The sequence below is a fragment of the Takifugu flavidus genome, chromosome 6 (assembly GCF_003711565.1).
Source record: "Takifugu flavidus isolate HTHZ2018 chromosome 6, ASM371156v2, whole genome shotgun sequence".
NCBI classification, from domain to species: domain Eukaryota; kingdom Metazoa; phylum Chordata; class Actinopteri; order Tetraodontiformes; family Tetraodontidae; genus Takifugu; species Takifugu flavidus.
This window is the reverse complement of record NC_079525.1, coordinates 7,807,799-7,946,384: the sequence shown is the minus strand read 5'-3', so window position 1 is coordinate 7,946,384 and position 138,586 is coordinate 7,807,799. Positions and strand designations below refer to the sequence as shown.

At 45.5% G+C, this 138,586-nt stretch overlaps 10 protein-coding genes and 1 long non-coding RNA gene across 26 annotated transcripts in view; 5 read left to right on the top strand and 6 right to left on the bottom strand.

The window, feature by feature from the left end:
* The window catches only part of slit1b (slit homolog 1b (Drosophila)), a 27,679-nt gene extending 12,532 nt beyond the window's left edge, over nt 1-15,147 (top strand). Inside the window, exons 15-39 of the mRNA XM_057035818.1 lie at nt 140-163; nt 240-384; nt 5,432-5,506; nt 5,620-5,763; nt 6,094-6,237; nt 6,407-6,573; nt 6,676-6,814; nt 7,079-7,147; nt 7,628-7,699; nt 7,823-7,894; nt 8,050-8,121; nt 8,237-8,400; nt 8,724-8,848; nt 9,037-9,131; nt 9,543-9,682; nt 10,032-10,125; nt 10,271-10,408; nt 10,616-10,847; nt 10,910-11,040; nt 11,515-11,669; nt 11,751-11,962; nt 12,074-12,198; nt 12,272-12,480; nt 12,627-12,881; nt 13,804-15,147. Coding sequence (XP_056891798.1) covers nt 140-163; nt 240-384; nt 5,432-5,506; nt 5,620-5,763; nt 6,094-6,237; nt 6,407-6,573; nt 6,676-6,814; nt 7,079-7,147; nt 7,628-7,699; nt 7,823-7,894; nt 8,050-8,121; nt 8,237-8,400; nt 8,724-8,848; nt 9,037-9,131; nt 9,543-9,682; nt 10,032-10,125; nt 10,271-10,408; nt 10,616-10,847; nt 10,910-11,040; nt 11,515-11,669; nt 11,751-11,962; nt 12,074-12,198; nt 12,272-12,480; nt 12,627-12,881; nt 13,804-13,868 — 3,263 coding nt within the window. The 3' untranslated portion in view covers nt 13,869-15,147. The remainder of the gene's footprint in view (nt 1-139; nt 164-239; nt 385-5,431; nt 5,507-5,619; nt 5,764-6,093; nt 6,238-6,406; nt 6,574-6,675; nt 6,815-7,078; nt 7,148-7,627; nt 7,700-7,822; nt 7,895-8,049; nt 8,122-8,236; nt 8,401-8,723; nt 8,849-9,036; nt 9,132-9,542; nt 9,683-10,031; nt 10,126-10,270; nt 10,409-10,615; nt 10,848-10,909; nt 11,041-11,514; nt 11,670-11,750; nt 11,963-12,073; nt 12,199-12,271; nt 12,481-12,626; nt 12,882-13,803) is intronic.
* A 10,954-nt stretch (nt 15,148-26,101) lies between these two features.
* On the bottom strand, nt 26,102-64,388 carry lcor (ligand dependent nuclear receptor corepressor). 5 transcript variants are annotated; one of them, XM_057035957.1, is made up of 10 exons: nt 64,158-64,314; nt 47,082-47,147; nt 46,906-47,010; nt 45,840-45,919; nt 44,523-44,748; nt 44,363-44,395; nt 44,145-44,277; nt 41,527-41,985; nt 40,076-40,151; nt 26,102-38,182 (listed from the first exon to the last, which is right to left on the bottom strand). In XM_057035957.1, the coding sequence occupies exons 5-10, from the start codon at nt 44,736-44,738 to the stop codon at nt 37,066-37,068; spliced, it is 2,034 nt and encodes a 677-aa protein (XP_056891937.1). In that variant the 5' UTR covers nt 44,739-44,748; nt 45,840-45,919; nt 46,906-47,010; nt 47,082-47,147; nt 64,158-64,314; the 3' UTR covers nt 26,102-37,065. The 5 variants fall into 5 exon arrangements, with proteins under 5 accessions (XP_056891937.1, XP_056891938.1, XP_056891936.1 ...); XM_057035958.1 differs by having other exon boundaries at nt 64,154-64,203; XM_057035956.1 differs by lacking the exon at nt 46,906-47,010.
* Nucleotides 64,389-65,395: 1,007 nt separating this feature from the next.
* LOC130527543 (MORN repeat-containing protein 4-like) lies at nt 65,396-74,499 on the top strand. 5 transcript variants are annotated; one of them, XM_057036180.1, is made up of 6 exons: nt 65,396-65,532; nt 65,802-66,134; nt 67,123-67,252; nt 70,132-70,246; nt 70,409-70,518; nt 71,075-74,499. In XM_057036180.1, exons 3-6 carry the CDS (start codon nt 67,186-67,188, stop codon nt 71,218-71,220), a joined length of 438 nt encoding a protein of 145 aa, XP_056892160.1. In that variant the 5' UTR covers nt 65,396-65,532; nt 65,802-66,134; nt 67,123-67,185; the 3' UTR covers nt 71,221-74,499. The 5 variants fall into 5 exon arrangements, with proteins under 5 accessions (XP_056892160.1, XP_056892163.1, XP_056892161.1 ...); XM_057036181.1 differs by adding an exon at nt 66,208-66,295 and having other exon boundaries at nt 65,402-66,134; XM_057036183.1 differs by having other exon boundaries at nt 65,398-66,134; nt 70,409-70,485.
* Nucleotides 74,500-77,950: 3,451 nt separating this feature from the next.
* hoga1 (4-hydroxy-2-oxoglutarate aldolase 1) lies at nt 77,951-84,125 on the bottom strand. Of its 2 annotated transcripts, none has more exons than XM_057036115.1 (7): nt 83,614-84,125; nt 82,925-83,044; nt 82,261-82,388; nt 81,937-82,071; nt 79,978-80,074; nt 78,520-78,653; nt 77,951-78,232 (listed from the first exon to the last, which is right to left on the bottom strand). In XM_057036115.1, exons 1-7 carry the CDS (start codon nt 83,825-83,827, stop codon nt 78,083-78,085), a joined length of 978 nt encoding a protein of 325 aa, XP_056892095.1. In that variant the 5' UTR covers nt 83,828-84,125; the 3' UTR covers nt 77,951-78,082. The 2 variants fall into 2 exon arrangements, with proteins under 2 accessions (XP_056892095.1, XP_056892094.1); XM_057036114.1 differs by having other exon boundaries at nt 82,916-83,044; nt 83,614-84,106.
* A 1,628-nt stretch (nt 84,126-85,753) lies between these two features.
* On the top strand, nt 85,754-91,528 carry LOC130527408 (metal transporter CNNM1-like). 3 transcript variants are annotated; one of them, XM_057035877.1, is made up of 10 exons: nt 85,768-87,455; nt 89,116-89,259; nt 89,346-89,486; nt 89,702-89,871; nt 89,937-90,027; nt 90,092-90,228; nt 90,297-90,558; nt 90,675-90,767; nt 90,908-91,012; nt 91,245-91,528. In XM_057035877.1, exons 1-10 carry the CDS (start codon nt 86,039-86,041, stop codon nt 91,319-91,321), a joined length of 2,637 nt encoding a protein of 878 aa, XP_056891857.1. In that variant the 5' UTR covers nt 85,768-86,038; the 3' UTR covers nt 91,322-91,528. The 3 variants fall into 3 exon arrangements, with proteins under 3 accessions (XP_056891858.1, XP_056891856.1, XP_056891857.1); XM_057035878.1 differs by having other exon boundaries at nt 85,754-87,455; nt 90,357-90,558; nt 90,908-91,528; XM_057035876.1 differs by having other exon boundaries at nt 85,764-87,455; nt 90,908-91,528.
* Nucleotides 91,529-94,581: 3,053 nt separating this feature from the next.
* LOC130527481 (aspartate aminotransferase, cytoplasmic-like) lies at nt 94,582-98,284 on the bottom strand. The gene is made up of 9 exons (XM_057036066.1): nt 98,025-98,284; nt 96,866-97,047; nt 96,641-96,764; nt 96,459-96,571; nt 96,220-96,324; nt 95,988-96,138; nt 95,751-95,916; nt 95,534-95,676; nt 94,582-95,278 (listed from the first exon to the last, which is right to left on the bottom strand). The coding sequence occupies exons 1-9, from the start codon at nt 98,131-98,133 to the stop codon at nt 95,139-95,141; spliced, it is 1,233 nt and encodes a 410-aa protein (XP_056892046.1). The 5' UTR covers nt 98,134-98,284; the 3' UTR covers nt 94,582-95,138.
* Nucleotides 98,285-109,546: 11,262 nt separating this feature from the next.
* On the bottom strand, nt 109,547-110,286 carry LOC130527562 (uncharacterized). Its single transcript, XR_008951064.1, has 2 exons — nt 110,109-110,286; nt 109,547-110,016 (listed from the first exon to the last, which is right to left on the bottom strand). It is a non-coding gene; the product is annotated as an uncharacterized LOC130527562 (long non-coding RNA).
* A 26-nt stretch (nt 110,287-110,312) lies between these two features.
* Nucleotides 110,313-112,681, top strand: LOC130527497 (homeobox protein Nkx-2.5-like). The gene is made up of 2 exons (XM_057036094.1): nt 110,313-110,963; nt 111,625-112,681. The coding sequence occupies exons 1-2, from the start codon at nt 110,534-110,536 to the stop codon at nt 112,260-112,262; spliced, it is 1,068 nt and encodes a 355-aa protein (XP_056892074.1). The 5' UTR covers nt 110,313-110,533; the 3' UTR covers nt 112,263-112,681.
* A 4,950-nt stretch (nt 112,682-117,631) lies between these two features.
* LOC130527487 (mitoferrin-2-like) lies at nt 117,632-121,659 on the bottom strand. Its single transcript, XM_057036073.1, has 4 exons — nt 121,318-121,659; nt 119,567-119,795; nt 119,437-119,493; nt 117,632-119,248 (listed from the first exon to the last, which is right to left on the bottom strand). Exons 1-4 carry the CDS (start codon nt 121,657-121,659, stop codon nt 118,695-118,697), a joined length of 1,182 nt encoding a protein of 393 aa, XP_056892053.1. The 3' UTR covers nt 117,632-118,694.
* Nucleotides 121,660-121,681: 22 nt separating this feature from the next.
* Nucleotides 121,682-128,348, top strand: LOC130527443 (ectonucleoside triphosphate diphosphohydrolase 7-like). 2 transcript variants are annotated; one of them, XM_057035979.1, is made up of 15 exons: nt 121,682-121,822; nt 122,406-122,495; nt 122,775-122,854; nt 122,936-123,121; nt 123,514-123,719; nt 125,012-125,162; nt 125,275-125,378; nt 125,459-125,518; nt 125,595-125,743; nt 125,847-126,013; nt 126,107-126,293; nt 126,381-126,500; nt 126,575-126,660; nt 126,730-126,891; nt 126,966-128,348. In XM_057035979.1, exons 3-15 carry the CDS (start codon nt 122,847-122,849, stop codon nt 127,180-127,182), a joined length of 1,803 nt encoding a protein of 600 aa, XP_056891959.1. In that variant the 5' UTR covers nt 121,682-121,822; nt 122,406-122,495; nt 122,775-122,846; the 3' UTR covers nt 127,183-128,348. The 2 variants fall into 2 exon arrangements, with proteins under 2 accessions (XP_056891959.1, XP_056891958.1); XM_057035978.1 differs by lacking the exon at nt 121,682-121,822 and having other exon boundaries at nt 122,340-122,495.
* Nucleotides 128,349-131,454: 3,106 nt separating this feature from the next.
* Nucleotides 131,455-138,586, bottom strand: part of LOC130527452 (CREB3 regulatory factor-like) — a 13,959-nt gene continuing 6,827 nt past the window's right edge. For all 4 annotated transcript variants that reach the window (XM_057036004.1, XM_057036002.1, XM_057036003.1 and 1 more), the window contains 6 exons: nt 138,098-138,586; nt 134,165-134,338; nt 133,807-133,996; nt 132,244-132,317; nt 131,926-132,054; nt 131,455-131,801 (listed from right to left, as the gene is read on the bottom strand). The exon at nt 138,098-138,586 is cut by the window's right edge. In XM_057036004.1, coding sequence (XP_056891984.1) covers nt 131,698-131,801; nt 131,926-132,054; nt 132,244-132,317; nt 133,807-133,996; nt 134,165-134,338; nt 138,098-138,586 — 1,160 coding nt within the window. In that variant the 3' untranslated portion in view covers nt 131,455-131,697. The remainder of the gene's footprint in view (nt 131,802-131,925; nt 132,055-132,243; nt 132,318-133,806; nt 133,997-134,164; nt 134,339-138,097) is intronic.

Genomic DNA, 138,586 nt, shown 5'->3' with positions numbered 1-138,586 from the left:
TTACACAGGTTACAGGTTACTGACAACAGTTCTCACTTGAGTTTCTGATTGAGTGTTGCAGGTGAACCACTTTTAGTTCACCTACCAGCATCCAAATAAGTCATTAACCATTTCCACCTATTTTCTCTTTTCATGGCAGCCAAGGAGCAGTACCTGATTCCAGGTGATTCCTTCTGTCTGTGTCCAGTTCTCAGCCAGGATTGTGCCATCATGATAAGCTAACATTTCTGTTTGTGCAGGTGCTGAAGACAGGCATCTGAGCTACGAGTGTAACAGCAAACCTGTTTGTCCAGCCAAATGTCGCTGTGAAGCAAATGTGGTTGACTGTTCTAATCTCCGCCTGACCAAGTTCCCTGAACACCTGCCGTCCTTCACCGAAGAGCTGTGAGACACCTGAACACAACACAATGCACCTGAACACAACACTCACCTGAATAAATGAACACAACACACGCTCAAACAGCTGAACACAACACACAGTGTACAATGGTTACCTCCCTATCAATCGACACCTCCGGCGCCCTGCCGGGCTTGTCAGGATGATCCTTGTAAAAACTACACAGGAGACTGTCATCCAAGATATTCTGCCAGGGAATCCATGTCTGCCCCTCCGGACCATACCCCTCCCAGTCCATCAGGAATTGAAGACTGTGTCCACATTGGCAGATGTCCAGAATACACCAAATTGTGTAGCCTGGGCCACCATCAATAACATGGGGGAGGCGGGGGCTCAAACGGAGGGATCAGATCAGACTCAGACCGGCTTGGCCGAGAAACATGGAAAGTGGGATGAACTCTGATTGATAGGGCAATTTCAGATGCACAGCAGAGGGGTTAACGATGTGGTCGATCTCAAAGGGTCCAATGAAATGAGGAGCCAGTTTCCGTCAACGTGTAGGGGAAGATCCCTTGTAAAGATCTAGACCTTCTGTCCTGGTTGATAGGCAGGGGCTGGAACACAGCGGCGGTTGGCTTGTCTCTAAGACTGTTGGGAGGAACGCAGAAGGGCAGAACGGACCTGCCTCCACACACTTCTGCAACGAAGCAGATTGTCCAAGACAGAGGGCACCACTACTTCCTCATCCTGGAATTCAACAATGGGGTTGGTACCCCAGGGAAGCCATGAAGGGTGACACTCCAGAGGCAGCAGAGACCAACAAGATGGGCATACTCCACCCAGGGTAGGAACAAACTCCAGGAAGCAGGGTTTTGGGCCACCACACACCTCAGGGGATTCTCCAAACTCTGATTAGCCGTTGGAATATGGATGATACCAAGATGAGGGACTCCCAGCGCAGCACAGAAAGCTCTCCAGACTTGGAAATTGAATTGCGGTCCTCGGTCTGATACAATATCCTTAAGGAAACCGTTGAGATGAAAAACACTGCTGTGGAAGGTAGTTTTGTAAGAGGAAAAAAGTGGGCAGCCTTGGAAAAACGACCAACCACAGTGATGATGGCGTTATTCCCGTCCGATTGTTGAAGACAGGTGAAAAGTCCACTGCGATGTGTGACCAGGGGCGCCAAAGGGTGTCTAGGGGATTGAGAAGGCCAGCAGGAAGTTGGTTGGAGGACTTTCCACGGGCACAAACTGGACAGGCCACTATGAAAGCCTTGGCATCTCAACCCATGGAAGACCACCAGAACCATTGCCTATGGAAGTGCATAGTCCATGAGAGCCCAGGGTGACAGTTGAGTCTGGAAGAATGACCCCATTGCAGGATGTCCGAAAGGGCAGAACTCCGAAGAAAGAGTCGGTTAGGTGGGCCACCCCCAGGGTCCAGAGTCAATTGCTGGACCTCTAGGACCCTCTCTTCCACCTGCTAGGTAGCAGCTCCAACAATGCAGGATGGGGACAAGATGGGGCCTGGCTTCTGAACTGGAGGGATCTAGGGAGAGCGAGACAAGGCATCTGGCTTGATATTACAGGAACCTGTGAGGTAAGTGAGGGAGAATTTAAAAGAGCCAAGGAAAAGCTCCTATTGTGCTTGCCGGGAGTTCAACCTCTTTGTGTTTTGAAGGTACAACAGGTTCTTATGGTCGTTCCACACTACGAACAGTTGGGCAGAACCCTCCAGCCAGTGTCTCCACTCCTGCAAGGCAAGCACCACTGCGAGCAGCTCTCTATTCCCAACATCATAATTTACCTCAGCCGGTATCAGTCATCAACTGTAAAAGGCACAAGGATGGAGCTTCGGATCAGCTGGGTCCTGTTCCAGCGCTGACTCCAATGTCGGAAGCATCCACCTTGACCACAAACTGCCGGCTGGGGTCTGGGTGAGACAGAGGATGACAGGGCTTTCAAGTGACTGAAAGTTGCCTCAGCCTCATGGGACCACTGAAAACCATTAGTGATTACATTATCTTGGTGAGAGGAGCCATAACTTTACTATAATTGCGGATGAAGTGCCGATAGAAATTTGCAAACCCCAAGAATCGTTGGAGCTGTTTGCGGGAATCTGGGGTGGGCCAATCTGCCACTGCACTCACTTTGGCAGGATCAGGTGAGAGTTGTCCCTGTCCAACAATGAATCCCAGGAAGGCAATGGAAGTGGTGTGAAAGTCACATTTCTCTGCCTTAATGAAAACTTTGCTCTCTAAGAGGTGCTGGAGAAGTAGGCAGACATGCTGTACATGTTCCTCCTTCATTTCAGAAAAAATGAGGCTGTCATCAAGGTAAACGAAGATGAACTTATTTAGCATGTTGCAAAGGACATCGTTAACCAGAGACTGGAACACGGCTGGGGCATTGGTATGACCAAAAGGCAGGACCAGGTACTTAAAGTGGCCCAAGGATGTTAAACGCCGTCTTCCATTCATCACATTCATGATGTATCCAAATTAGATGGTAAGCATCGCAAAGGTCCACCTTAGAAAATAGCCGAGCCTTGTGGAGAGGAACAAACGCATCAAGGAGGGGCAACGGGTACTTGTTCTTGGAAGTAATGTCATTCAGAGCTTGATAATCTATACAGGGTCAAAGGGGAGCCATCTTTCTTCTGAACAAAAAAGAACCTCACTCCCACAGGGGAAGAGGAAGGGTGAATCAGACTGGTTACCAAGGACTTCCTGATGTACATTTCCATAGCTTCCAGCTCTGGCTGGGAGAGGTTGTATAGCCAACTCAAAGGCAGAGAAGCCCCTGGGAGGAGGTCGATGCGGCAGTCATGAGGGCGATGAGGTGGCAGAGAGAGAGAGAGCATGCTGCTTACTAAAGACTGCTCCCAAGTTGTGATATTCTGCAGGTACCATGGAGAGGTCAGGAACCTCTGGATGGATCTTGGGTTCCTGAAGAGTAGGAGAGTGCAGAGCGAAGACCGTTAGTGTGGCAGGAGACACTCAAACTAGTAAGCCTACTGGCCGACCAGTCAAACTGTGGGTTTTGGTGGGCTAACCAGGGCGCACCAAGGACACCAGGAAAGGAGGACGCAGGAATAAGAAAAACCTGAATCTGTTCCCTGTGGTTACCTGAGAGGATGAGGGTTAAGGGTGTGGTTTGATGAGCCAGGATTTCTCTGTTTAAACTGAGGATGGTCTTGGGCTTGGACAGAACCTCAGTGGGGATGCTGGCCTACGTGACTAGATCCTGGTCGAAGAAACTGTCATCTGCACCGGAATCGACAAGGAAAGACAAAGAGATGGTGTCATGAGAACAAAGAAGCGTAACTGGCAGCATCAAACGGCCGGAGAGAAACAGGGAGAAGCTCTGCTCACCAACACCAAATCTGGCATCTCCTCTCGAGCTGTCTTTTAGTTTCTCCACCAGCCCCGGTGTCATTCCAACCACTGTTGGCTGCGAGCATCTGGAAGTGGATGGAACAATTAGCCACGGTGCTAGCCCCCTGGTGCAGAGACAGTAGCTTCGATGCTGCCTCACTGTTCTGTAGTTGAACACACGCCTGAGCTCCGTGGGGAAGGAAGGGGTCGTGAATGAATATTGGGCTTTGATTTTCAATGATGGTAGTAGCCCATTGTGCTGCCCTTCCGGATAACAAATAAATGCAATCTTATTTTTAGCACTTGGGTATGTTAGAGGTTGAAGGTCAAAAACTAAGGAGCACTGTAACAAAAAACTAGTGCACATGCCCGCCTCACCAGAATAACACTCGGGAATGGGGACATGAGGCTCACGCGTGCAGCGGCAGAGGAAGGAATGGAGGCCAGGTGAGTGACAACTCCTGGAGCTGTTCAGGTCGAAGGGGCTGGAGACTGGCCCAGATTACCTTGGGTGAGGAGGTCAGCCATGCTGGTAGTGAGATCCTGGATAGATGTCCAAATGTCAGAGATCTTGTCGTTGTGTTCGAGATGCCTGCCCTAAGCCTCCAAGATCTTGCGAACTGAGTCACCGTCCACCGGGTCCATACTGGTCTGATCATTTTGTTAAGGTTTAGTTTGATCAGGACCCGAATGTGACAGGAACCAGCCAACTAGGTCTCACAAAAGGGTTTATTGAAACCAAAAGAAGCCTGGAACGCAGTGGGGAAAAACACGCTCGGCATGGGGAAAAGATCCTGCTTTTTCCTTTTCCAAAGGAGGGAGGCATGGTAACCTTGAGCAGAGAACAAAAATGATTATAACTCCTAAATCTTGAACAAGAGGGCAAATAACTGAGTCCACATTTACCACAACACTGACAACACGATTAGACACTGGTTAACAGGAGCCTAGGGCCTAAATAGCCAGTTGATTAGCAATAGGCAGCAGGTGTGACTGTTACCAGCGACAGCTGTAGGAAAGTGGCTCCACCACGCCCCCTGGAAAAAGAACAAAGCAGGAACAGGAAAAACAAACACCAAACAACACCCAGGGCCCTGACATGTAATACATTATGCTTTTCATAGGTGGAGGAGTGGTATTCAGGCGAATGTAAATGTGCTGTATCTATCAATCAATCAATCAATCAATCAATCAATCAATCAATCAATCAATCAATCAATCAATTGGTCGATCAATCAATCAATCAATCAATCAATCAATCAATCAATCAATCAATCAATCAATCTTCATTTATATAGCGTCAAAATTGTCTGTGGGCGCTTTACATAATCCAAAAGCCTGACCCCCTTCAATAAGCAACAGCGGCAAGGAAAAACTCCCCTTTAACAGGAAGAAACCTTGAGCAGGACCAGGCTCGTGTAGAGGGACCCTCCTGCTGATGGTCGGCTGGGTAGAGAGGGAGGAGAAGAGGGGAGGACAGGTAGAGGAGAGACTAGGCAGAGATCATGCAACACATCCACCCAGAGATACAGCTGCATGTATAAACACCCAAGTGACATGCAAACACTCCATACACCTGTGCACAAAGCATATGTTTGTGCACACAAATATCATATTGTTCTCAGCAACATCGGTGTGACACCTGTGTAGTCCCGTGCTGCGTGGATGTAGGATCGTCTACTAACTGTGTTTTTCTTCTTCCTTCCTCCTTGTAGGCGCCTCAACAACAATGACCTCTCGGTGCTGGAGGCCACCGGTGCGTTCAAAGGCCTGTTGCAGCTCAAGAAAATGTAGGTCACCCAGAGGTGCTCCACACGGTTTCTCCAAAGACCGGGACTAGGTTTGACCTCCTTAAGCAGCATGAATATCTCACAAGGAAACAATGTTGCTTTTGTCCTTCCAGTAACTTGAGCAACAACAAAATCTCGGAGATTGAGGATGGCGCATTTGATGGGGCTACCTCGGTAGTGGAGATTCACCTGACAGCCAATCACCTGGAGTCTGTAAGAGGGAGCATGTTCAAAGGCATGGAGGGACTCCGCATGCTGTGAGTCCCCTTTACCCCCACTACCAGGTCTAAAACCCATTCATTCTATAAAATAACCTTCATACATGTGGAGGAAAAATACAAAACTGCATCTGGACTCAGTTTTCAAGTATAGCAAATAAATAGATTTTAAAAATCTGATAAAGTGAAAAGTTACACTCAGTCACTGCTGTAAATTAACTTACCAGCACTTTTTTGTTGATCACAAACACACAGTGACGCTGTCACCCCCTACTGGACATGTGGGATAATGACGAGTAACGCAGCAGGTCTGCAGTGGTAGCTTTGGTGGAGCTTGTCACCTGAATGTGTGCTTGCGCGTGTGTGTAGGATGCTGAGGAACAACAAGATCAGTTGTCTCCACAATGGAAGCTTCACAGGTTTGAACAACGTTCGGCTGCTGTCACTGTATGACAACCAGCTCAACACCATCCTGCCTGGATCCTTTGACGCGCTGCCCAACCTGTCCACCCTGTAGGTCTCACACACACCCACCCACACGCACACCCACACGCACACCCACACGCACACCCACACCCACACACACACCCACACGCACCCCCCCCCCCCCCACACACACACACACAGAGTTTCATTGAATATTGTACCACAGTTGTAATTCTGATTTGATACCCTTCATCAGGAATCTTCTGGCCAATCCCTTCAACTGTGACTGCCGTCTTTCTTGGTTTGGGGTGTGGCTTAGGAGCCGTCATATTGTCACAGGAAATCCACGTTGCCAGAGTCCCGCATTTTTACGGGAGATCCCCCTGCAGGATGTGGCAGTGCCTGACTTTCGCTGCGAGGACGGTAAACAGACACATCACACAACCCCTCACTTACTGTGATCCTACATTAACACATAAATGCGATGGCGTGCTTCAGTAGAATTGACCTCTGCTTCACCTCCAGACGCCACTCAGGATGATGGGAGCTGCGGTCTGGGTCCACAGTGTCCCAGTCAGTGCACGTGTATGGATTCAGTGGTACGCTGCAGCAACAAACACCTGCAGGCTCTGCCCAGAGGTCTGCCCCGGAACGTCACCGAGCTGTGAGTCTGGGGTCACCTATGAGCCACTTCCTGTTAGTGCGTCACATGACACGTGCTTGTTCATCTCCATGTCAAAGATATTTAAAGTCACATCTTCTAAATATTCTGGTCGTAAAATTATTATTATTTTAGTATTTTGAGAAAAACAGCATTCATTGATTTTTCAGCATATTTATTATCATCTGTAACATTATCCATACATTTCTTATTAATATACTTAATATAATTATTCTTCATGCACGCCCTCCTGTCTCCTCACTTCAGGTATCTGGATGGTAACCAGTTCACCAGTGTTCCAAAAGAGTTGGCAACCTTTAGATTCCTGCAGCTGGTGTAAGAAACCTCTGTTTTGTGCCCTCTGTTAGATCACAAAAGAATCATGATCGCTTCAGTTTGGGTAAAAATATGAACTCAATGTTACAGAAGTGAAACAATGAGTTTTATTCATCCTGATGGATGGTTGAGCAACAAGATAAGATGATAAATTCACTTTGATCAAATGAAAATGTTCTTTATTATCATTAAAACGAAGGTTAAAAAAGTTAAAACACATCATTTTGAAAGTTTCTTTTTTAAACATCTTTTGGATTTCTTTCAGGGATCAGTTTCAATTCATAAAAACTGTCCAACCTAATTAAAACTCAAAGTCTCTGAGACATATCATAAATCTGTTGATGTCAGAGAACAAAATCAAACTGGCCAGAACATCAGTATTTCTGTGTAACTGCGACAGTGTCCACCAGGGGAAGCTGTACGGTATGTTTGCCTGTTGTCAGAAGTAGTTCTGACCTTTGACCTCTCTGTTCCCTGCAGTGATCTGAGCAACAATAAGATCAGCTTCCTGTCTGATGACTCTTTCTCCAACATGAGCCAACTCACCACCCTGTGAGACAAACACACACACACACCACACACACACACACGCACTCGCAAACACGTACACAATGGAAGATGACCTACAGTGAGCTGAAGGTCTGTAACTGATGTTTGACTCTGCTCCATCTGCAGGATTCTCAGCTACAATGCGCTCCGTTGCATACCTCCCCGGGCGCTGAGCGGCCTGCGCTCTCTCAGACTACTGTGAGCTTACACACACACACACACACACACACACACACACACACACACACACACACACACACACACACACACACACACACACAGTCACTTGTGTGTCACTTGTGTTTGTTTCCAGTTGAATGTTCTCGAGCTTCAGCTCTTTTTCTGTGTTTCAGTTCTCTTCATGGCAACGACATCTCAGAGCTACAACAGGGCATCTTCAATGATGTGGCCTCATTGTCTCACCTGTGAGTCAAATATACATGCACGCGCACACACAGACACAAACACGCACACACACATAGTGGATGAATACACTCACTGACAGAATGAGGTCTCTGTCTGTGTGTCTGTGGTCGCCAGGGCTATTGGAGCCAACCCTCTGTACTGTGACTGTCGTCTCCTCTGGCTGTCTGACTGGGTGAAGAGTGGCTACAAGGAGCCCGGTATTGCCCGGTGTGCCGGTCCAAGTGGCACAGAGGGCAAACTGCTGCTGACCACTCCGACTGACAGCTTCCAGTGTAACGGTGACAAATGATTCACAGAGCTTCATCTAAAGAGTAAACAACTATTGACTGTAGTCTGGTTATCAATTTTCACTCAGGACCAGATCAACATGTGGACATCTTATTAAGACAGTCCAAAAGTGACATTTAATACACAAACCTTTGTAAATATGCGAACGCTGTTCTTTTATTGTTAATATTTCAACTACAACATACAGACAAATGTCTGTGATTACAAAAATGACTCGCCTGAACATTAAACAAAATTACCTGTGTGTGTGTGTGTGTGTGTGTGTGTGTGTGTGTGTGTGTGTATGTGCGTGTGTGTGCATGTGTGCTTTCAGGTCCCGTAGAGCCGTCTGTTCGGGCCAAATGCAGTCCGTGTGTGTCCTCTCCCTGTCAGAATCAGGGCGTCTGCAGGGACGACCACACACAGCTGTTCACCTGTACCTGCAAACCTGGTTTCACGGTGTGTAACTGTGTGTGAGTGTGTTTGTGTGTGTTTGTGTATTTTAAACCACTGATTGGTTTTTAATGTGTTTGCCAGCTCTATGATTATTTTTATCTCACATTCATCTGAGTAATCCCATCAAATTACCGTCGTCCTGATTTAATAATCTGGGCATTTGTTTAATGTTTCCGCTGGTGTGTTTTCAGGGTAAACACTGTGAGACTCCAGTTGACGCCTGTGTCAGTAATCCCTGCACCAACGGAGGTGTGTGTCTGAGTGATGAACAGACTAGAGGCTTCAGGTAGACACACTCACACACCGGCTGTTGTCAAACTGTGGTTCCAGGACCATATGTGGCAGCAGCATATCAGCTAATGGTCAGAATGTTGGAGCTGTGACAGTTAGCTGACTATATGCGAATCGTTTTTTCTGATAACCTCCATCTTTTAGTCAAAAAAAAAAGCTTGTTTGTTTTTCTGTAGGGTTTTGGGTGTTCAATAGTGTGACATCTGTCTGTGTTTTCAGAATAAAAAAAAATAAAAGAGTGCTCAGATAAATGAGCATATTCCAGCTCTCACTGTGGCAACAAAAAGATATCTGGACCATAGGGAGTGCTCAGAAGCTACGGCTGTTTTCTGGTTGTACAAAGGTTAGCATAGCGGATAAGTAGCTGCTGCTGATCACTCTTTTGTCTCTTTGTGTTGTTCTCCAGCTGCGCATGTGCGTTTGGTTTCCATGGCACCTTCTGCGAGGTGAATGTGGACGACTGTCAGGATCATGGCTGTGAGAATGGCGCCACCTGTGTCGACGGTGTTGGCAACTACACCTGTTTGTGTTCTCCAAACTACAAAGGTACAACGCAAACCAACGGCTTCATCCTGCTAGCTCTCAGTGTAGCTGCTGCACCTTGATTGCCCTCTGGTGGTAGGAAACACTGAGTCCCACTGTTTTGGGTGGTTTTATCTGAAATGAGGTGCTCAGATTTCTGGTCACATGACTTTTAATTTTCTGTTAAACTGTAAATATGAGTGATTGACTGCTGACCTGTGTTGATGTTGAGACTCTGCTGATGTCACCAGCTCATGATGGAAACTCTTTGATCCAGATATGCTGGCTTTGTTCCTCTGCAGTGGGTAGGAATAGCAGTGTCGGTCACCTTTAGGTCTGTTTTATCACCATTTTTTTCTCCTCTTGTGGTCAGGACGGTTTTGTGAGGAGGTGGACAGTGTGTGTTCTCCAGGTAGGAACCCCTGTCATCATCAGTCCACCTGCATTAGCACTCCTGTTGGCCCCAGGTGAGCACACATACACACATGTGTGTGCACACATGGACAGGTTACCGAGAATTCAGTGGTGTACCTTTGCATAACTGTGTTTGTGTGTGTGTGTGTGTGTGTGTGTGTGTGTGTGTGCGTGCGTGTATGTGTGTGTGTGTCCCAGGTGTGTGTGTATTCCAGGGTGGGTGGGGCCAGAGTGCAGCATTGATTATAATGAATGTGTGGACCATCACTGTCAGAACGGAGCTCAGTGCGTTGACCATCTGGACGGTTACAGCTGCGCCTGTCCACAAGGATTCAGGTACCAGGGATACTGGGAACACTGGGGACACAAGTTTACATATCCGAAATGGCCACTAGGGGGCCTTTACAGGAAAGGGTTGTGTGTGTACGTCCACACTTGGTTCAGTACAGAGATCAAAGACAGCTGTAGATCACAGGTTGAGGACTTTGCGACCATGATGGCAAACTTGTGTACTTTAGTCCATCCAACATGTCTGTCCTACAGTGGTGAGTTTTGTGAGGTGGCTACTCCTCCTGCTGCTTCCCCCTGTCAGCTGGCTCAGTGCCAGAACGGCGCTCTCTGTGAGGATAAGACGGGGATGGCGGCATGTCAGTGTCAGCCAGGCTTCGAGGGTCAACGCTGTGAGAAGCTCGTCAGCGTCAACTTCATTTACAGGGACTCGTACGTCCAGCTCCAAGATGTAAAGAACTGGCCACATGCCAACATCACCCTACAGGTGAGGAGGACAGCATGGAGAAACAGGTGTCACACACATGCACTGATGGGTGTGTGTTTCAGGTGTCAACAGCAGAGGACAACGGTGTCTTGCTCTACAACGGAGACAATGAACCAATCGCTGTGGAGCTACATCAGGGTCACGTCAGGGTGACCTACGACCCAGGCAACCAGCCCGCCACCACTATCTACAGGTGCGTATACAAACACACACATACATGATTGATGACTTCAATCAAATAATCACTCACATCTAAACAGACATTTATTCACATGTAAATTTTAAAAACTTGTGAGACACCTGTGAAAGTGAAAAGTTGTGAAACACCCGTGAAGCGGATAAGCTGTGAGACACCTGTGAAAGTGATAACCTCTGAGATGCCTCTAAGGCACCTGTGAAGGTCAGGCTGTGACCCTGCAGCAGGTGAGATGCTCTCAGCTGTATGTTGCTGGCTACAGTAATCGTGGGTCACTTGAACCAGAGGTGGTGACCCGCTGATTATCAGATGAGGACTAGGAAGCATTGAGGAGCATGGTCAGATGACTGTAGGTCAACCTAATAATGTAGAGGCAGGAACTTTGATTCCTTTTATCAAAGGAACAGCACAACCTGCAGTTCTTGGTCCGACCACTGGGGGCTCCATTAGTATTCTTATTGTCACTTGCAGCATGGAGACAGTGAACGACGGCCAGTTTCACACCGTGGAGCTGCTGACCTTCAACCAGAAGCTGAACCTGTCTGTGGATGGAGGCGAACCCATGACTCTAGATAGTCAGGGGCGGAGCCAGGCAGCTACAGGGGAGGTGCCACTCTATGTTGGCGGTGAGGTTTAAGGGATTATGGAGCGGAAACTCTAAAACTACACCCTAGACTTGTGTGAGCAGAGCCTGTTTGTGACCACAGGTATGCCTGAGGAGGTGTTGCCGGCTTCTCTGGGTCTCTCTGTCCAGATCATCAACACATCCAGTTTCCACGGCTGCATCAGGAACCTGTACATCAACCACGAGCTGCAGGACTTCACCCGCGGCCACATGAAGCCGGGGGTGGTACCAGGATGCCAGGCCTGCCACAAACTCTACTGTGTTCACGGCGTCTGCCGGCCTGACGGCACGCAGGTAAACTTCAGTTACCTACGGAGGAGGTTGTGTTCGGACCTTTACTTTGTCTCTCTTCTGTCAGTTATGGAATTTTTTCATCCTGAAGCTGGAACCATGTGTTGTTCACAGGGCCCCCAGTGTCACTGTCATCCAGGCTGGGCAGGACTACACTGTGATCAGCCGGCAACAGCCGCCCTCTCTGGAGCAGAGGGTGTCACCATGGCAACTGGTGTCAGCCCATGTGCAGGCAGCAAGTGAGTGTTCTGTTATAAGTCCGATCCCTGTGACCCACCCTGGCCTTGATACCATTCTGCTGTCCATTTGCAGGTGTGTTAAAGGGGCGTGCATGACTGTGGATGCGAACCAGTACCGCTGTGACTGTGAGGAGGGCTACGAGGGAGTGCTTTGCCACCTGCGAGGCAGGTCAGCCAGCTGGTGTGGGGGTCTCCATTGTGTGCGGGGTCAGTGTGAGCAGTTGGCAGGTGTGGAACGCTGCGTCTGTGAGGAGGGATACTCCGGACAGAACTGTGACATAGGTGAGGACAGACAGATGGACAGACTGGAATCTCCCAGTGGGACGTATAGACCAGCAAGAGCTGGTTCACCAGTCAGAAAGTTCAAGTGTGTCACCAATATTGCAGATGGACCAGCGATGACCAGTTTCTTGTATCTCTGACCACAGAGCTGCCGTGTGGAGGTGAACCGGTCAGGGATTACCACCGGATACGGCGCGGCACTGCACTCTGCCAGACGGCAAAGCCCTTCTCCTGGTTTGAGTGCCGGGGTCGCTGCGCGGTGGGCGGCGACTCAGCAGCTGCCACCACTTCCTGTTGTGCACCCCTGAGAGTCAGGCGCCGGCGGCTCAGCTTCGAGTGTGATGATGGGACAACGTTCACGCAGGATGTGGAGAAGCCTGTGGAATGTGGCTGCAAAGAGTGTGTGTAGTACCGCGCGCACACACCCACCCACACACACCCACACACATACACACACATTCAGCTACACTGTAGGGATTCTGTACGATAAACTGACAGTGGTCTCACATGAGACTAATTACTAATCCTCGTCTTGCTCACCCTCCTCTTCACCTGCAGAAGGACAACTTGTCTTCCCAAAACCAGCTGTGCTTTTGAGATTATGTGTACAATAGGACCATAGATGTGAATTTGTGCAGGAAACCTTTCTGAAGTTTGAGGATTGAAGACAGAGGACAGAGTCTTCTGCGTCATCGGACTCCACAGAACCAGAGTAGTTCTGTGCTAACCTGGGTACAGCAGCGATGCTAACAGAAGCATCACTGCCTGGCAAATTGTGTGAAGCAGCATGATTATGACATGTCTTTACTGACTTGGGTGATTCTAGAATTAAAACAGCCGTTTTCCTGAAAAGGTCACCACCCCATTATGTGCAGCCTGAAGGTCAGAGGTTCTGTGGTTTGAGGGTCACAACATGTTTCCATCAACTCACCAGATGCCCGTCACCCATTGTACACAGAGGTTATTTATACTGGTGAGGACTGGTCTTCCAGAAGGCTCACCCTTTTCTCTGACCTCTCCTTCCATTTTCTAACCAAGACTTCAGAGCCTCTTTATGATCCAACACAAAAGGTTCTTATTCAGGAAACCTCAGAACAATGACTACCAGCAGGGTCTTGGGGCCAGGACCATCCAGAGGTTAAAGGTTTAGAGTCCACGACGTTCCATCACTGGCCTCTGGTGGTGGGTTCGGGTATTGCAATTGAGCCCCTCCCCCTTTTCTTTGAGATATTACAGTTGGTTTGAAACATTGTTTCAGTTTTTAAACTTCAGCTTGTCTTCAGTTTTGATTAATTTGATGATTAATTGCATTGCCATTGACAGCTCTTCCTGCCGCCACCTTTTCAACATTGAGAAGATGCCTGACAACCTCAAACCCTTTGTTTTGACCTGAAATCCTCTCTTTTGGGGCCTACAGCAGCTGTTGAGGACAACGTTGGTGCTGACGTGTGTTTTCAGTCCTGACATTTGTTGTGACCCGTAGTCCTAACTTTAGTTTTTATACTTCAGATTTGGTCGATGACAGCGATATTAACAAATACTGAAGTTCGTATCTTAGCATGTTTGTCCGTTTAAACCAGTGTAGAAACGTGGTGGAGGGAAACCTGTCCACATCTGCAGTAACATTTCACTGCTAAGTGAACAGAAACGCAGCGATTAGTGCATTCAGGCTCTTATAGGGTAAATAGAAAAGATACGTTAGCGCTATACTGTAGTTTTTCATATTGTAATGATGCACCAGCAGGTGGCACTGTTAAGCCACTGACTGTCATTTTAGCTAATTTTTACACAGGCTGCTAACATCAGGTTTAACTTCTTTCTTGACAGTTTTACTGTTTTAGAATCTGTATAAAGGTACACAAAACTGTGATTTTTTTTCACTGTATGTTTTTATTCTGAACATTTTTAACTGTACAGACTTAATATAGGCTTATTTTAAACTCAGTACAATTCAGAACTGAATCTATAAAAATAACCTGTTTTTGTTTCAGCAATGTCAACTGTGAATGAATTAACATGTTGAAGACTGGTTCTTGGATCGATATGGCAGCATTTCTGGAGCGTGTGGTTGCAACAGAAACCTCTTCAAATGTTAAATAATTTCATATAAAACAGATGAGACGGGGTGAAGTTTGTTGTTGAAGGTGTTCAGAATGTCTTATGTGAATAAGGGTCCTCAGAAGAATATAGATTCAGTGTGTGTGTGTGTGTGTCTGTGTCTGTTCCACATGTCCAACAACGCGGCACCGTCCCCACTAATGAGCTTCATTATGCTGCAATGCATCGTGCTGGATCGGATCAAAAGCTTCTGTTCCAATTGGGTGGCAGAGCCAGTGAAGGCATCGCCACTATCAGCATCAAAGGCCAGAAAATGTAGCTTTTATATACAGTGACAGTGAGTTATTTATATGGTTGTGAGTAAGCTGAGCATTCATACGTTTTTCTTTTTAACTGATGTAGCTTTTAATATAATTATTTTGTAAGTATTATATCTGCAGAGTGTTTCCATAGTAGCAGCCTAACAGATCGTAATATATAGATAAACCCATGTATTTTATTTTTGTTCATATTTGTTTTATGTTGTCGCTGTATCGTCTGTAGATTGTAGTGCAGTCTGTTTCACATCATGTTGATGATACAGAAATAAAAAGATGAGTTCTTCTTCTACCCTTTGTTTTTAATACACCTGATTTTTCTGTCACTTCTTCCTTTGTCGCTTTTGCTGCTCTTCCTGTCATCTTTGCTCTGACCTTTGACCTCTTTGTGTCATCGCTGAGCCGATAGGAGGTGGCAGCATGTGTGTGTTTGTGTGTGTGTGTGGGGGGGATTGAGGAGGGAAAGATGGAGAGTAAAGTCAGAAAGGATGGAAGAGATGAAAGAGGGGCGTCCCCGGTGAGGTGAAGAGAAAGGGGCGGAGTTCTGAGACTGAGGCCGTTTAATGAAAAGGTGATTTATGCTCCCCCCGTAACCATAAAATATAATGTAAATCCCCATCGGCCTCCTCCCCCGGCACGTTCTGCTGCTTGTGCCCCCCCACCTCTGCAGCCCTTCCCCCCCTGCCCAGCCACCCACCCCCAGCCTTCAACCTTTCTGCATCACCGTCTTCACCACCCCCTTCCCCCTCCCTCTTTGAAGGATAAAATCACAGCAGCACCTTCCCAACCCCCCAATACCAATAAAACCTCCACATCAGCTCTCACTGGAGATCCAATGCCCATACTAAACACACACGTGTGCACACACACATACACTTACACACATACACACTCACAATTGCGTGTGCACATAAATGCACATGTACACATACACACATGAAATGCACACTCACTCACTCACTCACTCACTCACTCACACACACACACACACACCACACACACACACCACACACACACACACACATAGAGTTTGTCGGCTGCTCACAGACGATTGATCACATCTGGAATAACTGAGCTGATTTTTTAGTGTTTTATCTCCCATGTAAATATGTAAACATGAATTATTCAGCATTATTTTCAGCCAGCTGATATTTCATAAGTTGTGATCAGTTTTATCTCATTCTTGGGCACATAAGTTGAGACGAGCTGGTGGTTTCAGGTACAAACGTGCCCGACGAACACATTAAGGTGAACCTCTTAATTGCACCGTCTGACCAGTAGGGAGCAGCGTGTGCGGTCTCAGCATGGTTTTCATGGGAAAACATCATGTGACTCCAGTTGATTCCGTCTCAAATGTTGACGTGAGACTTTCACACCCCACCTTTAACTTGACCTTTAACCTCTTTGGTTTTAAAGTTAGAGTGAAAGTGGAAAAAAATCCCTTAGTGTTGTGAAGACCTGACATGGAGAACTGTGACCTTTGATTGCCAATTTAGGTGGATTTGATGACCCTTGACCTCCAAATTAGAGGAGCAGAGTTCAAAGACAACCCATACACACCAAATAACAGCTCATTCAAATTATAATTGTGATGATTAAACAAACTCTTCTTTTCTTTTTTCTCTTTGTTTTCATTCTGCTTTGTTCTTACTTGTCTTTGTTCATCTTTCCCCTCTTTGTGCACATTTCCCTTTCTCATCACCTCCTCCAAACTCATCTTTCCCCCCTCCTCTCCTCACCTTTATTGTGCTCATCTCTCTTTCGTTCTTCTTCTCCCTCTTTGTTCAACCCCCACCGTCCTCGTTCTCTTCTTCTGCTGGTCTTTCTTGGCATAGAGCAGACTTCCTTTTATTGATATGATCATGGTTAGTGGTCTCCAGGTGCTCATTGGATTCACCACACACACACACACACACACACACACACACACACACACACACACACACACCCTGAGGTGCATTTGTCTTAGGAAAGTGGAGGATGAGGAGGTGAAGAACCCTAAAAGAAAAAAAGATGTAGACATAATTTTTCATTCTCGATTATTTGAAAATGTTAATTCAATCAGAATATCCCTCAAGAAAATGATCTTCACTCCTGTAATTGTGAAATCTTTTTTCTCTGCATAACGTGCTTTTATTTTGAAAGAGCATATTTGTGGGCAGTGGTAGCTCAGTTTATTGGGAACTGGGCTGAGGAAGTTGAGGGTTCTCTGTTCAAGCCCCAGTGCAGGCATTGCCAAGGTACCCTTGAGCAAGGTACCAAAGCCACAAATGCTCATATAGGGCCCTGTGATGAACTGGTGTCTCATCCAGCAGTGGACCTGACTTTGCCCATTGTGCACTTCCCTGTGACCCTGAAAGGGATAAAGCAGTTAAGAAGATGCGACAAAACTATACTATTTGTTTTTTGTGTGGACTTCCTGTCTCAGATCAAAGTAAGAGCTGTAGCTGTTGTCATCAACAACAAAGGGGACTCAGGAGGCTGCTGGATGGAAGCTAAAACTTTTGGTTTTACGGTCTTTTATTGAGCTTTAACTTTAATTTGAACCCCAATGTCTCCATCTGTGTGTTGCAGCAGGATGGTGGGACAATGACGTCTCTAACTTGGCTACACCCACACATGATCACCAGTACTGATGGGAAGTTACATATGATGCAGCTCATGTGGTGCAGGTGAAGGTTTCAACTTTTGAATCCATCAGGTCAAGGGTCAAGCTCTCAGAGTAACTCTTTGTTCCCCTGCTGCTGGGCTGCAGGAAACTCATTGGTGCTGTGGCATCTTCCACCTCCTAATAATTCACTGTTTCAGTGTGTAAACATTAACATTAACAAACAGGACATTTAAAGCCATTCTTAGGCACATTACCTAAAATCACCTTTAAGAGGAGGAAGAGTGACCTCGTCACTGCAAACAAAAGGAGACATCAAGATGTTCTACATCAAACCTCTGGGATGAAAGCCTGTGCGGGCAGGTGTGTGTTGTGTGTTGTGCGTTTGTGTGGTGTGTGTTAGGGGCAGGAAATCAAGATGGAGGCGAAGAGAGCATACATTTAGATGACTGCCAAGGGCAGCAAGAGAAGGTGACCTGGGAGGAGTTTCTCTCAGCTTGAAAGACAGAAACTAAAGTAATAATCACCAAATATCCCCCAAGAACCATGGTTCCTTTTAGCTTTGACCTGGATGAACATCTCATTCCAGAGTGACGTGATGTTACCGTGAGATTTTTATTAGAACATCACAGTCCTATTAATTTATAAAGCTGGAATTCATTGTTCTCTAGTTCTTTTACAACAATATACATTAAAAAGAATATAATTTTACATATATATATATTTATTTATTTTTTAACGATAGTTTTGTATTAGTATTGTCGACAGTTTTGTATTAGTGTTGTTATTACTAATATTCCCGTTATTATTATTATCAGGCTGATTGTAATAAAATATTAAAATAAGATTGTAGTTGCTACTCATGGCTAGTGCATGGGGAGATTTGAACATTAAGATTTGTCCACTTGTTCACTTGGTGAGTTGAACAAGTTTGGTCATTGTAGCTTTTTTGTTCTCAAAAGAAAAGAACTTCATAAAAGCAAACAAATATAGAAATATAGAATAGAATGGTGGAGAAATTACAGGGTGAAGAGAAGATGGCGACATGGACGTGAGTGCCTAACCAAAGCGAAAGCGTTAGGAACGCAGCTAAAGCTACTTTAGCGTTTGAACTTCGTGGCTCTTGGTCGAGTTTCAGGTTAATGGATGAATTTCAGCATATGCCTGACACGATGTCAGGTAAGAGTGCTAAACTATTAGAATCTGTTAGCATTGCAGTGTTAGCTGTTAGCAGTGTTATACATTTTCAGTGTTGTGTTTGATTAATGCACAATATATGCACAATAATGAACATTTAATGATGGATTTGTAGAGGTGTAATTTTCCTAAAGTATTAGGTGTGTAACAAAAAACAAATGACATTTAAAACCTTTTCTTATTTACCGGTGCTCAAGTATGGGCATCTTTATGTGTGCTGATGTGTTTCACTGATGGTTTTACCATTTTTATGAGGCTATGTGATGGAGAATGTTGCTGTGATAGGCTCAAGATAAATAAGCAGCAGAAATGCTTTTAACTAGCCCCCAACCTATAAAGGGGAGTCGACCATCAGCAGGAGGGTCTCCCTGCATGAGCCTGGTCCTGCTCAAGGTTTCGTCCTGTTCAAGGGGAGTTTTTTCTTGCCACTGTTGCTTGTTGGGGGTCAGGCCCTGGTATTCTGTAAAGCGCCTAGAAACAATTCTGATTGTAACAGACCCTATATAAAGATTGATTGATTGATTGATTGATTGATTGATTGATTGATTGATTGATTGATTGATTGATTGATTGAAAATGGTTCTATTCAACACTTATTCACTCATTCACAATGAAGAAACTTTATTTCTGCTGCGGAAAGTGTCTGTCCAAGATTAATGATTAAAGGCTAAAGTTCATCAACAATTCCTCCCAGCTATTTGTTGCGTCTATTGTCAAAAACTGACATTTTAGAATACTAAATGACAAAGAAAAGCTGCATCTTTATGTTAGACAAAGAACCAGCGTGGGCATCTATATATTTTTCCTGTCTTTTTCAAGACTGCTGAGCCCTATGTGAGCCTTCGGGGCTTGGTTACCTTGCTCATAGGCACCTCGGCAGCACTACCAGAACACCATGTTTTGGCCAAAATGGGAATAGAACCCCACCTTTTCAGACGGAGTTATCACCATCTGTATGTGTGTGCGTGTGTGTGTATTTCTGTAAAAAACACACACATTTGAACCAATTCCAATGTCTATTTTACTTTGTTTAAGCAAAAACAATCACACTTTATCAGATTAAAGGTGTCTTTATGTTTTTGTGGTGACAAAAATGTGATTGCAGAGAAACTTCATAATAAATGGGACAGAATCTATGCATGGCAGCATCAAAAGGAAGCAGAGCCATGTTTTTGAGGGTGAAGGGAGTTAAAATGGTTCAGCCTTCCCTGTTTCCATCAGTTCCTGGATTGAGCTTGTTATCAGGGCCGATGGCGCCCGTGTGTCACAGCTATATGCAGCTCCGACGGGCCCAGGGAGACGGCGGAGTGGGGCCTGCCACTAAGTCTTAATTGAATGGAGCTGATGTGGTTCCATTAATCAGTAATGGGGAGTCTTGCTGGGCCCAGCCACCTCACACCACAGCAGGAGGGGGTTCTGATGGGCTCTGTGACATTTTCACAGCAGTCAGTGTGTATGTAGGAATGAAGGGGGGGGGGGGGGGGGGGGGGGGCTCTTGTCTCAAGTGTAAAGGTTAGAACGAGCATAATATTTTACATGGAATGCTTCTGCTGCAGCGCTGAAGGACACAAAAGAACCATTAGTGTTTTTATTGCAAGGTTGCCACTCATTCACTTTTCATGCCCTTGTTGGTGTGAAGAAAGCAGAAATCCAATGCAATTGCTAATGTTAGCTTGCTGGGGAAATGGAGGATGGAAATGAGCTGCTTCTTCATTCTGTCACGTTGGTCATGCCATAATTACAACAACAAGCCCAAGCCCTGTGATTGTGTGAACATCAGTAAAGAGTCTGAGCTGTTCCAAAGCGCACATGTTGAACATGTAGATCAAACATCTGATGGTGTTGATGATTACAGTTGCCTGTTGTATTTAATGCTGCATGTCATCTATGCAACTATGAAGGATGGTACATAAGTCTTTGATGTCCTCAAAGTTTCTGCTCCTTAATTCAGGAAAAACCAAGGTCATGGTGTTTGGTCCTGACCCTCTCAGGGATAGATTAGATCACATTATCACTGTAGATGGTATCTAGATGGCATTTAGCCTCTGTGAGAAATCTTGGTGTAACTTGACCAAAATCTGTCCTTTAACTCACACATCAAAATAGACTCTAGAAGTGCCTTTTTTCACCTGAGAAACATTGCAAAGATCAGGAAACTACTGACATGGCATGATGCTGTAAAGTTAGTCCATGCATTTGTTACTTCCAGGCTGGACTATTGTAATTCTTTATTATCAGGGTGTTCAAACATCTCTTTAAGAAGCCTCCAAGTGATCCATCCTACCTGGAGGAACTAGTGACACCTTATCTTCCCAATAGGCCGCTCCGCTTTCAGAATACTGGTTTACTTGTGGTCCCCAGAGTCTCTAAAGGTAGAATGGGGGGCCGTCTCTACTTTTAAGATTAGACATAAAACCTTCCTCTTTGAAAAAGCTTATAGTACAGTAATTCTGTAGTTCCAGCTATTATTCTAAACAGACTAATTATCATATTTTGAGGGTTGTCTAATTATTAGGTTAGCATCTTGGTTATGCGGCCTAGGCTGCTGGGGTCCAGAAACATGATCACCTGACAGGCCTCTGTCACCCATTCAGGGCTTCCTCTCCTCCACTCTCCCCCACTCTCTTCCACTCACCTCTCCTTTCGGTTTCCGGTGAATGTGAGTGACGGCGGTGGATGTGTGGGTGGCGCGGAGTTTGAATTTAGATTGCGGTGTTATTTCTTTTTTTACATCACTTTTCTACCCTGCTTGATCAGGTAAGTTATTTAGTTCTCTTTTATTTGCAGTGTGGTTAACTTTGTGATTGTTTAGTTTTTTCCATGCGGGTAGTGTTTGGGAGGAATGGCGTCCTCTGAGACGCCACCTCTCTCTATCCGCCAAGGTGTGTGGATAGTCCCGCCGGAGGGAAGTGTCAGTGTGGAGAAGGTCCTCCTGGCTGTGGTGGAGCAGGTGGGACATGATAGTCTGTCTTTTGCTTCCCGCATGAATAAGGCTATTGTTGTTTTTCTGAGGTCGGGAACCACTTGTTCACCAGTTAGTGCAGAGTGGCATCTTTATCTGGGACCTGCTGGTGCAGGTGTCCCCACTCTCTGTGCCCTCTGTGCGGATCACCGTGTCTGGCATCCCACCATTTATTCCAAATGATCTGCTGGAATTCAGCATGTTTAAAACGGTGAACTTAGCGTGTAAAGACCCTAAACTGAGGCACATCCAGTCTCTGAGGAGGCAGTGGTTCATGATCCTGGACTTGCCCTCTCAGACTATGGTGTACGTACACGGTGTATGCCAGCTCAGGCCAAATGAAGTGTTTTGAGTGTGGACATGTCGGACATAAACGCCTTGCATGTCCCATAAACATCCAGCGGCTCTGCTTGCTGCCACTGCTGCTGGTCAGCAGCTGGTTGTTGCAGCACATGCTGCAGCTTCGCTTGTGGTGGCCACGACTGTGGAGATGGTCGGGGAGAATGAGTATGAGGTGGGTTCCTTGTTTGGTTCCCATGCCGATGATGCCAATGTCCATCAAACGGATAATGGTGTAAATATTGGTCCAATCGATTCAGGCTAAAAAAGCACATAGCTACACTTAGGAAGGAGAAAACAGGTAAAACGAAGTCCAAAATCTAATGATCATGCTGGATTCTTCATCTCTGTTCCTGCTGTTCCTCCTCTCTGTGTCATCTTTTCTACATAACACCTCTATGCAGAACATCACCATAAGGACGTTGAACATTAACGGTGGGAGGGATGGACAGAAGAGAGCTCTGATCTCTGAGGTGACAGCACAGAAAAAGATGGATGTGCTGTTTCTGCAGGCGACATGGAAAATGGCTACTGCCCCAGCTGTCATTTAGGAGAAGAGTTCTGGTTGCCAATAACTTGGTCGCCTCAACACTTTGGCATAAACGCATTACGGTGACACCACCTAGAGGCTGGATAGAAGAGGTTCAAAGGACTATTGTGGATTTCTTCTGGTCTGGCTGGTATTGGGTGAGAGCTGCTCTCCTCTATGTGCCTGTGGAGGATGGAGGTCAGGGGCTAGTGGACATTTCAGCAGAGATGGCATCCTTCTGATTGAACTCAGCCAAGAGGATGCTGTATGACTGGCTCCAGCTGGCTGGACACACCTCGGCTACTGCTGAGGACGGGTGGCCACCTGGGTTATGACAAGCAGCTCTTCCTCCTTGATAAAGGCGGTGGTGATATCATGGGCCTTGGCCCTTTTTACTCTTCAGTGCTGCAGGCCTTGTAGATCTTTATGGTTAAATGGACAGCAGATGCAATCCCAGGTCTCTGGGTGCTCGAGGAGTCATTGTTCTTGAACAGATTCCTCAGCACTCAAATGTTGCAGTCTGCCAGTCTTGGAACCTGTCTGCTGGCTGCACTAAGTTGGGCCACCTACTGAGGGCCAGGGACTCATCGCTGCACCCTCTGAGAACAAGGATAAAGTCTCTCCTCTCCTCTCCTCTCCTCTCCTCTCCTCTCCTCTCCTCCATCAGTGGTGATGTCATGAACGCATTTTCTTGTGTAGTTTCTCTGCTTCTCCTCCCCCCTCTCTTATCCATCTACAGGTATCGTCACCTTCATAGTTGTACGCTGACCCATTCAACTCTTATACCAGGAGCTTGTTATAAGGAATGTTCTTGCATGATCTCTGCCTATTCTCTCCTCTACCTGTCCTCCCCCTTCTTCCCCTCCCTCTCTACCCAGCCGGCCATCAGCAGGAGGATCCCTCTACATGAGACTGGTCCTGCTCAAGGTTTCTTCCTGTTAAAGGGGAGTGTTTCCTTGCAACTGTTGCTTGTTAGGGGGTCAGGCCCTGGGATTCTGTAAAGTGCCTAGAAACAATTTTGATTGTAACAGACACTATATAAATAAAGATTGATTGATTATCCAGCATGAGTAGAACCAAGAAATGGCCTAATCTCCATAGCAACCACACAATACAACCTCAAACAAGCAAGCAAAGGTTGTGGGAGAAGTTACTTCCTCTGCCCTGCGGTGGACTCCTTTTTAATTTAGAAGATCTGTTCATTTCACTCTCAGACACACTGATCTGACATCTCTGACCAGTCAGAACCCAGTAAAGAGGCCCAGAAACCATTATATCCAGGAGCACGTTCTGGTTTAGGGTTAGGGTTGGAAGCAAAGAACTGCTCTGCTGCCTGGAAGTGTTTCTGAGTGTTTCCAGGCTTGTCTTTCAGTCTTTTCTGTTACCCAGTTTAAAGCAGGTGTGGTATCCCTGCAGCGATTGCTGATGAAGATGCGGCTGTGAGCTGTTTCAGCATGAGCCTGAGTAGAAGATAAGGTCAGACCTCCAAACATTCAACAGCGTTCCATGTGAATTCAGTCGGCCATGTCGGTGCAAATGAGTGTAGGAGACAGACAAACGAACACTGCCAGTATCTAAAGAGGCAGCCCTGGCAGAGCCTCAGGCACAGTAGGAGAAATAAGTATTTGATAGTAGGATGACCTACTTCCCGTGCTCTGAAAAGTTATTTGTCTTTTTCTTCCTCCATCGCTGCAGCGGCTTCTTTACCCCTGGCCCTGCTGCAGAGATGGAGCCAGAGATAACTTAAAGAAAATGCAGAGGAGACAAAAGAGTCGGCGATCAGAGCAAGAGGCCACTGATTCAGCTATGACTTCCTCCTCCAGTTGTGCTACAGCAGCTAGCTGGTTGATCTGTCGCCTGCTGACGAACGTGTGACCTCCTGAAGTTTAACAGCAAGCACTACACATTCCTCAGAATGGCAGCACTTTAACACTTTATCTAACTTTAAAACTATGTTCAGAAACCTCCCCATTTAATGAAACAAATATCGCAAAATAATATTTTTGAAAATGGTCCCAACCAGAGTGTTGTTCTGAGGTTGTGAGGTTATCAAAATCATATTTGTGTAGTAACATTTTTTAAATCCCATCAACACACCTAGTTGGATAATGCATTATTTTCTGAACTAAATTTAAACGTACTTTGTTCCGTCACCTCTGCGCTATACAGGCAATGCTCGTATTTTTCTTTCTGCTCGTATGTCTTTAATGTCTGCGCGATGACCACTCAGGAAAATCAAACCTGGTTGCATCCACTAACTTACATGGTGACAGGGCACCTACAGGCACTAATATTGTGGAATCAGGAGGAAAACTGAGGGACAAACCGGCACCTGAGCAGAAACCCTGACTTGACCTGGATTCCGCATGTCCTACCAACCTTTTGATAGCATTACTGTATTTTCACGACTATAAGGCGCACCTAAAACACTGAGATTTTCTCAAAAATCGATGGTGCGCCTTGTGTGTAGACTGAGTTCCAAAATCAGCTGTGTGCCTTTGGTAGGTGCATCGATTAGCGGCACACCTACGCGTAAGGACCCCCTAAAATGGCGGTGGTCAAGCGACACGCATATGAGGCTTACTTTAAACTACAGGCCATCGAATATGCGGCTGAAAATGGCAACCGAGCAGCTGCAAGACATTTTAATGTAAATTAGTCCAAGGTCAGAAAGTGGAGAAAACAAGAAAGTGAACGAAAGTGAGGAAGACGAAGCTGAGTTCCTGTGGGAACAAAGCAAGATGGCCCGAGCTGGAAGACCAAGTGGAACATTTGGTTGTGGAACAGCGAACAACTGGAAGGGCCATCTCTACTGTCACCATTCGACAAAAGGCCAAAGTGATTGCTGAAGAAATGGACATTGAGCACTTCCAAGGAAATCCGTCTTGGTGTTTTCGCTTTATGAGGAGGCGGCATCTCTCCATACGTGCAAGGACAACTGTTGCGCAGCGGCTGCCCGCGGATTACCAGGAGAGGGTGGCCATCTTCCGCACCTACTGCCGCGACAAGATACCGCGCCCAGCCACATGTATGAGGCAGTGGCGGGCAAGTTATGCCACCATATGTGGGTGGATTGTAGACGCATGGGCTATGATACCGTTTTTCATGTATTGTAAGAGCTTTCACAAAAGTCGGCATCAACGCTGAAGCGGAACTGGTCGGTGAGTCTGATTCAGATGATGAAGAAGAGGAATTCGGGATGTTGGACATTGAAATAGTGCAGCTGTTTAATTTAGATACAGAAGATGAAAACTTTGATGGTTTTGTGGCGGGAGAATGAATATTTTTTTCAATAAATGTGTCGAAACTCTGTTTTACTTCCATTGTCATTATTTACTGTTTGTTTTAGCATGCGCCTAAAAATACGGTGCGCCTTATGTATGTTTTAAATACAGATATAGCACCCATAACTGAGACTGCACCTTTTATTACAGTGCGCCTTATGGTCGTGAAAATACGGTATTTTGAGGTAACAGAGCTTCACCATTGTACCTACAATCTTTGGTTTGAATTCATTCCAGCGGTTTGGTTTGAATTCATTCCATGTACATCATGATGTCAACCCGAAAAAAAGTCCTGGATCAGCTCACAATGTGAATGATGCCAAATGCTTATTTTCACAACAAAATTTATTAGAAGAATAGTGGTTTTGAAAACAAGGTTCTAGCATCCAGTGAATACTACCTTACACAACATTACAGCTGAAATGTGTGGCAAAAAATTGCAATTTTCTTTTTTCCCCCAAATTGAATATAACATAACAAGTAAAATATTTTACACATGCACAAAGACAGTTCTAAACAGCCTTATGTTCAATGCAAAATTTACTTGGAAAAAAGTAAGAAATCCTGATTAAACTTTGTCAAAAAAAAGAAAGAAAGAAAATCAAAGACATCATGAAACATTTCATTATTTACCGGCCTAATTAGACTTCAGATCAGATTTTGCATTCAAAACAGGGAGGGATAAAGTCACTAAAATAGTGCAGTCAATCAAACTAAAATTATTATGATCCTTGTTAAGTGCTCATATACATGGACATCGATACTACAGAGGCCTAGAAGAATAAAAGTCCAACTCACAAGGTACAAAATGAGAATAAGAACAAAATATTGTACATAAATAAAACTACAATGTGAGAAAATATTTTTTTGTCAAACTGTAAACAGATATTGAAAAAATGAGGTCCATTGGGGTGTTTGAAGAACCAGTGTGGAGGTGTGTCTATCTTTGTCAGAGGTACAGTCCAGGTGGGACCAAATTGTGAAACGTTGTTTTGGGCATCCTGAGCATCAGTGCAGCGCCCCCTGGGGCCTGCTGAACTTAAGGAATGAGGTATATCGTCAAACCCAAAAACAAAATCTCAGCAGGGAACAAGCCCAGTGGGACAGAAGAAAACATCTGCTGTTCTACCCAAATAAGGGCCCAAACCCTGGACAACAGTTTTTGGGTCTACCAAATCTCCACAAACAATTGCCAGTCAATCAGAAAGAAATCAGATCAGAACCAGAACCAGCCTTGGGAATGTAGAAAGTAAGAATTCTCAGAACATCATAAACATTTTTTTTTTACACAATTTCACCAAAATCACAGATTTGATTGTAAGTGGTACGAACTTTAGGCAGAATTAAAAATACATCCCTGTATCTTCAGACCAGCAGGTAACGACTTCATGCGAAAGGAGGCTATAAAGTCTGCAGGATGCTTCTGAAAACAAGCTAACACTTAGCAACAGCATAGGTGCTTGCAGCAGGGACAGAGCAACTGTCCAAGAGACAAAGAATGAGAAAACAGACCATTGGGATGTGCCTCATTACTTACATCGGCCCAGCCGAACTCTGGGATCTTTGAAGTTTTATTTTCGATGCAACAGGCTTATGTAGTTTTCCCTGAAGTTAAGTACTGAAGGCAGCTCTGTCACATTCCTGTGTGTAACTGCACTGACGATGGAGGGAACCTATCATGGCAGCGCTTAGAACTCACAGATACCTGGACACCAGTATAAATGTTAAAGTCCAGCCACTGATGTGCACACATGGATGAAATGTTTCCAAGGTTAGCTCGGTGTAAGTCATTGTTAAGTTGCTGCTCTGAAGCTCACAATGCAGTGGGGCAGCGTCAAGGCTTATCTCAGAGGAAAACCATGTACAGAAACTGAAACACATCAGATGAAAAGCCTGGCCAATCCTGAACTGGGGAAAAGGCCATAAAGAGGAGATGTACTGTAGCAAAGTCAGCCCAATAGCAGACAAATGGAAAGTCAAGCAGTGAGTAGGCATTGAAATAGTAAATGTGAGAGTTAGAAAGACTGATTCCAAGAATTTAGGGGTACTTTTTTCAGGAATAGATGAAAGAAAATAGAGGTAAAGTAGATCATTGCTAGGCTTCGGTGCAGATTAGGTACCTGAATAAGAGCTAGAGGAGTTTAGTTAGGGGGTCCCTGAGGGGGTAGTGAAATTTAGGTCAGTGTGATGACCAAAGGGAGGTGTGTTTCCCTCAATTCACAAACGTTCCAAACTAGCCCACTGTTCTGTTGAGTTACCACAAAGGTTTCCAAAAGCATGGTTGAAAAACTGAGGAAAAATCAACAAGTGTGAGCTTTTCACCTAATTTCTTACAGCCACACAAATTCACTCACACATACATTGTTACTTTACACAAGGAAAACAATGATTGCAAAAGAGCTTTAGCAAAAAAAAAAAAAACCCACAAAAGCTGCTGCAGTGACCAACCCCTTCGGCTTTCCTTCCCAGTAAGAGGCTTTTTTCTTTTCTATTTAAAACATCAGAACCTGTCCTGCAAGACCAAGTTTAGAAAAGCGGTTTCAGATTAGCCAGTCTGAGGACTGGTACAGAGGTATGTACACCAGCATGCAAAAATATTCAAAAACATCCGCCATTTCCTGCAAAAGGTGAGGAAGATGTGTTTCAAAAGGACTTGAGTTCTGCGGAGAACCCAAATGGGAATCTCTCCATCCTGCCTCCTTCATTTAAAACACTCTTTTATCTTGCTCGCCGTAACAACCCAAAGCGTCCCTCCGCAGTGGCTTCAATGTACAGGCCTGTGAAAAAGTCAGGCATGGAGGATGGGTACAACACTTCTATATACACCGGTCTCCAATACATCCCGCCCCAGCAACCCCGCTGCACCCCCGCAGTGTGACGTCCAAGACGTAAGACATGAAGGCCATCCTGCATGTGGAGGTCAAGTAGCCTTTCACATATATACTGTCTTTACAGTGGCTGCTCCAGAGGAAGCCCCACCCTCTTTTCCCCATTTTCACATAATCAGGTTTAGAAAGACTACAACTACACTAGATCCTACATCCACTACAACTACTCATAATGAAAAAAAAAAAAGTTGCTCCGCCCCTTTGCCCTATGCTACATAAAGGGGAGCTAACAAGCAAAAACATGGTAAGAGAACAAAGACTAAAAGTGTGGGGTTGGTTTTTTATATACATACTGCACTGGACTCCTTTATTGTTTCCCTGAATCATTAACGGAAAAGGCTCATCCTCTTCCTATTCAAGATAAAAGTATACAACATTAGAGATTTGTATTTACATATGCCTTTGTGTGTCTGTGGGGCTTGAATATGTATAATCTATGTGCACATATAGACTTTTCATTTTCTTAAATACGTATAGTCAACTTAAGAGGTTAGTTGTGTTTTTTCTTCTTTTTTTACATTCAGTTTTTGACAAAGTTTAGATTAGATAAAGAGGAATGAAAAGGGCATTACGCATACTGGTTTTAAGTGTTCCATGTACTGTTTTTCCAACAAAACCTTCTCTTAAAAGTTGGGAAGTTAGGACAGGAAGATTTTTGTTTTTTTTAGTTTTCTTTTTTGGATGAAACACGGTGGTCATTTAATGCGACATGTACACGTAAATATACGTATACATGTGTATACATATATGGGCACTAGGCTACTGCATGGCAAGAGGTGAAGGACAAAGGAGCATATGAAGGTGCCCACAGAGGGTGTTGATGGGGAGGGTCTGACTGGAGGTCATCAAGGTTACATGGATTTTCTCTTATGAGGTATTCTGTGTTGTAAGTTCTTTTCTTTCTTTTCTTTTTTTTTGCACACCGAGAAACACCAAGACGGAAAGATTATCAAAGAGAAAGAGAAAAAGAAAGAGAGATGGTGTCACGCTCCCAAACACAGTTGAAGTCAAAGCTTCCAGCTTTCCTTAGTTTTGACATTTGGGAAGGCAACAGTCCAAGCCTTTCAGATTTCGAGGACCAATAAAATGGACCTTTTAAATTGAGCTCTGCATGAGCCCCCCCTGCTAAAAGTTAGTTTTATTTACAATCTTTGCGGTTTATAAAGCACTGAAAAGTATTTGGCTGAAAATAATGTACAGAATCAGTTGAACGAAAACCCTCTTTTCAAAGACCCTTTTAAGTGTTGATGCTCCAGCTTCATCCACGAGTCTTTGAGGTGTGAGAATCATCTTCAACATTGAATGTTCTGAACTGTCAACCGTCTGGGCTGATACTCTCCAGCACATCTGACCCAACTCTTGTCTGGGCTCTATCGCCGGTATGTGTGTAGCATAGACTTCAAGTCAGGTCATTAAAATGCAAAAGATGTTGCAACTTCAAATATTAGCGCAAAACAAGCAACAGGCAGATCACAGCAGCGTGAGCAAGTTAAACAGAAACAGATTTTTTTCACGTTTTTCCATTTTTAACTCAGCAAACAAAAAAATCAAGGCTGAGCCCATTACTACAAAACATCAAACCAGCAGATGAGACATTATACATTAGCCACAATCCTTTAAAATCTCTTTTGTGAAGGGTTCATGAAAGTTTTACCACCAAAAATTATTAACCAGCTTCAAAACATACTGCATGTTTGTAATATTGCTGGTATCATGACCATCCTTGCTGCTTAAAGAACCTTCAGCCCTGTCCTAAAAATGTTGGTTCCTCATTAGAGGAGAGCACGACAAAGCCTCTGTGAAAATAAAGAGGAGGGGGAAGACTTGATGCCGCTGGGCTTGAACCCAATACCAGCAGGCAGCACTGAGGGGTTCTGAAAGGTTCTGATGGGAGCTGGCGGTCTGGGGGCTGCCAGAGAATGAACGCCTCGGCCCTCCGCTCCACTGACCGAAGATGCCAAACAGATGACTGATAGTGGATGAAGGTTACGGGAAGAGGTTTACAACTTTTCATCAAAGAAAGTGACAATAAAATCAAACAGTGTTTACAAGCATGTCAGCGGGTGAAGGGAAGTGCCCGACAATCCACGTCGGCGAGGCAGCTACTGAGAAAACCTCCGCTAAACTGCACACCTTTGAGTGACAGGACAATCAGGATTGGACATTTCTGAGGGCAATCGCAAAAAGGTGTGATGACACAGACCCTCACAGAATACCGAGATGGTTGCTAGCGCTGCTGCGTTTAGCTTTCATCAAACCTGAACCGGCTGGCGTCACATCAGAAGCTTTTAAGGCCTAAAATGCTATGAAATGCTTGAAAAGGTGCCAGACTGGCGACAGAGGATGAAACTATAGTTTCACTAAACAACTTTGCAGCTTCTGAAGCGGTCGGCACCCACAAAGATCTCTATGGGCAAGTCCTCGAGATGGACTGAGGTAGCAGAAAATACAGCAGCTTCAGGGTGAACGGACACTAAAGATGCTACGAAAGAGAAACAGAACAAGACAAAGGTGAACAGAGTCCAAAAGAATGTGAGTAAATCTGTCTGTCAATAGAATCTTTATATCTCTTTTTGCACTTGGTGAGACAAATGATGGATACCTTTTAGAGAATGATATCAGAGTTCGATTTGAGTGCAGAGCAGCAGACCAGCGGGTTCACATAGGTGGCTCAAAATCGTCAGACACAACTCCACATAGGAACAATACTGCAAGATTGTCATGGCAACACTCAAGGGCGCCCTATGAAACAGTCCATCATAGAGCATGTTGCCGGGGCTCCCCGCAGGCAGCCACAGTTTTAACTGTCTGATTTTTCCTCTTCACTGAGGAGTGATGTTCTCTCACTGCCCTCTGGTATTCTGATTAACTACAGTTTCAGAGCAGCATTCACTCAGACATGCTGCCTTACAGGAACATTTGCCTGTGGAGGGAGTTTCAATATAAAAGCCTGTTGTTTAACTGTAGTGTGGGGGTGGGGAAGGCGACCTTCAACGGCCTTTATTCTTCTCTACTTCACTTAGATTTCATCCTCGCCCTCCCATCCACCTCCTCAAACCGCCACGTCTATCTTGTGGTGTCTGGCTGCCATCTGTAAAGATGATTTCTGGCAGGTGTGTTCGGGTGCGCGGGGCGGTGGAAAAGCAAATGCCTGCTGTCCCTGCACCCCACCAGGGTGAAACATGGTTCAATGCAAATCTACATCAAACAGATTTGACCCAAACTCACTTTAATTCTGCTTTAATCTAACAGTGCTCATTTTTTATTACCTAAAGTGGTAAAAATGACAACTTGACTGGGGAAAATCTGACACCTGATATCAGTTTTCTGAGGGTCATCCTGGCCTTTGGTGACAGTCGGAGTGTCTGGACTGTGAAGATCAGCTCCACATGTCTCCTCACCAGAAATACATCTGCGCTGACATTTACAGCACTTAATTTCAGCCTCTGCAGCAGACAGACGCACATTTCCATCCATTTGTGGATGTCGCCGTGAGAGCCGTCTGAGGGGGAACAAGAGAATGTGATGGTGGGGGTTTGTAAAGAAGCTGATGTTTTCTTTGTTCAAATAGGTGGGATTGTGTTCACTGGAGGATCATCAAATGTGATGTAAGTGTAATCTTAGACTGCTCACACAGGTCTGGCCTAAACTACACTACAGTCACTTCTAGATCACCAAGTAAGCTTAAAGATCGCACAAGTTGGAGAAAAAACACAAAGGCAAGAATTAGCAGGATGTGAACATGCAACAAACTGATTTTTTTTTTTTTTACAAAATGGCGGGGAAGGTTTCCTCCAGAGAGGAAGAAGGATGCCTTTTTCAGATTTTCACAGAGGCAGTGCCCACATAATCCGAGTATTCAGCCTGGCTGATGTTCTACAGGCTGCAGACAAAACACTCCCACTTACTTCTAAAAGAGACGACTCCCAGCTTCATAATTATACATAAAATCTGCCCACACACAGTGTAGCTACCTGATGAGGAGGGAGACTGTGTTCCACCGTAGGTGCATTTGTGTGTGCGTTCTGCTCGTCCACGGCTGCGTGTGCTCCACAAAGTACAGCATTGTATTCACAGAAACCTGGCTTTTAAATAACGTGTCTTTTCTTCTTTAAATAAAACAAAGGGAAGAAAACAAGAATATCAACGGTACAAACGACAACAAGAACAAGTATTTAAACTCACTTCACTGCTTTCTCAGTTAAATCTAAAAATCTGGAAATGAGCTGTACTAAAAATCCTGATTCTTCCTTTGTGTATGTGTGTGAGTGTGTGTGTGTGTGTGTGTGTGTTGCTAATATACAATCAGCTGCTTCGGGGTGGTCAGACCTGAGGTATAAATGACAACCAGATATGCAGCACGAGACAAAAAACAGAAAATCAGCGAATGGTGATTTCATACATAATGAGTTTTTGCTGTGTGCCGTATCTAAAAAAAACTGACAGAAAAAGAAAAAAACAGTGAAATAAATACATATAGTTATATAGCTTTGTAATTTTATCTTAGAAAAGTACATATTCCTGTGCATGGGATCTTGTTTTAGAATGCAGTGTAAAAGATGTTGAATAGAAGGCAGCAGATTAAGGAGGTTAACTTGTCCACCTGTCCAATCTCCCCTTTGGGTCTCTGATTTCTCTGGGTGTGAGAAATCAAATATAAAAATAAACACCTCCTGTCAGGTTTCAGCCTGGATTCTTGTTACATCCCAATGAACTGGACCCCCTCCCTGAACAAAACAGCGATTCTTTCTCAGATGAGGGTGGGACCAACCTGACTTATGGCCTCCAGGCTGAAACCAGAACACTGATTTGCAAAACATACATCTCTGTGGGAAGAACTGGCACCCCCTTTTCCAAGAACCCATCTGGTTCTCTTACTGGTTGTGAATAAAAATCCTAAAAACAGCTGTAAAGAGGTAGGGTGGCAGATATTAGTCAGTCAGACCCTTGACGTGCATCCCTCTGTGGAGGGAGGTGACGTAAAAAACTGATGAAAAGAAAAAGAGCTGTGAAAACTGTGATCTCCCAGAGTATCGGATAACCCTTCACCAGGTCCCAGATAATGTATACATGAAAGTACGAGGCACAGAGAGGAGGCATTATTCTGAGACTGAGGTATTGGGCTTGATCTCTGCCAGCCAAGCCCACATGTTCATAATCTATTGATACGGATCTCAATTACATCTCTTGTAGGTAGTGAAGTCTGCGCCATATTCCGACTGACAAATATTGCTCCCAATCCCATCGGCTCAATCCTGAGATGTTTGCAGTACTGAGAGGCTACTGTTGTATACCTGCCTAGACGCGTGGAACGTAAAGCAACAGTCGGCCCAGAACGGCACTGTCCTCTGCAGATCGCTGTCCCAGTTGTGAAAGTGTGAGATAATCGCTTCACTACATTCGTTCAGTTGAGTTTCTTTTAAAAACAGTGGTGAGACTTGATAGCAAGGAGTAGGTGTTTTTTCGGACAGGGGGAGCCGTTAACCATAAGACTACAATCAAAACCAACAAACTGAATGACCAAATGAAATAAATATAGTTTAAATGGCATGCACCTCAGTAGATCAAACCAGGCTGAAAATGGGCTTTTGGACTTTTGAAAGCACAACTAAAATTCAGGATGAGTGAAGATCAAATCAGCAAGTATTTTCCAGGGACATCTGTAGTTCTAGTCCAGGTTAGTAGCATAGGGGCTTAAGTGCTGTGGAAGGTAGCTCATTTAGAAGCTGCGCTTTATGTACCAATCATTCCAATGTTTTCCTTTAATCACAGCCCTCAAAATCAGCCACTTTAGTGCCTTCTTAAATATAGTATTTTAGTCAAAGACGGGTGTCTCAAAAGTGCTTTACTGGAAACACTGATGCTTTGATCCTGTTTTAACTATCAGATCAGTGCATTGTCCTTCGCTGGGTACAACTCCACATGCACAGCAACCTTTTAGACACCTTAAATGCTCAGCATTGTCAAAGTGTTGGATGCATTTCATGCACCAGGAAGCCTGGAATCAGTGCCTGTCAAGGTTTCAGACGTTGCTATCAAATTAAGCAAATGGAGCTAATGTGCATAAGGTGGACACCCAGTAGGCCTGAGAGAACTAAGAATGTATCCAACAGGCACCATAATTATTCTCATATGATTGTGTTCAATTGATTAATTCAAACCTATTTAGCCAGCCTTGCCTCCGAATCAGCCACAAAGCAAGTGGTGCATGCCATTTTTAGAAAATCAAGACAAAATCAAATAAATAAAATTTACAAAACATTTCAAAGGGAGTGAATCATCATTTCATTTGAACAGAGTTAAAAATCTCACAAACTGGGTGAGCACCAGGCAGTATTAGAGCGACAAGCAACATTTCGAACAGAGCCAGAAAGAAAGGAAATATAAATCTTCCTGTGAATCAAAAAGAAGTTTGTGTTTTTTTCCACAGCATCCTCAGAGGGATTTGCTTCCCCTCCTGCTAAGTTGTGGCAATAGATTTGGTGTCTCTGGTGATTCTGAGGTGTGGGGAGGAAAAACAACACGACAAAACGGCGTAAAATATCAAGCTCTCGACTATTTTTGTCATTTTATTTTAATAGTGGAGGTAAAGAGTGGTTTAGATCCATGCTGCAGCTCTCTGAATGGATTCACACACTAAAGCTTTTGTCTTCCCCTTCTCTGGCCCCCACATGGCTTCATACCCCCAAAGAAGAGCTGCACTGCATGCCGAACCTTAGGCAGCTTTCCTCCTTTTGTATTTTTGTCTGAAAAGTGCTATTTTAGAAGGTTTGAGACTTGACTTGGATCCCCAATAACAGTGTTTCCCCTTGATTCATTAGCAGGGATTTCTGCTGTGCTGCTGCCGAATTTCTCCCATATTGCCTCGGTGAGAGGCATGTCTTGTCCTCCTGTCTGTAGGTCCTACAGGAAATGACCATGTTTGAAACCCACAGAGTCTGTCTCAGCTACCCTGAGATGAGGTGATTAGAAATCATTCTGAATCAGACTGGCTTTTACATCACCAATCATAATAATTTATAATATATTACCTCTGCCTTAGTCCCGCTTCTACCGACCACCTCACTCAAATGTGTTGCCCACCCAACCCACCCACCATCCCAAAATGAACGGCCCTCCAAAATGCACATTGTTGTGTCTTTAGATGCTGAGGAAGAAGATTCTGTTAAAAATCAGCTAAGTTGCTCCTGTTAGTAAAAAGAAAACAAAACCAGCATTCTTTTCTTGCTAGCAGAGATGTGCTAATGCATCGTGTAGGAGGTACAGAATCACATGGATAGCAGCATAGTTTCACTTTCTGATCCTAAAAGGTCTTCGTCCCACAACCATCTCCAGAGGGGCTGAATGAACCTGAAGGCAGCGCCAGCATTTCAGGCTCAGAAGTGAAACGCTGATGGAGGTCCAGGAGGTAGCATCCTGCTTCATTGCTCCACAATCACATCATCCCTCAACTTGGCAAATAGGGTTTAGAGGCCGATAAGATCTGATTGTGGATCAACATCCACAGGAAATGTTGACCCCTGACCTGATATTAGGGTTGTGACTGGGCTATGGAGACAGACCATAATAAGTGCATGATGCGAGGGCAACAATGCCGAGGTAACCTGGTCTGTAAGCGCCAGACCCAATGTGTAGTGCAAAAGAAAGCAAAAATGAATCAAATAAAAGGATAGAGGAAACAATGTGGAACATAGAATCAGTAGTGTTCACGAAACTCACAAACATGCATCCCTGAATGACTCTTGTTTGTCTTTTCTCATATGAGAAGGACAGGTCAATGTTGCTTTCGTTCACACAGAGATTAGCATAATTTCTCAAGGAGGAGAAAATAAAAAGGGTTTGCAGTTAAAGCATCATGGATACCTGGCAGTAGGAGGATGGGGTTTGATTCAGAACCTCGATGAGGAACATCAATGGCATGAGTCAACCTTAAAATTGGCTTTGATATTGACAACTCACTTACCAATTTGTCGCTAGTACTCCATGAGATGGTGAGCAGTAAAGGGACTAATCTGTCAATTTTCACTCATCCTAACTAAATTGGAATAATCCAAAGTCCAAACTGCATTTATAAGCAGCAACGATCAAGGTCAGAGAAAAGGGGAAGAGGTTTTTGGGCTGAGTATTATCAGCATGCTCATGGAAATTTTATCAACTTTCATTTTACAAATGTCTTCTGCCACATTTGTTCGGCCGCTGGTTAGAAGCTAAAAAAATGCTAACCACCGCTCAGGTGATGCTTCTTGAAATTTTTGGATTGGTCGTTTATCTCCATTTTTAAAGAATCCTCTGAATATTATACCTGCATTTGTGCTCACCCAGTTACTGCAAAGTAAATTGGCACAAACAAAGCCCCATCCATTTTCGCTTCTAGTCCTTTGAGGTTTACACATGTGAGTTGATTTAGTCAATCTCTTCTTTGACATTGTCCTTGAGCTCAGCAGCAGCCAGTGGCTGGTCTTCATCTCGCGGGGTTGAGGTTGGTGTGTTTTCAGACTCGGCAGGAAAATCCTGGCCTCCTGCCTCCATTTTCATCATCAGCTTGAGCTTCTTCTTTGGGGGGTTCTTCAGTGTTCCCATGCGCTCCTTGACCTTGTATTCCAAGGTGCTGTGTGGGATTCCATACATGCTCTGAGCCTTTGAAACGCTCATCTTCCCACTCATCACTACAGTTATAGCCTCTTCCAAGATCTCGCTGTTGTACTGACGATAGCGGCCCCTCTTCTTCCTTGGCTGCTTGGAGTTTGGGTCCCCTTCCACATCTGAGGTGGAGTATGCTGGCCCAGAACTTGAATGGTCCAGTTCATTGCTCCAGTAATCAGCTGCCCCATCCAGTAGGCTTCCCAGGCTTCCTCCACGGCGGTTCTGCTTAGGAAGGATGGCTCTCAGCTTCCGGCTCAGGGTGTTCTCAGCACCACCCGCCACTCCCAGGGGACCGTAGCCATACAGCTCAGAGGTATGGGAGTCCCAGGAGAGATCCATGCCCCGAACCTGGGGAATCTTTAGGTCAACAGGAGGTGAGTGACCCTGGTCCCTCTTTCCCTCGCTGTGGTGGGCTTTGGAGCCCTGATTGTTGTGGTGATGATGGAGGGAACCCTTATAGGAGAAGGGTCCATGGTGGTTGTGGTGGTGATTTTCCAGGAATGTGGGCAGGTCTTTGAGGTCACTGAGGGCCCCGCTCAGTGCTCCGCTAGCCTGTTTAAGCTTTAGCAGGCTATCAAGGTGAGCCTTGCTTCCCAAGAAAGAGGAGGAACACTTTTGGCCAAGCAAGGAGTGGGACTGCCCGTGATTAAGCAAGCCGGCTGCTTCCAGATTAGCCAATGAAAGAGCAGCAGGCTGGCTGAGGAGGCGGTGCTTCTGGCTGAGGAGCTCCTCTTTAATGCGCAGTGAGCGGGCCAAGGGTGGTTTGAAGCACTGGGAGTTAATGAAGGTCTCCCTCAGTCCGTCCTGCAAACTTCTCTGAAGCAGGACATCCTCCTCATCTGCCTCTGACAATGTCTGTTCAACTTTGGGGGAATGTCTGGATGAAAGAAAGGAAATGGTGTTAAAAGTTTCATGAGATATATCAGATGGTTTTGATGTATTTGACTTTATATACAAACTTCTGACAGTTTGTAGATGAAGAATCAATGATCAGTCTGTTTATTTTATAGAGGAATAAAAGTGATGTTGTGAAGACAAAAGAGCCAAAAAGCTGCCTGTTTTTTCAAGGGCCTCACGGATATAGAAAATGATTAAATCAGTGAAATTGCTTTTCAGTAACAAACAAAATAAGAAACTTTAAATTCCCAGTTTATGATCAAGAAAAATGCTCTTTCATCACATGTGTGGTGTCACTCAAAGGACTTGAAATGTTCTACAGCCTGGAAATGTCAGAGAGCTGCTGGTCCAGAAGGGAGAAAGAGAAGAACCTTTGCACTCATGTCTGCATTTACTTCTTATTTGTGCTTCCTGTCTCAGCTGCTGGAATGTACTTAAATACCCCGATGCAAAGTGCCTCCACTACAGATGCTGCCTCCAATGTTCCCACTATTAGGTTACTATGGCAACAAGCCCTTGTAAAACGCTCCCTTGGGTTCAAACAGAAAATGGTTTGTCCAGTCAGCGGATTGCTCCAGAGAGAAGATTGTTGATGGGAATAGCATGTCTCTCCACTGGAGATGTGTTCTGGTAAGCACCAGAGAAGCCCACTGTGCCGTGAGGGGGGCACACAGCTGGAGATTTAAGACCGATTACCACAGTGGGAGGTCTGGAGTACAGTGACAACAATACAGGGTTAATGAGGGGCTTTGGATCACGTCAGCTTCCACTTGTGGAAGGAAAAGACGTCAGTTTCAGCGGCAGGAAGACCTGTGTTCTCCTGGAAACAGCCAGGAGAACACAGGTCTTTCTGACTAGCACACAGATGCAGCGGAAATGGATTTAAACTCCAGTAACCTTGACCCCCCCCTCATATTAATATTACATGACCTGATCATTAGAGGCGCTCGCTGAGGCACAGGGCCCGGGGGCATTTGGAGCCTGCAGGGGGTGGGGGAGGTTAGTGTTCTGTCCTGAGAGGATCGAGCTGCTTCTGCTGCTAATTTCATACTTGCAGCTGTCTGTTGTCTTTTCATCTGCAGTAAAGAAGAAGCTCCACTACAACAACCGTTGGTGAATACTGTGTATACAACGCCCCCCACCTCCTCCCTGGCTGTATCAATGTGGCAAATCACTGCACCAAACTCAGCTTTACTCCAGCGGTCACCTGGGATTAAATGTGCTCAGTTTATAGAGCACGTTGAGATGTTCTCTAATGTCTTGGTTTCCTCCGCTGAAGTCAGTGTTTGGGGCTGCTCAGCTTATTGAACCTCTTCTAATCCATCTTTGACCTACAGATCAGGAGTATTCCTGGAAATGGCAACTGCGATTAGTGTCGATTGTTTATTCCCTCTTGCTGCGAGAATTCAACATGATTCTGTCTATTCAAATGTAGCTTCAAGGCAGAAAACACTTCATCAATAAATGGGGAGCAAAGTGCTGAGGGTCGTCAATAACGGCTCCGACTGGTGGACAGAAAGCTAAAACCTACATGTGTGTTTGGTGACTTGTACTTGCACTGAACCTTGACTCCAGGAGTAAGTTTATCATCAGCACCTGAACATGAGAAGGTAGATTGTATAGGACTACAGCAGGGATGGCATCGATTAGCCTTTTGATTGTGTGTTTGTGGGAGAACCAGCACATCCCAACACACCAGCCATTGGTTTCTGATGTTCCAATTTGCTTGTGAAATCGATTATTTGGGCATTTTTTAGATTTGACAGCATTTTTTGGCAGGACTAATCAGGATGTGACCACATGATGGCCTCAGGAGGACTCCCAATATCACAAGAGCTGACTACCAAAAGTTTTAGTGGTCCTGTCAACTTACCCTTTGATCCCAGATGCAGAAGACAGGCCGGATGAGGGTTTGTCGTTCTTCTTAGTGGAAAGATCCAGGACACCGTCTGAGGGGCAACACTTTCTTTAATGCCTCACAGATTATTCTTGTGTCATTACACAACTGATTTAAGCACAGTTATAGAATTATGGAATGCATTTTGCAGCTCAAATTTAGTTGACAAATGATGTGTTTCTCATTTCTAACATTTCTCTTTTTTAGAGTTTCAACGTGCCGTCAGTAAAACCAGAAATTCACATATGACCACAAACAGAAGAGGCTTTTTCTGTGTTTTGTCAGTGTAATCTCTAGAGTGCAGCTGACCTTTTGACCCTAACAATACAGCCCCACATGCCACCATGCTCACTAATCTTCAGGGATTTTTGACATTTAATCAGACCAAAAAGAAAAGATGAGGTGATATTAAAATGGAAACTGGAGCGTGAGGATAGTGGCGCTGATGAACTGTGTTGGTACCAACAGTTGATGACAGATTTAACCTTTGAAGAAAGGTCCAAAAGAATAAATGTGTTCTCACCATCTGCATAAATGTGCGTCTGTGGCCATCAAACAGTATCACAATGATCAGATCAAACAACACCATAAGAAGGATACATTTTCTCCAGAAAATGATGCTTTTTTCACGGGACAAGCTTTATTTTCTCGTTTTACTGCTTCTCGGAGGTCTCTGATGTGGAGAAAATCGTACTTATGGACCGTGATTCTTCTTTGATGTGTTCATCGCTGATCTAACATTCTATTCAAAATCAACATTTTCATTTTAAAATGCTGATAAGAATCAAGAGTGTCGTTTTTTTAACTGAATCCCACCTACAGTGATTTAAATAAGTGTGCATGACTGTACATGTTTGCACCAGCTTTGAGCTTAATCTGAGTCCAAAAAGTCTTAAAGGTGCTTTTGCGTGTGTTTGGATTTGCATTTGTGTGTGTGTGTGTGCGCGCGTGAATGTGAGTGAGCATGAGGCTGATGTAAATACCTAAATCTTTTTGTAAAAATTAAGGAGGCTTACTGTAAGCAGATTCCAAAAAGCTGCTGTTAAAGTGGGTGAGCGGTCACATTGCGGTTGAGGACTTAAATGAGGAGCTGCTGCTTCAGCTGTGTAATTGAAACATGGACCCCTGCTGCTTTGGTTTGATTAACCAGGATGGAGCCTCAACTACGTGTCATAGCTCAGCCTAACACAAAAGCTGCCGGACATACAAGGACTGACTGAAATCTGTACACACTGTGTGTGCGTGCGTGCGTGTGTGTGTGTTCACTTATGTAATGTAGCAGTACGATAACAGCACTACTTCCTGGAACTGAACCCTTGTTTGTGCTGGATTTCAGACTTGACGGCCAGACTTGAGGGCAGGTTTTAGAATGATTTCTTTTGAGATAGAGATGTGTGTGCGTGCATGTGCATGCATGTTGCCCTCACCCTGCTGACATGGCTCGGGCTTGTCCTGGTTCTTTTTGACGGACAGGTCCAGTGGGCCGTCTTGATCAGCCATGAGCAGCTTGCTAAGGACAGGATTCTGTGCAGAAGCCACAGCCGTCCCTCCTCCGCCATTGCTGGTTCCTGTACCGTTGCTGAAGGCAGAAACTGAGGCAGTAGCAGCAGAGGTGGGGCTGAGGCCCGGCCCGGGGGTTGAGGAGGGAGAGGAAGAGGCAGACGACGGAGGAGAGCTAGACGTGGGCAGAGGGCCAGTGGGAGAGCATGGGGCCGGGGCCAGAGACGCAGTTCTCGGCAGGCTTTGGTCCTTCATGGTGCCGTTGGGCAGGGGCAAGTCGTCCTGAGTAGTTTTTGAGGTATATTCAGCAGCGAACTGGTGGATCATTCGCTGCATGATCTCACGAGCCACTAGAGGAATGTAAGGTTCTGAGAAACGTGAAAGGTCTGGAGGGAAGTGAAACAGAAGAGTCAACAGGTTAACATGCTGTCAGTTATTGCCAGGTTCACTTTATTCATCCCATTTTATCCTGAAAATCTAATCCTAATGCAATAGTGAATTAATCCAAAAATCACATGGAAGCAGCCTGTAATCCTGCCCATGATATCAGTGGTTACTGTAGATTGCTCCAAACATCTCCTCCGAAGCCACTTGCTGTTGTTTTAGTCAGGTGTAATGTGAACACCACTGTCTCAGATTAAGAAGGTTATGGGTTTGATCCCCAGATACATCAGGTTCTCCCACCTTCAAAAGCAGACTGAGCAACATTGGCGGCTCCATCTGCTAAAATAAACAACAGTACAATGATGGATACATAACTCCTTCAGCTAGCAGCTTTGTTTGCAAGTTTCCAATTAGCAACAGTTGTTCCGGGCCTGTGTGTGACCTGAACAAGTCTCTACGCACACCATTTTCATGCAGAACTGATTACAGCAGGATTGGAGCATATATCATTATTGAGCAATGACAGCAAAGCTCTGAAAAGTTGAAGACACACCACCACTGAACATATTGGAGTTACTGGCTTTATGAGGCTTGATCATTTGTACCATTAAACGTGACCTTGTTGATGCGATGATAAAACCGTTAGCAGCTCATCGGACCTGTTGCGTGCAAAAAAACAGGAAGTGGCTCGATGTCCCACCAGGAAATCTCAGGGAAGGTAAAGTGTAACTGCATCTTAAGTGAAGCTACACAAGAGGAAACTCAACACTGATGTCCAGCTCAGAGGACGTATCTCGTTTGATCAAAATAGGAATAAAGACCGTAGAGCTAAACAAGCAATAGAATAAGTGTCAGGCAGCGCTGCCTGTTGTGGTGATTTATTGGAGGTAGTCATTGATTGGAAACACGTCTGATTCCTCCCTCTGCTTTCTGGAAAAAAACGCAGCCAATGGACTGGGCTGGTTGTTGTAAGACGGCCAACTCCCAGTCTGATGCACAACAATAACAACAACAGCAGCAACAATACCAACAGCAGCCGCAATAACAGCAGCAGCAGCAACAATAACAACAACAGCAACAAAGACAACAACAACAGCAGAAACAACAACAGCCTTGACCTCATTAAAAACCTTTGGAGCACAGATATCATGTATGTTTATACAGTTATTGGGTTGTTCCATAACTAGAATGAGCCTGTTTTATCTTAGTTTTTAGTGTGTAGTAGCGTATCTGCACACTGTAACAGTAAACCTAACTTGAGGGGACAAATAAAGTTGAATTGTTCACCTGGGCAGGTGTTTCTGTCCCTTCTGCTGCTGCGGTTTGGCCTGAATGATGTTAGCTTTAGCTCACTAACAACTACATAACACATCTGTGCTGGTGTTGAAACAGTAAATCCATCCCCACGTGTCACTGATAAGCATCATAGATAGCTGAAATCTGCACTGTAATGTCGCCATGACGACGTGCGGGCGTGTGTATGGTGATGGGACACTGTGCTTTTATTCTGAAATGATGTTGGCCTGATTGGTAGTCTTCAGAACCCAATTCTGGACTGTTCTGTCTGTATTCAAGGACGAGACATACCTGACTACTGTTTGTGATGGATGATATGTCTCATGTGACCTGGACATCAATAATAATTGTTAGTTTAATTAACTAGCATTAATGCTAGTTGAGTGTTAATGGTTCTGATAGCACACAAACTCCATTAAGATATTTGGAGACCTTCCTGCTTCTGAATGGTCCCCTGATATCCAGTTTTCATAGTTCCAGTTGGTACTGGTGTGAACCTCCTGATACATCCTATTTGGAACTGTCTAAATGAGGCGGCTGCTCAGCAAGCATGTTCCTACAGCCTTGATAAGTGGGTCGGCCTCTCTGGCCCAGATATCCAGACTCTGGTCTAGCTGTAGGGCCTGGCTTGACATATTGAAGATATTGAAGATGTGATAACTGTGATAGTTCATAGAAAGACGACAGTCTTTGGTTCTGCAGTGGAAATTAAGAGTAGTCACACAATCCTGGTGGCTCATTTTTTGTTAAACTCCTGCAGAGTTGATGAGTTCTGCAAAAAATCCATCAAATGTCCTCAATAGACAGGTTAAAATGTTCAAACATCTGTGTCAAAGTTCAAACATCTGTGCATGTGTGTGTGTACCTTTTCTGTGGAATACAGCATTGAGGAACTCTTGGGCCTGTCTCTCCAGCCGGCTGATCCGAGACTGCTCCTGTTTGAGGTCTTCACACTCCGACAGCACCAGGCAGCCTCCACCCTTCTCTGCTCTGTGTTCCTGCACACAAACAGTGAGTAAATAAACCATCACACACCCTCAAGCACCAGTCATCACGTCCAGCCTCCAACGGTTATGCTCACACCAGTAATGATGCTGCTTCCACTGAAATGGACATCTGCAGGAGCACAAACTGGTATTATTCATCTTGAGAAAATGTGAGAAAAGCTGCTTTTATTATTTTTATTTACTTCTACAATAAATATTTCATATTTCACAAGGATGTAAACAGAGACAAAAATCACTGGAAGAGAAGTGAGGTGTGGCCCAGGGTGGTCTGGTCCAGATTGGGTTGGCTCAGCTGGGTCTGGCTCAGGGCTGTCTGGCCCAGGCTGCTCTGGTTCAGGTGGGTGAGGCCCAGGTGGGTTTGGCCAATGTTGGTCTGGCTCAGGCTCAGGTAGGTCTAGCTCAGGTCGTTCTGATTCAGGTGGGTCTGTCTCAGGTCGGTCTGGGCCAAACATTTCGTCCACGCTGTCATAAATATCTGAGGTTAAAAACCTGAACTGGACTCTTCTGAACTATGGCCATGTTCAAAAAGCAGGGAACCAAAGACCAGCTCAGTGACCATGTTCTGATAGTTGAGGTGGAGAACCAGAAGAGACAACAACGTAATTGAGAAGAATTAACACTGTAACAACTTGTGACGCTGCTCCATCTAAAACAAGAGTCTCAGTGTGTGTGAGAAAGCTTCAAAGGGAGGTGAGTGTGTGTTTTAAGGCTTCAGCATTGCCGATCTGCTGGTGGCTGGTGTGGTAGCGTCAGATAGATGAATCCATGCTTCCCACCCACAGAAGCTCCCCTGGCATTTCACAAACTAGCAGAAGGTAATGATGCTAAGATGGAGAGAAAGGAATGAATAAAAGATGAAAGGGAGTGGAGGACACATTAAAGCCACAGTAGGTTCTGGTCAGGATATTTTCACACATGAAAGGATTAAAACATTAAGTGAGCATCAGAGAACGCAGCTAAAGAGACCGGCTGTAATCAGCCCATTTTACTCACTGTCATTCATTTCTGTTCCATTTTTCTCTTTTAGGTCCGATTATTTTCGGATTTTACACCTACATTCGACACAAAGGGCAGTAGCACAGTCGGCTTCATTGTTAGCATAGCTTCATTAGCATTAGCAAAAATGGACAGATGGGTTGGGGGGAGGTGCTCATGGCACAGATATGTTTTAGGAGACAGATGGGTGACTGCAGAGGACAAACTGAACTACGCTTCCTCCTCTTTTAGTAAAATTAGTCAAACGGCCTTATCAAGAAATAAAGAAGACACAAGGACAAAGAAACACAGGATGAAAGAAGGACCAAACTCAGCTGAAGTTTGGAATATTAGAAAATGTGATATTTGGTCTCTGGGACCAGTCCTGAACCATCGCTTTGGCTAATTGCTGCCAAGTTTGTGTCCTGTGCACCTCTCACCAGTTTCTCCAGTGTCCCCAGTCTCCCCAGTAACATCAGTCTCACCAGTGTCTCCAGTCTCACCATTGTCCCCAGTTTGTCATTAAAATGGAATAAATTTGTAAATTGCCAAGGAGGGGCTAAAGTGAAGGCTCTTACCTTCACGTTCTCTCGTCTTAAGCAGCAGAAGAGACAGTTTCCATCAAAGGACCAGTCAGACACTTCCTCTGGCTCGCAGTCTGAGACACCAAAGAGAAGAGATTCAGATTAGCCTGACCCATCCAGACCAGACAGCATCGTTACACTTTATATTGTCATTAAATGAGTGAGGAACTCATTTGGTTTCCTCTGAGGTCCACAGATGAGCTTTAAAACCTGCTGAAGATGAGCTGAGAAGCCTGTTCTTGTGCTTCAGAGTAGCAACAGAGAGGAATTCAACCAGAATGTTGCCCTTTTAATTACAGCACTAATTAAATTACCGCAACCAAATTACTGCAACTTCAGACATGAAGGACGACACATCAACTAACTGCTGTGACTGACAGATCAGCTCAATTCACTGTTGAGTATCACTGCGTAAAGAGCACCGAACACCTGAACAACTCTGTGTGTGTGTGTGTGTGTGTGTGTGTGTGTGTGGTGTGTGTGTGTGTGTGTGTGTGTGTGTGTGTGTGTGTGTGGTCATGCCCTAAAGCCTTATTTGTGAAGAACTAATTAGGCTCCTCCAGGGCTGCGCTGGTGTTAAACATGTTAGGTGGGATGAGGAAATTTGCTGCTGTCTCCTGGCGCTTTAGCTGCTACACATCACAGAGATGGGCGGAGCCTCTGAATCCAGGGGAGCTTCTTAGCATCAGCATTTCCTGTTTATTAAAGTGTAACTTTAGTTGACTGTAACATACCGGCAGTCAGAATCACCAAAGATTTGGCTGCAGGCTCAGTCCTGATCAATGCGCCTGATTACAACATTGAATACTAATGTTGAAATGTTGCGCCTAGTCTGTTGGACACACACACAGTTGTCTTGTTAATGTGCAATTGCACCAATTTAGAAGCTGGAGGAAGATATTGACAGTGTTTACATGAAGATTTAATGTGTTCCTGTTTGTTTCCATAGAAGTTAATGAAGCAGGCTGTTAGTTCTGCTGCTGAGCATGAAGGTTGGCTAAAGGCTGCTGACAGATGATCAGTTCAGCAGGAAGAGCAGAAAGCAGAGATAGAAACAGACCTGCCTCCAGGCTCTGGGAGGGTCACGTGACTCTAGGACAGCACAGTGGTCTCCAAACCAGCAGACTGGCTGTACTGGAGTTTCTCTGGTTGTGACTCTGTAACTCTGTAATGTAATGAAAGTGCAGATGTTGTGTTTCTGCCCCAGTGTTTGTGGTAGTGTTTTGGTAAATTTACCTTGGAAAAGGGTGAGGTCTTTGACTAGTCCTGGCCCAAACAAGCCTTCCAAGATGCTTTCAAAGCCTGTAAGAAAGAACAGAACCTTAAAACCCAAATTATGCACACAAACACACTACAGCAGTGGCTGATAAAACACACAACTCTTTTATCAAAACTGGCAACAGGTAAGTTAAATACAGGGCAGCTTTATTTGTGGACTTCAGGTAACTACACACACACACACACACACACACACACACACACACACACGTTCATCTGTGTACTTACAAGCACTTTCATAGATATAATGCATTCCCCAGCTCTTGACCCCACCGTGACCACTGACCCCTGGCCAAGGGCCCGCTGAGCCATCACAGTACCTCTGTTTCCTGGACGATAACATTAACACAATTCTAGAATTGACAGTCTCAACAATCTCAACACTCTTTTATTAAAATGTACCACCCAGAATCTGACTGTATGCTGACCTTTAAGGCCACAGTTTTACATGGGAGGCATTATCAAGCCACAACTCATCAGATTCAGACACTAATCTGAACCCCCTCAACCCCAACAATGACCTCATCCTTAAACAGTCCTCTGATGTGAGGACCAGTCAAAAATGTCCTCTTTGCTAGGAGAATGCAGATCTTGGTACCCGGTATGTTGCAAATACAAGAACATGCACACGCACACGCACACACACAGACACACACACACATCCTTGTCTTTCTTTCTGCTCTAAAGTAAATTGGAACTTTTCTTTTAATATAGCAGGCTGCTGTCACTTTAGATTAACTGTAAATATTCTTATGCTTCTGTTGCTTGGCAACTGCATACAGAGAAAATAAATACATATTCAAGTTCTCAACCCTACTCACCCTCAATTAATTGGAAATGGAGGAAGATAGAGAGAACCTGTGACAAAGACATGTATGTCTTTGCTTCAAGGAGAAATGTTGAGAGAACACACAGAGTTGTGGTGACCCCACGTTGGTCCTTTAAACTACAGGAAGAAACAACCCTGATGAGCTAGGAGTTAGGAAGCCATAGCAGATCAGGACCAAGGCTAGGAGCATCCTCATGAAGGTTCTTAACACAAACATAAACACAACCAGGATTCACATGATCACCGCAGCAATACCCACCGGGCCTGTCTGCGCAAATGGTACCATGACCAGCAGTGGCTTCAGCTCAGCATGGAAATGTGAGTGAGTGAGTGAGTGAGTGAGTGAGTGAGTGAGTGAGTGAGTGAGTGAGTGAGTGAGTGAGTGAGTGAGTGAGTGAGTGTGAGTGAGTGAGTGAGTGAGTGAGTGAGTGAGTGAGTGAGTGAGTGAAATCTTTCATGCATTCTTTGGTTGATCAGCTTGTTTTGGCATACTGCCAAGTTCATATTAAGTTGGGTTCAAATCCTGCAAGAGAACTTGGTATTATGTGCACAGATGTACATGCACATGCATTTGATGTGGTGGACAAGGGCAGCTTTTATAACTAAAAGCCCCAATCTTCAATTTTCAGAAGCTTTGAGCTGTGTTTGCACAGATTGATCATTGGGTGTTGGGGGGAGTGTTACAGTGGTGGTCGTGGTGTGTGCAGGGGTTATGGTTTGGGGTGGGGGGTAGGAGCTGTGGCACTGCAGCCTTAAGTTAAACTTGGTGTAGCTTGCACGCCGTGGGGCCCCAGTACGGAGGCAGGGGGTGTTCCTGATATTTGACACTTGGTTTGGATGACATCACCAGACGAGAAAGGCTGAGCTTCTGATTGAACAAATGATATCGAGGATGTGATTGGACAAATGAGGTAACACTGACCAAGTGAGCCGGGGGGCAAACCACTCCAGAAAGTAGGTCATCAATTCAGTCATGGGCCCAAAAGCATTTACACATGACATGTCAGAGGGAGACGACACACACATGAACACGCTCGTGCATTATGGAGCATGAGATTCATGGGTTTATGTGTAAATACACGTGACTCTCGACAACCCCCCCACTCCCTCACTTGAGCACACACAAAGTGTCCCCAATCTCTGAAAACTGTGTGTGTCACTTTGTTTCACTTCAGCAACGCAGCCCAGCACCAACGCAGAGATGCACAAATGTGCCCACACAGATACGCCTCACGTGCACAAAACGACCACAAATTTGGCTGATCCATGTGTGCACTTGAAATGAGAACACACACATCCTGAATGCCCCTCAGGGGCCAGGAATCATTGAAGGGACTCAGCTAACTCGTGTAGGAGAGTTCCTCCAGGATTACTGGCTCAACCCTCTGAGAATCTGAGGTGGATCTGATACACAAATGATGACGGTGATGGTGACGATGGTGGTGGTAAAGATGATGATTGTGTTGATGATGATGATGATGATGATGATGATGGTGATATTGACGATGATTCTGATGGTGTTGATGATGGTGATGATGATTATTCTGATGGTGATGATGATGATACTGTATAGTGTTGATGATTATGTTGATGTGATGGTGTTGAAGATGGTTATGGTGATGATGATGATGATGATGGTGATCATGTGGTGGTGATGATGATGGTGTTGATGATGACGATCATGAAGTTGATGAGGATGATGATGGTGATGGTGGTGAAGATGATGGTAATGACGGATGTGTTGATAGTGTTGATGATGGTGATAGTGATGGTGATGGTCATGATGATGATGATAATTTACCTCTTTTATCTGTGTTTGAAGCCGTTTATTAGCACCTTCTGAGTGTAGCATTGTAGCATTGTTGCTAATGGTGTGGATGTTGGCCTGATTGAAAACAGACTCCAGCTCGGTCTTCAGCCGATGATCTCTTGAAAAGCCTCATGTAGGAGGGGCAGCAGTGGACCTACACTATATATAGCTGTGCATGAAGATAAATAATTTAGCACGACCAAAGCTCCTGGAACTGGGGCCTCCAGCTCTAGCTGATCAAATCAATAGCTCATTAACACAGCAGGTCAGGAGGAAGTGAAGGAGCAGCAACCGGTCCAGTTCTTTAAACCTTCTCAAACCTGATGAAGAGTTCTGCAGCAGCAGGAACACACCAGCTACACCTCCACATGTGTACAGAGAACACTCAGACATGACAACAAACTTTTTTCTCTGTAGTTTCTGAAGTTTGAACGGCTGTGGGCTGTTAGCCAGAGGTAACAAACACACACAGGAAGAGTCCTTGGATAAATAAGTTAAATAGATCAAGAGTTGAAGACGATGCCAGAGGTTCCTCTGCTGCCTGTAGGAGAACTGAGCATGTGACAGCTCAGCCCAAACATTTCTATAACATTGAGAGTAAGGAGCATCACACTGCACCATCACATGACAGGTCAACCAGCAGATAATCCAATTCACAAATCTACTGTTGGATGTTCTCCACACTGATGACAGAGTTGTCTTAACTCACCACAACACCAAAATGATAAAGAAAATGGCGTCACTGATTCAGCTCTGAAATTGCTCTGCACTTGTTAGCAGAGCAGTACATCTGTCTCAGCTGCTGCCATCAGCACATGATTTACATCCATCATGGTACACACGCACACGCGTCAGCTGCATCTGAGTGTGTGTGTGTGTGTGTGTGAGAGAGAGAGAGAATGAGAGAGAGAGAGAGAATATGTGTCTGTGTGTTTCTACACATGCTTCATAGAAAAGAAAAACAAAACAACCATCAAACTCAGCAGAAGAAGAAATAGAGCATTTGGGTGCTCAGCTTTTTCAGCAGATTTTGACCAGTTAAGGTTGATGGTGCAAAGCCAGAGTTACACAAGCAACAGACCAATGTGCTTCTAACTCTTTACATTTATATAAGTCCAGAAAAACATTTAAATCACATTTCACACTGAACATTTTCTCTTCTTCTATTCCTAACCCCAATGAATAAACTGAGATCACGACCACAGCTAGCAACGTGTGTGTGGGTCTGTGTGATTTACGTGCATGTGTGTGATTAACGCGCGCACGTGTGTGTGTGTGTGTGGTGTGTGTGTGTGTGTGAGAGAGAGAGAGAATGAGAGAGAGAGAGAGAATATGTGTCTGTGTGTTTCTACACATGCTTCATAGAAAAGAAAAACAAAACAACCATCAAACTCAGCAGAAGAAGAAATAGAGCATTTGGGTGCTCAGCTTTTTCAGCAGATTTTGACCAGTTAAGGTTGATGGTGCAAAGCCAGAGTTACACAAGCAACAGACCAATGTGCTTCTAACTCTTTACATTTATATAAGTCCAGAAAAACATTTAAATCACATTTCACACTGAACATTTTCTCTTCTTCTATTCCTAACCCCAATGAATAAACTGAGATCACGACCACAGCTAGCAACGTGTGTGTGGGTCTGTGTGATTTACGTGCATGTGTGTGATTAACGCGCGCACGTGTGTGTGTGTGTGTGTGTGTGTGTGTGTGGGTGTGTGAGAGAGAGAGATTTACATGTGTGTGGGTGTGTGTCTTGGGGAAAGAGATTGAAAATGAATAAAGCAAATATATTCAGGATTGGCCAAAGGCACGGTAAAAACAAAGAAAGCAAACTACACATGAACACACACATGTGCACACACAACAAAAAGAAGCACAAGGCCTAAAGTGAAAGTGTCGATTATATCCAACAGCTCCTTGGAAAAAACAAATCCCTTATCTCGTCTCATCTCTGTCTGAAGGAACCGCTGATGAGCTCAAAGGAGGCTGGTGTGTGCTGGCAGCTATTACTGTGACTACCACACTTCCATCTCTCTCTCTCTTTCCTGCGCGCGCGCGCACACACACACACACACACACACACACCACACACACACACACACACACACACACACACACACACACACACACACACACACACACACACACACACACACACACCCTGCAGGACTGCTATAGCACTCAGAACACACACTGTGAACGGAAGATTTGACATTTTAACATGACAACACAGACACTGACACACTCTTTGACACTTTTAATATTTGTTTGTGGCCATGGTGGAGGGGCTTAGGTAACTTGGCTGTGGGAGAGGGGCATTGTATCAAGGGTGTGGATTGGGAGGGGCATTTTCAAGCATTAACTTTCTGCTCTTTCCAGACTCCACCTCCAACATACAAAGACCCCCCCCCCCACATGAAAACAAATGCTTTGAGACTTGGAGGAGGTGCAGGCGCATGAAGACACTAACAAGAAGCAAAATGAAAACATTTGCTTTGTGTAAATGAAAGTGGGGGTGTTGTTTTAGTGGGGTTGGGTGTGTATGTGTGTGTGTATGTTTGTGTTAGGGGGGTGGGGCTGATGGTTAGCAGATAGGTTAGGGTATTAAAGAATGGGGTTGTAATGCTGACAGCACAGGTGCTGGTTTACATAGTCTGAACTGGGATCAGTGATGGTTCTGTTCATACCTCACAACCAGAACCTGCCCAGTTCCTTTAGGTTCTCGGAGAAACACATCCAGTTCACTGACGTCCTGATTTGTGCTGGTTTGGCTGGTGTTCAGCCAGTTCATCCTCTTCGTTGTCTCTAAACCTTGTGGGGGGGGGGGGTCACTGACAATGTACCGACACCATATGGACCGGCACTTTTCTACCATCTGTGGGTGAACCTGGAGACTGTCTTGGCACCAGCCTGCAGGTCCTCATTGCTCCCTCAGAGTTCTTCTTGATCTCCCTTCTTCATCGCACCTGCTGGGAGTTATTTCCATCCTACCACTGGTGAAACTCTGGCACTGCTGCCAACATCAGCCAGCTTTGGTCTGGAACTGATGTCTGTTTCCAGACAGTAGTAACCAAAACTTAAAGGTAAATTATTACATCTGTAGTGGATTCATTCCTTCTTCTAATAAAACTATGAATTGGTCTGTGCTTTTGTCCATTTTACTGACTTATTTTCATGATTTCAGTATTTCCTCTGCTGGATCCTTTAACTGGGATACAACTGGGAGTACTGGGGCTGGCAGGTGTCTGCCAGGAGTGGCTGCTGCTCTGAGCGTGTTTGACCCCAAAAGCAGTGGCTACCCTTTACCCCTTCAAGTCTGACTGAAGAATTCTCTATTTGTTTCCCTGCAGAATAATGGCTCTTTTCTCTCCTTGCTGTGGAGAAATAAACGATTCTTTAAGAGAATGAGCAGCGTCAAACAGGCTGGCATCTGCGCTGGGTCGACCGTGACCTGTTGGACTTCACGTGTCTGCTGACATCCCGACGGTGCCACTGCGTTAATTCAACACTGAGCCACGGTAACTTTCTCACAATACCAATTTTCTTCTTTCTTCCTATCAAAGACGGCGTGGGTTTTGTTTATTTTTAAGAACATCGAGACCTTTGCTCCAACCCCGCAACTAATTAAAATGTGCATCCTTCCTTTCTCCTGCAGGATAATGTATTTCCTTGCAGCTCCAGGGCTACTGCACAAAGTCACAAAAACTAAGTGAAAGAGGAAAATAAGTGAAGCGACAGTGAAAGAAATACATTGCAGATAGTTTTAGATGCCTGTAACATTTTTCCTTCTTTCAATTCTTTTCAGCTTTGAGATATCAATATGGGAGGGCATCCATAACTTTAGAGGACACGAAGGACCTTTGGATGGAAACAGACTCCAGTAGCTAACGACCCCCTCTGGCGGCAGTTCTATCAGCATTAGAGACCCCGTCTGCTCAGCCAACATTTTCTGGTGAGGGAAGAACCAGGACAGAAGCTTTTGAATGCCGCTTTTCTGGATCTCTTAGCTGATTCCTGATCAGCTCTGACTTCTTCTGGCACATGGCTGGAGCTCAGCGCACAGTGGGAGATCTCTGGCTGCTTGTTAGCACAGAAGAGCTGTGAAACTGATGCCTTTGTCTGCTTCGTTATGTGCTAGCACAGAGCCTCTGAGTTCAACCTGCTGCCGTTACTGTTCTCCAGGACCAGGTGGGATCCGATAGCTTCTGCTTCTCCTCTTCTCATGCCACGACCTCCTTGTTCTTTTGCTAATCAAAATCTATAAAGGAGGTTTCTTGCAGCTGAAAAACACGACAGAGTCGATGCTTCTGAAACATCTCGCCAGTTCTTGACCCAGATTGAAACAGCACCGTGGCCACCTACACCCCCCATCATGGATGGTGCGTTTTCTTTTTTAAGCTCTTAATGCCTGTGATTAAAGCCAGAGCCCAGCGGTCCAGGTTCTCCACTAAGCACAGAATAAATATGTGGTTTTATTTTTTCCTGGCAGAGTGGACAGATGTTGTCCACAGCAGCTGTGGTCACATTTAATCCAGATGCATCTCAAATTTTAAAGAATCTTGATTTGATGACTCACACTTGAAGTGGAACAAACGCCACTGAAGATGTTCTCAGGGTTACATGAAGCTTCCTGATGGAATATAGATGTTCACCATTGAGACAGTCCAAAATCACGGGTTTCACATGCTCCGATGCCGGAGACAAACGCAGGAGGTGGATGGGCATGTTGTCTTTATTCGTTGGACATGTTGTCTTTGTAGCTTTGTAAAGATCATTTCATTTGTTCATTTAACTTGGCTGACATTCGGCTTCACGGTTGAGCACCAACCAACCCTCTATGCCCAACACTCTCCTCTTGACCCACTGGGGCATGTGGGTAAATTCCTTGTGAGATTTAAACTTCGGATGGGACAAAAGAAAGCAGGAAGGCCATGTGAACACACATTTAAAGCTGCTGCAGAGCTGCTGGGTTAGCAAAACACACCAGAGGAGAAGAGACTGAAGATGACCTTCAGAGGAAAACACATCATCCACTCTTCCTTTAAACCTTCCTTCATCACTGCATTCTTGCTAATATCCTTTTTATTCAGTGTTTCTTTTCTACCATGTTATGTCCTTTAATTCTGCTTCTGCAGGCGTCACAGCTCTTTGTGACTCTCAGCTTAACTCTTGTTCATCCGCTCTTGTTTCTGTGATTACGTGCAGTTAAACCAATCAATTGTTTGTTCAGAGAAAAGTCAGATGTCAAGATGTTTAGAGGTAAAAACAAAGAGAAGCAAAGATTCTTAGAAAATCCAGTTAGCTGTTAACAGCTGCAGCAGATGAATGCTGTTTCACTTTTATACTTTTCATTCTTATTAAACATTAGAATTAAGACTAATTGTGGTTCCAATTTTACAACTTTTAATAATTCAAAATAAAATTAATCAGCTTGTTGTGTCTGTTGCTCTCTCTGACGTCTCCTCGGCCCTCGCTGACATCCCCCCACCCTCTCTGATGTCCCCCAGCCCTCGCTGACATTCCCCAGGCCCTCGATGACGTCCCCCACATCTGATGTCCCCCTGACCTTCACTGACACTGAATGCAAATGGACATTATAGGCAACTGCCGTTGACTAGCGAGAGATGCCACTAGTATCTGCTAATATCATTGACACTTACATGATGTATGACTTTTAACAGGGTCTACTGGTCTCAGCCAGAACGCTCGTGAAGAGAACCTGCTGAGAAGCTCCAGCAGTCGTCTCCTCCTCCTGCCATAAACACACGGTTCAGACCTTTACCTCACACTGACTGCCTGATTGACACTGGGTATTTATAGATGTCTCGGGGTTCTGAGTCTGTGTTGATGACAGAATGAGAGAATCCACTGTCGTTATGTGTAGGAACCACTTTCAACACTTTCTTCTCATCTAATCAGAGGAAGTGAGGTGCGTTCCTCCTGCGGTTGGAATGGTGGATGTTTACAGCTGAAAGGAGACCATAATCAAACCCTTTCAGGCACCAAGAAAATGTTTTTGGTTCTGAAACCTAAAATCATTCAGAATTAGAGAAAAATAAAGGTTGTTTTATTTTGATACAAATTAAAATGTTGTAGTTTACTTTAGCGTTAACCTCCATCATGCAGAGAAGAACCAAAGAGCACAGAGTGGCTTATGAAAATGTGTGTGTGTGTCACACACTCACACACTCACACACACACACACACACACTCACACACTCACACACACACACACACACACTCACACACTCACACACTCACACACTCACACACTCACACACACACACACACACAACACACACACACACACACACACACACACACACACACACACACTGTGGTTTATCATCAGCCAGATGTAAGGATTGGTTGAAATCTGGGTGAGTTAATGAGGTCAGGGGCCCAGTGCTGATGGAACAAAGACACATTTTAAGTGTGTTAAATGTGTGTCTGTCTCTCTCCAAATATCTCAGCAGCTTCTCCAATCATATGATATTCACATGAAATCGAGCTACTTAACGTGAACAGACAAAGAAGGCAATTGATTGTTGGGCCAGGGGTGTACAAGGATGTAGGGATCTAACCAGACAGACCATTTTACCTGTTTTCAATTTAATCCTGCGATTCTAGGATTCTCTAGGATCAACATCCTCAGAGACCTCCAGCAAACAGAGGAGCTGGCTTTATCCCGTCACACTGCTGAGCCCAATAATACCGCCCCCCCATCATTTATGTTTGAGGTTGTCACATGACTGACAGGAACCACAGACAGACCATTTATGCAGCTTTCCTCCTGTACGGCTTTACGAGCCCAAACCTAAATGCATAGGAGCAGCGGCGTGCAAAGATAACAACACACACACAAAGAATCTGAACACACCTGTCACCATACAGCTGCTTTTAAGTTGTCTTACACACACACACGTTAAAACCAATCCTTATATAGTAAAAAACCTTTTGTAATATTTTATAGGGAATGTGTTTATGTACACACACTTGCTGCCACACACTCTTTAACAAATGCAGATAAAAATTTCTCCCTTTGCATATCACAAAGGTTGCTCTGTGTGTATTATTGCTATTGTCTCTCTCTCTCTCTCACTCACACACACACACACACACACACACACACACCACACACACACACACACACACCCTTTTATCTCCCTTGAAAAGGTCCTTAAACTCCCTCCTGCCCAATTTGTGTGCTTGGTCCAAAGGTGGTCACTGATAGGCAGTGACACACCTTGGTTCACCAAATGTTCACAACTCATTAACCATGTCCCAAACTCTTTCAAACGAACGAACACCCCCCCCCCCCCCCCACACACACGGCAAACTGGATTCCTGCATCTTGGATGCGGCTACAAGCGGTAGAAAGTGAGTGAGTGAGTTCAGAATCAGACCAAAACTAAAGATTCAGTTTCACTCATTTGTTTCTTTTACTGACACAGACTGTTGGTAGTGTCGTGGACGTGTGTTTACGGCTTGTAAGGATGTCCTATATCATCACTGAGAGATAAAGCAGCCCCACGTTCACCTGGGTGGACATTCATATATGTTGTAGTTTAACCTGCTGTAGATTTAGCTGGTCTAGATTAGCGTCTTACCGAAGGGTGTCTTGGGAGTTGTAGTTGATTCTTCTGGCTGTTGGGGCTTAAAAGTGCTATGAAACTCAGGAGCTTCAGTCCTGTTTTTTGACAGATTGACGTGTTCAGACAGATTTGTACCTCCACCCAAATATACCTCCGCCCACTTCACCATCTTTAACTACCCTCTCGCTGAAGATATTCCTGAGGAATTTGTCCTTCTTGTTTTGACCCTTACATTCATTATTTCAGCTCCGGGCTCCCCGTGTGCAAAACAGTGCTTCCATTGTTCTATTGTCCAACAGCAACACAGAGCAGCTCAAATCTCCAAATTGCCTGAACCTGTCATGTTAAGGCACCACGAGAAATGTGTTTCATGCTCCTCTTTTCTTGAGTGAAGCCTAATTCGAACCACATTACAACAGATATTTCACGTGCTGCCTTTAGTTTTAAAGCAATTACTTTGAAAAGTCTGACGATGCGCTTCACAGTTGCTGCTGCTGTTGCTGTGGTTGTTTTTTCAGATGTTGTGGTTATTGTGGTTGTTGCAGTTGTGGATGTTGTTGCGGTTGTTGTTGTGGTTGTTGTTGCTGTGTGTACATGTAGAGGTTGATCTATGTGATCTGAGAAATTTGGTTGTTAGGGGAGACATTAGCAAGAACCAACTGCAGCACCATCAGGCCAATTTCCCCCCCAAAAAAAGACATTGAAAAAGACATTAAACAAAGAATGTGTGGAGACAAAAATGTGTGGAGAAGAAGCAGCAGAGACATGGAGATAAAAATAATGCTGACATTTCTCCTGAAGGACCATCTCTGTGTGCGTGTGTGTGCATGTGTGTGTGTGAGCCTGGTGGGCTTGACACCTAACTGAGGGTGACATGGTGGTACACAGAGGCGAGCCGAGAGCCTCCAGACTGGGCCCTCACACAGCACAGCTGCCCCTGTCACCAGCATTTATCCTGCCCCCGTGTGTGTGTGTATGTCTGTGTGTGTGTGTGTGTGCGCCCGTGTGTGTGTGTCTGTTCCTATATTATTTATTTTAGATTCTTCCTGTCGTGTTGCTAACAAGGTTTATATGTCCATGCCGGCGCTGCTGTTGGCCTTCAAATTCTTTTTGAGTGGTGAATACTGCTCATGAGGGAGATTTTATTTTTAACAGAGCAGCTTTGAAACTGTTGATTTGCCGTGATGATGCTGAAACATCTTCACAAGCCTCTTCTGAACATCAGAAGTTCATCATTCCCATTCCGAATTGGATGGGTTGGGATGAGATGGCTGTTTTTTGGTGGAAGGCTCCTGTTTGCTGCACTGGTGCTGATGGTATTTCTGCTCTGCCAGACTAGGAATCCACTGATTTTTACTAGAACCCCAATCACAGCATCTGAACACTAATGAAACATGAACTCAAGCAGAGTTTTTATGGGGTTAGGGTTCTTTGTGTCCGGCCAACATCCAGATTCATATCGAGACTTAAGCAAAAATTCCTGAGTCGTTTCCCCATTTAGTTAAGCAGGTGCAAAGGTTCAAAAAGAGCTTTCATGCTGCTCAGATCCTTTTCAACATGCTTTTAGAGGAGCTGAATAGTGGAAATCAAATGTCCCTGTGACGCAAAATGATGTGAAATCTCCATTAACCATTGATTTTCTTCTGTGATACTTGAGGTAAAACTGGGATCAAGACTCAAATGAACACGAGTGTGTATAAGATGCTCCCATTTATGAGTTTAGAAATGTAGAGATGTTCTTAATGGCCTGTGCCAAATATCTGGAGGAGAACTGGTCCCATACAGGTTCCACAGTTCCTCAACCAACATCAGTCCTCTTTTTGATGCTTTTACCCATCTGGAGTCTTCGATCCAATCTTTGGCAGGTTGTGTAGAAACTTGTTCCACAACTTCGACCTCCTGGTGTTAGCCAACAACTCTTAAGTCAAAGACCATCAACTCTTCACATTTTTCTTCAATCAGTTGAAGAACTGACAGAAAGTTTATTTCAACAGCTGATTCAAAAGTATTATAATATTTGAAGTTACACTTCCTCAAAGGCTCATTTGGATAGTTATCATAACTTATTAATCATTGATTATACTGGTGATTCTCACACTTCCTGTGTGAGTCTGAGTGTCTTTGGATCAAGGCTCAATCTTAACTAAGTCATTTGTTTCCAAGTCGTTAATAATGCTCTTTGTTTTCACTCCGTTTGTTGTGGAGCCCTCATTGGTCATGTGACCTCACTGGCTTCTTTGTATATAAGCGTCATACCTTAACACACGCTGCCACCCTACCCTCCACACCTCTATTGTTCCATCCATCTCTACCCACTCACACTGAAGAACTATATTTCCCTTGGTGCACCTGCAGGCAGCACTGCTACAATGACAAGCCCAGTGGCCACACACACACACACACACACACACACACACACACACACACACACACACAACACACACACACACACACACCTCTATTCTATTAATCAACCACAAACATGAACACTCCTCTGCAGAGTCCTGGAATATCTTAATAGGGTTCTGGATCTGGTAATGGTTCATTTATATCTATCAGGTTGATTGAGGCCAGTCAGGTGGCCTGACTTTGTGTGTAACAAGTGACAACTACCCTAATTTGGTTGCTTTTCAACAAAGTTGTCAGAAATGAAAATTGTGTTTGTGTGACGGTGAATGAAAATCACAAACTGGACTACAAGCAAGACTTTAGATCCAGCGGAAGGTTCTTGGTTCTTAAACTGTGAACTGTGGAAGCTAACGCTTCTTACCTGAGTGTTCAGCTAAATTTATTGTCTCTTTAGCAGCTTCCTCATGTTCAGGAACAACACGGTTGCTACTTCGTATTAATTAAACCTTAATGACAACCTCAACACACACTTTCATACACAGTTCTGTCAGTTTAACCTTAATCTGAAATTTACAATCCAAAAACATGAAAATGCACTGGTGAAAAAGACTAAATCACAAGAGCCAACACACATAGCCTCGTGCATACCATTGATCAAATATATGAAAAGCAAATCGCTCAAATATGACCTTCAACACAAAAGGAGCCATTATGGAAGAGGAAGGACTCTAGAGGAGGCGGCTCCAAGTAAACATTCCTGCTGGTCTAAAACCCCAGCACTTCTCACCATTCCTGTGTGTGTGTGTGTGTGTGTGTGTGTGTGTGTGTGTGTGTGTGTGTGTGGTGTGTGTGTGTGTGTGTGTGTGTGTGTGTGTGTGTGAAAGTCTGTCTTAAGCTCACATTCATATTTTAGTGGAATGATTTAGTGGAAAATCAATTTCATTTATTGCATTCTTTGACAGACCTGATGGTTCCTGCTCAGAAATCTCAGTTTCAGGCTAACAAGAACCTGGCTGAAACTGTCCAGCTTGGATCAGTCTGGATCGTCTGATGATGTTGAACATGTGTTCCATATAAACTGGAGCTGAAGATGAAGCACAGCTAAACACAGAGGAAGAGGAGTCGCTACAGTCATCATAAACAACATCACAAACACCATTTCCATGACTTTTCTTGTAGAAGCTGATAGAAAGACAACCAAACATTGTCTACATGGTCTTCCTCATCTTGAAAATCCATGGGAGGATAACTACAACCTGAGCAACTACAATGCAATGTGCAATAAAAATTACTGACAGGCATGGTCTCTCCTGAGAAGCCAAAATAATCAATTTGTAGAAAACAAACTAAAGAGTTTTACCCAACAGCAGCAGGAAACAGGTCCCTCCTCATGCAGACTTCGCCCATATGGGAAGTTTGTGTCTGGTTGCAGACGGATGAGTGTTTGAACATGAGTTGGGACGGTGCTGCAAAAGAGCGCCATGGTCCTTCTCTACCACACACATGCTCCTGCACACATACACACCTTCTGTCAACATTCACTCAGTGCCAGGGGTGAATACCCCCCCCCCCCACTGGAAGGGAGCAGCCCTCCTCCCATAGGTCTCCTGTTTGGCAGAGATCAGCCCCTGAGTTAGCTCCTCTCATTGTGTGCGTGTATATGTGTATGTGTGCGTGTGTGTTTATGCATGTCTAATGAGGAGTGCATGTTGAGATTTACAGCATTGGGACCCGCTCTACTGGAATGAGGGAACCGCTGCCACGCCCCCCCATCCCGTCTGTCCGTCTATACAGAAATGACAGCATGGGCGAGACGTAATGGAGGGATGGAGGTCTTTACTCCACCCTGCTGGATCATACAGATGTCTTCCAGCCTCCCTAAACCACATCATCACATCTTCACCTGGCCAGTTACTCCTCAGTGATGAGCATCCGTAACTGTTGCACAACCTCAGGCTGCTTCCACCCTCCTTTCTATTCATCTGATTTTATTGCCATCATTGTTTGCGGTGGCAGCGTTAATCCAAATCCACTTCCTCCTCCAGGAGACAATAAATAAAGCCCAACCTTTAGGGAGACAAACAACAAATCACGTGACGCCACACGGGAGGTAAAAACCAGGTCCAACACTCAGCTGATTAATGCAGTCATAGCCTGGAAACTAGTTTCTATTGAAACATCTTTTTAGTTATTATTAGTTGTGATATAAACACACAACCTTTTCTAAATTGTTGCCATGGTAATCAGATAAAAGCCCAGAAACACAGATTCCAGCTGTGGTGAGACTGTCATCACCTGTCAGCTAATCAACTTTACTTCTTCACCCAGAACATTGGCCCAGATCGGCAACAGTCAGCCGGTCCTAATGTTAATAGTCTCCAGCTCTCTGTCAACACGCGCCCACTTCATTACAGGTGAACACAGCTGCGGCGTCCACGCCATCCGCCTCCGCCACGCACCAGGAAGTACAGTAAATGTCTGTTTAGAGTTTCATCATTTTCAGCTTCCACCAACATTCCATTTCACTTCGATTCACAGTACCCTTTCCATGGTCTTGTCTGATTGGATATTTGGTTCGGACGTTTTATCAGTGTTTCGCTTTAGTTTGGGAAACAAATTCTTTATCCGGTCAGCAGACAGACGAGTCATGTGATGTTCCCACCGTGTGCTTTATGAGCTGAGAAGTCTTCAAACAAACATGCTTCAAAAGGAAAAACACACACACACACACACACACACACACACGCACACACACACACACCACACACACACACACACACAACACACACACACACACACACGCTGGAACCTTCAACTGTGACTTCATTATTCAGATCTGTGCTGTTTTCATCCTGCTATCATCCTCATGTTACTGGATTCACAGTGCATAACAGTAAGCTGATGTGTTTATCATGCCGTGGTTTCTCCTTTGACATCTCTTTCATGATGCTGGTGTTTATTACAGGTGTACGTCCAGCCTGGCTGCAGCATGAAATCCTCCGGCTTCTTTTGGCTCCAACTCCTGAGCCACTAAGTCATTAAAATCGTCTCTAATCAGGTCACAAACGCAGGCAAAATGTCAGGCAGAGCCACCGTCATTAATGGCGGTAAGAGCTCAGAAATAGAAAACCTCCTTTCTGTGTCATAATCTGAATGTAAAATCATCAATGATCAAATGGACATGCGACAAACCGAGCAGGAAAAGCCTTATGTTTACACCACTGCTCTGACTCCTTCTGGCTCCAGCCTGATCACACCAAGCGAAGGTCAGAGATTAACCAAGCTTTTCATTCATACACCACATCTTCTCATTAGGAGGATTTTTTTACTAAAAAGCCTGGCCAGCTCACTTGGAAACAGGCCAGGGGAGGCATTATGAAGTGGTCGGATGGGTAAGTAGGTGACAGGTCAGCGCTCAACATCTGGACACACAAGTGCATCCAAAATCAAGAAGCATAACATCAACCCTGTCGCTACTGTGGTGACGCTTTATATGCTAACGATAAAAGCCAGATTAGGAGCCGGACAGAGAGCCGAGGAGACCCAGAAAGGTTAAGAGATCAGAGGCGAAGAGTGGATGATAATCTTGCAATAACATCGGGACGGGTCAATGTAACCGGATTAAAGTGAGCTAATGAAATACACCAGAAATGGGAGTGAGGGATGAGAGAAGCCAAAATAGATGCCGGTGTAAAGTCAAGAGAAAAAGCAGGAAGAGTTAAACTGCCCCAGCTTTCCTAATAAAAACAGCAAAATGCTCCAACTGCCCTCCACGAGCTCATTTCAACAAGTACCAAACCCTTGTGCAGGATAATAGCACCATTATTGCACCCTCCCCCCTCTTAAAACACAAAAATGATTTCACTGACATTTCCCCAATGCAGCAATGCGCGCTCACACCCAGATTTCCAGGGAAGCGCGGGAGGAGGGCGGGGGGCGTCATGTTTGGAGATTTAGAGCGCGCACATCCCTCCCCCAACACGCACACACCAACAAAAACTTGGCCCGGCAGCGCGCATCGCGGGCACGGGCCAACCTACGGAGATGACGCTGATTGGCTGAGGCAGCGCTCCATCTGCACACGTGACATGACTTGCTTACAATAAACAAACAGCCATAGAATAAAGACTAAAATGCCCAACGTCTCTGATTACGGTTAGAAAAAAATATCAAAAGCCCACAGCCGCGCTGGTCACACGCATCAAATTCGAGGGGCAAGCGCTTGGAAACGTGCCCGCGACGCTCACACAAACTTGGTGCTGAAATATTTTGGGCTCGGTCCAGTGGGAGGCATCAGCCGAGCGGAACAAAAATGACAGCTCCTGTATGTTTTCCCGTGGACATTTCAGCTGCGCCGCGGAGAAAACTCACGGACAGCTCAATATGACACGCACCGGCCTCGGGACCACGCCAAACACGCACGCACACGCAATACCAAAAGAGCTTACCTACACAGTGAATGAGTTTGTGCCTCCAAGAGTCAAGTTCCTGCCGAAAGCCGCGCCTCTCTATCGTGCATTGCTGCCTTTTGCACAGACTCGCCATTTTCTATCGGCCCCTCCCGTGGGCGCGCACATACTGCTTGGTGCTTCCCTGCGCGCACGTCACCGGTGTTTTTTTATTCTAGGGCTGGGTGGAATGAGATATGAGGGGACGGGGCTGCAGCATCCCCCTTTCTATAGCGCTCATTTTGTCCCACCCATTAAATGCGCCCCCTCCTCCAGCCCCTCCCACCCCTAACCCCCTTCTCCAGCCAAGGATGTGCTGTTGTCATTGGCTGCTTCACGGGATGTTTGTGTGATAATGTTGACGCCTCAGAGCTACACATGCTCCACAATTCAGCCCACGCGCAGCTCAGTGTGTCAAAGGGCGCCGACACCGAATACCTGCCGTGCGGGCTCGGTCCGACTCGGTCCAGGGTTAGGGTTAGGGGACAATTCAGAAGGTCCTTACGACAATAAAAGCAGCTGAACGAGCCGCCGCTAATGTCATCCTAGTGAGGTCCAGGAAATTCTGCTCATATTCACTTTCAGCCAATTAAAGGATTAGTGCGCTTCTTTATTTGATTACGTAGCATTTCCTCAATTATTCAAATTAATAATCGTTCATCAATTGCGTCATTATGTCCAGGGTTGCTTTCTTCCCTGGGCCACCTACCCCAGAAACACACCGCATGCATTCCATTTTTTCATTTTGAGCAAGTTTGTTTTATAGAAATTATTAAATAACAAGCAATAAATACATTTGTTTAGTTTCAGTATGATAATTTATTTTTGTCAAACATATATAGATGAAAACCTAAAAACCTAAAAGTGCCAAATATAACAGACATGAGGTCCTTTAATCCAGTTACAATGATTATTATTTACTGTGAAATCTTCGTAAAAATGCATAACACACGATGACACCCCCTAACATACATATAAACACACACAATTTAGGAACCCTCCAGTTTACTGTTTACTCAAAAAGCTTAGATCAAAAGTGATACCAAACCCTGAGAAACCCTGAACAATGAACAAAAGAATTCTTTGTTATTGCCAAATATTTTGACATATTTAATCACAGCAGCAGCGATTCCCAACTCTTAATCACACCATGTCACTTTTAAAGGCTGAGCTAAATTCATGAAAATGAATTGCAAACCACAAAACTGATCCAAAAGCTAACATCACAGTGAGACACATAACAGTTGCTGTGGCACAGATGAGGAACAAAACAACATCGACTTCAGGCAATTTATGTTGTGTGAACACTGATCATTTTTTAAAATTCAGGTTTAATCCAAATATTTGTGGGATTATACAAACATGATTTGATGATGGAGGTAAGAATGAGAAATTTGATGCTTGGAGCTTTATGAAATTGAATTATGGAAGGACCTCGGTATAATTTTAGACATCAATCGTAAAGCGTGTAATTCCTTCGCGCCAGTGTTGGAGTATCCACAGTTGATGCAGACGTTCATGTTTAACCAGCTCTTCAAACTCTGAGGACAAGAATAAATCAATTTAAGGAAAACTCGCCAAAACGCGGCTCTAATCACCGAATTGGATGTTAAAATGACACGGAATCATTAACGCTGCCATTTTACAGCACAACAGAGACAGTGGGCAGCTCGTAAAGGAAGGAACAGAGGGCGGCCGAGCCTGCGGAGCAGCACTTCGGCTAATTACGGCTGTGAACTCGCTGCCCTCGACAAAGACGTCTCCGCGCGAGGGCGTGGCGACCGCGCGCGGGTGACTAATAGGAAGACACCTTGAATAGAGTGGACGAGTGACAGCCAATGGAGATACAAGACACTGCAGCGCCGCTGTCAGGCAGGAAGCAGGTGCGGAAAAGTGTCGAAAAGAGCGGAAATCCTCCAGCATCTACTGCTGCCTTCACAGTGATGTAGAACCAGAAAAGCGAGGTGCTGTTAAAACACAGGTAAAAGAATCGTCTTCTTTCTCTGGTCTGGCGGTGTGTGCATGCGTGTGTGTTGACAGGGTTTTGCCAGTAGGATGAAAGAGAATTGGGAGCTGTTGCTGTGGCAACGTTGGATGGAGGGGCACCCTCTTCCTGTCTAATCTGACAGCGCCTGGTGACATGTAAGCATCAACGGTCTAATAAACGACCCTTTTACGTCTAAATATGGAGCCTGATGGTTCCTCTGATGCTCCTGTCAATGGCAGTTTGTCTTTTTGGAGCAGCAAAGAGAAGAAAAGAACCCTCAGATTCAACAGAAGCTTTTTAATCAACAATAAGCAGCTCTTTAGGCCTCAGCTGTTCTTACCCAAAGTTGAACCTCAGCATGTTCACAATAAAAATCATTTGAATTAAAGCTCACTACTTCACATGATGAAGTGCAGGTCCACAGACTACACTGAGACCGTCAGGATTGAGCATCTGTCGGCTCATTGACGCTCCTGCTACTGGTGCAAAGAGAGTTCAGAAGGGACTGAACGTCTGTGCTGTCCAGCTGTCCTGAGATTCCAGAGACAAGATGGGTCTCTGGGTTGTCCCGGAGACCCATCTTGCCTCTGACTCCAACCTAGGACATGATGTTAGCTGAGCAGACTGAGGACTCCAGGCTCAGTCAGGTGAAGTTTGTGCTGTTCTCTCCAGAACTTGCAGCATTTGCCACCTCAGACGTGTGAGGGAGGTTTGATTCAGGCTAATGTGTCAGGACAATGTTGACATGCAGTAATTTCCTTCCATTAGCACATCCGAGCGGCTCCACTGGACAAACTCTGTGCTGTATAGGTGTCAGAAGTTTTAAAACATTATTATGTGAAACTGTAATGATGAATACCTCTGGACACTTATTAATGAAACACATGCTTAGTCCCTGTTACATTTAGCCTCGGTTGACATTTACAAGAATTATTATTGTTGTTGTTGTTGTTGTTGAATCTTCTTTTGTGTTCCCCTTCAGGCTCTGAGATGATGAAGCAAATGTGAGAGCGAAATCTCCTGCAACTGTGGTGCATCAGCAGCCATGACCCTGACACGAGGTTCCTTCAGCTACTCAAGTGGGGAGGAGTACCACGGCGAGTGGAAAGAAGGTAAGACTTCTACTGATCCACAGTAACACCTCCAGGTACTTCAAAGAGATGACATTGACTGATTCTAGTGTCACAAAAAGGGATAAAAACAATCATAGGAAACTACCTGCACAACACACTGAGAAAATGTCTCTGAAAGAGGAAATTAAAGGTTCTTTAATCAAATGTGTTCCCACACCCAGGCCCCTCAAACCTAGACTCTGGGGCTTGATGGGTGTCTAAATATATATGCACATAGAGCTGGTGCCAGACACCCTGCTGGGACTGAAGTTACACCACTCAAACATGCAGAGCCAAAAACACCAGGAGACCCGAAAGGTCGGGTAACGACACTTTGAGGAGGAAGGATACGCTACCACTACTGGTACCTGTACCAGCCAAATATCTAAATACAGAGTGTGTCAAGCCTGCATTGCTCTCCATTGCTCTCTCTCTCGTGCGTGTTTGTGTGTGTGAGTGTGTGTGTGTGTGTGTGTGTGTGTGAGTGTGTGTGTGTGTGAGAGTGTGTGTGTGTGAGAGAGAGAGAGAGAGAGAGAGAGACTCTCTCTCAGGTTACAGGAAGTGGGGCAGCAATAACTACAGCGGTGAGGCACAGTCAGATGACGTTTGCTATTGTGCTTCAGCCGTTTAACATCCGTGTTAGCAGTATTGATTGACATCAATGCTGGACAAACTCAGCTGAAGCGTAATCAGGGAGGATGACCTGACACCAGATCACTGGGAGGCGTAGAGAAGAAGCTGAGTGCCAGATTAGAGTCTGTCTAGAATGGATCAAATCCAAAGAGACAGACAGGAATTACTATCCTCTGCTGCAGCAGCTGAATCTGTCAGTAAAAGATCTATTCTCTTTTGGTGGACGGCTGCTGTTTTTCATACCCACCAGCTCTTTTCACGTTTGCTTCTGGGGGATTTTACCTACCGCTCCAGAGGGATGAGATGCAGCGTTTAAGCTCCTGCTGGCCCCACATGTGCTTAATGGAGCCCACATACATCTGCACTCATGGATCCAATTCAAAGAAGACAGAGACTTTGAAAACGGGAATGCCGACTTTCAGATTTAAATTCTGCCAAATCTCTTCTCCAAATCTAGCGTGAAAACCCTGCTGAGATTAAGCAGAGGCAGCACTTTAAGCAGCCCTGACAGATGGACTGGCTAATTCACTTTAGCCATGAGCAAGAGACGCTTTCTATTTCTCACCCCTTCCTCACCCCCTGCAAAGCAGCTCGCCTCCCCTTCTACAAAGCCCAATCTGCTGTTAGCCTCCCCCAGCACACACACAGAGCTCAGACCTTCCCATCTTCCCCACCAGTTTCATGTCACCCAGTGAGCCCAGAGTAAATCCGATTCCACATTGAGCGCCACCACAAGACACCAAGGACTCTGTCAGTCCATGTCCAACTGCTCCTCAGACACAGTCCTGACCCACCCCCACCCCTTTCCTGCTGCCACCCACCAACATCCTACATATTAGTCACAGAATTCAGAGAGAAAATGGGTCTCACCTCCACAGGAACATTTTAAGAGGCATAAAATAAACAGAAGCCCCTCATCTCTCAACTTCCCACTGCACTTATTAATTTTCCCAAACTGACAAGTCAAGTGTTAAATTTGTATCTGTGTGTGTGTATGTGTGTGTGTGAGAGCCTGGTGGGCCTGACAATTCAAGTCTTAAATATGTGTACCTGTGTGCCCTTGTGTGTGTGTGTGCATTGTGAACATCTTTATTTGTCAGACCCACTGACATCAGTGGCCTCATGTTCACATTGTTCATTAACATTCACATCAGTACCAGGCTCCTTTCTCACCGCGCATTCTACTACATATGCAAATGAGTATAAACAGTGCCCCCCCACCCACTTACCCACCCACCATTAGTTAACCAGCCATGAATTCCAAAGACAAGAACAGGAACTTTACTGATTGTTGAAGATGGTCCTCAATGATGTAGAGGCACAATAAATACTCTGTTTTGCATAGCACCCCCTCTGGTATTAATGATAAAATGGATAGTAGTTCTACTCTGGACTAAACCAACATTGTTTGAGTCATTTAAACATTGAGGCAATGAGAGGCTAGTTGTGGCATCTGTAGTGTAGCAGCAACACAAGTCACCAACTTTAACCAATAAACAGTAATGATGCTGAACCCAGGCTCATATTGAGGGGAGCACATTCTCAACACCTGTCAGGAGGATTTATTTTAGGGCAAGTCAATGGTTTATTGACCAAGAAACCCCCAATCCTGCACAATAGCAGCCTGTTGCCCACCATGTGGGTCACAATGAATGAATCTTGTGTTGATCCAGGCCACCTCCTGTGTTGTTAGTTGTGTTTGTGCATCCCAGCTGAGCTGTACATTGACCCAATATTCATCTGTGCATTGTAGCAACATGTCCCAATACATTTGGAAAAGTGGCCAATGATGCTTTTATGTCTGCCCTCCCACCTGACTCAGCTCAGTGTCCACTGACCAGACCAGTGTGGCCAACACCTATATGGGACCTGGCTCGCTTCACGTGTTGCCCCAGTTCTGCCCGCATTTCAATGAGGACTGTCCTCAGGAACCAACGCTGCTATTGTTGTTAACGGCACACCAGTTCACACACACTTTTACACCCATCCACTTATCATTAATGAGCACATCACCTTCAGGAATGCCGTTTTCGACATTAGTGGTCTCCCAGCATTACCACCAAGGATTGCCAGCAGCTCCAAAGCAGTAGATTTTCAGTCATTCCTGGTGCAGTAATCAGGGGTGAACCTTCCCCTTTCAGTGGAGCTTCAGCCCCTTTCAGCTGTGCTGGGTCTTTGTAAAGAAGAACATCTGTGTTGTGGTTCTAGAGAGTGGTGTGTTCACCTTTTTGTGTTGGTGGCGGCAGGTCTGCGTCATGGCCTGGGTCAGCTGACCTTCAGCGATGGAACCTGCTTCACTGGACAGTTTGAGAACGGCCTATTCAACGGCTGTGGCGTGCTGGTGTTTGCCGACGGCTCCAGGTGTGTGGCTCAGGCCATCTTTATATCAGCTCATGTGTTTACTGTTTCTGTGGTGAGATGATGATGTTGTCATGGTTTCTAGCTCCCAGGAACAATCAGTCCTCAGGGCTGCTGCTGTAGTGCTCCCCTGAGGGTGTTTTATTCGGTCTATCTCTGTTTTAGATACGAGGGCGAATTTGTCCAGGGTAAATTTCAAGGTGTCGGCGTCTTCACTTGTTTCGATGGGATGAGATTTGAAGGCGAGTTTAAGAGCGGATGTGTGGACGGTCACGGTGAGATGAACCATCAGCTGATTCTTATATTCACCTGCTGATAAATGCAAATCATCTTTTGTCGGTCATGAGTCCTGACAAAGACGAAGGCGCCAAGCTTCTGGCTTGAGGAAACGTTTATGTTCTAGATGTCGCTAACCTCCAGAATTTGATACCTTGATGATGACTTCGGAGATTTGTTGTATCAAATGCTGAAAAGATCAAAGTTCATCATCAAGTTCTTCATTGGTGGTGCATCCCTAGTATTGGTTTAGGTGTTTAGACATTTGTCCTGTTTGCTCTCAATCAGCACATGCTGGGTGGAATAAGGCATTGCCATGACAACCAGCTTCTCTCCTGAGTGCTGCCTGACAGCCTGAGAGACATTTTAAAGCAAGTTTGGGAGCTAAACAGTGACCCAAGTTAACAGTTAACCTAAAACCTGTCAAACAAAGGTGGGACCTGATGAGAGGAGATTACCAGGACACACAGGGGATCTGGAGGTCCTGGCTCAGCTGCCCTCACGGTCTGGTGCAGACAGGAAGTAATTCGGTAACTTTATGCTTTTTTGCTTCAGGGGCTCTTGTGTTTGTGGACGGAGGCCCTGACAGCAGCCAGGAGGGCCTTTTTCAGAACAACCAGCTGATGAGGAAAGAGAGCAGCCAGTCTGCCATCCGGAGAGCTCTGGCTGGGGCCGCTATGGCCCGAGCTTTGGCCATGTGACCAAGCCCAGGACCAGGGTCTTCCTCCCACCTTCGTCCCCGTCCCGACAGTTTTAGCAGCTCCTCCGTCTCCCTGTCCTCACACTTTCCTGAAGTGTCACTGATTCTGGATCATCTGAGCCAAAACCAGATTAAGACAAAAGCACTTCAGCCTTTTCCAGGAAACACCCATTTGGGCATGTTTGATTCTTCTGATGGAACCTGGATTTTGAAAAAGTGATTTTAGGATGTAAAAGGTTGATTTCCCTGAAGTTTTAAAGCACCTTGTGTCTTTGATGGAGGAACCTTTTTAGTGGCAGCTTAATTAATGTTTCCAAACTGAGGTGGAAATGTGTCTGACACGTCCACGTAACAGCTGAAGTGCCTAATTTCTTTTGATCCTTAATTAGTTCCTGCTGCTCATCACCATCCAAACTGTTAGATTAATAGCTTTGAGCTCTAATTAGTGTGCACATCAACTTTTACTGACTGAAATACAGAGGAGGTTCGCTAATGGACACCAGTATCGACTGATTAAAATGTGGACTTTAAAATATTGTTCAAACTAAAGCATCTGAACAAATTTAGGTCAGAGATTTGGGTCCTTCACTAAAGATCTGTATGCAGGTGCTAATTAAACCAAACTGATTAATTGATGAACTTTCAGTTAATTCTAATTAACTGGTTTTGTCTGGATGTAGGTTCTAACCTCAGAGGTGTTCAGACTGTAAAAGCCTTTAAGGCTAATTTAATAAGTTTTTTACTCAGATCTGAAAATCCACTCAGACAGAGTCCTAAACATTGGGGAGCTACTGATCCTGTTGGAGAAAATATCTAATAATTTTCTGCAGAAATATTATAGTTGGTATAACATGACCCTCCAATCTTTGTAGACCTCCATCACATCTTTGTAGAGCTCCATAATGTCTTTGTAGACCTCCGTCAGGTCTTTGTAGATGTTTGTGTCTTTGTAGACCTCTGTCAGGTCTTTGTAGATGTTTGTGTCTTTGTAGACCTCTGTCAGGTCTTTGTAGATGTTTGTGTCTTTGTAGACCTCCATCACATCTTTGTAGACCTCCATCACGCCTCTGTAGACCTCCATCACATCTTTGTAGATCTCCATCACATCCTTGTAGACTCTTTGTTTTTCTTGTAATCATTTTAAGGAGACCGGCAGAAGCTTCAGGGTTCCAGATGGGTGTTTCCTCCTGTTAAGAATCTTCTTGTTGGTGCTTTAGTATTTAAAACCTTTAATAACTTGTGAAGTTCACTGGTGTCCTAAGGTGGGAGATCAGCAGGACTTATCCCCTCAGTGCCAAACTCACAGTGCCACCAGGCTGCAGCTGATCCAGAGTCAGTGGCTCATGAAAATGAGTGCACTTCCTGTTTGTTGGTGCAATTTTATCATGACATGCAATTAACGCTCGACAGTGATCGACAGTTACTGGCTCCGCCTTCAGACCTGAGCAATTTTCCAGAACAAACAAATCGTTTCACCTTAGGATCAGACTCAGAAACAGACTGATTGAAGCTACTGGCTGTTTTGGTCCTGTAAACACCAGGAACTAGAGATCAACTGATCACACAATTGCTCTGATCAATTAAATTACTGGTGCACCTTTTTGATGCAAGTCACACCTTGTCATCTTTTCAACTCCACTCCTGCTTTATGATGTTGATTTTAAAAACTCAAGGTGAGCTTCAGCTCTGTGTGTGTGGGGGGGGCCACATCTCAGACCTTTAACCTGCCCTCAACCTGGATCAGAGGCTCTGAATGTTGCCTTTAGCTCAGAGGTTCCATCTGTTCCATCAGGTTCTGGTGTTCATACACAAACTCAAACCTTGTGAATTTGTTTTTCATGGTTCAGTGTAAACAATGTTTATTGAAAATGAGCCCCCTTTAACTGCAACTTGAAAATTGCCATTTGACATTAACAACGCTGCTGGTTTTAGGTTTCACAGTGACGAGTTTCAGCGATGGAGGCAAAAACAATCTAAAACTGAAACTAGGAGTTTTCCTCCACATTTCCAAAGAAGGATAACTCCTCTGTTGGTGTTTTGCAATTGGCGGAGCTATGATATCCGTCAAAGAGGCCTCTGAGTTGAAGTTAGCGCCTTTAAATGTGTTTTTTTTATGTTTTATTGTGAAATGGGAAGAATACACATGAGGAGCACAGATGCAATTGTTATCGTGAACGTTCGGAAAAACTACTGTAAATATAAAGAAATGGAAAATGTGGCTATTAATCATTGCGCTAAGCTAATTAAAGTAGTGTATTAGTCAGTGTAAATTTAAATAAGGAACACTGTGTTTGCAGACTGATGTCCAACCTAAGGAGAAAAGTTGTGTCTGTTATTCTCTGTGGCTGAAAGACTGTTATTGGACACCAGGAGCCTCACATGCTAACTCTGCTAAGGATGTTTACCATTACACATGTTTCTGTCTCATGTTAACAAAGTCAGCTGTTTCTACCTGTAGAATCAGGACAATGATTATTATAAGCTGATGTCAGAGTTGCTACCCACTGTGATGCCATCAACTATTATGGCTAATAACTAGTAGCTGTGTATACTAATATTGATTTTGGAGAAGTGGGGAATCTGGCAGAAAGCTAACTCCTTTGTTGTTAATGTTAATGTTAGTCCTTTACAAGTCAGTATTATAGCTATTTAATGCTAACAACTATTAGCTTAACTGTGTCATTTGATGGCTAAACCTGAACTCAAATCTCAGCTTTTGTCATGGTTACAGATGTGCGGTTTCTGGGAGTTTGGTTCATTTTTTTTTTACATGTGTGTATTTACAAAGCTACATGGTGTTGTGCTCACATGAAGCCTAAAGATCTTATGGTGTTATGAGTTTTGGCAGATCCATCATGTTTTTAATTTTTTAACACCTTCACACTGCAACTTGCCTGTTCTGACCTGATCTGTGACCTGAAGCAAACCAAACCCACCATCATAATCACCTCAATGAGCAGAAAGCGGCTCTGCCAGGCTCCAACAATCAGCTGACAGTTCAACAAGTGCCTGAACACGAACCTGCTCCGACTGTGCTGTCAACACTTTAATACTGCCGGCTGTTCTACCCTCACACTTCCTATTTAAATGATCTCTGGCAAAGAGAAAAACCAGGTTTGAAGCAATACCCTCAGACATGTTTGTTTCATTCGGGGCTCGTTCTCCTTATGGCACTTTTAACCCTGGACACAGGAGGACACTGAAGCTGGAATGTCTCTGTTGCTAAGTGAAGATCTGAAAACGTGTTTTCAGTGGAACAATAAAGATGCATGAATCTGAACTGGTTTCCAGGCTGTTTCTTTATGCTGTCATAGGTGTGAAAGAGGCCACAGCCACACACGGACCCTTGAACCAGCAAGGTAAACACACACATGGGGGGACTCTGATCACGCACCTCTCTGGTTTTATTTGCGGAGCGAGGCTGTCAGAAATGCCCCTCCCCCCACACTGTTCTCCCCTCCCCCTCCCCCCGCTGCTGTCACTAAAATAGCTTTAAGGTGTGTTTATGTTGGACTTTAACCCCTCCGCCTGTTCCGTCTCCTTGGAAACTGCCCAGAGTTCTCTTAATTTGTATCATCTCAATCTCAAGTGCTGCAGCAGTTTTGTCTATTTGCCCCTAATCATAGAGCCTGTTGCCATGGCGAAGTATAAATGTGCTCTGCAGATCATCTTCACCTGACAGCAGAAGAGTGTGAGCATCCGATTGTTCCCTGGCAGGATTCCTGCATATCGCCACATCTTAAAAAAGAATCCCCCAAACAGAATTTCTGCTTTCTTCTCATCTGATCTGATCTCCTATTTCATCACATCACGTCTTCTTCAGAGAGAAGCCTCCAAAAGCTTCAGCCACATTTAGAGAGGAAGTGCACTCAGCATACTGATAAGAGTGCGACCACTTCAGGGACCGCCGCCACCCTCCTGAAGTGTCGGTGAGAGCAAGGAGACGCCATCCTGAGCTGATTGCTGTGTTTTCAGGAGGCCACAGTTGAGACCGAGTGTGCATCTCCATGTAAATGTGCCTGTGTGAGTGGGGAGTTTATCACAGGTGTTTTCATGAATCAAAACTTCAGCAGCTCTGAGGAGGAAGGAGCCTCCCTCTATTTCTTAAAACTTAATATAAATGGAGGAGAAGCTTCAGCCTTTACATCAGAACTAAAGCCTTGGTCGCCCTTTACTGGGGGGGTTGCCCTGAAGATGTTGGCTCCACCCTCTGCTGTTCTGGGAGACTACCTTGTTTGTTCTCAGGCTGATTTAATGGATGTTTTTGTTGGTTACTTTCTGAATGTGTGGGTGGAGGAAGTGAAACACCTTTTTATTTACATCAGCACTACCGACAGGAACTGTTTAATTAAAGAGATAAACATCAGATGAAATAAACTCATCCAGGCCCCTAATTGTTCTGGTCCTAATAAACCAGAACACTGAGTCCATTATGAGCACACTGACCCCAATAAACTTCATCACCATCATCATCCTCATCATCAGGTGAAGCTGTGGATCAGCTGGGAGGGTAGAGGGGAGAGGTAACTCCTCAGACATGAGGAGAGGAGGGAAGGACATTGAGACCTTCTCTACATATTCAACATTTTCAGTCCATCCAAAGATGAACCAGACTTTGATGCTCAGAGGGATCTTCAGGATTTCAACAGACATCCTCTTTAGACCTTCGTCCAACGTCGCTGACCAGCAGAAAAATACTCTTCAGTCGGTTTGCAGAGAAACCACGAGGCTGCGCTTCATGATTAGAACCAAGGAGCCAGGATGAAACCAAGCAAGAGAAGCCTCCCCAGTGTGACTAGCCAGTTTTGTGACATTTTCCTTCCTGCACAATGGAAGACATCGCAGACGTCAGATTACTGAAGGACAATGAAACAACTTTGGTTTCAGATGACGGCGAAGCGTCGTTCCAGTTCAGCGAGCTTCAGCTCTGATTCCTAACAGGGAGGAGGGGGCACAGAGGGCCAGGGGAGGAAGGGGGTGTCTGGGAATGTTTAAAGCTCACTTTTAATCCACAGAGAGGCAAGACAGAGAGGGATGGAGCATTATATGCTACACTACACAGAGAGGTCAGCACATGGCTGCAGGGCTGTGATGGAGGGAGAGGGAGGATGGAGGGAGGAGACAGATGACAAACTGTCAGGTGTGGAGGGACGATGAATGTATGAATGTTGGATGCAGTTGATGCAGTAAAACATCATCACACTGTGTGTCTGTGAGTGAGTGTGTGTGTTCTTCATTTAATGTCTCCTCTCCTCAGTGTGACACTGCAGCTGAGGGCATCTTTTGCTGAGTCGCCATTTGGTCCCCCTACGAGTCAGAAGAGAAACCGCCCCCCGGGTTCCACAACCTCCTACTGGGATCAAAGGAATGCCATTAGCGGGGCCGAGGGACAGTGGGGCGCGTCGCCTTCTAGTGGTTATGGAGAAGAACTGTAACCATCCATTAAAAACGTTCATCCTGGAGTATTCAAAATGGCCCAAAAATTTTAATATCATAAAGGTAATAAGAAAAAAAATCTGCAAAGCCTCAATTTTGAATATTTGAAGCATTTTTGCAACAGCTTGTGCTCAGCTTTATATTAAAAAGGAAGATGAATGAGGGTTTGGATGGGGAAATACATCTGATTGGGATGTTTCACATGTCATTGTTTAGCATATTCCTCTCAGCGAACTTGCATGCTGTCCTACCTCAGCAGCTTCTCCTAACATTGCTATAGCAACCAGTATATTGCAGTGGAAAAGGAACCATCTGAAGCTTCGGACTTTCTAGACCTGCTTGTGGACCTGCTGGTCTTCACATGCACCACCAAATCCAGCCCACCAAAACCATCTGCTTTGTTGTCCACCTGTGTGCTTCCATGTGGACATCCTGGAGTTGTTCATGGGGGTGTTGGAGAGGTTGAACTTCCTCAAACCCACAGCGATCCTGCAGAGGAGGATCCATCACAGACAGAACCCGAACAATCATTGACTCCCACTATGTTGAAGATGTAAAACTGCAGTTTGGACTATGGGTGTATCAGCACGACATCCCCCTCCCCTCCCCCATCACAAACACAAAGCATCACTTTTTTTTTCTTTCTATCCAGAAAGTTTTAAAAAGATCTCCTGTTAAAAAGGTGCTAATTGGAGTCTCGGTTGGATCAAAGGAAATGTTGGGTATAAAAAAAGCTGGTGGCTGTCATCGCCATGGCTACCTGCAGCAGTTGGCTTTAATTACCACAGTAATTACAGCTCTTAACGTTTTCCACATCTACACATCTCTGGCACATGTTTCTCCTGCAAAGTGAGTGTGACACCCTGTTCTGTCACACTGATTAAATCTGCTGGGGGGGGGCGGAGCCACACTCACAATTAGATCAGAACCCTGTGCTGTCTTTCTCCTCCAGTCGTTTAGTCTGAACAGTCAAAAAGTTCCCAGAATGGAGAAATGAGTGTAGATCCAACAGTGACATTGGACAGTTGTTTGCTTTGATCCAGTGATCAGGGTATGTCCTCTCCTCTCCTACCTATTCTCTCCTCTACCTGTCCTCCCCCCTCTCCTCTCTCTCTACCCAGCCAGACATCAGCAGGAGAGTCCCCCTACATGAGCCTGGTCCTGCTCAAGGTTTCTTCCTGTTAAAGGAGAGTTTTTCCTTGCCACTGTTACTTGTCTGGGGTTAGGCCCTGGGATTATGTAAAGCTCCTTGAAACAATTTTGATAGTGAAAGATGCTATATAAATAAAGATTGATTGATTGATTGATTGATTTTATTTGATAGTGCAGCAGCTTCATTTGCCCCCCATTGTAACAATGACTGGTTTCCAGGTGTGTGTGTGTCTCTCTCTCACTCACTCACTCACACACACGCACAAATGCACGTCTCACAGCCAGCCATTGGAGCAGAAGTCCCTCCTCAGCTGCTGGGTCTCAGCCTCTGTGAGTGGCTGCAGAGGAGATCGACAGGCGCCGCCGTGGAAACCAAACCACTCCATTGCCTGCTTGAGGGCAGGCACTCCCAACTTTCTGGTCACCTAGCAACACAGCACTGCAGTCAGAGCGGTTTCGCAGCTTTATCAATAAGAGCAGGCGTGATTACAGGTGATCAATGTTGGTTCTTTGTCATTTGACACCAACTGTTGCTTTATTTTCAATTCCAAAAAAGTTGATATTGAAATAATAAGTGTTTCTTTGTTCTCTTCTGTATTTTAGTTGGCAAGGGATGTCATCACGGTGGACGAGAACTGGGTGATGTAGTCCAGGTGTGATAAACCTGTGTGAGCGGAGGATCAAAGTCCTCGGTGCAGCAGATGCTACTCACGGCCGCGTTGGGTTCGATGAGGCGTTGCTGCAGGGCTCTGGCTTCCTCCAAACGACCTGACACACACAGATGCTCCAGCTCACACACCTCCCGGCCCAGAACATTAGCCAGGGCACACACCCCACCAACAGCACCTGAATATGCAGGCGACAGTGTAAAACCACGTGAAAAACTCATTGGGCAACATATATTCACAGACTTGACCCTCTGACCTTCTGCCCCACCACAGCTCTTTGCTAAGCTAAATGCTAACGCAAGCTTGATGTCAAACAAAGGAGCACCCTGATGTTTGTGTAACCTGCTCAGGTTGTCATCAGGAGTTTTCAGGGTTTTGGCATGTGCATGAACTCTCAGAGTTTGTGATCAGCTGATGACCCGTGAGGTCGCTGGACATCTAGACAACCACGAGCGTGGTTTCACTACTGATCTCCAATACAGGCATCCATGGTGGGCGTTTCTGCCCACAGCCTCCGTCGTGGCCCCGGCATTGTAGTCTGCAGATTTTGCCTGCAGTTTGTTTCACTGACCTGACGGCGCTTATGTCTAGCAGCATCTTGATAGTCTTGAAACTGCGGACAATCATGGACAGTCCCTCCCACCCCCTCCATAACAGTGAACAAACTGAGAAGCAGCTTCAGCAGCAGACTCCTGCAGCCTCGCTGCTCTAAGGAATGGTACAGGAAGTCCTTCCTGCCGTCCGCCATCAGACTGTTTAACTCATCCAAACCCAGCCAATAACAATAACTGTGTAATGTTCATGTTGTAATTTTATTTCTATTTTATTCTATATTTATGTATATATGCTTATAATATGTATATATTATAATATGTATATATTGTATATATATATGCTTATAATATATGCTGTATATATGCTTATAACGTTCTAATCCTATCTGTATTTATTTATTCTGTTGCTACTATAATTCAATTTCCCCACGGGGGATGAATAAAGTACATCTTAATCTTATATGGCTCTGCCTCCTCCCTCTTCTCCACAAACCAGTAGGAAAAGTTATGGCTGCTTCAATTTATTTCTGCCCATTTAATCTACTCAGGAATAAAACTGGTGCTGATGGGTGGCCATCGGTCCAATTAGATTTAAATTTGGACACGTAGCCGCCACCATTCCAGGAGGCCACATTTCTAATCTTAATCTCAGGCTCACACTAAAAGTCCAGAGATTTAGTTATGAATATGTCAAAAATGTAAATGTATAACACAAAAGAACAGAATTTAGTGCTGAGGTCCATGTGAGCAGAACGTTTCCCTGCACCTGTGATAGGATGTTGTGACCTCCTTTGGCCACTCCCCCAAACCACCAAAATCAGTCACCAAGAACCTGGTTCAGGCAGGAAGTTACAGGTTATCAAAGTGATGCCCAGGCAGCGGTTCAGGTTTTTTCACAGGAACAGAACAGGAAAACCGTGCATCAGGAACACATTTAAGGATTCTTACCAACGCTATAGGCCGCCATGAGGAATCCCGCTGAGCCCGCCAATACCTGGAAATCCTGTGTCTTGGTTTTGTGAACAATCAGGCCGATCTGTGTGATCTGAGGAAGAGAAGAAGCAGAGAGAAGGTCTGACTGTCATCCTCCCTCCTGGCTGTCAATGCTAATATTGGTCTTTTTTTTCTTTCTTTTAAATCCCAGGAGGCTCGGTTAGGAGGGACAAAGCCAACATCTCACAACGTAAACAAATCGCTCAAACGGAGGAGAATCTTCACACGATGCCAGATTTTGGAGGAGGGGACAGCCGAAGATCCCGAACAGGAGAGAAAAAAGAAGTCCCAAGTGAGGAAAAAGGATGAATTGACTTCAAAAGAGGAGAGGGGATTCATGAATAATTGATGAGCCCACCCCCTTTTTTATTTTGCCTCTTAATTCTCTTGTCAATCCAGATATGGAGAAGAGAATCCAAATAAACCTGAGAGGTTCAAAGGGAGATTTAACACCAGTCCACAGGGAGAAGCTGCAGCCTTGGCTTCTTCAACACAGAGGAGTTATTTTTAAACTGCCGGGTGTCACTCAGACACCCCCACCCAAACACACCCTCAAACCTGGAGGACTATAATTGATCAGTCACATAATCAGGTTATCGGCACTCCTGCTGGTCACCTAAAAGCTCCAGAACCCTACAGTCCAGGATTCCCCAGTGGGAAAATAAAAGTGAGAGTCACAGAAGAATGATGGAAAAACACTTTACTTTTTCCTCTTCGAGTGTTGTTAGTGTGTTGAGCCACATTCATCAGGCAATACCCTAGGTCACTCCGTTTCAGAGTCTCGTCAGAGGATATAAAACCAGCAATTGAGCCCCGATGTTAATAAAAGCAGAACCAAACTTGTACCTGCTGGTTGTCTTTAGACTGCAGAGAGTCATTAAGGAACAAAAATGGATTTGCTGCATTATTTTAGTGCAGATTACGTCTGTCTTCTCTGGTTATCTCTGGCTTCTCTGGAAATCAGTCTGGGAAACTTGAAATTGGTCGAAAATATCAGTATTACAACATTTTAATGAATGCATGCTCGAGGGAAACACGTTCAGAGGACCACTTCTTCACAGAAATGGGTTCAAAGGTTCATTTTCTGCATCAACAGTGACACCTGGCGGCATGCTGGCGTTATAACCGCTGTCTCGTATTCCTTCATCATTTGTACCATTAATCTACTCACACACGATAAATACGCTAACGGCTACATCCTCAATTAATTTTCAGTTTCAGGTCTGGTTACACAATCAGGCAGCAGCTACAAACAGCAGGAAAAAGGATTTTCCATTTGACCGCTCAGCTCATCCGAGAAGCTGCAGAACAACCCCCTGATAAAACCTGTGATTTTCATCCCCGTGACTCCGTTTTAAGTCTATTCCAGCCAGACTCACATTCATGGCTGTTGTGATAAAGTTTTGAACCATCTTTCAGCAACTTTCCCATGTCCCTGAAATTGACCCCTCACCCCTTGTTTTCTTTGTTTGGCCTCTGCCCGCCCACAGTCGAGCGGGGCTGCTCTGCTCTTCGACTACGCCCACGTTTACGTCTCTCCGCCGGTGGACAAACGTGTTATTTCCTAAATCAGAAATCCATTTGCAACTTGTCTCACTTCCTCCCACACAGATTAAAGGTGTTCCAGTTCAGCAAGTTGCTGAGTTTTTGCTTCTTCAACGGCTTTTTTGAAACCAGTCTGACACTGTTTGAGTCACCACACCAGTCATTCAACCAGTCACTCACTGGTTGAGTTACCACACCAGTCATTCAACCAGTCACTCACTGGTTAAGTCACCACACAGGTCAACCAGTCCCTCACTGGTTGAGTTACCACACCAGTCATTCAACCAGTCACTCACTGGTTAAGTCACCACACAGGTCAACCAATCCCTCACTGGTTGTGTCATGTGGTTTTTGATGAGCATCTCTTACGTCTCCTCCGCTGTCCTTCAGGCCCAGGATGTTGGGGTGCTCAGACAGCCCCATCACAGCGTCCAGTGGCAGCTCCAGACCCGTGTTAGCCGGTACGCTGTACAGGACCACTGGCACAGGGCTGTTGTCCGCCACCTGTGCGTGAGACACAAGTGAGTCAGACTGGTCCACCTTCACATTTCCACTGATGCTCCTTGCTAAAGTCAAATACCAGTCAAGCCTGGACCAGCCTAATGGTACGAATGTTGCTGCAACTGTTGCATGTCACACAGGTGTGACACACCTGCCATACTGTGTACAAATGTGCAGCTGTGCCTGACCCACCTTGGTGAAGTGCTGCACCAGAGCTGGACTGTTCATCTTTCCCTTGTAGAAGCAGGGTGTGACCACCAGTACGGCGTCGGCGCCAGCAGCAGCCATCTTCTGTGTGAGCTGGATGGTGGCTTTAGTGGCTGCACACAGGACAGAGACAGGCGCCACGTTAGTGTTCATCTCTGAGTGAGCTCAGGTTCTAAAGACCAGCTCGTGTTTGAAAGAACAGGAGAGCAGCCTCACAAGGTCTCATCACTTCTTTCCCTTTTAACTGCAGCCTAACCAGCCTCGACCCTCAATTACACACAGACTGAGGGAAGGATGAGAGAGGCGCGTCAGATGAAACCTTGGAATTTAAAGTCCTCTTGAGGAACCTGATTAATATCTAACAGTAAATATATACTGACTGAAAGATGTGCACAGGTTTTCTGTCATCTGTGAAAGGATGACTTCCTTTCTTCTCTCTCAGCACATAAAGAAACACATTCTGAGGACTGATAAACTGACCACACCCCCAGCTTTAGTGCAACAAATGGAAAAACTTCAAACATGTTTTTATTTCCACTAAACATTTGATGTTGGGATTAAAGCTGGACGTCCTCCTGGCCTGAGATATCCATTTAAAAGACTGTTCTGCTCTTTCTCACACACAAACACACAGACCTACATTCACAACCTGATCCGGCCATCAGTAGTTTGTCCGCAGGCAGCGAGCGCCTGACTGCCTTCACCACCTCCACCCGCTCCTCCTCTGTCAGGAACGGGTACTCTCCATTCGAGCCCTGAACCACCAAACCTGCAGCGGGGAAGACTTTGGTTTCTGTTCCCTTCTGTGTCCAACTCAAATCAGAATTTCACTTTAATACAACTTTTATTTAGTTTCTGCACAGAACAAGAGAGACAGATAAAAACAAATACATTCTTGGTTTTATTCATTTCGATATTCTCTCAGCTGTTTGTTGCAAATATAAATTTTGTTCTTAAAATACATGAAGAACAGTAACATTAAGACAATATTGAAGAAATTTCCAGTCAAAAAGGTGGTATCATTATTATTAATTAGAAAAAATATAGTATAAATCGTCTTGTACTTATTTCTGTAAGAGTAATATTGTGCTTGTGGCTGAGTCTGTGTCTACATTAACCAGTAACGAACTGGTGACACTGAGACAGGGGACCAGCAGTGCTGTACCAACCAGGCGCCGCTAGGTGGCGGAAAAGAACTTGAGTCCGCTGTTAATTTTTTCTTCGTGTGATTCCTAAAGCTCCGCTGAGCTACACGTACCACGTGGTCTGCTTTCACGCACACTTTGGACGTTTGTGATGATTGAGTTTTATTGCAGGTGGGGCGGTGTCGGAACTCACCTCGGAATGGAATCTTTGCGTATTTCTGCAGGTTTTCCTCCAGTTTCTGGAAGTCCACATCTTCCTGAGGGGTAAACGGGGTGGCAATCGGCGGATAGATTCCCCTCAGGTCCAAACGGGCAGCGGCTGCGTGGTTCCGGGTCTGTTTCCAGGCCGGACTGAGGCCTTCGGACAGTAAGACGCTCACAGCTCTCCATGACCGGCTGAGCAACATCGTGAAGCGGTTGTACTCGTTGCGCAACTCCCAATAAAAGCTCCCAGTTAATGAATAACTGCCCTCTTAACCGACCCGACCATGAAGATTCACATCAGAAACACGCCTGATTGGACCGGTCGGTCACGTGGTTAGGTTTTCTGACCATGTGAATTTCACCATCCTGCATGAAATATAATTAAATAGAAAACGTCAAGTTGAACTTTAGTGCTGGTTAAGTTACTGAATAATAAGCAGGCAGGAAAAGTAAACAAAGCTCTAAAGACGGTTTCAGTGTCTAGTTTAGTCACTCTGTCTTAACGTGAAAACCTGTTTAGTAGCAATCATTTAACAATGCTACTACAGCTTTTCACGAAATGTGAAATGGATGAACTGATTTCATTTTGGGGGTGATCCGGAAGAAATCCTGGATTCTGGATCACTTTGAAATTTTTGTTAACATTGTGGTAAATGGGGCCAAAAATTTTGTTTCTCAATATCTCGGTTAATTATTGACCAAACTCCATGAAATGTGACTCAAGGATGGACAATGGGGTCCTCTATCATGGCTAACGGTATGTTTTTATGGTCAAGGAATCTAAATATGTAGTCAAAGTATATGTGGGACTAATAGTTATGATGGAAATCACAATATCCCAGGAATTGTTGCGCTTGGCGGAGGTCTGCGCTCTCCGAGTGCTTTCTTGTTATTATTATTGTCTTTATCTTTCTTTCTTTTCATTTATTTTCTTGATTATCTTGTTGTATTGCAGTTTTTGTGAGTAGAGGCCTCGAACAGGCCCTTATGGGTCTCTTGCCTCAACTCTGCACCTCTTTTTTTTATTGTTTTGTATGATGATGTAAACATATTTTACTTGTTTGTCATTTTATTCTATTTTTTTTGGGTGATTTTATATGCATGTGTGCTAAATAAATAATTCAAATTCAAATGCAGCAATCATGAGACTTAGTAACACAGTGGTTATAGACTTTTTTTTTCGTCTTTTTTTTGCAGAAAGGTTCCCCACCCCTGAAAAACTGCTTGTTTAAAAGATTATTGGCTGTTGTCAGAAAGTGCTTTGCATTTAAATTACCGTTTTATAGTACTTGTTTTCAATACCTTATATATATTTAACACTATAAAATAAAAAACGTCGTATTTTATACATATCTCCAAGGGATTCGGTGCAAATCTGATTTGTCTACTGGACAAATCAGACAAAGGAGGGTTAGGGTTAGGAGGACAAAGCAGATTTTATCAAGGTTTATTTGAGATCCTTTAAAGTTCCAGATCAAATCAGGCCTCCGTTAGCCTTTACAACACTGCTATCTCGTGGAGAAATTAGAAATTACAGGGGCGCTGGTGCCCCTTCTCCGGGTCCTACCTTTGTACTCCTCCCAAACACATTAATTTGGGGTAAACCTGTGACTTTTCTTTGTCTCTATATGTTAACCGACGTGTGCAGGTTATGAGATTGGGAGTCTGCCGACAGTTCACAGATGACATGTAGTACGTGGGTGAAAAGGTGACTCATGTGACTGTGGTCATTGCCATCTAGTGGACAGGTGGAGAATGTCCAAGGTAGTTACGTCAGGAACTTTCATTTTTCTTATTAAATGGGTCAGGGCCAGCAGTCTATAAATGTTTTTCATTTTTGTTGAAATATTTTAAATCAAAGATTAGAATGGTGATTTTGTTTCTGACATTCGAGTTAATCTAGTCTTTTTATTCCACATTATCTCCTAATGTTCTCCATTTGGGCACAAATGTTTTTACACAATCAGGGTTACTATGGCAAAAGAACAGATGCTCAAAAATGCATCAAATTCAACATGATTCATCAAAGAAATGACAAACTGCAGGATCATTACAGATAGCTGTAGGTTATTTTTAGAACGTTACATCATATCTCCCCCTCTCCTCCCTCTCACCTTCTCCCCCTCCTCTCTCTCTTCTCTCCTTCCTCCCTCTCTTCTGTCCTTCCTACCTCTCTCTTCTCCCCCTCTCCTCTCTCCTTCCTCCCTCTCTCCTCGTCTCTCTTCTCTTTTCTTCCTCCCTCTCTCCTTCCTCCCTCTCTCCTCTCCTCTCTCCTTCCCCCTCTCTCCTCTCCTCTCTCTCTATCAACGCCTTTATCATCGCTGAATCGTTTTGGGTCCCTCCTTCTCCCACATCGGCCGGAACCACGCAGAACCACGTGACCCAGGAACCCTGGGCTGAGCCTCACACGCATCATGGCTGCGGAGGACGGGACCGCGCGGAGCGGGTGTGCATCGTTTCTATGCCGCCTGCTGCTGCCGCTCCTGACCGCCTGCACCCTGCTGCCCGCTCCGGCTCTCGGCTTGCTGGGCTTCCGGCCGGAGGAGACCGGGGCGGAGCTGTCCGTGGAGAACGGGGTGCTGAAAGCCGCGGAGGGGACGCGCTTCATGCTGCGGGTTTACTACTCCACCTCTACGAAGAAGTTGAACCGCACCGCGGGGACTCGCGCCAACAACGCCGCGCCCTGGATCGCATTCATCGAAGAGCCAGCTCCCGGGAGAGAGGGGCAAGTTCACCCCAAACGGAACATGTGCGTGGACAAGAACGCCAGGACGTCCGACATCGAGGTTTTAGGCTCGTTCAAGTCCGCATCCAGTCAGAATTCGGTGTTGGTGGAGTTTCTGGCCAAGAACCTGCGGAGGGGAGAGAAGATAAAGTACTACTCCATGTGCGCCTTCGACGGCTCCAAATGGGAACACTTCCGGACGCGGGATTTCTGGGTGGCCGTGGCGGAGCAACCGGCTGTCCCGGAGCTGTGGCTGCAGGTTCTGGTCTCGGTTCTGCTGCTCGGGCTGTCGGCTCTGTTCAGCGGGCTGAACCTGAGCCTGCTGGCGCTGGACCCGGTGGAGCTGCAGGTGCTGCAGAACAGTGGCACCGACAAGGAGCAAAAGTACGCGCGTAAAATTGAGTCTGTGCGCCGGCACGGAAACTACGTCCTGTGTACTTTACTGCTGGGAACTGCCATCATCAACGCGTCGCTGGCGGTGTGGATGTGCCAGATCCTGGGAATGACCTGGCTGTCCACGGTCATCTGCGCCTTCGGCATCTTCTTCATAGGGGAGATCCTCCCGCACTCTGTGGCGTCCCGTCACGGCCTGGCCATCGCTGCCAAAACCATCTGGGTGACGCGTCTCCTAATGGTGTTGTCCTTTCCAATCTCTTACCCAATCAGTAAGCTGTTGGATCTGATCCTCAATCAAGAAATCTCCAATTTCTACACCAGAGAGAAACTCCTGGAGATGCTGCGGGTGACTGATCCTTACCACGACCTAGTCAAAGAGGAGCTCAACATCATCCAGGGCGCATTGGAGCTGCGCACCAAGACCGTGGAGGATGTCCTGACGCCGCTCACAGACTGCTTCATGCTGGCCGCGGACGCCGTGCTGGACTTTAACACTATGACGGAGATCATGCAGAGCGGATACACGAGGATTCCCGTGTTCGAGATTGAGCGCTCCAACATTGTGGACATCCTGTTCGTGAAGGACCTCGCCTTTGTAGACCCCGACGACTGCACCCCTCTCAAGACCATCACGCAGTTCTACAAACACCCACTGCACTGCGTCTTCAGCGACACCAAACTGGACGCCATGCTGGAGGAGTTCAAGAAAGGTGTGTGTGTGTGAGTGTGAGAGAGAGAGAGAGACCGCAACCAAACTTTATATTAGATATCTAAATGTTATGCTGAAATTCTTCTGATAAAAAATAACCCATTCATCCCAGTAGAACCAGTCTGTTTATCCTATCTGTCCGAGTTTAGCCCGTTAATTTACTCTCCTTTGAGCCAGTGCAATTTTTCTGAATTTGTAACCACTTTTCTGGCTCCAGTTTTCTTTAATGGAAACAGCAATTTTTATCAGTTATTGGTCTGAAACCAGTGACAGAAGCCTTCGTCAGCCCCTCATCATTGTCACATGATCATTTTCAGACCTGCTGCTGAACAACAAGCTGCCTGTAGCTCTGAGGTGAGAGTGCAGCCAATCACCGGCCTCCCTACTGACTCCGCCTCTGCTGTGTTTGATTCTGCAGCATCAGCAGGTTCGTTCAGGGTCGGAGCAGCAAGACAGAGTGAGGAGGACACCTTGAAACAGGAAACTGACATAACCAAGAAATACAATTATCACAAAAACCAAACAAGACAGGTGGACATGATGATGGAACAAGAAGCTGGAGACAGTTTCCAAAAACCTGTGTGGAATGACCTCTGCTGACCAGTGCAGCAGAAAGAGGCTCTGCCCCTCTGCAGAGGACCGCCGCTCAGAAATATCATAAGGGTCATAACAAGGAGGAAGAATTCAGGTTTATCAACAGCTTAAACATCACTGCAGCTTTAAAACAGCCAAACATTAGAAATTAGAAGAGTTTGAGATGAATCCTTCTGAAACAGAGATGGAGGAGACAACAGATGGAGCTGAATATTTAAGAAGCTGCTGATGGACAGAGGAGGAGAATGAGGGGAGAAAAAGAGGGAGAGGAGAGTGGGAGGAGAGGGGAGAAAGAGGAGAGAGAGAGGAGGTGGAGGAAGAGGAGAGGGATAGAGGGGGAGGAGAGAAGGAGGGGAGAGAGAGGAGAGGAGTATGATAACAGCAGGGGCTATATATTTTCAAGCTCTCTCCCCAGCGATTTCAGAACTGAAGAAGCCTTCTGGATAGAAGGCGAAACGTCTTCAAGAGAAGAAACCCAGTCCAGTTGACAGAGAAAACTACCTTGGATAACAGCATTGCACCATCGATGTTTATCTGGCAGAAATAGAAAAACATTTACTTTTAAACTGATATCATGAGGAGACGAGTGAGAAGAAACTGCTGCAGAGTAACCAGAGGAAAAGGAGTGTTAGCCGCACTCCTCCTCCAGCCTGTTTTGTATGGATCACTGACCTATTTAAAGTGAATGCAACTCTGTGTGTGTGTGTGTTGTGTGTGGTGTTGTGTGTGTGTGTGTGTGTGTGTGTGTGTGTGTGTTGGGCAGGAAGTTGAAAGATTCTGAGTGAGCCTGTTGGCTTGGAGCCAGCCTATTGAGGACTTACAAAAGAGGACTTACTCTTTTCTTTCTGTGGGTGTTTTCCTACACATGTGAGGTCCTGGCTCAGTGATTTCACCATGTTTTTGGTTCCAACATTTAAGAGTTCTAACGACTCCTGAGAACTTACGTTACATTGAGCCTAAAGGTTTTGGGGAGGATGTTTTGGGCTTGTAATCATTGCAGGTTCCAGCCATTCTAAGATGAACCATTGATTTAAGGTGTTTGACCTGATTGGACTCTCCCTCTGCAGGTAAATCTCACCTGGCCATTGTGCAGCGGGTGAACAACGAGGGCGAAGGCGACCCCTTCTATGAGGTGATGGGCCTCGTCACGCTGGAGGACGTCATCGAGGAGATCATCAAGTCAGAGATCCTGGATGAGACAGACCTGTACAGTAAGCACGTGCACCACACAAACTCACAGGGCCGACACCGCCTGAAGGTGCTGACTCTGCTGATGTGCATGTGTCTGACCCATCAGCTGATAATCGGTCAAAGCGGCGCGTTTCTCACCATGAACGGAAGCTGCAGGACTTCTCCATCTTCAAAGTGTCTGAAAATGAGATGAAGGTGAAGATCTCCCCTCAGCTTCTGCTGGCTACACACCGCTTCCTCTCCACAGGTAATGCATGGTCTTTACCTCACTATATCAGAGCAGATGAGGGTGGATCTAATCAGGACTTCGTGTTTACTGACAGGAAGTGATGCTCCATGCACACGCATATGCATGCACACTCTGGAGTAACAATAAAAGAGCTCCTATAAGCACTTCACAATGCTAATGGGAGTTGTGGAGATAATGGAAGCTTCTCTGAGTGTCTCTCCTCCCTCCAGCAGAGGTGGAACCATTCAAACCTTCTTATATCTCTGAGAAGATCCTGCTGAGGCTGATCAAACATCCTAGTGTTGTCCAGGAGCTCAAGTTCGATGAGAAGAACAAGCGAGCACAGCAGCACTTCCTGTTCCAACGGAACAAGCCTGTGGAACACTTCATCCTGGTGCTGCAGGTAGCTGCCTTCGTACCACCTCACTGGCATTGGCTCAGGTCTGACGTGACCTTTGACCTCTTCAGGGTCGCGTGGAGGTGGAGTTTGGTAAAGAGGCCCTGAAGTTTGAAAACGGAGCTTTCTCCTACTTTGGTGTACCTGCCATCATGCCAACAGGTATACACAGACACACAGAGATACACACACATAAACACACAAACTGAGTCTGTGTCCTCTATAGTCCAGAATTCCCCCAGCGGGTGGGAACGTGGCGAGTCTGTGCCATATGGTGGAAGTGTGGGTCAGCTGAATGGAGGCGGGAACCTTTACCTGCCAGATTACTCCGTCCGACAGCTGACGCCTCTGCAGATCATCAAGGTGGGAACATTTGCAATGATCCCACCAACACTTACATTCTCAAGTACCCACAATGCTATGTGTGCCAGATCACCCGGAGTCACTACCAGAACGCTGTCACAGCCACACGGATGGACACCTCTCCACAGACACCTGATGTGGACGCCCATCTGACGGGAGGAAACAGGCTGAGTCCCGAGACCGCAGACACCTCGGCAGGCTCCCGTCACACCACCACCCTGGCACCCCCACCCAGAGAGCCCAGCCGGCCCAGCTCAGCTCGGAGCAGACCGCAGCAGTCCTGCGTTGCCCACAGCACCTCGCTGCTCAACGAGAAGAACTGCATCGTCCGTGAGTATCTTCAGACCAAACAGGAAGTGATATCACAGAGCAGCCTTTTTTTCCTCCTCCTCTTCTACCATGTTAAGAGGAAGCAGCAGGTTTTATGTTGTTTTTGTTGGGTGCAGGCAGCAAGTCTGATGGCCAGAAGAGCCCCAGTGATTCAGTGTTCCTGGGGATGGACCAGATTCCTTACAGCCGAGAGGATGGGCCGGAGACCAGTACGACCACAGCACAGACCAGAACTATATCACCAAAACCATCACTGTTTAACCTCTCTGTCTATGACCCCCCCCCCCCCTCTGTCTCCCTCTCTCTCCCCCTCTGTCTCCCACCCTCCCTCTCCCCCTCTCTCTTTCAGACTCCGCCTCTGTTGCCATGGAATCAGACAGGTCTCCCTTCATCAGCACTTTGTCCCTGAATGGCTCAGAGGACACACTCAGCAAAAAAGTTCTGCTTAAACTCAGTCAGTTTCTCTCTCTCTCTTGCTCTCTGTCTCTCTCTCTCTCTCTCTCTCTCTCACACACACACAAACACACACACAAACACACACACACACACATTTCATAAAATGCCTCTTGAACTGACACTTTTTAAAAAAAATGATCTACAGAACTCTGCAGATAAATGTAGAGCGCAGAACTACAGCAGAGTGTGATGGAACCACAATAAGAATCTGATCTAAAGTTTCTCCTCAGGCTACAAGAAGAGGAAAAAGTCCCATGATGGAGCGAAAACCCCAGAGATTTCAGAGAAGCCACTGGTGAAAACCTAGCAGAGTCTGTGTGTGCACGTGTGTGTGTGTGTGTGTGTGTGTGTGTGTGTGTGTGTGTGTGTGTGTGTGGAGTCAAACACCCAGATGGGTCTTCAGGCAGTGAGGACAAATGAAGTTATCAGAGTTTTATCTGAATACTCTATTGTGAGGAACATACGGTAGATGGAAGATACCATTTTATCTGTGTGTGTGTGTGTGTGTGTGTGTGTGTGGTGTGTGTGTGTGTTGTGTGTGTGTGTGTGTGTGTGTGTGTGTGTGTGTGTGTGTGTGTGTGTTTGAAACTAGCTTCTGTTCTGTCCTTTTATTTCCTTGCTGGTGCAACAGAATGTTCACAGGTGGAGCCCTGATGAAGTTAGATGGACCAAAGTGGGACACTGTGACCAGTGTGACTTCCTGGTGACCTGGTCCTGGTCCTGGTGACATGGTCCTGGTCCCTATTAGGTGGTCTCTGTGTGTGGCCTCGCCTTATTATCCATTATTGTCTGTTCTATTCATCGTTTGGTGAAATGTATAAATAGAACAGTTCCAACATGAGCTTCATCTTTTGTTTTCATTTTGGGATTTCTTTGATATTTACCTTTGCTGATGTTGTAAATTGTTTTTTGTCCTATGATTTGGAGCTGAGGAGACTCAGATCTGCATGTTTACATATTAAGTCCTTATTCCAGTTGCGGTTTTGGCCTAGTTGGATCTCAGATTTAGCTGAATTCAGCTCTCTAGGCCTCAAAGCTGCTCACACAGGATGTAACCAGATGTTTCTGCTGCTGCTGCATCAATCTGAATGTAGGTTTTAGCTTATTTAATGTTTTTATGAAGCCTTAATGACAGAAGACAGAAGGGATATTTTATCTCAAGAACTTATTAAGGAACACAAATGTTAGTGTTTCATAATATATTTGAAATAAATGATTAAGTCTTTTTATATTAATGGTCAAACCTCAGATTTATCACTTAATCTTTGTTTCTGGGAAACTTGTTTAGTTTTTACTGTAGTTGGATTTCTGTTTTCTCAATTAATCCATAATTCAGGTCTCCAGTGGCTATGACACAGACATGTTCATAAATTAACCCTGAATAATACTTAACCAATAACAGTTTGGAAATTGGACCAGTTGTTGATGAACTGGTACAAATTCCAAACATTTTAAATAAAAAGTGGTAAACTTGTCTTTTTCAGTGTAATGTTGTTTGTAAAACAAAATGAAGGTTGTGATTATAATGCCTTTCATCACCTCGGTTTGTGTCATTAAACTTAGTAACGATCAATGATGGTGTAACATGACTGCGCCTTTAATCCTCTCTGGAGTTGGATTGGATGGTTTTAACAAACAAAAGGACATCACATTTCTGCTCAGCTGTGTGGTTGGATCCTTGCAGGAGCAGGAGGTGATGAATGACCAGGATGTGAAGAATGACTGAGGAAGATGAGGGAATGAGGGAGGAGGAGGGGGAAAGCAGGGAGAGGAGCAGGGGAAGCATGAGGGAATGGAGGATGAGGGAAAGGAGGAGGAGGAAGAGAAAAAGAATGGGAAAGATGAAGAGGAGGGTGTGATGGAAACAAAACCTGCTGAGTCATACTGCTGCACTGTATCACAGCCAATCAGCATCTATCACAGGTCAAAGGTTATTTCTGCAACATCGTGTATGAACGATTGAGTTAAACTTTCCTCTAGGTTTTGTCCCTGCAGAAGAGCACAGGTCCTCTCCAGTTTGTCAGGTTGAACGGATCAGAGGGTCTAACTTCTGCAGGACCAGCTGACAAGAACAATAAACAACTTGCAGATGGTGCTCGTTTTCTTTCAGACGTTCTCATCGTTTCTCGACACAAAAATGGTGACGATGCATTCCTCAATGAAAGGAATGAAAGCTGAGTAAGTAGAACATCTCTTCAGGACAGCCCAGCCTCATCTGTATCTCCTTGTCCCGGCTTTTGTTCGTATATCTGAAGGTCTTCTCAGTGAAGCAGACGTCTTCAGCCTGGAATTGAAGACTAGGTGGGATGTGGAGTTTGCATTAAATGCTGTCAACGATCTTCTGGACAAACATCTGCACTAAGAGTTTGTCTTGATCCAACTCCAAGAGTATTTCTTCTGTTCGATCTTGTCTATGGAGGAAGCCTCTGCATCACCTTCCAGGATGGCCAGTTCCACCCTCCTGCTCAATCTGGGGCCATGCTGTTCACCCACCAGTTCATTAGAACGTTGAAGATCCAGTTTTTGAATCTGATGTAGGTGGACATAATGGGATTCATCTGTAACGTCGTGCCATTGCACCTCTCCTCATGTCCACTCTGGATCTCAGTTCTGACCACATCTGTGAGCTGTGAGCAGGTTAGTCCAGCAGCAAAGTGCTGCTGGTGGTTCCTCAGCTGCTTCAGTAGGTGGCACATCCAAGCTCTGGCCAGGCAGTTATCAAAAAACAGTTTGAGCTTCTCTATCACGTTTTGTGAGCAGTCTCTACAGATGGATCGAGTGATGTCCTCATAGCTGAAGGTTCTTGAGAAGTTTTGAATATCATCCCCTCCACATCTGCGTCAGCAAAATCCTCCACTAAAGGACAAATGATGTTCCTCGCCTCTTTGGAGGTGGTTTTCTTCACTCTCTCAAAGGGTTTCTCTGAAGGTGACTTCTGTGCATCATCACCTGATAGCAACCCAGCAGAATATCGAAAATGTTTGCTGGTAGGTTTCTTAAACATTGTGCAGGCATAGTAAACAATGGCATTCAGCCTACTGGAAGAGATGATCTTTGGACCAAATCTGAAACTTTCTGCCACCTCCTCAGTCAGGTCTGAAAAAATGCTCATGTTTTTATCTCCTACTTGGAGTCCCATAGAGCTTCTGAAATGCTGTGGTTGAGAGAATCTTCCTGAAAGGACACATTGCCTCCCTCACATAATATCAGCTCCAGAATCAGCTTGACCAGCAGGATATTTGGGACAACATCGGGAGCTCCGGATCTCGGGAGTCCATCTGGGTCTGTTTCAGGCTCCCAAGAAAGTTCTCCCTCAGGGCCAGAGCACCAAAGTTCTACTGAGGAGTGTCTGTTGGGTGAGTCCTGGTTTCTTTTCCAGAAGAAACATGTGTCTTTTTGTGCTTCCTGGTTTATTTCTCCTGTACCTGACATTTAGTTAAAAAGAAAAAAAAAACATATCAAACCCAAGTGATCTGCTGCTGCCTGAGGTGAAGTGCATTATGGGATACATGAGTCCACATGAGACGGGCTGAAATGCCAGGTTTGACAAGCGCACAAGAACTCAAGTACAGACAAGTGACAAGCTTTAATGTGCAAAACATGAGCAGTTCATAGAGAAAACACTCACATACACACATCCTCTGTGTCAGTGTGAATGTGTGATACACATGCACATGGACAGATGCTGCACAAACACAGCAGAAACACATGATGGCAGGGAAACCTCCCCTGAAGTTTGAGCTCCAGTAGCTTTATTTCAACATAAAATGACTGATTGTGTGCGTGTTCATGTGTGTGGTCCTGAGGTATCTCAGCAGTTTGCTCAGTGACAGAAACAGAATCAGACGCCAGCATCTTCTGAAGGACAGCTATAGTAAAATGGCTGAAATGATTCAAGTTTGAGCAAAACGTTTTGTTTTGAACTTCAGTTACAGTCAGATGTTGAATTTAATAAAACCTTAAATGTTGTAGGACAGACAAAACACTTTAACAGCGAAGCGGGACATTTGTGCTGAACTATTTCAGACGTTCAGGTGTGAAGCTCTGTTGACATGACAACTTCAGCTTTGACCATGCAGATGTTGAACTAATCCAAGGTCACGATCAGTGGCGGGGGCAGGGCTTTACTGGACCTTGGTAACCGCCTCGTGGATGGACTGAGCGACATAGTCGATGTTTTGGGATGTCAAGCCGCACATGTTGATGCGTCCACTGGCCATCAGGTAGATGTGCTTCTCTTTGATCATGTACGCCACCTGCTGGGCTGTGAGACACACGACAGGAATATGTCAAACCTGCATCTGTCACCATGGACACCGACATCAAGATAACAACAGGTTAATGTTGTTGACCTCCAGACACTAGCAGTACCTACTGACTGCAGGCAGCTGGACATAATATAGCCCCACAGCTCAAATGAAACCATAAACGTTCTCTTAAGAACTTCCCTTCCAACACAGTGACATTGACAGTGATGGTGACTGGACAACACCAGCCTGAGTCTGAGGTGGTCACTCACGGTTCAGGCCTGTGAAGCTGAACATGCCAATCTGCTGGGTGATGTGGTCCCAGGTGCCTGGGGTGCCCAGTTCCTGCAGTTTGGCCTTCAGCTGATCCCTCATCAACAGAACACGGTCGGCCATGGTCTTCACGTTGTCCTTCCTGTGGAGAGGAGGAAACAGGAGTGATGCTTCTGCACCGTCAGAGCCTCCTGGAGTCTCGGGTTCAGCCCGTACCATTCAGCAAAGAGCTCGGGAGAATTGAGCGTCTTGCTGACGATGCGTGCTCCCTGCGAAGGTGGGTTGGACCAAGTTGTCCTAACGATCTTCTCCATCTGGGACAGGATGCGGGTCAGGTTCTCGTTGTCATGGGCAACCACAGTCAGGCTCCCAACTCTCTCATCTGACCACAAAGACAGGAGGGGCAATTACTTTCCTGCCCCTCGAGGCTGTTTCTCTACCAGACGTACTCACTGTAAAGCCCAAAGTTCTTGGAGAAGGATTGAGCCACAAACAGCTCAAAGCCCTCAGAGACAAAGTAACGGATTGCCCAGGCATCTTTATCCAGGCTGCCGGAGGCAAAGCCCTGGTAAGCCGAGTCGAAGAACACAAAGAGTTTCCTCCTCTGAAGTCAGGAAACATGAGTAAGCAAAAGTTCAGACTGTGGAACAGCTGCAGATTTGGCTTCTGGAGGAACCTGAGGTACCTTCATGACCTCTGCGATCTTCTTCCACTCCTCCTGAGTTGGGTCAGTACCAGTGGGGTTGTGTGCACATGCGTGGAGGACAAAGATGGAGTGTTCTGAAGCTTTCTGTAGAGAAGATAAACATCAGATGATGAATGTCAACACCCATAAACTAAAGATGTGCATCTTCATCACTACCATCACCATCCCAACCACCCACTGCTTCATGAACCATCATACAGGACGTAAATCTGATGCACCTCCAGGTCATCCAGGAGCCCACTGATGTCCAGACCCCTTTTAGCAGCATCCCAGTAGTGATAAGGGCGGATATCTTTAAAACCAGCATCAGCGAACACACCGTTGTGGTTTTCTGAGAGGAAGAGGAAGATTCAGTTAAAGCACCTTCGGGCTGACAGAAATGTTATTTTCCTTTACTGACCCCAGGTGGGTGCCGACACATAGACGGGGGTTGTCATGTTGTTGACACCATTGTACCAGCGCCGCAGAAACTCTGCCCCCATCCTCAATGCTCCAGTCCCGCCCAAAGACTGGACCCCTCCCACCTGAGAGAGAACCCGTGGGAGAACATGAAGACTTTTGCTTGCAAACATGAAATTTGTATGACAAGAAAAGCAGATCTACACGATCGTGATAACCTCTTTACCCGGCTCTCCTTGATGGCGGGGTTGTCGTCTCCCAGGGCAACCTTGGCAGCAGCGGAGCGGAACTCTGGCAGGCCAAGGATGGGAAGGTACTCATGGTTCAGGCTGCAGTCCTCCACAATCAGCTGCTCCACCTTTTTCACTACCGGTAGCACCCAAGGCTGGCAGTCATCAGTACGGTAAGCTAGAAGGGACAAAAAGCAACGATAACAGATTCATGAGGAGGGTCAACAGTAACATGTCACATATTAGTTTAATCACACAAGCTCGTTGCGCAGGTTTAATTCCAGTTAATAATTCCACTGATATTGTGATTATCTGCTGGTGTCTCCACACCTGTGTTTAATCCCTGAACACGTCCCCCTGCTGCTGCTCAGGGGTGTCAGATATCAGGCCGTTAGTCAGCCAGGTGCCGCCAGAGGGATTCGAGCATGGTCACGTCCATGTTTGAGTCAGTCAGTCAGTCCTAAATGACCTGAGCACGATTAAATGACATGCGATCATGTGAAAGAGGTCATTTAGACGGACACGAGCACATTTCTCTCTGGAACATTAGAGAACCTCTCAGAATGTGTCTGGAACCAAAGCATTGAGGGCATGGCTCTTCTTCTCTTATCTGATGCGTGTGTGAACATGCTAAAGCCGGAATACTTGGATACATACTTCTACACAGTATTATGACCTCTGCTATCACACTTGTCCTTAGGACATATTACTCATTACATAAAAAATGATTCTAACTGCAGTTCGTGAGTGAAGAAAATCATGTGTGGATTAAATAATAGCTACAAATGAATAATGCAATAAGATATTAAGTCAGCAACTGTTTGGTTCAACAATTAAAAGCAGCACATGATGCGTTCACGGACCGAGTTAGCCAAACCGCTGCTCTTTAAGTTCCGTCCTCTCAGACCCTCTAAATCGGATTAAAATGGTGAAATGTGAAAAAGTCACAAGAAAACTTTTCTGTGGCTGAGCCGCAGAGGGAGGGTGGAGGGCCGTCATGGAGCTCAAGCGAACTGTTATTTAGCATGTTAGCTCCGTCGCTATTGAAGGTCAAACCAAAGAGCTGCTAATGTAGCATGTAGCACAACTACAGTTACAGACAGGCAGCGAGCTAGCTTAGCATTAGCCTTAGCGGGTAGCCCCTCTCTACCTTACCTCCAACTCCCAGGTTCACCTTCTGCGGGTGGTCGTCCTCCCGGAAATCAGCCGTCAGCTTGAAGACTGCGACCGGCGGCGCCTGAGGGACATCGCTGAAAATGGACATGACGGAGGCGGATGATCCCCGGACAGCTGAAGGATGTTCGGGTGGAGGTGTTGCTAGTGTCGGCTTATGAGACAGACGCCTGGACCGGCCGGGATCACCTTCACTGGGACCGCTCAGAACGACTGATAGGCAGCCAACAGGAAGCTACCGAAGGGGTGGAGCCAATGTGCGCGAGCTGCCAGGCGACGACGACAACAACTGACTGATCCCACAAACTGTATTAGTCTTTTTTACCTTAGCGGGTTTTCTAGTTCGATAATAACACAAAACATTTCACAGACTTTTCAGACTATTTTAATTCAGACCCAAATTTTAAAAAGATCTGTTGCATCTCTTATTTCATGATGACATCATGTTTGTGCAGTCCGGACTGGTTTTATGTGAGAGTATCCACTGTATCCGACTGTGATTAATCACCGCGTTTAATAATGAAATACTGAGTTGAGTAGTATGTATGAAATAGTGACATTCTCTGGCAGCCCTCGTCTATGTACAGAAGCAGTGAGACTCCACAGGGAGGCACTGCACTCCCACAGATAAGATCAGTAAAAGAGTCAATAACAAAGTCAACAAAAGAAAAATGATAAAAAAGATAATGATATTTGTAGCTGGAACGTTACAGTCGGGGCTGTATATGAGTATGCAGTGAAAAACAGTTGAACAATTAGAATTTGTGTTGTAACACAACTTGGGTGTTTTATCACACACACAAACACACACACACACACACACACACACACACACACACACACACACACACACAGTCCTCCTCCTCTTTCCACAGAACCATCAACAGTTTTGGATTTCAAAGGGATGTCCAGGTTGATGTTCTATGAAGATGATTGAGTCAATTTGTCCACATGATGGACGTTTTGTGCATCCAAGGCTACAGAGAGAGGGGTGTGTATTCTGGATGAATGTGATAATTGCGACCCTTCACCACACACGCACATGCACACAACCAACAAGCTCTTACACACACCAATGCAGGAATGTTCTGACATGAAACCAACACAGCTCATTTTCATCTTCAAGATCAGAAGTCAACCATCTGGGATCTGACTGGGTTCACTGGTCATTATATACTATTGAAATCATCTTTATTGAAACTAAACTGGAACCTGTGTGTTTGATGATCAACCTCTCTAATAAACCCTTCCATCTTCACTAATGAAGTCAAACAGATGTGCTTCGTGTGTGTCGCTCTGAGATATGATAAACTGCACACTTCTGGAGGTTCTTAAGTAGACTACTTGAGTTTCCAGCAGGACTTAAGCGCCTGGTTCTGCTTTACTGCAGCAGGAAGCTGAATGTGTGGAGTGGCGGCGCTGTGCTGAGCTCACACACACTGGTGTGTGTTAATCCCACATCATCCAGACTGTCTCAATCTGGATCACATTCATTCATTTTCCTCTTAATGATAAATTGAAGTCTCAAGAAGAGGGAGAAGAAGAATCAGCATCCAGCTTAGGGAACATCATGTGCCCTGCAGCATCCAGCAAACAAGGCAACAATTGCGGCTGTTAGCCTCATGCTAAGCTTGCATGGAAAACACATGTGTGCTGACTCCACAGGCCAGCCTAACCTTTCAGACATCAGCTGCGACCTCCATCCCTGAGCAGCTCATGCAGGAGGACGAGACACGGAGACGCCGCTGTGTCGTCTTTGTCCGTCACCTCTTTGTACCCTCTCATTGATGGTTAATGGCGTGTGGTTTGTCAGCGAGCTGCAGGTCTCGTTTCCTCTGTCAAACATGTGAGTACAACTACATGGCAACACAGTAATTTAGACAGCTGTGTGTGCGAGTGTGTGTGTGTGTGTGTGTGTGTTGTGTGTGTGTGTGTGTGTGGTGTGTGTGTGTGTGTGTGTGTGTGTGTGTGTTATATGTCTCTGGACACACATTCCCTCCATGACTCCTGGTCTGTGTTGAGTCTGGCCGACCTCTGACAGGAAGTGATCTGTGTCGGTGCAAAAACATCAACAAACAGGACAGGGGATGTCTGTGGACAGGTTCAGGGGTCAAAGTGGGAGGAGCCTGTTGACTGACAGCTTTTAGCAGAAGCGTGTCTGCAGTTTGTTTGGCGTCAGGTGTCAGCTGACCCCTAAAGTGGCTGATTTTAGCAACATCGGAGCTGCTCGGGTTGACAAGCATTGGCGGACTCAGTACCGGCTGCTACCCTCTGGTGGTCAACGGCGGTACATAACTCCTGCCCCTCACAGACATTTTCCAAACATTGGCATCATCCTGACCTGTGAAAAGTTTTAATGGACTCAGTTAAAGATTTAACTGTTGTCTTTGTGACGGCCCTCTAAAGCCTGAAATCATGACAATGTTGAACTCTTATATTTGTGTTTTACCTGAAATATATTTTACATAGATTCATTTAAAGTAAAATGTTTAGCCCAAAGTTAAATATCATATTTTCTCTGCGGTGAGGCGAGCCCAGAACGTCCTCCCTCCTCTGATTTACATCCTCATTGTTGCCATGCCAGCCGGCTGCTGTCAAGGTTACCCAACTTCAGGATGGATGAACACCGATGGAACAGCAGCTCCTATTTTGGGTGTTCAGGGACACTTTCTGAGGGACTGATGAGCTGGCCAGAAGCTATTGAGAATGATTCATGGGCGCGCGCGTGTGTTTGCAGACTTTGTCCACTAGAGGGCATCTATCACGACGCTAACCGCAACGCATCAGAAAGACGCAAAAGAAGAGACACATAAAAAAGACGTTTTATTTTAAACTACTACCTGGTAAAAATCCTATTGTCAATCATTATTTTGAGGGGGTTTTTTTACATATAAAAATTTGTAAATTACAAATAAATTTCAATACAGTATAGAAAAAATATTGGCGATGTATTTAAATATCCTTTATTTGAAGCAAGAAAAAATTATTTAAAAATATTTATATTACAGTGATTTTCCTGCTTTTAATTTAATCTGAAACATGTTTAAACTGTTTTTCTACATTACTCTACAGGATAATTTGTCACCTCGAAAAACGTTTTCACTTCGTACATTTAAGCATTATTATTATTAGTAGTAGTAGTATTGGTAGTAGTAGTAGCAGTAGTAGCAGTAATATTGACAGAAAAATAACGAAATGAATGATCAATTAACAGTTATATGTGTTCAGGACTGAATAACATTAAATTATCTGGATTTTAAATTATTATTATTATCATTACAAGATTTTAAGGAAAACTTCTAATTTTACATCTAACTTATTCTTGACATTTGAATAACCAAATTATGTTTGATTATGAACTGATTTCTCTTTTATTTCAAATGCACAAAATATCAATATAAAAAAATATTAACTACGGTAATTAATATTTATAATAATAATAAAACTGAAATACAACATAATGAAAAATCTGATCTGTTTTCATGGATTTAACTCGAAACACTTGTAAAAGTAGATTTCACACACTGAGAAGGAGTAGTCAGTAATGATGATGAGTGTGTGTGTGTGTGTGTGTGTGTGTGTGTGTGTGTGTGTGTGTGTGTGTGTGTGAGAGAGAGAGAGAGAGAGAGGAGAGAGAGAGAGAGAGAGAAAGAGAGAGAGAGAGAGAGAGAGATAGAGAGAACTCGTCACCATCTAAATGTTTCTGTATAGTTTTGTGTCCTGCATTTTCCTGGAGAAGAGTGTGATGTGTTTTACGGGGCCATAGAGTCTTTATTTACAGCGTCAGCATGTGATGGAGGAGCCGCGGCATCGCTCCAATAACAGATCGTCATTTTGACGAAGACGCCACAGGAGGAGCAGCAACAGCCTGAGTCCATCCCTCTGAAACAATGTTTACTGGCTGGAAGGTCAGGAGGCCTCACATACACACACACACACACACACACACACACACACACACACACACACACACACACACACACACACACACCACACACACACACACGAACACACACACACAGCCTCATCATCATTACTGACTGCTTCTCTTTGTGTTTCAACAATAAAACTTTAAAGCTTCTAGTTCAGAGTCAATCAAACTTCTTTAAAAGGAAATATTGGCAATCAATCATTATGCGTCGTCTCTGTGTGTTTCAATCGTCTCTGTGCATTTTAGTCGTCTCCATGTGTTTCTGTCAGAGGGACAATCAATCAGGCCCAGCCGCTCGTCTATAGATAGATTTGTGTAAACGAACAGACTTTCCAACACGCAGATACACGACAATTTCCTGTCACATGAGTTATGGACGACCACAATAGCTCCCATAATAGTTTCCCATCTCCACAGCGACCCCTCCATGACCTTGTGTTTGTGGTCATGAACATGGCAGTAAACGGGGGAGCGTTTAGGAGGTTTACAGCTGGAGGACGGTGTTTGTCCTGCAGGACGCCACCTGTTTGGACAAGAGAAGAAGAAAGAGGAGGATGTGAAGGATTATGGGAGATAAACACCTAAATGTTTATGGGCAAAACCCAGTGAAACCAGTGAATAGGAATACAATGGATCCATATCTGAACAACACTAAAACAAATGATTTGATATTGTGTGTTTCCATGACAACATCTCCATCAGGGTTAGCTGGTATATAGGACAGAGATGACAAATGTTATGGTGACAGGTTATGGATGACCAGGACGATGGAAGAAACTGGAAACTGCCTGCGTCCATGTGGAGACAACAGGGTACTGTGACATGGTCCAACATCACCAACCATTCAGACAATTTAGCACAGCTTTATTAACACGTCTATAACATAACAACAGGAAAAGGTACACTTAACATAGAGAACCGTTGAGCAGGACCAGGGTCGTGGGGGGGCTCCTGCTGATGGACAGATGTGTAAAAGAAGAGGAGATGGAGAGAGCAGAGGAATAGGAGAGCAACCGGAGTTTCAAATCTAAAAATGGGGGGGGGGGGGGGGGGGGGGTCAGTGAGGTCAGAGGTTACCATGCACAAATACCTGTGGTGGGGGCACACTGATGTTTGGCATCATTAAAATCTTCGTGCTCATTTATGAAACAGGAAAAAAACAATTTTTCATTTAAAACAGGAAAAACCCAAGTTTCCCACTCATTTTTCTGGAGAAAAAGACATTAATCCCTGAACGTCCAGAAAGAAAATCTGAACTGAGCTCCAAATATTCATGGCCTGTGAAATCCTGAATGTATGTTGAGCACCCAGAACATCTGAGTGTGAATAATTGGAAAACTGAGCTCTGAACAGAGAAAGAGCATCTTTACATGCCGAAGCTGATGTCAACTGCAGAACAACAGTTGACAGACAAACTGCACTAAATCCTGCTCCCACTGCTTACGTGACAGCTTTAGCCTGGGCTAGTTCTGCCTTCTCAGCTAGCTTAACAAAGGTCTCCAGTTACATAAAGAGGGCAAGGCTACTCTCAGGTCACATCTGGGGGGCTTCCTGCACCTGTGACGGACCTCCATCTTATTGCCCAGTTGGACATTCAAAACTGACTCCAAAATGTGTAAAACTAACTAGGCTGTTAGCATAAGCTATAGGCAGCTTCTCTGTGAATGGATCATTATTGTCTGCTGCAACAAACATGCCGAATATTTCAGGGAAACTGAAATTCCTGCTGGGCACAAACATTCCCACCTCTGTCAGCACCACAGGCCTCCCGACTGTTACACACCTGCTTGTGCCTGTGTGCCTGCCGATCCTAGGGGACTCTTGTGGTTTCCCACATCCTGTAACAGCTGAGCTCCCACAGGTGCCCGGGCCAGTCCAGGAGGGCAGGAAGTGTTGGAACGTCAACAGGTCAAAGACCCTCTTCAGTAAAGGAAGAGCAGCAAGCGGCTGAGTCAGAGGAAGGAATTTTTAATGTGATCAGGGGTTCACTGATAGTGGAGGTCAAGGTCAGGCACAGGACCAGGACATTGGGGGGAGGGGGGTCGATTGTCTCCAGAGGGACCTGGAAAAGCCTCCACAGTCAAGGAACTCTAGCAAGTAGTCTGCACTTCAACCCTGATTACAGGAAGAGAACTCAATAAATCAGCCACCACCTCCTCCGACTGATGTGTGAATGTGAAGCCTGTGATGGAAGCCTGGTGACATCTACTGGAACCAGCAACTGGCAGGGGGATCCACCCAGTCCACCCACTTTAATGCTGTAATGCGAGACAAAAGAAGAGTCTTCACACAGGGCAGAACAGTCTTACTGGCTGTATTCACACAGAATCATACCATCATTCAGTTTGTGTTTTTTCTGTAGTTAGAAGAGATAGAAGAACAATATGCGGCTGCAGACGTCGGGCTGTCTCATGGCCGACACTTTTGAAGTTCAGACCCATCAAATGAAAACATACACATGCACACATACACACACATGCACGCGTACACACACTAATTACACACAAACTAAATTATATGTGCACTAATACATTACTGCACACATCATATACAGGTCTGTCCACTGTGTGAGTGTGTGTGTGTGTGTGTGTGGTGTGTGTGTGTGTGTGTGTTTGTAAAAGTCTATCCTGTCACTCTCCTCTTGAATTATTTATCTGCAGACTGTCTAATTATAGCAGAGTGTCAAAAACACACCCAGACACTCTTCAACCATCCTGAGGTCCTCACTGACCCTCAACCAGAACATTGATGTTATGAAAAACAGGCCACTGAACACACACACTCTCTTCTGTTGTACAGCTGATTGATGTTTTGTTGTTCAGGGGAAACGTCACTGAGTTTCACACATGTTTACCATGTCCATCAGGTGTCAAACATTCAAAGTTGACTAAATAGTCAGTGTTGCTTTTACACAAACAATTAAAACTGTGGTTGAAACAACAACCTGACAATTTGGATCAGACGATGATGATCAAATTAATACATAGAAAATCACATTCTACTATTTTAAAAAGTTGATATAACCGATAATTAAATTGTAAAAATTATAATAAATATAATCATTGCTTTGTATTTTTTATTAAAAGCAGATTTTATTCAGTTTTATTTCGGCCATAAAATTAAAAGTTTGAGTTTTGTTTCAGATGACAAAACAAAAATGTTAAATATTAGAAAGAACTGATAAAAAACAAGAAGATAAAATCAAGTAAAGGATGATTTTTACACACTTTGTTTTAGCAACGAAGCTGAAATTAAAGTTTTTACAAGAGCGTCATGCTGACACGCATTTCAGTTCACATGTTTACTGGAAACTCACGAACACACACACACACAGAAACACACACACCTTAAACTGTTCATTATTACACACATCTCACACTAATTACATGTTGAACAGACTCATTAAGCTGAATTACTGGATGAGTTACAGCATCAAATTCAGAGAGGAAACATGAGCCAAGTCACACACACACACACCCTGGTGGTACAGTGCACACCAGTAAACAGGCACAGAGAGCAATATGTACAGACTTGCTCAGGTTCACTCATGTTTGTCAACAGCCTGAAAACTTGTTTTTCTGCCTTCGTCTGCAAACGGAATTCAGGATTAATCAAAAAAAGTCATTTAAAATGATGACCTCACTGATGCTGTCAACATTAGTCTGTACATGAGCAGCGACACCTGATGGCTGGAAGCAGAACTGCTGCACATCTGCAACAATTAGGACTTACTGGTGCAGAATTGGACATGAGAGACCAGAACTGAGACCAGAGCTGAGACCAGTTCTGAGACCAGTGCTGAGACTAGTGCTGAGACCAGAACTGAGACCAGAGCTGAGACCAGTTCTGAGACCAGTGCTGAGACTAGTGCTGAGACCAGAACTGAGACCAGTTCTGAGACCAGTTCTGAGACCAGAGCTGAGACCAGTTCTGAGACCAGTTCTGAGACCAGAGCTGAGACCAGTACTGAGACCAGTACTGGTTAAACTGTGCTGTTGGACATCGTAAACATCTCCTGCTGCTTCTGCTATGGATTGACAGAACTTTATATTGTTCCAGACTTTAATCAAACAAATCTTCCTGAGACAACAGTAGCACACAGCAGAATTCTGACAGAACCCAACAGAACCTTGAAACTGTGCAGCTATGACCTGCAAGGTTGGAGTTTAATTGTTTTGTGTTTGACTGGTTTCATGTCTCCCAGTAAAGCTTTCTGACTAGTGACTGAATCAAACTGTTTTTTTCCTTTCTGGAAGTGAAAGTGAAAGTTAATGGCAGGAAGTTTCCCTGAGAAGCAATAAACATCATCCCCTCCACCCTGCTGTCATCCAGGGGGCGTAAAGATGACAAACAGCCAAGCAGCGGTGGTGCCGGGGAGCTGACACCCCCGGTCTGGAGCCTTTCCAGCTGTGAACCTCGGCCCGGCTGGGGCCCCCGCGAGTCGCAGTGATCTATTGCCGGTGTCCGTCCTGCTGGAGCGGCCGGTCCCGCCTGAGTGCGACTCTCTGGAGGCCCCTGTTTAGCCTGATCCAGGAAACAGGCCCTTTCCTCCACCCAAACACTGGGAGCCCAGCAGCGGTTCGCTGTGGGCAGGTCAACGAGGGCGCTCACGATGGAACGATCCAAACCTGCCCGTAAAATGAACAAATCAAATCAGAACTCAGAGGTGTTCTGTTTATTTATTTATTTATTTTTAATTAATTTATTTATTTCAGGGTTTTATTGAGAGATATTAATTACAAATGGAGGCTTTTAAAATACAAACATTTATTCTCTGACACTTTATTTCAGAACGAGATCATATGATCATTTGTGTTCCTGTGGGAACGTTTGTGAGATCAGGCTGACAGAGGTCGGGTGAGTGGGTACTTTCTCTGCTGCTGCTTGGGGGACTGAGCAGAAATAACTAAACTTGAACTGATTCAACTGGCAATACTTTTACGACAATCCAAATTTAATGTAAAACATAAATAATTTTAGTCTTTTTTCGAAGAAAAAATGATTTTCTCTAATATTTTAAAAGATACACTTTATCTAAATTTCTCCACTTTTATTTGCTTTTTATTTTATAACATTTATAATATTTATAAAAAAAATTATATATATAAGTTTGTAAAATAAAAAAAAGCTTGCAGCGAACTTATTATAGTGGACGGTATATTTTACTTGTCAGCTTCCTCATTTGATTTGATGTGTGGCGGAGTAGCGTCCCCCCTCCCGGTGATAGCTGAAGCCGTTGGCAGGTTGTGAAGCCGCCGGACTGGACGCTGTTTAGAAAATAGGGAGCTGATAAAGACGCACGAAGAGCAAAAAGCGTCTCTAATGGTGCGGCAGAGGGGATGATGGAGTAGTCTGTGTCTGCCCGGGAGGCACTAACGCCCCCCAGTTTATATACAGGTCTGAGGTGTCTGTGTGTGTGTATGTGGGGGGGAGGTCGGAATAAATATTCATCATCCTAACTAAACTGTTAGAAAATGAATCCAATAAAAGCTGGTTCGAATTAGCGCAACCAGCTTCTGTTGAAACAAGCTGATCCCAGATCAGCTCCCATAAATTAGAGCTGGGAGCACTGGTTTCCTCTTGAAGTGGAGGCTTCAGGAGAGGACCCCCCTCCAAGCCTTTTAGACCAGCTCCGCCCCTCACACCCACACGCACACGCACACACAGAAGGCCCTAGATCCAGGAGGCCCAACACGGAAGCTTTGGCCAGCTTTCCATTTGAAACCTCATTTCAGGTTTGACTTGGTTTCCATAGAAACCCGAATAGTCGGCGTGTGTGCGCGTGCTGGTCGTGCCCAGGCAGACTCCTCGTGGTTCCGGGTCACTGACGCTTTGATGGGGCTGTCACTGCATGCCTCGGCGAGATCAACACCACGCGCACGCGCAACACCACATCCCATGCACCTTTTGAGCCGCAGGCAATCAGACGCGCGCACGTTCACGCGCAGGGATAAACAGATTTGAATGTTGAACCGTTGAACAATTTGAGATAAATCCGAAATATTAGGGGGATAAAACACCGAGATCCTATTAAGCGAAATGAAAAGTTTAATGTCATCAAACAACAACACCGTGAAACAAACGCACGCACGTATCCACACACGCGCGCCGGGCCTAGATTATGTTTCCTCCTTCATCCCTCCATCCAGAGCCGCTTGGCGCCTCCATGACAGCAGACTGGAGGTGTAACGTTTCTTATTGTTACCTCCGTCGATAACACACCCACGCGCGCGCCCACGCACTTTTGTTAATTGTTCAGAATAAGATTAAATCTGAGGTTTATTTGTTCTGATTTTGTACCCTGAAAAGTTTCTCAACCTGTTTAAGACTCACAGGTGAAAAAGTTTCCTATTGTAATAGATGAAGATTCCTCCTCTTCCTCATCCGCTCCTCCTCTCCTGGATGCAGATAAAACACTGACTTCCGCTTGACAAACATCAGGGGTCCTCAACCTGATTGGACGCGGAGCTACGCTCAAAACCCTACAACAGAACAGGTGAGTGTGTTCCAACCATAACCAGAAGGTTCTGTTTTGGCCCACCAGACCTTGTGGGCCTGGAGACTAACCCAGAATCGCCCTTCTCCTCAGACAGGCTGATGTCGGGGCGGTAACTAGCCGGTCCCTGCTGAGCTGGGCCGAGTGAAGGTTCGGCCCGCGTGAGCGTGATTTCGTCCATCTTGAACTCATACAGATGTCATAAACTGTAGAATGTTGTCATTTTAGAAACGCGCGGTTTTCTGCGGCCAAACAAAGGAACATTCCTGTAGAGTGACTCTTCGACGTTAGAGACGCTTTCAAGTGTTGCGCCTTCATTTCAGAACCTTCGCGGTTCTGAATTTCGTGTTAAATTCTTGGAGTTCCGTCAAAGCCAGATCTGGAGCCGGTGTCCCAGAACAAGCGTGGCGTCACTTCACGTTAACCAAAACACTTTTAATTTTCTTTCCAGCGGCTCCGGAGTCAGAAAACACAGCTCAGCCTGGCGTCGTTGGATTTAATGCTTATTTAAAGTAAATGGAGGCGGCCGCGTGCCAGTCTAAACACAGGCCGCCTGCTCGGCTCCGCTGGGCGGGGACGCGCGGACCGTGATGGGACGTGGATGGAGAGAGTCGCCGGGGAGTCTCGGGGGAACCGCATAGATTTGCGCGCGCGCGCACACACACACGCACGCAGAGGCAGCAGGATCCAACAGCGCGTGCACGCCATCAGCTGATCACCTGATCAGAAAGATGACGTTACCGAGAGGACCTGATTCATGTTTCCATTATTGATGATTCTCATTATTGATCATTGCTCATTGAGAATCTACACAGACATATTGCTCATTAAAGCAAACTTGCGCAAAGTGGCAGATGATTAAACGCTTTTGGACTTGATCGTTTTGCGATATAATTTATTTTCTTTTTTGATGGATCATGAACTGGTGAAGATGATTCAGTCAACTTCTCATGACGTTTCTCCTCAGGCCCATCATCGATGTGAAGCTTTGTTAACTCTGAATTTTTCTCCTGCTGCAGCTCATGAACAATGTCAAACATTTTATTTGAACTTTTTTAAAAATAAAGCTGGTGAAGATTCTTCAACATGTTTTTTAATCATTTAAATTTTAACCACAAATAATTACAGATTTAATTTTAATGTGCATTTTAAATAGAGAATAAATTCATACATGTGGGTTTAATTTTGTTAAAGATTTGTAGTTTTCGTACCTGTAACAACACCTGGGGGCGCTGGGGGGGGAAAGGGGGTACTGATAGGACAGATAGGCTAAGCTAAAAACGTCAGAAAGTTTTCCTGGAGGAATCTTAATTGCTCCGTGGGGCCCTGTTTATCTGCTCCGGGTGGTTATTAATACAACAGCCGATAAAGAGTCCGCTGAGACCCTCGAGAGCAGCTGCCGACCCACAGGGCGGACGGTGGGACAGGTTTGGGGTTGTCGGTGGCGGGTTTAAGCCTTTGCTGAGAGTTTGCGTCCTTGTTCCTCCCCAACCAAGATGGATGTTGGAAGAATCTGTTGATCTTCGCCACCTGGGTCAAAGGTTAACCTGAGACAGACAATCAGCATTTGTCTCCACATCTGACATCTGACCTTGACGCGCCACCAAAGTGACCTCCGGATGCGCACAGATTTACTCACACAGGTCCGAGCGATGACGCGAACAATAAGGAAAACTTGTAACCAGCAGATATAAACAAGACTGACAACAAACAGGCCGCAAAGCCAAGAAGACAACTCCGTCCTCCATATTCCAAAAACACAACCGGAACGTCACGTTCGCTCCACCTTCCATCTGCGTGACTCTTTCACAAAAGCTCCTTCCAGCGTACACGGACTCTCCAGCTCACACGACCCTCCCCCTGACGGCAGAGGAGGCGCAGCTCCACCGCCCCGGTAGAGACTCAGCCACAGAACTTGAGCAGAGAGACGATCTGCATGGACACAACCGGGACTAATTCATGCGTTTCCGTCGCGATGAGGGATCCCAGGACTTCAACGCGCCACCTGCTTCTTAATCTGAGTTGATTGCCAGAGGAGAGGACACGGAAGGAAACAAGGAGTGCATGTTACTCAGCGGGCTCCATTTCCTCGGTGCTGTAGATCCGGAGCTGGGTGACATGATGCTGCAGAGCCCGCTCACCTCCACGCCGTTTTCTGTGAAGGATATCCTGAAGCTGGAGCAGCAGCAGCAGCAGCAGCAGCAGCAGCATCAGTCCGCCACCCTGGAGCTCCAGCACCGACCCCACATCCAGCTTACCGGCTCTCCTTCTTCCCAGCAGCAGCAGCAGTCTTTCCAGACTCCGCCGTCCTGCATGCTGGTGCAACGGGACAGCCCCTCATTCTCGGAGGGAGAAGACAACCTGGCGTACTTAAGCGCGCTGGCGGTGCGGGAAGAGGACCGCGCGGAGCCCAGCCTGTCCCCGGACATGTATGTCCATCCCGGTCTAGAGGGAGCCAAGCTGGACCCCACCGAGCTGGAGGAGCAGGAGAGCAGTGAGTGGACCCTCAACCTCAGACAGAAGACAAAGGCGGCAGGAAAATGCTGCCAGTTCCAGCTGATGAAACATCAGTAATAATAATGATTAGAAATATGGAAACCTGCGTTTATGCAAGAGAGAAAATCCAGCTACACAAACACGCATTCATAAAATTATTCATATTTGAAAACTGACACGCAGAGAAACACATTTAGAGCGTAAAAGCTAAAACAAATGAAAATTGTTCTTTAAAAACAGCCCGCATTTCTATTGTGGAACGTGTCAATAGTTTACATGGATGACTGTAAAATGTGAATTTTGCAAATTAACAAATTAACTACCTGGACGTCCAAATCAGCTGAGAACGAACAGTAAAGTCTGAACTGGATCAGATTAAAGAGAAAAGATGTTAGAGGTGGATTTCTCACATTCATCTGATGCTGCTTGGATTTAATAATTAATACTAATAATGATCACTTTACAGATTATATCCGCTCCTTCATAGTTTAGAACAAAGTCGGCTCATTGTTTTCATAAATGTTTCAAAGTGAACATGAAGTGTGTGTCTGCAGAGGCGAGCTTGACAAATATTTGAATTTTATGTCTGTTGATTTCAAAAACTTGCACATGTGTGGTTGGAGCTCAAATGTCAATATTTTCTGCATGTCTGCGCCCAGAGAGCTGTGGTCTTGTGTCCCGGGAGGAGGCAGCGGAGGGCGCGCAGGGCGACCCGGATCGACCAGCGCAGAAGCAGCGAAGCCGGCGGAGACCCCGGGTCCTCTTTTCCCAGGCTCAGGTCTTCGAGCTGGAGCGACGCTTCAAGCAGCAGCGCTACCTGTCCGCGCCTGAGCGCGAGCACCTGGCGACCACCCTCAAACTCACCTCCAACCAGGTGAAGATCTGGTTCCAGAACCGCCGCTACAAATGCAAACGGCAACGACAGGACAAATCCCTGGAGGCGGCGGGCCAGCACCACCCGCCTCCTCCGCGGCGCGTCGCCGTCCCGGTCCTGGTCCGGGACGGGAAGCCGTGTCTGGGCGGGGCGCAGAGCTACACGGCGGCTCCGTACGGTTCCAACCCGTACGGTTACAACGGATACTCGGCATACACATACAACAGCCCGGCCTACAACAGCAACTACAGCTGCACGTACAGCAGCATTCCCGCGCTGCCCCCCTCCAGCACGTCCAGCGCCTTCATGAACATGAACTTGAGCAACATGAGCAGTCTCAGCGGCTCCCCGCAACCGCAGCCGCACCAGGGACCAGCGGTGTCTCCCTGCCAGGGCTCCCTGCAGGGCATCCGGGCCTGGTAGCCTCGGAACGCTTTTCCAAACGGGTTTTTTTTCCGTCGTGCGTGCGAAACAACCTGCGTGTGTACGTACGAACGTAGCGTGAAGCGATGCTGAGCTTTTGCCATTGACACTAAATCAATTTCAAAATTTGGATTTTCACGTTTTGTTCATCTTCACGTGCGCGCGCGCAGGGCTGAAGACTGAAGGCTGACGTGTCCAGCGCGAGGGCCGGGGTCACCCACGTTTGCGGGTTTCTGCTCCTGAATTTAAAAAACAAATAGAATGTTTTAAACATGTATATTTTAACTGCTTCAAATGTTTGTCTTAGTTTATTTCACATCTATCAAATAAATCAGAGAAAAGGGCGATGTGTTTGATTCTGTCCACAAAATAATTAATCATAATCTTCATTAATAAAGATGTTGAATAAACCTCCTAAATGAAGCTGTCTAGTCTGCTGCAGGACATATATGAACTTGATGGAGGTAAATTTTGCTCATCACAGGGCTAAAAGCTGTTGGAGGAGGCCGGGCCAGCCGCGCTTTGTCCCTGTGCCAGGAGCCCTGAAAGGAAGAGGTTTCTCTCCATTTGAGGTCCTTAAAGGACGAGATTAAGCACCTTAAATACGCCCGAAGAGCGAGCTGCAGCCGCGCGGAGGGAGACAGAAATAATGGCTCTTATTGGACTCGGACAAAAGGTGCGTGGTGGGCAGAACCGGGCACTCAACAAAGACAAAGGCGCGCAGGGGCCGTGAGATTGACGTCCTAATATTCCCAATTCAGGCAGCAGGCAGCGGGTTATTCTGCAAGGAGAAGGGACACGCAGGAAAAATGTGCTCACTTTTGTTCCCCTTCAGGAGGCTTTTGTTCGGCCGCTCCGAGGACCCCAGCCGGGAGGCTTCAGGGCAGCCGGGCTGGAGGTGCAGGCAGCGGGGAGGCGTGCGTGTGAAAGGACAGGCCTTTATTGCTACAAGTTTCACCATTTATTCCAAATGAGGGAAATGGACGGGAGAGTTTTAGAGTGGCGGGGAGGGGGAGAGATGCTGAGGAGGGGGGAGGGGGGTGTTATATATAATAGTGTTATTTCAGCTCAGAGGGAGTTTTATTCTCACAGGTCTGATCAGGGAAATACATGCGGCGAAAATAGCGCAGACGCAAATATTCACAATTAAAAAAAAAAAAAACCTAAACTTTGGCTTCATCCAAAAATCACCTGGGAAATAAGCACAACGTCGTATAACCCTGATTACTCCCAAAATAATTTATATTTTTTTTTCATTGCGTTAGAAAATTAATTTATTAAAGCATAACAGCAAATCATGCCAAGGAAAAAAAATACTGACAACTGAAGGTTTCTGTCTGAAGTTTTACACTTTCTTTTTAAATTAAATGTAAGTATTTTTCTCTGGTAATCATGTTAATTCATAGTCTATTATTATTATTATTATTATTATTATTATTATTATTATTATTATTATTATTATTATTATTATTATTTGTAGTAGTAGTAGTATAAGTCTAGTCGAGTATTTTATCAATGTTTGATTTTAAATTTTGAAGCAAAAAACGTGATCATATTTTACATTTCAGTTTATGTTAAGCGTCAATGCATTTCAAACGTTAAAGAAAATAAATGTATTAATAGATTTAAAGACAAACATTTGGAGCAGTTTTAAAAAGGTAAAATGTACATTTTAATTAAATCCGCGGGTCGGTGTTTATTTCTTTCTAAAAAGAAAAAAAGTTATTTAAATCAAAATAGACTTTAAAAATTGAGCAAACGATTGTTGATATTTACAGAAATGTTTAAAGATTTTTTTTAATTTAAGCCTGAGTTAACATAAATTAGTTTTTATTTTAGTTTTTAACGGTTTGAATAAATCATTCGTTTTTAAATGCAATGAAGTAAATGAAAAAGGTTCTTTATGACCGAAAAAGAAGTTTAACAACTTTTATCGCAGTTTGTTGCTGTAAAATCCAGTTAAATCGGAGTTAATCCTGATTATCAGATGATCTGGAGCCTCCTCAGACGGCAAGTCTGCGCCTCTGATTCACATCTTAATCTGTTTGGGACAAAACAGCCTCGAAGCAACTGCAGCAGCGGCAACAGCAACTCCGGGTAATGGAGGAGTAATGAGGAGAAGGAGTCGAGAAGCTGCTGAGAGGCTGCAGGAACAAAGAAAGACGAGCCAGAGAGACGTCCACAGGTCAATAATCTTGCAGCGGCAGCAACAGGAGCAGGCGCAGCAATGGGAGCAGCAACAGGAGCAGCAACAGGAGCAGGAGCAGCAATGGGAGCAACATGAGCAGGAACAACAAAAAGAGCAGCAACAAGGACAGCAGGGGCAAAAGCAGCAGCAGCAGGAGCACCAGGAACAACAGAAGCAACAGGAGCACCAGGAGCAGCAGGATTAATAGGGGCAGCAACAGGAGCAACAGGAGAAGAAGCAGTAATGGGAGCAGCAACAGGAGCAGCAGTAGCAGCAACAGCAGCAACATTAGCAACAGTAGCAGCAGGAGCAATAACAGCACCAAGAGGAGTAGCAACAGGATCAACAGAGGTAAAAGAACAGCAACTTCTAATTGAAAAAACAATCAAAGCTACATCAAAGGCTCACTACTGATCATGGTTACACTGGTCCTTGTGTTGATCCATTGATTCCTGAGCCAACAGGGAAAGAAAGAGGAACACACGAACAGCTGCCAGCATTAGCCACATGCATTAGCCACAACAGCAGCAGCTCTTGGAGTGGTGAGAGAGACGACTGTTGTCTGCATCCACTTTAAATGTTTGTCACATTTGCAGCCTGTGTCTTTACTCCAGTGGGGGTATTGGTGCTAATTTATCAGTTTAACTGCCCCCAGAATCTCCCACAGGCTCTGCTGGGGCTAATAAAAACATGTTAATGCTGTTGCTCCACTGGGCTGGAGAATGTCTGCTGCACCACGGAGGCCCAGCAGCAGCACTGAGGCCTGACAGGCCCTGACAGGCGCACACACACACACACACACACACACACACACACACACACACACACACACACACACACACCATGCTGAGGTCAAATAACAGAAAACCAAGTTTCACTGAGAACAGCAAAGACTGGAGCCCATTAAAACCAGTCTGACCAGCCTGTCTGGTCCATCGGTACACCTCCTCAGCCCCCTGGTGGAGAAACCTCGAGGTGATGACCAAACTAGTGAAGAAGGGAAGGAGAGAAGAGCCAAAGAGCTGAACCTTTCCTGGATCTGAGTCTGTTGTGTGGTGATGAAGAAGGATTCTCTGGGGAGATGCAGCAGAATTCAGATCTGATGAGAGACGTCCTGACAGCTTTGTGTGTGTAGGTAAATCTTATCAGGGTTTTAAAATAACTTTTTATCAGTCTGGAGCTTTATTACATCCATGGCAGTGAGCTGATGTCCACTGGGCTTGAGGTCATCTAAAACAGGAAGCTCTGTTAGTTTAGCATCTCCACCTTCCCCAGCCAGTTTTCAAAGTGTTCTAAATTGTAAAAAGAAGCTGGATTTCCTCAGGACAGATTTCCTCTTTGGTGCAGCCTCTGCAAGAACTAATAGACTCTAATAAATGACCTAATTTAAGATCCACATTCGTCCAACCTCTGCTGAACATCAGGCCGCTGAGGCCCGTGGGAGAAATCCAGCAACAGAGAAAGTGACACCTCAGATGCTCCTCATACACTCCTTAGATGCTCCTCAGTGTCTGACGTCAGAGATCTTGGCTGTGGATGTTCTCAAGCAGCCTCTTTAACTGGTTTCCTGTGTGCAGCACTGGCAGACAGGGAGGAAGAGGAGGAGGGTGGGGTGGGGTGCTGGGCTCGTCCATCAGCCCCACACATCTAAATATTTATGCAGTGCTCCACATCCATCCAAATGCTGCTGCAGCGTTCTGGGTCTAAAAGTTTTGTTTCTGGGAAGATGCACGAGGGCGCCATGTTTAGATGATGCTCCCCACGGAGATTTATCCCAAACTGTCAACCCTGACAATAACACTCATAAATTCTGAAGTGTGTGTGTGAGACTGAAAATCATTAGAATCATTAATTGTGTGTGTGTGTGTGTGTGTGTGTGTGTGTGTACGTGTGTGCATGCATGCGCAGCAGCTGGGAGAGTCTGGCCGTGTCACTTCTGATATCCACACATTAATTTACTGCATCTAAATTCTGTTCATGCAACTAATTTATGATGTTTATTTTCTAGTTGGCTCGATAAAACCTCAGATGCTTTATTTGCTCCATCTAGCATTAAATTAAATGATAATTTTTTTTTCACCAACTAAAATTATTGAGAAACCTTCAGCTTTCTTCAGTATTAACACATTTATTATTCCTGGTTTATCACTAATATCCAGCAACATTAGCAGGAACATTAATAGTTAATTAAAAATCTAGTTTTCTACTGAAAAACACAGATTATATCTGATTATCAAAAAAACAAATGAAAGTTCCATTTGAACCTGGTCAGTTATAAAAAATATCTCGTTAGAAACATAAACAGTGTGTAAAGGTGATTTAACCAGCATGTCTGTGTGTTATATTCCATTTCTGAGGTTTTTATATATAAAACTTTGGATATTTGTCAGTAAATCTGATTTGGGATCAATCTGGAGACCTTGGGGGGAAGGGTGTGGTGAGAAATGTGGGGTCAGGGCTATTTTCTGGTGTGCCTGTATGTCAGGCTGATTAACGACCCCTTCCATCCAGGATGTCTGAAGCCACGCCCTAATGGGGGTACACTGGATTCACTTCCTGTCGCAAGGACATCCAGGTCCAGTTCTGCTTGCAGGTACCAGATGGGTCTCTCTGAACATTACGCAGGTTTGTTACTGATGTACCTGAACCGAAAGGACACCAGTCTGGCTTCTGGTTTCAACCCAGAGTTTCCAGTTTCTGAAGGTTTGAGCTGCAGGACCAAAACTATGATTGTGAAATTATAAAATAGCCATTGATGCTCAAAACTCCAGAACTGTTCTGAGTCCACCACCTTTACCCATGACCCCCAACAGAGGATGCCGTTTCATTGCTGGTGGATCAGGTAACGAGAATGTTTTAGTCTCACCTGCTGTGGACCTCAGCTCTGACCAAGCCCGCTGCTGGCCCCCCAACCCCCACCTGAGGGCCCGACCCCTGCTCCTGAGACCTTCCTATCCATCTAATGGATCAGCTACCGGTTAAGCTCACTGAAGCTGCGGGGGCTTGTAGGCCACAGGGAGGGACAAGAAACACAGGGCCAGTGAAACCAGAGCTGACAGAGGACAGCAAGTCTCTGTGGGGCCCTGGAGCAGGTCTAATCCTGGTTTCTCACAAACCAAAAATGGTCAGGATCTTCCTGATCCAATTGATCCCTTAAGGAAACAAGGAGACACAGGTGAAGTTCTCTTGGCACTCGTGCAGGCAGCACCAAGAGAAGACCCTGCTTCTGCGAGGAGCTGCCACTTTATTTACAATTCACAAAAACAGAGTTTTACAGTAGCGGCGCCACTTCCTGTCCTCCGCTGCCATCTTTGGTTTTCTGCTCCAAAGGTTCTTCAGACATTAAAAGTTGCTTCCTTCCTCATATGATTGATCTACAGCTCAGCTCTGGCTGGTACAGGCTCACTTTACATCATTTATGTACAAGCTGTTTTAAACGTAAATATCAGCTGATAGATGGAGTTGTGCTCTGGGCATCAGCAGCTAACTGAAAGGTTCATTTACTGGTTTCTATGGTTTAGTTAATGTTTCTAGTGGTGAAGTGCAAAAACAAAGAGAAGCAAAAAGGTGTGACATAGACGCAATAACGTTCTGAATGTTCAGAGACCTTCAAGCTGCAAAGGGGATAATTAATGCAGCACTTTTACTGTTTTATCTTCTTGTTCAAACATTGGAATAGTGTGAATATAAGGATAAATTAGGGAGTTTGTGACCCGTTTTCTGACCACTGGCACCAGTATTCTGACTAGTTTCATGTACACTAGATTTAGGGTGGAGCTGTGCGCCCCCTTGTGGCCACCAACAAAACAGTCAAGGTAAAAGATCAGATTTGGCTCTGGATCTGTTTAAAGCCCTGAATCTCAGCTTTGAGGACATTATTTTCTCATCAGTCACTGGGTTCTTCAAAATTAAAAAAATACATATAAAAAATAAATGTCTTTAAATGTAAGTCAGCACTATAAGGCGAGAGCTCTGGTGTTTGGGGGGGGGGCTTCCAGATTCAGCTCCAGAAATAACAGCAGAAATATGGAGCCAGACGGACAAGAGAGAAACAGGTCAAACTCGACTCTTAAGGGAGAGATCATGTGTTCCTCAGCCCTTCCAGAATGCAGCATCAGCCTCTTGTTCTGTTTGGAAGACGTGTTTTTACCTGCTAACTAAACCTTGTGCGCTTAACAGACTTCAGTAAACAAAATAGAATTTCACTTTAAGCTCTGGAACTTCAGAAGTTTGTGGCGGTGAGGTCATTTATCTGCGTCTCTGTGGAGCCGCCGATCATGCTGCCGCTTGGTGAGGATGTATTTGAAGAACTCATACACGGACCAGCTGATGGCCGTGGAGGGCATCTGGTAGATCACTCGGGCTTGAACGCCTTTGAAGAAGGCGGGGATGCCGCCCATCCGGTACACGGCCCGGAAAGCTTCGCCAAGGCCTGAGATGTGGCGACCAGCGGAGGCCGAGGCCACCCCCGTTTGCATCACATGTATGGTCTGAGCCTCCTGCGTGTTCAGAAGGGTCTTGCAAACATCGAGGGGAGTGGTGGCGGCGGCGGCCACGGCTCCGGCCAGGGCGCCCGACAGCATGTGGGAGGAGGGGTTGTACTGTCTGTGGGGGTTGAGGAGCTCCTGCAGGTACTCGTAGGTCATGAAGTGCAGAGCCTGGAACGGCACATTCATGGTCAGCTGGGTCGTGTAGCTGCGATAGAAGGCGGCCAGGCCCTCCTGCCTGAACAAGGACCCCATGCAGTGCAGCACGCCACGATACGGAGAGTTGAACATCTGCAGCCGCTGCTTCACCACTGCAGGACAGTCACAAGACCAAGAGGAAGGAACATCACACAAGGAAAACTGCGGACTGAGTAAAAAACGGTCGACCTGTAAATTCAAGTTGAGTCACATTATTGTTTATTGCTGGAGCGCCCCCTGACGTCTGAATGGTGGAACTGCAGTATTTAAACAAAGAATACACCCGTGTGAGACATTTTACCTTCAGCTGGGTTCATGATGGCGTCATGCAGCAGCGTGGCCATGCAGCCTGCCACTCCTACAGGAAACACAAGCATCTTGTGAGAAATAGTTTGGCAAAAGTGTGTTTGTGCTGATGGAGGGGATTTTACCGTTAGCAAAGTGGCTGTTGGCACCGGGATGGATGGCGTCACTCAGAGAGAACTTGATCTTCTCATAGCAGGTGAAATAAAGTGCGTGGGCTGGCCCCGCTCCCACCGCCAGCACATTTACTCCTCTGATTGGGCGCCACACACCCTCGGTCCGAATGATCTGCATCAGAGCATCCGTCACGTTCCGGTAGTGTGCTCCTGGCTGTGGGTGCAGGCTCTGCATACGAGTCTGTGAACACAAAGTTAACCTTTATTGACAGCAGCTGGGCTGACACCATTCTTCAGTATCCGAGTAGGAAGGAGTGTGATGCTCACAGGTTGGAATGGGTGAGATAAAACCCTGATCACAGTTTAACCTTCACCATGAGCAAAGTGGGTCAAAGCATCCATGGGGACCTTTGGTTATTTTCCTGCTACTTCCAGTTTTTACATTCATGAACAAATTCAGAAAAAATGTTTTATCTTGCAATTCTCTTATCTTCAGCAATTCAAACAAAGATGGTGCAACTCTGAGATTTCACAATCGTCGCTGTGTGCAACATTTCCCGGTGCTGGTTCTGTCTACAGAGGGAAAACATCCCTGAAGGACTGGTCACTCCAATGGAATGTGCTCCGTCACCCACTGGCAATAATTCCAAGATGTAGAAAAACTGCAGCCGAACATTTTGAGTTATGAGGGAGAATTTATTGTCACCGGGGAAAATTCTGGGATGACAAAAGGGTAAAACAAACATCACATAAACAGAAAAGTTGCCCAACCTGCAGCAGCGAGTCTGAGGAAACACCGATGGTGAAACAAGAGAATTTCCAGTCGGAAGTCAGCAGGTTCTACTTCATTTAGCTCCAGTTGGTGGTGACGTGCGTTTCCTCATCAGCTCATCATAATTATTAATATTATTATAGTTTTATATCAGGAGATCACATCAGATGAGATGTCATGGAAACATTGGCCTAAAGCAATTAAACCTAAAACACTGAGAAGCAACTTGTCATGACTGAAAGCCCACAGAAATCCAGTTGTTCCTCATATCACCTGACCAGGAACTGAATGATGGTGAGAAAAGTTTCCAGTTAATTCTTCCTGAATGACTGAATACAAACTGATGCAGGAATTAAATAAAACCTGTATCCTTGATAAAGGTTATCTGTAAGCAGCTTAACAGTCAGCATCTGAAGAACGACGACAACTTATTGTGCCTTTTAATCCCCATTTAAGCAAATGTTAATTATTTACGACCAAAGACGAGAACATTGACTGACGTGTAAAGAACTGCGCAGTTTTAATTAACGCTGTCTGGGTACATATTTAATGTGAAACTCGGAGCCGATTTATTGTGGCTTTTCTGTTTTGTATAAGCATAAATAAACTATGGATCACTTTCAGGCGTCTGATAAAGGACGTATGTTCGTCAAGAAAGGGAACTTGAGCTAGAAGGCTAGCATATGCAAGTCTATGTGAAAGGAAACTAATTAACAAAACTTAGTGTATAGAATTACTACAATATAACGGATGCGTCAATTTAAGCACACCTGTCCCACTTTAGAAGTTTACTTTATTTAGCCTGTGTTGTCTAACTTTCTTGCGGATAACATTAATAATTGTCTAACCTCTGTTAGCATGTCGAGCGCAGGCTTCTACTGAGGCCTACATGACAACCTAGCAGGCTAGCTAGCTTACGCAACCAGTGGCTGAAGTCTTGACTTTTACTTAAATGCTATAAATTACCTTGAGTGTCGCATTGATCACATACCTTAACACAGTCGATGGGGTACATAAGGCAGTGCTCCATGATTCCAGCTACGGCTCCGGCCAGCATGTGAGTGCTGGTGGCGACTCCCTGAGGCAGTCCTTCATAGTCTATTTCAGGTTCCACAGGGGTCGAGTTGTCAGGAGACGCTCGATGTAACACCGGGCCCACATCCTGGGCCCCCGCTATTCTCGGTGGAACAGACCTGCTAAACTCCCCCATGGCCTCCATCGCCCGGTCGCCCAACCATCGAAACTCTGCACCGGCTGCTGCGCTGGTCACCCGGCTGTCTACGCCCGGTGTTTCCAAGGGCGTTCGTCGGGGCACGAAGCCGTTTGCCTCCATTCAAGACAGAGGTGGGGTATTTTCAAAACGTACAAGCCGCCAGCTGGTGTAACCTTCCCAGCAGTGCAACCGTTCCCCAGCCACCGACGGACCGTTTATCCAGCGCGGGACACAGATGTGCTTAGACTGTCAGCGGAACCGGCGGGATGGGTTTGGTAAACCTGTAAGTCACATGGGAGGCTTGTTCAATTCTGATTCGACAATGTAATCATCAATCAAGTAGTAGTCATTTAATTGCTTAGACTTAAAAAGGGGGCGGGAAGTGGAAATGGGAGAAGAGGGGGAGTCACGGTTCTGTAACGGGAAGTAAGTTACAGTTGCACCGTGTAAATTCGTCAAAATGTAAAAACAGTTACGTAAAAATTACAGTAACTGTGTAAACGACTGACATTTTTGAACCCAGCGCTTCACACATAGCGATCCTCTGTCATTATCAATCATCGACTCAAAGTTTATTTTTATAGTGTTTAAACATCATAATTGAGGCGTGCTGCACTTTTACCCTTGTTAGTCTCATGCTAAGTTGTGTGTTTTATTCAATCATTTTAATAATAAGATGGATTGTCAAAAACAGTGGAATCGGTCCCTATTTATACCAAGCATTGTTTTTATCCCTATACTCATGAACGCACCAGAAGTACACGGTAAGAAATGTGCCCAGTGACGTAACAGGCGGATCAGCACGGAAGTCCACGGGCTCTTTGGTCACTTCCTGTTTGTCGCTTTGTCATCTTCTCTTTAAAAAGCCCTGAAGTGAAGAGGAACTAACATTTCCGCGGCTCCTGTTGGAGAATCGCTGGATTTGCTTGTCTGGACCGTGATGGCCGCTTGTAACGGTACGTGTGTGACAGATCATCGGCTCAGTGGACTGTTAGCTGGCTCGTAGCAGAATCGCTGCAGATTTATACACACAAGTAAAGTGTTGCTGCGGCGAACGTGGAAAGCTTTTATATTCGTCTGTTCCGACCGGGTCGCGTGTTTTGTCTTTATGTTGTAGAAGGTGACGGTAAAACAGCGAGGCTGTACATCTCTGTCAGTAGTTACTGTCAGTATCCTACTAATGCAGAAACGTGAGCAGAGCAAAGGCGACCATCTGCTCTTTTCCTTCTCTGCAGGTTGGTTCTAGGTAAGAACCATCATGAGGTGACAACTGGGATATGTTGCCTTTCTGAGGACGTTGACTTTCTATGGCAAGGTGAAAAAAGTACAAATCAAAGAATGACTGATCCCAAAGATTCTAGAGATGATGGTTCCTGCTTGTGTCGGGCCTTCACAGGATCACCTTCTCCTGCCTGCCGGCCTCCTGTTACTGCAGCGTGTCCCTACTGTCTTTGGGCTGTGCTGTTCGGCAGAAGGTGCTACTGCTGCTCCTCCTCTTCATCATCTCCTTCATCCTCCTTCTTGGGGTCTATCAGAGGCAGCTCTGGGGTCCACAGCGACGCTCTGGGGCCCGAGTCAACATGTGAGTAAAGCTGATAGCCGTGAGGAGCTCCATAATGAAATTCCTGACAAAAAAACACCTTCATATTCAACAATCCAGCATTTGCTGCTCAACCATCTGATCGGCTGTTTTGCCTCTGGTGTGTTTGGAGTGAGACTGGAACTCTGTCAACAGTCTGTGAGAACAAACAGTCTTTCTGACAGTTTTCCTGAGAGACTTCCATATGTGCCACTGCCTGCAGGTCAAAGGGTGATGTGACCAGAAACAGAGCTAGTTAATCATCCTTTAGTCTATTACAGGAGTTACACAGAGGTGACGGCTGGTGGAAGATGAGTTGCTGATCAGTTTCATGGCTCCTGTTGTCAAACCACAGAGAAGAAAGTCAATTTAACTTCATGCTTTATAATTCCCAGGTACATCTCTATGGCTGAGTCCATGGAGGCCACGGATGTGACTAACCCTGCCCTCAACTACGGGGTGGTGGTGGATTGTGGCAGCAGCGGTTCCCGGGTCTTCGTGTACTACTGGCCCCCCCACAACGGGAACCCTCACACACTGCTGGACATCAGACAGATGAAAGACCGCGATCGCGCCCCCGTTGTCAAGAAGATCAAACCCGGTGAGACAGTGTCTGAGAGGGACGAGTCCTTCTCCGCTACTCTGACTGCGGTTTAAAGAAGATGGCAGCTGTTTGTGTTCACACGCTGAGCTGGCAGTGTCTCTGATAGACCTGCTGGCTGCTGCAGATTAGATAATCTGGTTTCATCTACACCAGGGGTGGCCAACCAGTCAGAGCCCAAGAGCCACATTTTTTACTGTGTTACCGCAAAGAGCCACATCATACACATGGGCACACATGAACATCACCTCACCCCTTCCTCACACACACAGACCTCTGCTTAGCCAGATTTATTGTAAATGTCAAACACCAACATGATAATGACAGAATTTGACTTCTTCACACACAAACTCTCAATTCAACTAAGTCCACAAACAAAAATATAATAATTAAAAAAAAATAATTTTCTCTTACTATGCATGTTGCTTAGTGGGACTTCTGGCATTCCTTGCTTTGAACAATCTTCTTCAAATCTGGCTTGTATTCAGTTGCTGCCACGTGAAGCAATTCTTTCACATGGGTGTCAGTCAGAACAGATCGATGCTTTGATTTCACGTGTTTTAGGGTAGAAAACAGACTCGCAGACGTATGTTGACCCAAATATTGACAGTATCTTAAGCGCAGCCCGTTTGACATTGGGATATTTTTCCATTGGCACACTTTTCCAGAACTCAATGGCCCCTTCCCTTAAAGCAGGTTTCAGTTGGTCCTCCTCACAAAGATCGATAATCAGCTGCAGCCTCATCTGTGACTGGTGGGGCTTTCCAACAGTGCGTCTCCACATTAAAGCGAGGAATGCAATCTGTGGCCTTTTCAGTTGTAGATCACGGAACCGAGTCACGAAGCTTTGTTGCAGGTTTTCTCGTTTGGCTGTGCATTTTTTCCCTGCCATTTTGAAGGCGAACCTGACACTAATTGTTTACTCAAAAGATCTTGTCCCTACTGAGAAACTTTGCGGTATTTTCATCTAACGCACATGCGCTTTTGGCGAAAGACCGTATTGAACTCAAGCGAAGCGAACGCGCACATTAAAAAAAACACAAACCCAAACTTCGATATGAACGTTAGAGCCGCATGAAACCAGGCAAAGAGCCGCATGCGGCTCGGGAGCCGCGGGTTGGCCAGGCCTGATCTACATGGCTGCAGGAGCGTTGTTATCAGTTACAGTGATGGTTGATCTCTAGAAAATATTTAATATTTTGCTCATTCAACGACATCATTTATTAGTTTTAGCTTCAGCTTTAACTGACAGCTGCACTTGTAACCACATCTGACTCCGCCCCCACCCTCAGGTATCTCCACACTGGCTCAAACGCCATCTCATGCCAGCGACTACCTCTCTCCTCTCCTGAGCTTTGCCGCTGCTCACGTCCCCCAGAGCAAACACAAGGAGACGCCTGTCTACATCCTGTGCACGGCAGGCATGAGGCTGCTGCCAGAGAGGTAGAGCCAGAGGAGGCGTCACATTAAAATCATTCCACAATAAAACTAGATTATATGCCCTGATTAAAGTATGAACACAGATTTTAATCTCCTCCTTTATGGGAAATTGTAGCCAGCAGGCCGCCATCTTGGAGGACCTGGTCAACGACATTCCCCTGGAGTTCGACTTCCTCTTCTCTCGCTCCCACGCCGAGGTCATCTCAGGGAAACAGGAAGGTGAGAGTATGCCGCGTCAGAGGTGCATTTTTATTTAAATGAAGTGTAAAATCTTGCTGATGTGCATGTTTTTCCCACAGGTGTGTATGCATGGATCGGTATCAACTTTGTGCTGGGCCGCTTCGATCACGCCGATGAGGGTGAGTGCAACGTTGGTCACGCTAACGTCAGAATTTGATGGTAACCAGATAAACACGCGCTTCTTACGTCTCTCAGAGGACACCACAGTGGAAGTGATGACGGGCTCGCAGAGCCAGCAGCCAATCAGTAGGCGGCGTACAGTGGGCATCATTGACATGGGCGGGGCTTCGCTGCAAATTGCGTATGAGGTGCCGAGTGCCATCACCTTCAGTTCACCACAGGAGGTAAAGGGCTGCATAACTCTAAACCTGCTGACGGATCAGAGAGGAACAGGCAGGAAGTTGCCATCAGAAAGGATGCAAGTAACCTCTGAGAGGCTGTTTTCAGGAGGAGGCTGGCAAGAGTGTCCTGGCAGAGTTTAACCTGGGCTGTGACGTGGAGCACACGCAGCACGTGTACCGAGTCTACGTCACCACCTTCCTGGGCTTTGGCGGGAACATGGCCAGGCAGCGCTATGAGGACCAGCTGGTCAACGCCACTCTGGCAGACACCAGGTGAGTAAAATAAGGGCTGAGGTTGGACTCTTGCCAGAGCCGAAGCTCAGTCATGGTTTCATCCCTCACTAACCGGTGTTGATGTGTGTTCAGGGTTCTGACCTCACTGGACAAGCCATACCTGGACCCGTGTCTGCCGGCTGGGCTGTCGGACTCTGTGGTGAGGGACAATCACACCATTCAGCTGAGGGGCCAGGGGGACTGGACCCGCTGTCTGCAGGTGGTCCGACCCTTCCTGGGCCTCCACAACGGCACCATGTCACTGGGTGGAGTCTACCAGGTCCGAAGAGTTCAGAGGCCACGGACAGGGTGCCTGTCGGGAAGGTTGTTTAGGATGCTGAGCTCTGATTGGCTGATGTGTTTTCAGGCTCCCATCAACTTCAGTAACAGCGAGTTTTACGGTTTCTCCGAGTTTTTCTACTGTACGGAGGACGTGTTGAGGCTGGGGGGCCAGTACAACAGCCAGAGGTTCTCCAAAGCTGCTGCGGTATTCCCACCACCTCGCTGCTGTTTGGCTTAAAATGGTGTTTTTGGTTTTTTTAATCTGTCGCGTTTTAACAGGATTACTGTGCCACCAAGTGGTCAACCTTGAAACAGCGGCTGGAAAACAGGCTTTTCTCTCAGCATGCCGACATCGACAGAGTCAAGTGAGTTCATCACTTCACACGTATTTAATGTAGGTTATAGCCATTGCTCATTACTTCCCCCTCACACAGGAAGCAGTGCTTTAAGTCTGCCTGGATGTTTGAGGTTCTGCACTCAGGTTTCCGGTTCCCCACTAACTATCCCAGTTTAAAAACAGCCCAGCTGGTCTACAACAAGGAGGTGCAGTGGACTCTGGGAGCAATCCTGTTCAAGACCCGCTTTCTGCCTCTCAGGTGGGCGAAGAATCACACCCAGATGTTTCTGCAGTTTATCCAGAGCTAACGTTAGCATGTGTGTTTCCCGGCAGGGACCTGCAGCAGGAAACGCTGCGCCAGAGCCACTCCAGCTGGCTGCGCTCCTCTTTCGTCTACAACCATCACCTGCTGTCACTCTGCATCCTGGTGGTGCTGCTCGCCATCCTGCTCTACATCCTGCGCCTACGTAGGATCCACCAGCGAGAGCAGCGCCAGGCAGAAGCCTTGAACCTCCTCTGGGCTGAAGAGGGCGAGGCACTCCTCCCATGAGGGCAACAGATGGTGCAGAAATACGACGCTGCTGCTGAGGCGCGATGGTAACGTGCAAACATGGAATGTGGATTTCTTTGATGCAACTTTGAACCCAGAGACCAAATAAGGAACCCACTTAACAGGTGACTGATGGTCTGACGAGGATCACATAATCTTAATCTTCTGATATCGTCTGACTGAGCTTCAAATGCTACAACAAAATAACTGCAGTGTTGGTGGATGATCTCCACCATGGTGGAACTGAAGAAGATGCTTCCCTCTGTGTGAACAAGAGTCATTTTAGAAGTCGTGCTTTTTCACGCTGTTTGGTTAAAGATGAAGAATTAAAAGCTGCGAAACATCAAAAACTCAGATCAGGTGGATGCTGAGACCAAAGAGGCTCGAAGCTAAGCTAACATTGCTGTTTCCTCAGGCCACATCAGTATCACCATGTCTAATGTTTCCCTAATCGATTATGTTCACATCTTTGTTTACTGTTTGAATGTTTTAACCATATCCATTTCATCGTTGATATAATTTAACATGACATGTCAAACTATAAACATAACTGTCAAAATATAAACATTCTTTGTTATCCATCTCATCACCTCAGGTTAGCGGCATAGAGCCCATCCTGACCATACATTCCTTATAGTTTAAGTGAATTTCTTGTTCCCAACAATTTTATGATCATTACTGTATACTGTAAAGGATTTAGTGACTATAGTTTGGTCGTTCCCACATTTGTTCGCTATAATGCTCACACTTGAATGACTCAGAAGTCCATTCTGACATTTTCTTCAAAGCAGACTGATGTTGTCATCTAAGCGGTAGATTCTGTACAAGAGGCCCGAAATGGTTCATCATCATGCTTGATGTGGTTCCATGAATCTGGGGGGAATTCTGTCATCACTGTTTCAACTTCGTTTGTTTACAAAATTGCTGATTTGTCCAAATTGTACTGATGCTAATTAAATTTAAACTTTAGGTGAAGTGAGAGACATGAACATTGCAGTTTTTGTCTGGAGCTCGCCGATGCTTCACGACTCCTCAGGACTGAGAGGCGGGTGTCCTCCCATCGTCGGGAGGACCAGCCAAGGGAAGAATTCCTGTTTTTACTTGCGGAACCACTGACATCAATGTGAATGAATCTGAACCAATAAATGATCCTGATGGAACTAAAACCTGGTTTATTTCCTGTTCTCTAATCTGTCTTCAGAATGCAGGTTATTTATCAAATCTGCATTAAAATACTATTTTCCGCCCTAGTAATAAAGTAAATGTAGAAACTAAATCGGGGGTGCAATTCCCGTGTGCGGCCAGGAGGAGGTGTTGCAGTGTTCCATTTAACGAGTTCAATGAAGAATAATTTGTATTTTAAAAATATACTTTAATACAACAGCGGCATATAAATATTAAAATATACATTATACAGGTGTACAGTACACGCACAAAAACAAAAATATTAGGCTTCCATTTGTACGGCACTTACTGTATTTTATTGGATCTATTCATTTTTTTTGTACTCATTGTTTTTTGAAGGTTATTTAGAGATGGAGTCATGGATACAGACATGTTAACAGGTCCAAATTATTGCTGTCAATTACTGGGTTACAGAGAGATGGGATGTTTGGGGGGGGGGGTCCTGTACAGAATATGACAATGTGGAATGGTGTCGAGCTCCCTCTTCCTCCCACCATGCAACTGGAATCCAGGTGGATCGAAGCAGCATTTCAGATAAGAAATGACCGACTAAAAGCTGCTCAAACGACAGAACCAGAAAAATGGAAATGAATGTTTTTGGCAGTCGAACGAGACGTTGCCCAAGTTGTGTTCAGACTGAAACGACGATGTCAAAAATTCAATTTAAAGCAATTTTATGGAGCAACAATGTACAAAATTCCACAAAGAACAATCAAATGTGCAACATTAGCCACTTTGTCTGGCAGTGTCAGTATCTTTAGTGAGCATCTTCTCTTCCAAACATCTATAAGAAGATATTTAAGGCTGTTTTCTGGGGAAGGGTCCATCAAACATCCTGTTACTGTTCATACTCCCATCAGTCATCAATAACCAAGGAGGATGTGAATGAGTGCAGAGCTGAGACGGAGCGTCCTTGTCTGCTCCACAGGGTCAGCTACAGAGGAGTGGAGGTTAGGGGAAGCAGGCTGCCACAACCAACGGTGTTTTACGCCCTGACAGCGGGCGTAGGAGGTGGATTAAAAGGTCTCAGAGGAATTAATCCCTCAACGGGGCCGATGGCTATGTCCCCCTTGGTCTCCTCACCTTCAAACCAGAGGCCCAAATGTCTCCCACAATGTGAGCAGTGAGGCACAGCAGCAGCGGCGTACCACCAGTTGTGCTGACTGCTTCTGTCTTCTCAGCCCCATAGCTCACTCTGAAGGAGAACCAAACTGGGCCGTCGTCATCTGTATTAGTGTTTCTTTACTCTGTTCTTTACAGAACCAACAATCCACCCTCAACGATCAGAACCACCAGAATGTCTCAGCAAGGCTGCCGATGATGAGGTCATGATGGAGACCTGGTCCAGTTTAGTCAGGGTGATTGGAGCAGTGGTCACGTGGTCTTCCTCATGTTCCCGTTAAAGCTTTAAAGAACGTGTAAACGGCGCTGTCGTCTCAGCCCGAGACAACAAAGATCCGCAATGATGTTGGATTTTGGATCAGTAGTAGAACTTCCAAGTGTTGGAGCAGCTTCAGATGGAGGTCTATCAAGACAAACAGGACTCTTCATTACAGCCAATCAGCCCGTCCCGATTCATGGTTTCAACAGCAACACGGCAGAAAAACGTCCTGCATGTTGTGTGGTGTATGGAAGAGAACCATGTGGAGTCAAAGTCCTGCTGGTGGTGGGAGGGGGGGAGCATTCGCTGGAACATCGGGAATCCTCTTTCTGTTCCTCAAATATGCCAACAATGTCCAAACAGCAGCTACACAAAGCTGGAGTTTCCATCCACCAGAGCCGTTTGGAGGTCGGCCTTTCCTCACAGTTAGGCTGGAACTGGAAGTTCCTTCTAAGGGGACAGGCAGCTTTGGGACGCGGCGACGCTGGGTCGCATAGTGATGCTGGGTCTCCACCCTCTCGTTCGGTGAAGTCAAATGCGGTCGAGCTCGGAAGGTGTATTGTGAGGGGTCAAAGGTCAGGTCCCTGTGAGCTCCAGGCACTTCAGGAAGGCGTCATTCTGCAAACCAACAGTCTAGAACGGTAAACAGGCAGGAACCTCTCAGCAGACACCTCCAGCGCTCAGGTTTGCATTAGTAGGAGCACCATACTGGAACCAGTCCAGCACCACGGCGAGTTCCAGTCAAACCCGCCTCCACAGATCTTCAGCAGGGTGTGAAACATCCTCTGAAGATGCTCAAGGTGATTTTAACCACAGTGCAATTCAAAGGTCCTTGACTTCTTTAACGTCCAACAATGTTTAGAGACCCCGGACAGGTTGGTCTACAGCCTCGACAAAGACCACAGGAAAAAGGCAATTTCTCAAACGCCGCCAACTCAGTGGGCCAATGACAACAGAAACACCAAAGTAAAACAGTCATTTGCTTTCTACAACTACAAGAGTTCTTCTCTACTGTGGTTTCAGTTCAGGAAGGTGCGCTACATGATCAGGTCAGGGGCTGAGGGGGGACTCGGGGGGCATGGAGGACATGCCTCTCATCTATCTGCCTGCCTGTGCTGCATACAGGGAAGTCTGCTCTGCTCAGGTATGTTTCAGTTACTTGTCAAATCAAAACAAGGAAGCAGAGATTTGGTGCCAGCGTTTCTCAGACAATGTCTTTGGTTGTTTTTAAGGTGCAGTTAGTTCTTTCAGTTTTGCTCTCTGCTCTCCTCTGCTTTCACTAAATGGGGTTAAAGCTCCAAAACAAACAGGCTGTTGTTTCCATCAACAGCTCCTCTGGCTTGCTACCCTCACTGACATCTCAGCGGCAGACATAAACCAAATGGCACGCAGAGCTTCTTCCACAGGAGCCCAAAACTCATACACAGGTTCTTTGTCCTCCGACCCTCAGGCTCCTTCCATTTTCAGCTCTACTTCTATCCTCAATAGGCCCCTCCCCTACACTCACCCTCAGCCCCCCCAACAGCAACCATGATCATCTACAAAACAGTGCAATGTCTATTAAGAGGCACACTGGGACAAACACAGGGAAGAGAGGACGGACACACACACACACAACACACACACACACACACACACACACACACACACACACACACACACACAACAAACACACACACACACACACACACACAACACACACACACACACCACACACACACAACACACACCAACACACACACACACACACGGCAGTGGTGGTGACGGCTCTGGCCTGGTGCTGGTTGCGGGACATCAGGTGAGGGACAGACGATCTGAATTCCTCCTGTTTCCTTCCAGCATCTCCACCTCTTTCTCAAAGATAGGAGGGCAGGAGATGAGGGAAGAGGTGAGACGCTGTCGGTAGCTTAGGTGGAGGGCATGACAGGAGGAACTGGAGGAGGGAGAACTTAGCCCGCTGCCTCATCCCGCTCTTTGTGCTGGGTCTGACCACCCGCACTCGCCGCCAATATCCTTTGCACAAAGTCTTTGGTCCGCCCGGCGACTAAAGGACCTGCAGTCACCATGGAAACAAAGACAGGTCCTCCCTCAGTGTTATGCCGAGGCCCTTCAGCATTGTAAATACTCAGTTGTGATGTGTCTCTCTGAGAAGATGCTTCTGCGTGAAGCTCTCTCACCACTGGACTCTTGGAGGATGTCCTCCAGGCGCTGGGTCATCCCTCGCTGGTCCGACTCATCTTCGTCCACGTTTTCCACTCGCCGTCGGATCACCTCTTTGATCCGCAGCAGAGCTCCCAGCAAATGATCTGAGCAGAAACACAAACATCAGGCTTTGGTTCTTGGTCTCTTAATTGAAACTGGACCAGAACCAAAGATATGAAGAAAGCAGAAGAGTAACAGATGTCAGACTCAAGCACCTGTCTACTAACGGGAAGTAATTAAACCCTGAACTTATCAGCCAATCACAATGTAAACCCAAGACCTGAAGCACCCACCATACTCCTGGTTCAGACCCCACAGCTTGATCTTGTTGGCTTCATGCTGGGCCTTCTTCTTCAGCCGGCAGGCCCTGTAACCAGGAGAGGAGGAGGAGAGGGAAAGTGAGTGGAGGAAGGGGAGAGGGACAGGGAGAGGTGAGGAGGAGGAAGAGGAGAGGGAAGAGGAGGAGAGGGATAGGGCGAGGAGGCGAGGAGAGGGACAGGGAGAGGAGGAGGAAGAGGAGGACCGGGTGAGAGAGGAGAGGAGGAGGAGAGGGATAGGGCGAGGAGAGGAGGAGAGGAGAGGGACAGGGAGAGGGAAGGGAGAGGAAAGGAGGAGTCAATGTCTGGATCTGGTTGTGATAATGGAGCAACCTCCCCATCTTCTCAGCCTCCCCATCTTCTTATTTTAGTTCACATCCTCAAACCAGTTAAAATCACCTGAACCTTGAAAATCGAATTATTTATTTTCCTGATAAAAGGTAACCTTCAGGTTTGAGCCAGAATAAGTGCATCGTAAAACTTATTCATACATTTAGATTCAAAACATGAACAATTCTAATTTTAATAATATTTTTACTCATTTCCTGAATAAAGTTGAGTCATTTAAGGACTAAAACCAGTGAAATTTAGTTTTTCTAAAGTAACATCTGTAAAATGGCCGACAGTGTGTGTGTGTGTGTGTGTGTGTGTGTGTGTGTGTGCATGTGAGGAGGAAATTCTTTTATTATTAATGTAAACATGAAGTGAAAGATGCAAGGATGAAGTACAAACATCTCAGTTCCTTGTTTCTTATCCGATCTTGAGTCTGTCTCTTGTTTAAATTTAGTACAGGGACAAAAATTCCCAGAATGCCCCTCTTCTGTCTCCATGCCTCCACAGCAGCCCCCCCCAGATGAACTCCCTGTGACCCTCCTCAGTCCTGCTCTGATTTCCTTCTATTCATCCTTTCATCCTGTCTCCATCCATCTCATCATTCTCTTCTTGTGCTCTGCTTCCCTCCGTTAGGGGCTCAACGACACTGGTTGTCTGATGAACCCTGACCACCAGAACCACTATAACGTTACAAGCACTAGAACCAATATAACCACCAGAATCCTGACCACTAGAACCATTATCAGCACTATAACCATTATAACCACTAGAACCAATTATAAGCACTAAAACCATTATAACCACTAGAACCAAACGACAACTGAAGCTTCCTGCCCGGACTCTGGACCCACCAACAGCAGCTTTCTGTCAGGGTACAGCATGTTGTTAGACGTCACCACATACAGTACGTGTGTGACAGTTCCTGAGCGATGGCGTTAACAAGAGTGCCCCTATCCCAGGAGGACACATTTACCTCCGCCCACCAGTGGTGTTGGAGCTGATCTGTCCGGGAGCACAACATCAGAACCTGTACCTGTTGCTTGTTGATACACACCTGCACTTCCTGTTTATTAACAGTTCTAAGACCAAAGTGTTTTCTCTGCATGAGAAGGTTGCTTTTTTTAAAGGGCCACCTGTGTAAATCTGGTTTGGATGAGCAGGTCAGCTGACATCAACCAGAACCTTCAGCTGCTGAAGGTTTCCTACCTGGAGGCCAGCTTATTCTTCTCTTTGCGGGAGCGAGCTCGAGCAACAGCGGGCAGCTCATTTACGGGGCCCATGCCATCTATGGCGGTGTTGAGCTTCTGCAGCTGCTCCCCGATGTTGTGGAGCTTCTGTGGGTTCGGTGTGAGGTCACTGGCGTCAGTCTTACGAGCTTTACGTCGCCCCTTTTTACCTGAAAGAATTAGAAGACAAGAATTCATCCAACAGCCGGAGGAGCTATTGGCGGGGACCCACGTTTACTTCTGTACATGTGGCCGGGTGTGTCGCCATGGTGATGTGCTGTGCACGATGTGACAGTGGGAGCAGCCAGGGTCAGAGGTGGACTCAAGGTGGTTCTCACCTTCTCTGCGATACAGTGTGCTAGGGAGGGTGCTGGAGCTCCAGGACAGAGACCAGTGCACATCCCCCGCCAGTTTCTTCTTTGCAGCCGTTTCTCGAGCACACCTGTACTCCCAGAAACAGCGACGCTTCTGTGGGCGCTCGCCTGCCTCCCTTGCCGGCTCTGCCTCCACATCTGATTGGTAAAGACAAACTGAGTCAGAACAGGTCTCAGATGGACCAGAGCTCATCTGTTGGTATCTAAACCACCTGATGCTTTCAGGCAGGTTCCTTCTCTTCTCCATTCACAATTTCAGAAACTTTAACCGAGAAGAGCTGAACCATCACTTCGACCCTTATGAAAACAGTTCTCATCAGGATTCCCTACTTGGACCAAGATGGCATGCCCCCAGCACTACGTGTCCTCTCAGACGTGGACATGTGCACAGATATGCAGACATCAGCAGGATGAGCTGCAAGTACACAGCAGCTGATGACGAAGACTTCATATTCAGAAACTAGAAACAGGCTGAAGGAAAACAACGATGGAGGGAGTCTGTCTGAAGGATTCTTGCCAGCAGCAACTGAAGGGCTGTGATCACTGCCTCCACTACATGCGCATACACACACGTGCACAAGAGAGGAGCACATCAGTGTCCCCAGCTCATCGCTGCTTCAGAAGATGGAAACCGTTTATTCTAACCTGAAATAAGCCTCAAAAACCCCACATTTTATCTAATCAAAACCACAATCATGAGAGAGAAAAAAACTGCATGTAAAACGATGAACATGAGATACAAAATATTCAAAAAAGGCTGTTGGTTCAAGCTCCAGCCAGTCCTGCTGATATGTTCTGTCTGTCCAGTCATTTGCTGCTACAGGACAGTTTGGACCTTTCGGAGCCTAAAACGCAGCTGCAGAACCACACATGAAGCCTTAAGACACATCGGCAGGTGTTGTCACACAGACTTGAACAAAAGAGCAGCTGAAGATGTCCTGCTGACTGGCACTGGAAAAATCAAAGATCGGCTCATTACATGAACGTTTGAAAGGAGCAGAACCTGGAGCTGATCCCATAGGTTATGCTGGAGCCTTTACAGATGGTCCCAACACACCAGAAAAGCTGACTGCTCCACTTCAGACAGCCAGACTTCAGTCATTTACAGCCTGTTTCAACAACAGTGGAGGATCTGTGGTTAAAGTCCACGTCAATGTCTTGAAGACCAAACAGTAGGTCAGCTACTGTAAGTTCCTGTAAAAGTCTGGACTTATTTAATATTGATCTTCTTATAGCTTAAGATCACAGACTTGTTTCTATGCTGGTTCTGCTGGACCTCCTCATACAGTAGGGTTAGCCACATATTTCCACAAGGTTTTGTACTTGGACCAATCCTTTTCACCTTGTACATGCTTCCCTTAGGAAATATTAATCAGCAGCATGGAATAAAATTTCATTGCTATGCTGATGACACACTATTGAAAAATAAAATATGATATATATTTTTTTCAAATTCATGTTTTACTGGTGCACAAAATGAACTGTGCATTAACACCGTGTTCAAAGAACACAATTAGCAAAACATAAGTTTCACACAAAAATATGCACTAAGGTAAGCAATTTTGCACGATGCTGTGAGGATCAGTTTGTTGAGAAAAAAAAAAGTCGAGAACAGGAAGAGTAGCCTTTTCATCGAATCTGGCTCTCTTTGCCTTGAATTCAGCAAGTGTTGTATTCTTGTATTCCCCTTCTCCCTGCAGCTTAACCAATTGTTCCTTTAGTTTTGTAGGTGCTACAGTTGAATTGTTGAACTTGGCATTGCAAATCATGCAGTTAGGACGCTGACTCCCATCTGTTACACATGTGAATCCATATTGTACATATTCATCCGAATGCTTTCTTTTCTTGCTGGACACATCATATGAATGGATTAAAATATTAAGGAAGAAATCACATGACGTACCATCACAACCGTCACACGTTGACTACTGAGCACAGATAGGCCAAGCAATGTAGCATGATCACCTGCAACCAATGCTGGCCAAGCAGGGCATATCATCACGAATCATATGAGTTGGGTGTGTGTCTTGACCTCTGCCAAGCCCCTGAGACTGACTCACCAAACCCCTGAGGTTCGATAGAACCCAGGTTAAGAACCACTGCTCTAGATGGTGTCTCCTTAGCATCTACTCTCTCTGTGAGGAATCTTGAAATAACTTTTGACCAAGATCTGTCCTTTAACTCACATTAAAACAGTCTCTAGAAGTGGCTTTTTTCACTTGAGAAACATTGCAAAGATTAGGATCATTATTGATCCAGCATGATGCTGAAAAGTTAGCCTATGCATTTGTTACTTCCAGGCTGGACTATTGTAATTCTTTATTATCAGGGTGTCCAAACAACTCTTTGAGAAGCCTCCAGCTAGTCCAAAATGCTGCAGCTAGAGTTCTGACAGGTATTGACAAAAGAGATCACATAACTCCTGTACTGGCATCTCTTCATTGGCTGCCCTTTAAATTTAGAATAATTTTTAAAACCCTTCTTTTGACCTACAAGGTCTAATGATACCTTATCAGCCCAATAGACCGCTCCGCTCTCAGAATGCTGGTCTACTTGTGGTTCCCAGAGTATCTAGGAGTAGAATGGGGGCCGAGCATTTAGCTACCAGGCCCCCCTGCTATGGAACCAGCTGCCTGTCCAGGTACGGGAGGCTGACTCCATCTCTACTTTAAGATCAGACTTAAAAGCTACCTTTTTGAAAAAGCTTATTGTTACTAATTCTGTAGTTCCAGTTACTATCATAGACAGACAAATTATCATACTTAGAGGGTCGTCTAATCATTAGGTGAAACATGATCACCTGACAGACCTCTGTCACCCCACTGGGTCATGGTCATGGTCATGGTCTTGTCTCCTCTCTTCCTATCCTCCATTCTATCCTCTACCTGTCCATCACCAGGAGGGTCCCCCTACATGAGCCTGGTCCTGCTCAAGGTTTTTTCCTGTTAAAGGGGAGTTTTTCCTTGCCACTGTTGCTTGTCTGGGGTTAGGCCCTGGGATTCTGGAAAGCACCTTGAAACAATTTTGATTGTAAAAGACGCTATATAAATAAAGATTGATTTGATTTGATTTTGAAAGACGTTCCACCTTTAAGCACTCAGTTCACACGGGGAGCTGAGCATTTAGCTACCAGCCCCCTGCTTTGGAAACAGCTCCCGGTCCAGGTACGGGAGATTCCATCTCTACTTTAAGATCAAACTTAACCTTCTTCTTTGAAAAAGCACATACCACAGTAATTCTGTAGTTCTAGTTATTATTCTAGACAGACTAATTATCATAATTTGAGGGTTGTCTACTTATCACGCTAACATCTTAGTAATGCTGCTATAGGGCAAGATTGCCCGGGGTCCAGAAACATGACGATCACCTGACAGGCTTCTGTCACCCATTCATGGCTTCCTCTCCCCTAGTATGTCAGTGATGATGTCATGAACACATTTTCTTGTGTAGTTTTCTGCTTCTCTCCCCCTCTTTCTGTATCTGTCTACAGGTATCGTCAACTTCATAACTGTGTGCTAACCTCCGAGCCCACTGACATACTCAACTCTTATACTAACAGCTTGTCATAACTAATGTACTTGCATGATCTCTGCCTATTCTCTCCTCTATCTGTCCTCCCCTTTCTCCTCCCTCTCTACCCAGCCGACCATTAGCAGGAGGGTCCCCCTACATGAGCCTGGTCCTGCTCAAGGTTTCTTCCTGTTTTACCTTGCCACTGTTGATTGTTGGGGTCAGGCCCTGGGATTCTGTAAAGCGGCTAGAGACAATCTTGATTGTAACAAATGCTATATAAATAAAGATTGATTATTTATCCTGTAGCCTAATACAGAGGAGTCAGCTGACTCCTCTGAGCTCCCTCCTTCTCTTCTGTCAGACAAACTAACCGAGGAAACTCACCACACTCTGTTTCCGAGGAGCTCAACAGTACAGCCTCGTCCACGCCCGTTTCCTCCACTTCATCCTCCTCTTCTTCCTCCTCATCTTCCTCCTCATCTTCAGCCTTGTTTTCATCCTCGATGAGGTTACTCTTACACTGCATCTCCTCACTGCTGCCCTGCCCCTCATCCCTCCCGCCCTCTGTCTGGGAGCTGTGGGTGGGCTCTTCTTCCCCCTGGCTGAGGGAGTAGTTGTGCTCATTGCACGGCTCCGGACCCAAACCAGCAGCTGCCACTGCCACCTTGTCTTCCTCCTGTGCCACCTGATACACCTCTACTGTGCACCCCTTCAACATCTCCCCTTCTGGTCCTTCAGCGTCTCTGCCTGCAACACACAATTGCTCCTCTGTTGTCGTGGTGACAGAGTTGCAGCCCACTTCCTTTCCGGCAGCGGCAGCAGCAGCAGCAGCAGCAGCAGCAGCAGCAGCAGCAGCCTGGACTTCCTGGATGA

What these genes read in the sequence shown, in the direction of transcription:
- LOC130527497 (XM_057036094.1), top strand. Translation starts at nt 110,534, where the DNA reads ATGTTACTCAGCGGGCTCCATTTCCTCGGTGCTGTAGATCCGGAGCTG. An exon ending in GCTGGAGGAGCAGGAGAGCA is followed by an intron (nt 110,964 to 111,624) that starts GTGAGTGGACCC and finishes GTCTGCGCCCAG; the next exon opens with AGAGCTGTGGTCTTGTGTCC.
- lcor (XM_057035954.1), bottom strand. Translation starts at nt 64,250, where the DNA reads ATGGCGAGTCTGTGCAAAAGGCAGCAATGCACGATAGAGAGGCGCGGC. An exon ending in TAAGACGAGAGAACGTGAAG is followed by an intron (nt 44,396 to 45,839) that starts GTAAGAGCCTTC and finishes GTGCTCCTGCAG; the next exon opens with ATGTCCATTTCAGTGGAAGC. An exon ending in TGCTGTATTCCACAGAAAAG is followed by an intron (nt 41,986 to 44,144) that starts GTACACACACAC and finishes ACTTCCCTCCAG; the next exon opens with ACCTTTCACGTTTCTCAGAA.
- LOC130527443 (XM_057035979.1), top strand. An exon ending in TGTCAAGAAGATCAAACCCG is followed by an intron (nt 123,720 to 125,011) that starts GTGAGACAGTGT and finishes CCCCACCCTCAG; the next exon opens with GTATCTCCACACTGGCTCAA. An exon ending in GCCGACATCGACAGAGTCAA is followed by an intron (nt 126,661 to 126,729) that starts GTGAGTTCATCA and finishes CCCCTCACACAG; the next exon opens with GAAGCAGTGCTTTAAGTCTG.
- LOC130527487 (XM_057036073.1), bottom strand. Translation starts at nt 121,659, where the DNA reads ATGGAGGCAAACGGCTTCGTGCCCCGACGAACGCCCTTGGAAACACCG. An exon ending in CAACAGCCACTTTGCTAACG is followed by an intron (nt 119,494 to 119,566) that starts GTAAAATCCCCT and finishes TGTTTCCTGTAG; the next exon opens with GAGTGGCAGGCTGCATGGCC. An exon ending in CATCATGAACCCAGCTGAAG is followed by an intron (nt 119,249 to 119,436) that starts GTAAAATGTCTC and finishes ACTGTCCTGCAG; the next exon opens with TGGTGAAGCAGCGGCTGCAG.
- LOC130527408 (XM_057035876.1), top strand. Translation starts at nt 86,039, where the DNA reads ATGGCTGCGGAGGACGGGACCGCGCGGAGCGGGTGTGCATCGTTTCTA. An exon ending in GGATGAGACAGACCTGTACA is followed by an intron (nt 89,260 to 89,345) that starts GTAAGCACGTGC and finishes CTGACCCATCAG; the next exon opens with CTGATAATCGGTCAAAGCGG. An exon ending in CGAGAAGAACTGCATCGTCC is followed by an intron (nt 90,559 to 90,674) that starts GTGAGTATCTTC and finishes TGTTGGGTGCAG; the next exon opens with GCAGCAAGTCTGATGGCCAG.
- LOC130527543 (XM_057036180.1), top strand. Translation starts at nt 67,186, where the DNA reads ATGACCCTGACACGAGGTTCCTTCAGCTACTCAAGTGGGGAGGAGTAC. An exon ending in CCACGGCGAGTGGAAAGAAG is followed by an intron (nt 67,253 to 70,131) that starts GTAAGACTTCTA and finishes TGGTGGCGGCAG; the next exon opens with GTCTGCGTCATGGCCTGGGT. An exon ending in CGGATGTGTGGACGGTCACG is followed by an intron (nt 70,519 to 71,074) that starts GTGAGATGAACC and finishes TTTTTGCTTCAG; the next exon opens with GGGCTCTTGTGTTTGTGGAC.
- hoga1 (XM_057036114.1), bottom strand. Translation starts at nt 83,827, where the DNA reads ATGTTGCTCAGCCGGTCATGGAGAGCTGTGAGCGTCTTACTGTCCGAA. An exon ending in CGCAAAGATTCCATTCCGAG is followed by an intron (nt 83,045 to 83,613) that starts GTGAGTTCCGAC and finishes TCCCCGCTGCAG; the next exon opens with GTTTGGTGGTTCAGGGCTCG. An exon ending in GGCCGGATCAGGTTGTGAAT is followed by an intron (nt 82,389 to 82,915) that starts GTAGGTCTGTGT and finishes TCCTGTGTGCAG; the next exon opens with CCACTAAAGCCACCATCCAG.
- LOC130527481 (XM_057036066.1), bottom strand. Translation starts at nt 98,133, where the DNA reads ATGTCCATTTTCAGCGATGTCCCTCAGGCGCCGCCGGTCGCAGTCTTC. An exon ending in CCGCCATCAAGGAGAGCCGG is followed by an intron (nt 96,765 to 96,865) that starts GTAAAGAGGTTA and finishes GTTCTCTCTCAG; the next exon opens with GTGGGAGGGGTCCAGTCTTT. An exon ending in CAGCTTCACAGGCCTGAACC is followed by an intron (nt 95,279 to 95,533) that starts GTGAGTGACCAC and finishes TGTGTCTCACAG; the next exon opens with CCCAGCAGGTGGCGTACATG.